Genomic DNA, 144,179 nt, shown 5'->3' on the forward strand with positions numbered 1-144,179 from the left:
AGCAGTGCAGTTGGAAAGAAGACAGGAGACAGCTCACGGTGAGAGAGTACACACCTTGAATTCTGAGTCGGAGCGTGTGACCACTCGGAAGTTAGCAGGGCTTCCCTGCAGCACCGATGTGGAAGTCGTAAGGATAAGGCAATTCTTTGTGAGATTCTAAAGATAGCAGAACCTTGTCTTCTCTCACAGAGAAAGCACCAGTGTGGCAGTTAAGTACCAGTGTTTCCATTTCTACCAGTGGCGTCTTGTCCAGTGTGACAGTGAACAGATCTAATGCAGAGAGACAAGCCTCACCTGACTTCCATTTACAAAAATAAACCCTCCCTAATCCCAGCCACTGTGTATACAGTGTGTGCCTGCGTGTGTATATGCTTTAGTCTGCCTCTCCATAGTGGGCTTCTTTAAACAGTTGTCAAAACTACTAGGCTGATTTTGCCAAATAAAACAGGCATAGCTGAATGCAAAAAATGGCACCCCAGTTCACCTCTGATCTGATTCAGTTCCCAAAAAGCACAGTCCTTGCCAGCAGCCTTGCCCCACCTCCTCATGGTCTGATAAACTCCATTCTTTTCCCTCTCTCCAACCCTGCCTGCTCAGAAAGCCTCTGAACAGAGGAAAGGCACCAGAAGACCAGCTCTGCATTCCTGAGAGCTGCTGCAAACCCCTCCCCTGAAGTCAACAGCCATCCAGCATGTGATAGACACAGCAGTTTCCTTTACCTGCAATGCATAAATATCTTCCCCACCACAGCCAGCCTGTGACTTTTTCCTCTCTCAATGCCAGGTAGCTCACTGGAAAATATGCCTATCTTTTTAACTTGTAATTTGACTTGAATTGGCTTATTTCCATTGTGGAAAAAACCCTATTATTTTGGTGCCAAAACCTGGGAGTGGTTGATCCTCCATCATGGCAGGCCAGGCCAACCTGGCCATGGGAGTCACTCCTTTACCCATATCTTTCTCTCTGCCTGATGAGATTGATTTTTGAATCAATAAGCACCCCTCTTTCTCACCCATTACCCAGAAGTACCAGGTACTTCTTCTGGGTTTAAGACCCACATGATCCTCTGCCAAGAGTGCTGGATTCATCAGGGCAAGCCCATTATACAACAAAGACAGTCTTCGCTCCAGGTAGCCTTTTGATCCAGAGCTATTTGACCCAGGCTTACCCCATTCCCCTACTGTATGCCTCCAGGCTTCGTGCATGACTCTGCACACTAAGTCCTTTGGTTTCTGACTGTGGTGGTTTGAATATGCTTTGCCCATGAAAGAGGCACTATTAGGAGGTGTGTCCTTGTTGGAGGAAGTGTGTCACTCTGTAAACAGCTTTGAGGTCTCCTTATGCTCAAGCTGCACCTTTCAGTGTAGAAGACATTCTCTTTTCCTGGCTTCCTTAAGATCAAGATGTAGAATTCTCATCTCCTCTAGCATGATATCTGCCTGTATGCTGCCTTGCTTCCTGCCATGATGATAATGGACTGAACCTCTGAACCAGGAAGTCAACCACAATTAAATGTTGTCCTTTATAAGACTTGCCTTGGTCATGGTGTCTCTTCACAGCAATGAAACCCTAAGACACCAACTCAGGCTGGGGAAATGGGCATTGCCAAGTATAAAATCAACTCCCAGACACCCCTGAGGTGCCAGTTGCAAAGTTTATTCAAACTTGGGTTGTCTCCCACCTCTTCTTTCTCTGTGGCTTGTCCTAAGTACACTCTAATTTGAACCAATCTGAATGGCCACCAGAGGGCAATCTAGGCCTTAGCATGCTCAGAAACCTTGACCATTTCTGCCTGCTCACAGACCAGTGGCCTGAACTCCTCCCCTGCATCCAGGTATTATGGGAACTGCACTCCTGCCCCAATGACCTCCCTTCAGCCTCTGGCCAGAGCACCTGTGCTCCAGGCCTGAGGACTTTGGTCTCAGCTGAAATGCATTAGGATTCCATGTGTGCACCTTTCTGAGCCCTTGGTATGTGGGAGAACAAGAGTCCCATCAGGATGAGTGACTCCCCACTCGTGTCCCAAGCCCTTGTAACACATGCCGGAGCTGCGGCGTGAACCACAGACCTGGCTTTGGTCTGGTGTGAGAACTGGGGCTTCAACCAATGTAGAACAAGGACTCTGTACCGAGCAGGGTTGGACACAGGAAACATCATTAGGGTTAACACTTCAAAGTTAGTCTTAAGGACAAGTAGACAAGAGAGAGTGGGAAAAAGACATTGAACAGGGTTCTTGGCCTAGTGGATGAGGAGCCTGGCAGGGAACAGCGATGCTTAGCCCTCTGGTTGCCTACTGACTAGGTATGACTGCCATGGGCATACACTCAGTGCTCTGAGGCTCAGGCTCCATCTCTGCCCACGATGCAGCTCAATGACAGACGAAGAGTGATATTCTACTCCACAGCTCACAGAAGCCTTTCCTGTGGTCTTAGTGAATTCTCACTATCATGCTGGACAGCAGAAATAATGGGAGGATCCTGTGTCTGTGATCACAGCACTCAGGAAGCTGGAGCAGGGGGATTTCCACAAGCTCAGGGTTAGCCTAGACTACATAGTGAGTTCCAGGCTTTCCTAGGCTACATAAAGGTATCTTGTCTCAAACACACACACACACACACAAACACACACTCACTCTCACACACACACTCAGAAACACACTCACACAAACACATACATACACAGTCACACACACTCAGATACACACTCACACACACACATACACACACTCAGATACACACTCACACAAACACACACATACACACACTCACACACATTCACACACACTCAGATACACACTCACACAAACACACACAAACACACACTCACTCACACTCACATACACATGCACGCACTCACACACACTCATACACACACTCACATTCACACACAGTGCTAGGAGGAGCCCTGGATACACAGGAACCACAGCTGGGGAGGTGTGTGAGATGGGCCAGGCAAGGAGGGCAGTGGCTCACCAGCCTGTAGCTCCTCTGTGGAATGCAGCTGCTGCCCTTACATAAAGAGTACAGGCTTTACCAGTGTCGGGGAGCAGAATGGACGGATGAGCTCAGCCACCACAGGAAACAGTAGGGTCCATCTGTAGATGTGCTGTCCCTCGGCCACCCTGCCCGAGGGGCACATTCCCTGGCTGTGCTTCTCCGAGCTCTTACTGAATCAGCTTGATGGGAAGTCGGTCTGGACGTGACAGTAAGAAGATGCTGGGAAGCCAGACACATAGCTATACAGTAAAATGGGAAATTAAAAGGGTTACTGCACCAAGAAGGAGCCAGCGGCTTTTTTCTCTTTTTCCTCCAATTATACAGATGCCTATCTATACATAGATGGGTTGTCAGATGAAAACTAAAGTGTATTTCAAAATATTTTTTTGGAAGCCATTGCTCCTTCTCTTCTCCCATCAGAAGCATAGCGTAGAGAAGAACAAGAAACATCACAATTTCCTCTGCCATTATATAGATATAGAGTATATACATGCATGCCCACTCACAGTGTGAAACACATTTCTTACTGTGGGTTACAGAGAGTTTGGTAAACACCAGCTTGCTTTCTACCTGGTGCCTGGGATATTATAGATACAACAGGCATGTATGAACTGTGGATGGAGGAGAAACAGGGCCCCAAGAACTTATCATGGGGTCACACAGGCAAGCAGGAAGTCTATATTACCCCTGGATGTCTGGCTGAGGCACATGTCAGACCAGCCAGACGGCCTTCCTCAAGGCACTAGACACTATGCAGACACTGAGACAGAGCTTGGGGGGGAATGCTTGCTACCTTTAGCTTTGGCCTGAAGGAATTCTGAGCAGTGCTCCGCAGAGAACCTGAACTTAGAAATGCAAGGCACAGAAGGAACCTTCTAGAAGTCATGGCATCCTGAGAATAATAGTAGCAGAAGCCAGGTGACTCCGAGAAGCAGATGACTCCCTAGAACGATGCTTGCACTTGCCTTGTTTTGTGTCTTGAGTTTGCTTTGTTCCATAATGTTCAGCACTCAGAGAGTGTTAGACTCCTAGTGTTTGCATTTGAATTCTCCCTTCACACTCTCCCAGCTACCTGGTTTTGTCTTTCCACTCTGTTTTCCCTCTATTGTTTTCACCTTAAAAGCTTTTGTTTCTTCTCCATTTTGGCTCTTTGCACAAGTACATCACCCCTTAGGTTCAGGTGCTAACCACTACAGTTTCAATGCCTGTCACTTTCCCTAGTTAGGCTCTTTCATTTCTGAGGTTTGTTTTTGCTCTCAACCTGTTGAAATTGCTATTTTGATTCCTTTCGATTTCTTCTGATTTGATCTTCGCTCCTCTCTGCAGCCTTCACCTTTATTAGGTTTATTGGGTTACTTCTTCGGCTGTGATTTAATTACTCTGCTCCTATATAGAGTGCATTCATCATCTGACAAACAACACAGGCAGAAGTCAGGCTCTCGCCCTCTGCCCTTCTCAAATACCCTCCCCAGTAAACACCGCAGTTAACTGACCTGACCGAGAGGACGGCCTGTCAGAGTTAACTGACTGACTGAGAGGCCGGCCTGTACTCCTGCTTTGTTGCCTTCCCTCTGATCCTTAGGACTCTTGGCAGGGATGGGGGAGGGGGTCTATGGGTGAGGCAGATCTGTCAGCTTCCTTCTGCTCACAGAGAGGAAAGTGTGCAGAGCAAGGGGAGATGCAGGGCTCTGAAAGCCCCAGGAACCCTGATGGTTGCCTGCCTGCCTGCCTGCCTGCTTCCTTCCTTGCTTGCTTCCTTCCTTGCTTGCTTCCTTCCTTCCAAATTCAAAGGAGATGGTGAGGAATGATCTTTAAAGGAGCAGATTTTTTTCCTTGAACCCCAAGACTGATGGTTCAATGACCATGGTCAGGAATCCTACCATTTCATGACCTGAGTATCTGAGAGGATGTGTGCTTAGTGAGGTCCAGCATAGAGACAAGACTCATACTGCCATCTGAACAAAACGCTCAGTAAGGAGGTATCCTGGTGAGAGATTAAAAGTCAGGGCTCAGAGGAAAGGCAGGCATCAGAAGCAGCCCTGAACCCCAAGGACCGAGACAGGGCGCCCAAGGAGACTGTCACAAAGATGGAGAGGACATGGCATGGCCAGATGGATGGCAGCAAAGGTCACTGCCACTTCCAGTCAGGGGCTTTCCAGCAAGCCCCAGAGTATTAGGGAAAGCCATTACCCAGAGGGGACCATGCCTCAGGTTGTCCTGAAAAGTGCCTCACGGGATGGGATGTTCTCAGGAATGTGGTCACCAGATACACTTCACTGAGGAACTGTGCAGGTCAGCTTACCTGGTGAAGCATTTACAGAGATGTGCTTTGCAGCATAGCTGTTCACTGGAAGGTGCTCTGGGATGCCTGCCACTGGTTACTGCAGAACACACACTCATTTGCATACACACATGCACATACATGCACACAGTGCAGTGAAACATTGGAAACAACACAAGCAGTGTTTCTGCAGCAGCATGTTCCTGCAGCATGCTATCCTGACACAGCTTACCAAGTACTTGCTGGGATGAGGAAGGAGCCTTGTGAACAATGGCTGAGTGAAAAGACAATATGCTGATGGTGGTTCTGTGGCCATTCAACTCCATTGTCACCCTTCTGCACACCTAAGCTCAGTACAAGGACACTGTTCTGTTGCCATTTAACAAGATATCACCTGTTAAATGTTAACAAGAAGTTATAACCCAATGCCAAAATAAAGAGGTGTGCAATGCAACATTGCTTTTACAGCCAACAATGCAAATCACCCTCGTGTTCCATCACAGCTCCACTGGGTATCTCCTGCCTAAGGGTGATATTGTAGGGGTAGTGTCACCAACGAAGTAACTATAAAGAATATATGTATATATGTGTGTGTGTGTGTAGCATATGTTCTTTAAATACATATGCAATACATGTCTATATGTCTATACACAAAGCCTCATTACCAAAAAGCTGACTTGAAATTTTGTCACAGTTGGAAGGTGGGTTTATGTCTCCCTCAGCCCCCACACAGAAGCACAGTGACCATTTTTTTTTTTTTTTAGCTGAAGAAAAGAACCAAATCTTCACTCAGAAGGGAGATTCCTCACCTGGCCTGATGCTCTTTGCTTCATTGGTTTTGGTTATAGCCTTCCACCAGCCATTACTGTTCATCATGGGACTACCAAGCGGTTTCCTGGGAGAAGCCCTTCTTCATGCCCAGTGTGCAGGAGCAACTGAATTTCTGTTTGGTGGTTTCTAATCACTTCATCCAGTAGAATAAATCTTTATTTGGAGCTTGTAGATTCAGCTATAAAAACACACTCATGTGACCAGCTGGCAGGCTCTTAAGACTCAGGGACTCATGCCCGTGATCTCCAGAGAGCAAGCTTCTTTGGCCAAGTCCACTCAGATTCTCTTCCTTGCCACGATAACTGTTTTCCTGAGCTCATGGACAGGCACTGGGATGGCTGGGATCTAAACTAAACTCACGAAGTATGCCATGGTCATCCAGCAATGTGCTAACACAGGACACATATCCTCACAACCCTTGGTCATCCAAGAGGATTGGAGAGAGAGAGAAAAGAAGAGCTGGATCATGAGAGAAACGATGATAGGCTGAGTTAGGTACTTTCAAGTAGAAAGGGACAGTTCACCTAGCACTTAAGAAAGATACCAAGCCGGGCGTGGTGGCGCACGCCTTTAATCCCAGCACTCGGGAGGCAGAGGCAGGCGGATTTCTGAGTTCGAGGCCAGCCTGGTCTACAAAGTGAGTGCCAGGACAGCCAGGGCTACACAGAGAAACCCTGTCTCGAAAAAAACCAAAAAAAAAAAACCAAAAAAAAAAAACCAAAAAAAAAAAAAAAAAGAAAAGAAAGATACCTAAGGTCATGTGCATTGAGTCCTGGGAACGTCCCTCATCCTGGCTTTCTGGGATGTGGGGGAGTATTGTGGGTATTCTGAACTTACTGGCTAATATCCACTTATGAGTGAGTACATGCATATCCTTTAGGGACTGGGTTACCTCACTCAGGATATTTTCTAGTTCCTACCATTTGCCTGCAAAATTCATGATGCCCTTGTTCTTAATAGCTGAATAGCATTTCACTGTGTACATAAACCACATTTTCTGTGTCTATTCTTTGATTGAGGGATATCTGGGTTGTTTCCAGTTTCTGCCTATTACAAATAAAGCTGATATGAACATAGTGGAGCATGTGTTCTTGGGGTATCTTTTGAGTATATATGAAGGAGTGGTATTGCTGGGTCTTCTGGTAGAAGTAGTACCAATTTTCTGAAAAACTGCCAGAAAATTTCCCAGAGTAATTATACCAGTTTGCAACCCCAGCAGCAATGGAGGAATGTTCTTCTTTCTCCGTATCCTCACCAGCATGTGCTGTTACTTGCCTTTGTGATCTCGGCCATTCTGATTGGTGTAAGGTGGAACCTCAGGGTCATTTTGATTTACATTTCCCTAATGACTAAGGATGTTGAACGTTTCTTTAGGTGCTTCTCAGCCACTCAAGATTTGTAGAGAATTCTCTTGTTTAGTTCTTATCTTAGTTAGGGTTTTACTGCTGTGAACAGATACCATGACCAATGCATCTCTTATAAGGACAACATTTAATCAGGGCTGGCTTACAGGATCAGAGGTTCAATCCAGTATCATCAAGGTGGGAGCAAGGCAGTATCCAGGCAGGCATGGTGCAGGAGGAGCTGAGAGTTCTACATCTTCCTCTGAAGGCTGCTGGCAGAATACTGGCTTCCAGGCAGCTAGGATGAGGGTCTTAAAGCCCATGCCCACAGTGACACACCTACTCCAACAAGACCACACCCACTTCAACAAGGCCTCACCACTCCCTGGGCTGAGCATATACAAAACATCACAGTTCTGTATCCCACTTCTTGATTGGGTTATTTGGATTTTTTAGTCTAAATTCTTGAGTTCTTTATATATTTTGGGGTATTAGTCCTCTGTTGGATGAAGAATTGGTGAAGATCTTTTCCCAATCTGTAGACTGCCATTTTGTCCTTTGCCTTAAAGAAGATTTTCAGCTTCATGAGGTCTCATTTACTAATTCTTGACCTTAGTTCCTAAGCCATTGGTGTTCTGTTCAGGAAATAATTTTCTCTTGGGCCAATGTGTTCAAGGCTGTTTCCCACTTTCTCTTCTATTGGATTCAGTGTATCTGGTTTTACGTGAGGCCTTTGATCCATTTGGACTAGAGTTTTGTGTGGGGTGAGTTGGGATATGGAACCTGAAGAGACCACCTCCAGTAGCCAGACAGGACCACCAGAGGAGGAATGGGTACACCAAACCACCTACAAAATTTCTGACCTAAAATTGGTTCTAACAGAAATGCAGGGACAAAGATGGAGCAGAGACTGAAGGAATGGCTGATCAGTGACTGGCCCATTTTGAGACCATTCTATGGGCAGAGTCTAATCCCTCACACTATTATGCTATGTTGTGTTTGCAGACAGGAGCCTAGCATAGCAGCCCTCTGTGAGGCTCTACTCAGCAACTAAGACAGATATAGATAATGACAAACATTGGATGGAGGTCAGGGATCACTGTGAAAAGTAAAAGCAAGGACTGAAGGCCCTTAAGGAGATGGCAATCCCACAGGAAGACCAACAGTGTCACCCAACCTGGACCCCTGGGAGCACCCAGAGACTAAGCCACCAAACAAAGATCATATATGGGCAGTTCTGAGTCTCCCTACACTCTGGCCTCAGAGGGAGTGGATGCGGCTAGTCCTGCAGAGATGGGATGAACAAGGATGGAGAGATACTGGGGGAGGGCTGCCCTCTCAGGGGCAAAGGGGAGGGAGGAGAGAAGGGGACTGGGATGGGGGGCAACATTTGGGATATAATTAACCCATTCTCAGAACTGGATCTTTTATTCACTAGTCTCTGATGTCTAATGAGGTATCAATTCTCTGTTATTACTCCATCTTACTTACACAGATACCCCCCCCCACACACACACATTTAAATTTTTTTTTAAAAAAGAAAGATACCTAGACATAGGCATTTGACTGGCAATGATGTAGAGGCAAGTGGAAAATACAGATGGGAATGTACATACAAGGGACTGTAAGCAGCTTTTGATTTGGGAAAAATGTGCAGAACATCTGGAGCATGCTGCTGTGCAAAAGCACTCAGACAAGACTTAAAGGAAGCCAAGCAGCTAAGCAGGAGTGCCTGGAACTGACAGCAGCGTGACGGGAGAGGAGACACTGTGAAAAGGTGTGGTTAATAAGAGGAGGTGGTAAGGAGACTGCACGCGTGCGTGCGTACACACACACACACACACCCCACACAAACGGGGAGAGGAGGAAAAAAGCCAGATGAACTAGCACGATGAAGCATTTAGCAGAGAGCATATTGCTCTGAGAACTTTAGTAGTGAAGGTCTGAACACACTGAGGGAAAGGAGCTCCCAGATGGGCTGCGTGTGACCAGCTCTCAAGGTACAGGCCTCAGGCTCTGAGTCTAGGTGGGTGGAAGGGTGGCAGGGGGTAGATGTCAGAGGGAATTGGTCCAGAGCCTGGTTCATTCCCAGATCACTAAGCTTCCGTTGACACAGTAACTAAAAAGCAAAGCGCCTATGTGGAGTCCGAATCGTGTGGCTCTTAAATGGGACTTGTTCTTGTTTCTTCCCTGGTAGCGGTTCTCTCAGGAATCACTCTAGAACCATGTTACTCTTTAGGAAAGAATCCTACCTTCGCACCCCCCGGGAGCACCTCCAGGCGCAGCACATGATGATGGTCTCAGTTACCATTGCTTAGCAACTGCTCCAACTCGACACTGTTTCTCTAACTGCAATATGCTCATGGTTCTGGGCAATCAGGAGATGGTGCCATGGGTTGGCTGGGGCCTAAACTGGAGCACAGCTTCTCCACAGGGCTCAGTTCCTCAGGGATGATGGCTGGGCCTAGAGGCCTGAGAGACAGCAGGGCATATGTATGGGTCACCTTCAATGGCCTCACTCCAGAATGGGCAGTACTGTTCTATTGAGTAGAAGAAGTGTCTATCCATCCCAGATCCGAGGAGTGAGAGACTGTATTACAGACTCTACCTCCTGATGTGAGAAGCATCATTGAATTTGCAGTATTGCCCATAGTAAACACTACATAGATGTATGTTTCCAGTAATTACAACATTTTGGAAAAGCAAAGGAAGTCAGAGTGGTGTGCAGTCCTGGAAGGCCTACACAGAACTCAGGAATAGTGCTGCAAACTTGATCAACCTTAAAGCATGCTGCTCACAGCTGTGCTACAGCAAAAACTGCAGTCTTGTTCAATCTCTCCATAGGAGATAAAACAGCATTCATGTTTACTGCATTCATGTCACTACCCATAACAGCCAAGATAAGGAGTCAGTGAGAAGTCTATCAGCCAGTGAGTGGACAAAGGCAATGCACGGTATGATCTGAGCCAAACTGCACCATCTGCAGGGAAATGAATGGAACTGGAGATCTCAGTGTTAAGTGAAATGAGCCACTCAGAAAGTCAAATGCTACACACTCTCTCCTGGGCAGACTATATACTTAGATACATCTAAACAGAAATATAGGAGTGATGTAAAGGCAGGTGTGTGGGGAGGAGAAGAGGCCGGGGGCAGGCAAAGACCAAGAGTGGCATGTTCTCTCACCTGCAGGAGTGAGCCAAGGTCACACCACTTTTCGTACAGCTCCTCCATTTTGGTTGAACTGTGACGATTCCAGAATCCAAGGTGATCTGGCCAAGGTATTTAGGTCTCTAGGCCAGAGACCTATTTCTCTCGACGTCTTCTCTGCTCACTAGCTCCAGTAATGGCCAACCCGGAGAGACCGTGACCTAATGTTCTGTGACTACGTGAGTACTCACTGCTTACCCTGCCTAAGGCCACCTAGGGCCAAACCAGCAAACCTTTCCATACAGTTCCCCTCCCTCTTCCTCTCAAGTATTTAAGAGGAGACTTTTACTCTGTCATGCTGGTCTGAGCTCTCCTTGGAGCCTCTGTATGCTGTTGCCTGTCTATCTGTGACATTAATCTCTTTTCTAATACATAAATGCATATAACATAAAATTATAATTATAAATAGATACATATATACATACATACATACATAACATAACATATGCCATGTCTGTCTCAGTGTCACCCTTGAATCTAAAACCTGAAACCTTCTCATGTGCATATGTGTGACACCGAAGTGAGATTATTTGGGGTGAGGCAGTGAGGGCTGAGGGAGCAAAACACAATGATAGGTGCACACACACAGTTAAATAAAGCCAAGTGTTTCACAGCACATGTCCAAGACAGTAAAGATTTTTGCACATAAGGAAGGGGTACGGGAGCCCAGCAACCCCTGAGGTGAAGACCAGCAGCTGTGCAGAGGCATGCAGGCCCGGGCTCCCTCGAGGTGTGCTGACCAGCAGTCATGCAGGCTGCAGACAGCAGTTAAGGCCCTGAGGTTCCGAGGGAAACTGTGAAGCAGTGAAGCTGGTGCCACAGAGCAGAGCTGGATTCTGGTCACAGCTCCAAGGCTATATCTTGCACTGTGTTTACAAAATATCTTTCACAAGTTAGAACAGCATCTACCACAGATGGGCTTAATTTTGGTACAAAGAAATAGGAAAGGATAAGATGTTAATTCATATTTGTTGTAAAGATTCCCGAAACGCAAGCATCAGAACTTTGAATGATGATTCCCACAGTAACTGTAACTGCTACACAACATGCATAATGGAAGCAACGTTAGCAGCACGGACCTTGACAGAAAGCACTGGCTAAGCAGGAGGGGGTGAGTTATGCCTGCTGTGGGACGCCTCACTTTCAAGCAGCAGAGAATATATAAAAATCGAAACCATAAATGCATACATTATTTTGAGGTTTACTTCTAATTTTTGATTCAATTTTATCACCTTTGCATCCAAACTACATTTTCCTTTTATAAGCTGCAAATAAATGTCTCGTGAGGGTGAGGCTGGAATCTGCAACATTCGGCCTGGGTATCTTTTCCTCACACGCGCTGCCTGCCAGGTATAGCCCTGCCGTGCCTTGCACTCTCTGAAATGCCAGGACATGTCTGTAGGGGTCCATTGGTCCTCTTCCCTGTTCTCAAACCTCAACAACACCATGGGGCAGAAGAGAAAAAAATGCCAGTAGAACCAGGAATATCACAGAGCAGCTTAAGAAGGCACCCAAGTCCAGTAGAGGAAGAAACCTGTTACCATGGCTGTCCCCCGGTGTGTGCCTCAGCAGCAGTGAGAGCAAGCGCACAGCATATTTACAACTTCCGAAATGTTCAGTGACAGCATTATCTCATCCGTCCTGCCCCACTGAGAGGCAAGCACTTCCCTTCGGCTCTTTGGGACTCTCAGAATATATTTAGGATATGTGTTCTTTGCTGTATATCCTCGCGATTTACTTACAGAGCAGCTTTGTGGAAGAAGATTACAGCTATAAGCAGACTTTTTAAGTTTTTTTCTTCAACTGTATTCTGAAAAGTCAAAAAAGTGAAAGAGAAGCAGACAAGAACAAAAACCACCACAACAAACACCCTTGCCCTCTGAAAGTGTGCTGGGGTGAATCGACGCTGCGTGCTACTCTCAGCCTCTGAGGGCGAGCTCTGCTTCCCAGAAGCCTTCACGGCAGGACATGCTCACTACATTCAGAGAATTGACTTTGGCTCAAGGGCAGTCCTCACTCTTACGCCCCTCCTGCCCCACCCAACCACGGCTCCAGTGCGTTGCTGCATCACAGTCTGAAGGCACGCGGTCAGACTGTCTCTTACTACAAGAGCTAGTCACTCAAACTTCTGCTTGATCTCCTTCTGTGCTCACAGGGACACTTCTCTATGTAGCCAGGTGAGAGTTTCCTTTTTCTCTTATAAAACACGCCGACAAAACTGTCCCGCTAAAAACTCAGAGCTGGAGAAACTTTGCTATAAGCTGCACCAGACTGTCAATGAAGAGATGATGGTCACTCTGTTGCCTGCGGGAGAATGCTTTGCTTACAACCATGGTACAATGTTTTCAGCGCTAACTGGTAACGAGGTCAGTGGATTAGTAAAGGAAGGAGTGGTTCTCATGTTGCGGTGACCCCAGCCACAAAGTTATTTTGTTGCTACTTTGTAACTGTAACTTTGCTACTGTTATGAGTTGTAATCTAACTATCTGATATGCAGGCTATCTGACATGAGACCACTGGGAAGCGACCACTCCACACCCTAAAGGAATTGCAACCCACCATTTGAGACCACTGCTCTAAAGGCTTACTGCACAAGAAAGGTTTTCTTTTCCTTTTAAAATGTTTATTGATTCTCTGTGAATTCCCATCATGCAGCCCAGTCCCACTCATCTCCCTGCTCCCTCATATCCGCCCTCTGCCCTTGTAATCTCCCCCCAAATAAAAAACAAACAAACAATAAAAAGCAAAGCATAGAAAACATCTCATCGAGGAAGCTGTGGTGTCACAGCAAGTCTCACAGTAAACGCTCTATCCACACATCTTTACTTGTAAATGTCCACTGCAATGAGTCATCGGTCTGGCTTGAGGTCTTTGGTTTCTGTGACATCATCACTATAGGATCCTCACCGGGACTCCTACAGCTTTGGAACAGCAGGACTGGCTCGTTCATGCATCCCAATGATTTGCAGATAGTATGGATTTTGGGGATGGATGAATTCAGAGCCCTGGACCTGGGCCTGGGGGCTGTTGAGCTGCTCAGCGTGCCAGCTCTCCCTTAGCTGCCCACCAGGGCAAGCTCTCCAGCACTGCTCTGGCTAGGCCACCCAGTGCTGCTACTGACAGGAGGCAGGGTCAGCTGATAGCACCCATGTCTCTAGAGTTAAGTGCTCTGTTCTGCCCAGTCAAGGGCATGGGCCCACTCTCCCCAGTGCTGCAGGATGTGAGGGGCCAGGCTAGTTTTCCCTGTACTTATTACCCTGTAGGCAGCTTTCCTGACTGGTGGAGGCTGCAAGGGAGACATCTCTGTGCCCCAGCCACCACAACAGCCAAGTGAAGGGTCAGCTCTCCCACACTCACACATCCTCTGCCCAGGCCACCTCATGGCAGCGAAGTAGCAGGATCAGCTCTCCCTCACATAGGGGCCCAACTCACCTACTCCCAGGACCAGCTCCGCAATGCTGCCTTCATGAAGCTGGTGGGACCCTGGATGATATCCTGTCTGTGCACAGCGGGTGGGTATATACAGCCCACCTGTGTTATACATCAGAGGGCAGGTCTGTGGGTGGCATGTGGTCCATGGTCCACAGGCCTCTGTCTACTGTCTTCCTCCCAAGGTGCGCTGCCTCAATTTGATTTGATGATTTGATTTTTATGTGTCCTAGGCATGACACAACTTTGGCTACCAGGGCAGGCAACAAGCTAGGATGAACAAGGACTGCCATGTGCTCTGCCCCTGATTGACAGAAGAGCAATATCACCAACAAGGTGTCTCTGCCTATTGCCAGGGGATTAGAAGACTTCTTAATTGTAACCTAAAATTAGAAAACAGTATTTGTAAAGAAAACAGATGAACATATAGATTCTTGGATGAAACACCTAAGATTCTCCTCAGACATGAATAGTAAATCTATAGGCACAGCCCACCCCAGCACGGCTCTCTGATGCCAAAGTTTGAAAGAGAAAAGAGTGTCTGAGAATGGTCACAAAACACAAGCTTGGCCATCTTTTCACCGCAGGAAGGTGTGGAACTGACTGACATCCTAGAAGAGTCAGTGTTGGATGTGTCTTACTGATCCATCAGACATGAAGGCAGAGCCTTCAGTGTGTGTGCTCCATGTATGTCATCCAGTTTATGGGGCTGTCCTCAGGGACAACATAGATCTAGCTGTCAGCAATCTGTCTCTTTCAGGACAAAAACTGAAGAGATACAATCAATCCTAGAAGTTCACAGGATACTTAAAAATAAAAAATAATAGGGCATGTTTCTCTGAGGGGTTACCACTAAAAATTCTCAGAGGCATGACTTCCCTAGATAAACAGCTACCAAAGCTGTGTTTCCATCTTCCTGTGCAATTAAAGCTGCAGAATTCCAGAGTCATTAGTATTCCAGAGTGAGCCCAAGGGAACTCTGGGAACAGGAAAGGGTCCATCAGGAGCTGTCACGTGACCACCATAGAGTGGGCGGTGCATTCCGTGGTGTTTCTCTTTTCTGTTGTTGATGTTTGTTGCCCAGGCTGACCTTCGACCCCCCAGGGCTCAAAAATCGACTCAGCCTCCTGAACAGCCTGGACTGCAGACAAGTGCATCCAAGTCAGGCTCACAGTATATCCTTGAAGGATGTCCGAGGGCAGAGAAGGGATAATAATGCATTGTACACACCAAAGCGCAGAGATGACATGTTCTGTATGGTTGGGAACATATGTCCATAGATAAAAAGACCAAGACAACACACACAAACCTATGAACGGAAGTGACTTCCTTTAGTGGGAACTAACACCTTCACAACTCTCACTTTTACAATGAGAGGAGGGTAAAAAGAATTAAGCAATAAGTTCCAATGTCATTGCTCTCTGCTTTCTATAACTCAAACACACAAACAGTGTTTCAATGAAAGATATATTCTGTGGCCAGTAAACAAGTGCATTAACAATATTATGTTTTAAAGTCAAAAGTTCATTAATATTCAATTTTCCTAATTTTCTTCCCAAATTTACACAAAAGCAACATATTTAAAAACATGTGAAAACCTAAGTTTTGCTCCAAGGCTGCAGTCTTCCATTCATTCTTCCTCATACATCCTTGAGTCTTAGAAAATGAACTTCATATGCTTGATCCCATAGGTCTTGAAGAAGACCATGATGATGAGCGCCCACAGCCCCAGGATGAAGCCTCCGGGAGGGTGCCAGTCTCTCGGCTTCGGCTTCTGCAAGACAAGGACAACATGGTCACCTGAGAGCTGAGAACACAGCAATAGATAATGTACATGCGGATGGGAGAGTGTTTAGTGGACGAGTTATAAGAGGGTGTGGCCCAGTGAACACCACAATGGGACAGCTACAGGGGCAGACTTCAAATGGGATAACTGTCCTGTAAAGGAAGCTTGTGCCACAGAGGGGCCTGTCCTGGCACAGCACAACCAACCACCTCCTTCCTCCAACTCACTCGGCAGGAAAGAGCCCTGCCGAGGTTTATCTCTCCATTAATTTTCGTTTTATATGTCTCATCTTCCCTAGTAAACTCTGGCCCGATGAGGGCCCTGCTGCTGCTGACAGGAAGCACTCACACACCACACTCATTAGAGGGTGAGGACACAGTACAAAACTACAGCCGCTTACCCCACAGCAGCAACCTTGGTTGTACTTTCCCTTCACAGAGGTGGCCCTTACCATGGTCTACTTCTTTAAAACTCACTGACTAGGGTGATGCCGGCCCCAGACTGTTTCTGGCAGAAACAGTCCTTTTCTCTGAATTCTCAAAAGGCTGGCTCCTCCTTCCACGCTCCTGTCTACCACATCAGTCACCTTTACCACTCATCTCACACCAGCCTGCTGAGCTCCAATCCTGTCAGAGTCCAGCTGAGTGTCCTGTGCGCCTTCGTCTAGAGTCCGCGTACACCTCTTCTCCCACACACCCACAGTCCACAGCTGAGTGTCCATTCTCCCACCTCGCTGTGTCCTCAATAGTTGCATTACGGTTCTGTAACTGAGCTGTGTGCCTACTATGTCTTTATGTGTCAACTTACTGTAATGTTAACCAGGATGGTAACAGTTACAAGCTGAAAACTACCCACTCAACAAATGACCAACAAACAAAGGTTTTAAGTCACTAATTTGTGGAATGATTTATTACACATCAGAGCCATGAAATATAAATACTGAGCTGAAAGAAAAGTATTGACTCTTAAAGCCATAATAAAGACTCACACAGACAGACCCACTTGTGGCTCCAATTTCAACAGTGGTGTGTACAAACGAAGGCCTGAGGGACTGACTGGCTGCCCTACCAGGGGCTCTGCTGGGATGGGCGAGGCCTCAGGGCCACCTCACAGTGTTTACTCCCACTCTCAGGTCTCAGCATGAAGTACCCGTTCTGCCTCTCTACTCGCCAGCAGTAGGTAAGGGAACCCATTAGCGACAGTCAGATGCTGCCCCCTGCTGGACAAGGAAACACCACCCACTTCTGCTTTTGACCCTAGCTAAACTGACAGTGTGGTTAATCTAATTAGATAATTATGGATGACTGTCCTCCACTGGCACTTCCATTTTGATAGAACACTAATTATAGTTTTTCCTTACCATGCATTTCACTTTTATGAGATGAGAATACCTACTGTTAAAGTTTTTATTAATACCACTCTGTTCTCACTGGCCAATCTACAACTCCTGGGGAGTTGGGGGGGGGGAGTAAACTTTCATTTGAAACTATTATACATATAACAAAGTATATAAATGTATCTGTAATAACTACTGAGAAGAGCTCATGCTTGAAAGAAATATTCTTATTCACAATCAGCACTCCTCAATCATGTCAGTAAAAGAACAGATTTTTTTTCTTTTACTTACAATAGCAATTTAAAAACATAAGACAGGTAGGGATGCCTATAACATGAGATGTCAGGTAAACAATTATGATAGTTTACAGAGAGGGATAAGGCCTTAAGGTAAAAAACAAGGATAATGCTAGCCAATATTGTGGTACTGGCGCAAAGCCAGAAAGATGGACATAGAGAACAGAAAAGGCAACAACCACCAATGTGTGGTTAGAAAGGAGTCAGGAGGATGGGGAGCAGGTGGCTGTAACTTAGATACACTGTATTCATGCATGAAATTACCATTACTAAAGTTCACAAATGTCAATGGGTTACAACAATAAAAGTTTATTATACTCCCCTCACCGTTATCTGTGAGAGACGGGCTCCAAGCCCCCAGCAAACATCTGCGAGCACGGGTAGTACAGAGCTCAGTTTTCAATACAAACATTCTTAACACACACTGTAATGTTTAAATGGTGCAGTAAAAGGTTACTAATATTAATAAAATATAATTATTATAGCAACCTCCTATAGTAGATGTTATATGAATGTAAAAGAAAGAATTTACAGATGCTAGAACTTTCTGAAATCAATGGCAAGGAAGTAGTGTTTCTACATTCTTAACACTGGATTAGTGTCAAAGTCAGATTTGTTTTAACTCAGCTCTGGAAACACCAAAATACACCCTATAGTTAAAACTTTAAATAAGTTAGATACAAACACAAAGGACAAAGGGGATAAATGTAGGGAATGTACACAGTAAAGATTTATAAGCCCAAATGCAATGAGTGAGAACAAGAGAACAAAGGTGGAGTACGGAAATAAATTCCTGAAATACCTGCACTTTACAAAGTATATAAATAAACTTAAAAGGGAAATCAATAGGGAAACGTAACAGAAGAAGGGATTAGACTCGGGAGGCTTTCCCCCCAAAGTCACAAGGCACAGGGCTAATCAATAAAGGAGATGGGGATCAAAGCTCTCACAAATCTATAAAGGGCTAATTCACTTTCTCTGTCATAAAAACAGTATGCAAATGTTTTGCTCTTTAACATTAAATTAGCAGATGTTAATTAACAAGGTCAGCTTCAGTTTTAGGTCTCTTTAAAATGTCTCTTCTTCCTCTGGTAAAGGAGCCTAGAGTGCTGACAAAGGTTCACAGGGCTTCCAGTTTCACCTCCTCAGGAGACCTCAGCAAACAAAAAGAGCTGATGGTGCCATGCAGAACAGTGACCAACACGCTTACAAACAATTTTAGTGATTTAAGAGATTCCTATCCCATGATAAGGAAGTTAAAACAATATGCAAATTGAATATGAAATACTGCTTAGTATTCTATAGCGAAGTATTTAAAGGAGAGAAATATACTAATTTCTTAGTTCTGCTTCTCTGGAGGAAGTAGGATTGCAGGTGGACACTGCTCAACTCGGATTTATCTGTACTTATCTGGGAGGCCTGGGGTTTGGAGCTGCAGAAACCCACGTGATGCTGGCTGTGCCACCCATGACTGGACTCCAGTCTCAGACAGCACACACAGGCATCCTCGCAGCAAGCCAACGTTAGCCAGAGCTCTGGATCTCACGAAGATACTGCCTTAATAGACAAGGTAGAAAAGCAATGGAGGAGGCTTCCTGGCACCAGCCTTGAATCTCCTGTGCATATGCACCCACACACAAACACAACACGGGAAAAGTAGAAACCGAAACCGAATGGAGCTGCCTAGGCAGGGCTTCATGCTCTTCTCCCATTGAAGGAGCAGAGAGAGATACTACTTAACACGGGTACCGCGGTGGGCGGAGTTATCTGAGCACGTTCTCCGTGTGTGTCCACTGCTGCTGCTACCATCTCAGGATTGCTATTTTAATACAACTCCATGGAACATTCTGGACATTCTCCACTGATTTTTTCCTTCAGCCATGTGACAGATCAGTACCTCAGAGCATTTTGTAGTATAGCTGTATTTGAAGCAAGCTCCTATTAAAGTATGCTTTATAATTTCATTCATGTGCATTAGAGCATTTCCTAAAATGACTAATTTTATACAGTTAAGGCCCTCTCCAGACTGCTGTTAAATACACTCTTCTTTTATTTTACCTACAGAAACATCTCCAACACAAAGGTGAACAGCTTACATAAAACACAGTGTCAGGGACCAGCACTCAGAAGCTCAAGGGCTCCCAATTATCACCATGTCTAATATTTCACATGAAAGGGCTGGGTAGCTAAGCAACGCTACACTCAGAGTTGTGAGCGGTTCACTCCCCATTTCATATTGCGAGAAAATTACCATATAACTTCAAAACACTTAGAGTACAGAACTAAGTATTAAATTTATGTAAAGACTAAACAGGATTTTTGAAATTATACATATTTATTGCTAAGCAAAGAGAAAATTACCAAAATTTCACCAAGATTCTTTTCTAAGAATAATGAGAGTTAATTATGAGTTAATTATACTATACTCTAGAGAAACAAAATTATAAAACAATCTACCAAGGTTACAGTCACAATACTTGAGAAAATAATTGGTTTCCACTATCTATTTACTATAGTTTACTTGTATTTTCAATGTATCGATTCCCTTTACATAAAACCTGACTTATATTTTTTATATGTATGACGGTTTTGCCTGCCTGTATCTCTGCAGACCATGTACACGCAGTGCCCACAGGGCCAGCAGAGGTGGTTGAATTCCCTTGGGACTGACCTTGAAGACTTCTGTGAGTTACCACGTAGGTCCTAGGAATCCAACAGGGGTCCTCTGGAAAAACAGCCTGCGATTTTAATTTCTCCAGCCCCCATGACTTAAAGGCTTCAAATCACATTAAGGGACACAACATAAGGGAAACCATGGTAGGCAGCCTTGTAAGACAACCACACGGTTCCCACTCCAAGAAAAACAACGGCTTCTAGGGCAGGGATGGGGCCTGTGACACGGAGGAGGAGGAGGATGATTCTGAGATGATACACTAAAGGTCTCTAACAAAAGGAAGGTTACTGTAATAGAGTAAAGCCAGTAAGAAGGTCTAGATATCAGAGAGAGAGACATCAAGGATAGATATGTTAGAAGCACCCCAACTACATCCTGGGTATTAGAGAATCAAAGCCACATATCGGAACGGACAGAGAACAGGGAGCCGCAGAAAGAGCAGAAAACCTTTAGACTCCAGGCAAGGAGTGAACTTCACACCATGGAGAATTATGCTGTGAGCAAAGGAAGATGGCCCAGGGTCTCGGGAACATCACTGGTTGCTATTCTGACTGAAGCTTCTGAGACCTGAGCAGAAGACTCAGTTGAGCCAGGGCCAGACTCCAGGAAAATGTGAAATAATGATGATTTTAAATTACTGTTTGTTACAAAGCAATACAAAGCTAATGAACACATTTGGAGAAAAATGTATTGATAGGAAATAAAATTTGATATTTGTTTTCTGAGGCAATAATTCATAGTGATTACCATTTGTTTTAAAAAAATCCATAAAAACAAAATAAAATACTCCACTGTGACTCACTGCATTTTCCATACCTATGTTTTCTACAAGGCCTTGCTCAAACACCGTATCCAAGTATCTAAGTCAGGGTTCTATGTGAAGAGACACCATTTCCTCTTATAAAGGAACACATTTAATTGGGGCTGGCTTACAGGGTCAGAGGGTCAGCCCATCATCCTCATGGTGGGAAGCATGGTGGCACACAGACAGACATGGCAGCTGAGAGTTCTCCATCCAGAGTCCCAAAGACTCACTTCCCTCAGCAAGCTCATACCTACTCCAAGGCCACACCTCCCAGATCCTCCCAAATAGTGCCGATTCCTGAGGACCAAGCATTCAAGTATGTGAGTCTGTGGGGGCCACTCTTTTTCCAACCAGCTCAGGGGTAACACAAAGCTGCCCAGGAGGAGAGAAGGGACTGAGCCACTGGGAAATGTGAAACCCGCACTTGAAGCTGAGTCTGAAGAAAAGCACCTGAGGAGAGAAGCAGAACACACCCATGCAAGACTTCCTAAGGCTAAAAATAAGACCTGTGGGGTTGCAGCCAGGGAGGCCGCGCAGAGTTCCAGGCAGCGCTCCGTGGGAACCCACAGGCCACTCCAGACAGGGACCCAGATCCGTGCCTTGCTCAGCCATCATCAGAGAGGCTTCCTCCTGCAGCAGATGGGAACAGATACAGAGACCCCCAGCCTGCAACACGCAGACAGTGAGAGCCCCTGCAACACGCAGACCTAAACGGATGTCTCCATCAGAGCCCTCCCCTCAGGGGTGAGGGAACCCACAGCAGAGGAGGTGGAAAGAGTGCAAGAGCAAGAGGAAGCGTAGGACACCCCAAAGCACGACTCCTGAGGTCCACATGCCTACATGTGAACATACAGACTGAGGTGGCATGCACAGGCCTGCATGGGTCCGCACCAGGCGGGACCCCCATCCCCACCCCAGGAACTATCTCCAGGTGACAACCACCTGCAAATGAAAATTTCGTTTTCTCCAAGGGTGTCTCCCTGGGGAAACAAACCCCTCTTAAGGGTGTGCTGCGTGCCAGCAGTAGCTGGCCAACAGAAAATGAACTCATCTTTCCTGGTTCCTTGTCTCAATGTCAGCCAGGGCTCTCCCTGCTTGTTGTTGTTTTTAATTCTACTTTTTTATTCTTTTATTTATGTATCTTTTCTTCCCTCCTTTTAGCTTACAAGCCCTTTGTATGTATGCCATGACTACAGTAGTGTTTATGGCATCCATGAGTGTGCAAACGACTGGATCTTTGTGTCTTATGCCTTCTCTTAGGCTCTTTTCCTTCTCTTTTTTGTTTGTTGGTTGGTTTTGTCCAGTTCAGATGTGTTAGTTTTTATTTATCTTGTTATATTTTATTTCATATTATTATTATTATTATTATTTTCCCACAGAAACCTGTGTGTTTGCTAATAACAGGGAGAAAGAGGTGGACTGGGAGTGGGAGGGGAGGGGAAACAGGAAGAATGAAGGGACTATAGTCAGGATATGCTGTGTGAGAAAAAAAAAATCTGTGTTCAGTAAAGAAAAATAGCCTGCTACTCAAGATGCTAAAGCTAGTCTTTTGTCTATGGAAAAGTACCTGATAAGCTTTAATTTTTGAGAAAAGGAAAAAAGACCTTACTCTCCTCACTGAGTGGATGGAGCTCATACGCCGCATCTGCATTTTGGTTGTCGCCTGTCGCTTACATTCACAAGAATGTATACTTTCTCGATGAAAAGACTACATAGAGATCACATGCACAAAGTGCATGTGCTTCAAAGCATGTTGTACATAATAAATACATTCAATTTTGCTGTTTAAAAAAGACTTATGAAAGACAGTGGGCATAATTAGCAAACTGCACACGGGAGGGTGACCTCAGAGTAAGAGAGAACACACAGCATTCCCAAAGCAGCACGGTCCAAAGGGCGAGGAGGGACGGAGCCTGCGGGCTGACCCAGGCCAGGGAGAGACGGGGCACACCTCACTCCCAAGTACAGAGAAAAATGTCTAAAATAATGGCTGACGTTCTTCCAAGTCTCAAACCTGTGCACACAACACCAAGCAAACAGAAAGCCACTCAAAGGGACATCAGAATGAAAATGATGAAAACCAGGAACAGACGTCAAGAAGAAGCAGGGTGGGCAAACTCCAGCCATGAAGAACCCCAGTGTGTGAACAAAGTCCCATTGAATCCCAGCCAAGAAAGACAGCGTGAGAATGCAGAAAATAAAGTAAAGCTATTACCTTGGAACTCTAGGGAGATGGGCCACACGAAAGAGCCTTTCTAGCAGGAACGGTAGAGGAGAGCGCCGGGGCCAAGCCGTGGGGGCTCAGCATCACCAGACCCACATTGCAGGGACGGTGGTAATGGAGGGAGCTCTTCAGGCGAGGAAGGGACATCTGGGTAAGTGAGCTCACACAGCATAAGGGGGGGGGGGATCGAAATAGGTGAACAAAGAAAAATATTTCCCTGTTTTAAATACTTAAATATATGGCTGACTATTTAAAATCAAAAGTAGTCAAATGGAGCTCAGAACGCACAACGAATGAGGAGCTGGGAACAGTCTTTCCATGGCATACATGAACAGAGTAGCATTTAAAGCAGACTGTGAGGCTGAGAGACATAGAAAGCTGGTGAGATGCTTCCCTCGCCAGTACACAGACCTGAGTCCAAGTTCCAGAACCCAATCACAAAGCCTGTACTAACAACCTCAGCACTGAGGACACAGAGACAGGAGGAGCCACAGGGACAGTGGACGGCCAGCCTAGCCAGAGGTTTAGGCAAATGTGACAGCCTGTCTCAGAAGGGGCAGACAGCTTACCTGAAGATGGCATTTGAGGTTGTCATCCCCTCCCCCATACACATACACACAGGAAAATAAATAAGTAGATTGTGATGAAGTCCCAAGGCAATGAGGTGATTCACTGACAAAGTGCTAGTGGAGCCTCTGTGGAATTCTGCAGATTACACAATCTAAAATAATGCACAGAAGCAAAAGGTGAGAATCAAGAGCGAAAGAGCAAATGGAGGCCACACAACAGTTAAGGCAGGACGTCCAGACAGTGACTGACTGAAAGGCTCTAAACACTTGGGCCAAAAGGCAGAGAATAAAACCATGGTGAATAAAAGCAGGAAACACAATAGTGTTTGTGTGACTCAGGCTCCGAGGCACTGAGGAGCTGACCAGGGAGTGCACAAGACAGCATGTTCTCTTCAAGCATTCTGGTAGACGAACGAACGTGGTCACACCCAGTTTAGCAATCAGATACATAGCTCTGATCTGATCCATGAGGTCTGCACACCTACCCCACACCAGGCACTGCTCAGGTGCCAAGTACAATCCCAAAAGGACAGACAGGAGCCTTGAAGCTGGCAATGCAGTGGGACGGACCAACAGTGAACAGTGATGTGCAAACACACTTACATTCCCTAAGAACTCTGCACCCTCTTCAACTTCACTCTGATCTATAGCGGGCATAATAATTTCTGCCAGTCAAAATGAGCAAGGGGGTAAGGGCTAGCACAGTCTCTCCAGTAACTAACCTGCTCCTTGGCTCCTCGCTGTGTGTGATTCACCCTATAGCCTAACAGTAGAATTCTCTGTTAAAAGAGGTAAAAAGAGTCAGCGCTAATCCACACCAGTATTGGTGAGCGTCAAGAATGTGCTAGGTGCTCTCTCTATGTTGTCTTGTAACAATTCTCAATTCATATTAATGTCATTTTACAGATAAAAAAGACTAGAGACATAGAAACTGATCATGACAAATGATCAATTAGCACACTTTCACTTGCACCTTGTCCTGGCTCATCCCAAGGCCATGCTCTCTGACCACAACAGTAATGCTTCCCTCTAGAAGAGCCTGTCCAGGAGCTGAGGGCAGGGAACCCTCCAAATAGCTGCATACGGGACAGAGCCAGGTTTGGACTCAGGTGCTACAGCTAACGTGAAGGACAGAAAGTGCAGTTTCTGATGAAGTAGAAGAAGGATTCTCCAACAAAGCCAGGAGAGAAGGGGAATGAGGAGCGGGCTGTTTGAGGGAAGGAGAGCCTTTGCTAGATAGGGACATCTTACTCCAGCAAGAGCAAACGAGTGTGGGAGGCAGCCTCAGGGCCAAGGAGAGAAGGGTGGGAACAGACCAGGGCAGCTCCCGGGGAAGAGGTGAAAATCAGCAGGGCTGTGAGATCACCTTAGGATTCCAGAGCGAAGCAATGTTCTCACATTGGGAAAAACAAAATCAGTGACCTAAAATACCACAACTCATTCCCTAGAAATTACAACAAAAACAAAACAAAAACCAACCTTATGTACATCACAAGGAACCCCAGCACACATCACCAGTAGGTAAAGCTTGCTGCCGGCTAGAAAGCTCTTCTGAAGCAGTAACTGGTTCAGGAGTTCTTCCAGATGCAAGTTGTGTGCCAGCTCCTAGTACTCTCTTGTTCAAACACAGTTACATTCCAACTTCTTATTTTTTAAGTTCTTCACTGTGGGTTTCCCAGGAGAAGCCTTACAATCCTTTCAAGTTTTAATGTCTGAATCCTAGCGTACTCTCCTTTGAGATATACCAACCGAAGAACAAGTCACAAAACCCCCCTCTGTGCTTAAAGGAAGCCATTCATGGGAGAAACAATTTAATTTCAGTCAAATTAATTTTTTGGAACTCTATTTGCTTGCATCAAAAACCAACCACAGACTGAATGACTTTCAAATAAAGTTCAACAAAGCATTTTTAATAAAAGTAGTAACTGTTAGTCACAGCAGTCATTATGAAAGTGCCTAGCGTATCTTTACAATAAAAACAAATATTGTAATTATTTTACCCATATTCATAATGATTCTCCCATGGACCAAGATCTTCTCTGTGGGTAATAATCTGTGACTAGGCTCTTGCACAGCCCTTCCTACCTGCAACTGCTACTGTAAGATGTCAACATCAAACTCTGCCTGTTCTAGGATCTCAACTGCTGACACCTCCTGCTCCACCACAAGCTTTGCAAGCCTTCATTACAATACATGGTGCTAATTACAGAGAGGGAAAAGAGTAATCTGTACCTAACCTATTCATCTGTAATCACCACACATCTCTAGCAATAGTGTAGATTGGATAACTACCTAGCCGTAGATGTGTATATTCCATACAATTTAGACATTTTAAACCACATACCCGCCAGGGACATGCAGTTAAACAACAACAACATGGGCTTCACTTTATGTTAGTGAACTTAGAGCACTGGAACATTTAGAAAGGCACATACACAAAATGAGAAAATTGAAAACTGATCAGATTAAGCATCTTGAAGGTAAAGCAAAATGACCATCAAATATGTAAATAAATAGAGAGATAGGCAGACAGACCAGAAATTATAATCAGAGGTAACTGAAAAGATGGTGACACAGTAACCCAAACTGTGGCTGGCATGATGAAACGCAAGTAGCCTTGACTGTCTCAGATCTGTAACTGGAGACACCGACCCTTCTCATGTAAGACAGGACGCTGGCACGCACATGCCAGTGTTACCATAAATGAGAACTTCAGTTCGTATTAAGAAGCATGCTCATTCCAGCTCAGGCCAGTTAGGTGACAGAGAAATGGCCCAGCTACACTACTTCGGTGTGTGGCAAGCCTGTAGCGCTGCTCAGCATGAAGCTAAAGGGACCTGTGCTTTCCTGTATCTGGGGACTCAGGCACTGCACACACGGGGGAGTCCTGTGACTTGGTGCTTTCTTTCCCAAAACTGCAGGGACAGATTTTGGTGAATTTGGCGACTGTCAAGTTTCTTGAGATGGGCAAGTAACAATGAAGGCAGCTGCTCAGATCATCAATGCTCTGCTCTATGTTGCTTTAGGTAACTATGGTAACCTGCCATATTAGAATGTAGATTAAAACCTTTCTCCTGGAAGCACAGGATGGAAGCCTGGTTTGGGTCCATTTCCTTCACTGGTCTTTTCTTTCAGACATTCTTCATCTAGAGAAGTCCCCAGAGAGCAATACCTCTGTATTTGCTGGAGGTACAAAACTGGCCTCTCTTCGCTTCAATGCTGTCCACTTTAACACAGAAAGCAAGCATCACTCACAAGCTGAACCCTCCACCACAGCACACAAGTGCCTCAGATACTAGCAGCACTGGAATTCTCTGCTAAGTGATACACTTTTGTAAAATAAAATACAGAAAAAGAAAATATTTCTTCTATTTGCCATACTTATAAGATTATAATGACTGTTAAAAAATCAAAAGTCAATTTACAACCACCATCATGATTGCACCATGGTTTGTTAGTAAATGAAAATGTATTGTGGGGCATTTTAATGAGCTCTACCGTGTCTACAGGCATTTAAAATCATATTCTCTGAAAAGAAGTGGCAAAAAGCTGCTTCGAAAGCCTTCTGTCTTGTGACTAAAGTGACGGAAGGGTGAAGTAATTACCCGGTAGCTGATATGCAAAGCACTACACAGGGTCAAATGCACAGGGCTGATGCTCATCAGGGGTGTTTGCTTTCTCAGTTTGACAAACTCTATAGGACTTGTGGAAGAAATGTGCATTGCTGTTTTTTGTTAATGTTTTAGCTGCACATTGCTAATTTTCAAATATCCAAGGTCTACTCAGGCAAGTTAAAGATCCAACATCTTTGCCGTTCATTTTTCTGACAACCTGGATATCCACTTACCCTGAGAATGCACAGAGCAATGGGGACAGGCACTCTGCAATGGGTCATAGAGTCACACCTTAGACACTCTCTTTATGGTTTTATGGAAAGAGCCTTGGTGTTCTCAGAAAACATGATATAAACAGCTCACAAATGTCCATGAAACTATCATAACTGGACAATGGATCCTGGACCAGGGGAGCCAGGTAGTGCATTCTAAATAAGCAAGGCTCTTCTCAGTGCATCCCTGCTGACATCACCTTCCCCATGACTGTTTCCACTCACAACCCTTCAGAGTCTGTCTGTCTCCGACTCACTGGAGAGAACAGAGCAGTTCAGGTAGAGAAGGGGTCAGACACAGGTCTTCTACATGAGTCTGCTTAGCCCTGACTTCCAATGAATGGATCCTCATCTGCTGTAGGAATACCAAGGGAACTCTGCTGAGAGTTAGTCCTTCCAAAATAAGCTTTCAGTTAACCAGCTCAGGAGTTATACCTGCTTATAATTTACAATTACCACATTTTCTGAGGGAAAAAGTTCTGTGAAAACAATTTTAAGTGTTGATAAGGAGAGATCATTGATTAGTAGTCAAGAATACTGACTCTGGAGCCACTTGACCCAGACCCAAATTCTCAATTTGACATTTATAAGACTTCAAGCAGATTACTAAAGTGACTGAGACCCAGTTCATTTGTATGTAAATGAAACTCCTTCAGTACTACTGTTTATTTTAAGATGGTGAGGAAGAGGAAGAGGAGAAGGGGCAGCAGGAGTGGGAGGAGAAGTAGGAAGACAAGGAGGAACAGGGGACAAGGAACAGAAAAAAAGAGCAGGAGGATAAACAGGAGGAGAAAGAGCAGGAGGAAGAGAATCAGGAGGAGGAACAGGAGGAGGAGCAGGAGGAGGAACAGAAGGAGGAGCAGGAGGAGGAGCAGGAGGAGGAGGAGGAGCAGGAGCAGGAGGAGGAACAGGAGGAGGAGCAGGAGGAGGATCAGGAGGAGGAGCAGGAGGAGGAACAGGAGGAGGAGCAGGAGGAGGAGGAGGAGGAGCAGGAGGAGGAGCAGGAGGAGGAGCAGGAGGAGGAACAGGAGGAGGAGCAGGAGGAGAAGAAGGAGGAGGAGCTGGAGGAGGAAAAGAAGGAAGAACAGGAGGAGCAGGAGGAGGAGCAGGAGGAGAAGCAGGAGGAGGAGCAGGAGGAGGAGCAGGAGGAGGAACAGGAGGAGGAGGAACAGGAGGAGGAGCAGGAGGAGGAACAGAAGGAGGAGGAGGAGGAGCAGGAGGAGGAGCAGGAGGAGGAGCAGGAGGAGGAACAGGAGGAGGAGCAGGAGGAGGAGTAGGAGGAGGAGCAGGAGGAGGAACAGGAGGAGGAACAGGAGGAGGAGGAGCAGGAGGAGGATCAGGAGGAGGAGCAGGAGGAGGAACAGGAGGAGGAGCAGGAGGAGGAGGAGGAGCAGGAGGAGGATCAGGAGGAGGAGCAGGAGGAGGAACAGGAGGAGGAGCAGGAGGAGAAGAAGGAGGAGGAGCTGGAGGAGGAAAAGAAGGAAGAACAGGAGGAGCAGGAGGAGGAGCAGGAGGAGGAGCAGGAGGAGGAACAGGAGGAGAAGCAGGAGGAGGAACAGGAGGAGAAGCAGGAGGAGGAACAGGAGGAGGATCAGGAGGAGGAGCAGGAGGAGGATCAGGAGGAGAAGCAGGAGGAGGAGCAGGAGGAGGAGCAGGAGGAGGAACAGGAGGAGGAGCAGGAGGAGGAGCAGGAGGAGGAACAGGAGGAGGAGCAGGAGGAGAAGAAGGAGGAGGAGCTGGAGGAGGAAAAGAAGGAAGAACAGGAGGAGCAGGAGGAGGAGCAGGAGGAGGAGCAGGAGGAGGAGCAGGAGGAGGAACAGGAGGAGAAGCAGGAGGAGGAACAGGAGGAGAAGCAGGAGGAGGAACAGGAGGAGGATCAGGAGGAGGAGCAGGAGGAGGATCAGGAGGAGAAGCAGGAGGAGGAGCAGGAGGAGGAGCAGGAGGAGGAACAGGAGGAGGAGCAGGAGGAGGAGCAGGAGGAGGAACAGGAGGAGGAGGAGGAGCAGGAGGAGGAGCAGGAGGAGGAACAGGAGGAGGAGCAGGAGGAGGAACAGGAGGAGGAGCAGGAGGAGGAGCAGGAGGAGGAGCAGGAGGAGGAACAGGAGGAGAAGCAGGAGGAGGAACAGGAGGAGAAGCAGGAGGAGGAACAGGAGGAGGATCAGGAGGAGGAGCAGGAGGAGGATCAGGAGGAGAAGCAGGAGGAGGAGCAGGAGGAGGAGCAGGAGGAGGAACAGGAGGAGGAACAGGAGGAGGAGGAGCAGGAGGAGGATCAGGAGGAGAAGCAGGAGGAGGAACAGGAGGAGGAGCAGGAGGAGGAGGAGGAGCAGGAGGAGGAGCAGGAGGAGGAACAGGAGGAGGAGCAGGAGGAGAAGAAGGAGGAGGAGCTGGAGGAGGAAAAGAAGGAAGAACAGGAGGAGCAGGAGGAGGAGCAGGAGGAGGAGTAGGAGGAGGAGCAGGAGGAGGAACAGGAGGAGGAACAGGAGGAGAAGAAGGAGGAGAAGCAGGAGGAGGATCAGGAGGAGGATCAGGAGGAGGATCAGGAGGAGGAGCAGGAGGAGGAGCAGGAGGAGGAACAGGAGGAGGAGCAGGAGGAGGAACAGGAGGAGGAACAGGAGGAGAAGCAGGAGGAGGAGCAGGAGAAGGAGCAGGAGGAGGAGGAGGAGGAGCAGGAGGAGGAGCAGGAGGAGGAGGAGGAGGAGCAGGAGGAAGAACAGGAGGAGGAGCAGGAGGAGGAACAGGAGGAGGAGCAGGAGGAGGAACAGGAGGAGGAGCAGGAGGAGGAACAGGAGGAGGTGGTGGTGTTGATGGTGGTAGCCATATTTATCTACTGCACAGAAGGCAGAGGATGTAGAGGAGGCATTTATTTCCAGGTAGAGTTGGGAGGAATTAAAAGCCACTGTAGATAAATGATGTAAAAGGAAGACAGGAAGGAAGCTAGGAAAAGGAAAGAAAAGAATTCTACTTTCTTCATTAACATCAACTATTCTTACTTTTTAAATCTTTAAAAATGTAGTGAAAACAGGAATATCTTTGTTCTACAAAATTCATGGGTAGGTGAGGCTCCAAATTTTAATTTTTAATAAAAACAACACATCAAATAGATATGATAACAAATTTATGGATGAACTAAAAAAATTCAAAACTACACTAGGTTGATGAGACACCATTATTGAAATTTTAATTACTGTTTCTAAAAACAGTTTGTGGTCTATTTCTTCCTTGGGAAGCAACATTGCTGCAAATGGTCGTCAAGCTCTGACATGAAAGCTGGGCCAGTCACCTGAAAACTCCTGCATGACATCAAGCTGTGACAACACTACTCTCCCTATAATGTCTACGGAAAGAACCGGCCAGTGTCCTACTTCTCATGCCACTTCAGTTTCCAGGCTGAAGCTATGGTCTCCCAAGCTATGGTTCGGAAGAGGCTGGGAGATTCCAAGCCCGTCCCAGCCGGTGCCAGCGATGTGGCTTCAGTTCCCTTTTGACAAGCTTCCAGATGTCAATAATTCAATAGACACACTTTAAAAAGAAGGTATGAGAGGTTTGTGACTGGAGGCATTTCATTTCAGTCAACCTTTAGCAGAGTTTAGCTACAGTGTGGGAGGCTTCGCTGGAACAGAAGAAAACAGTAAAATGTCAAAAGTAGCTGTAGCAGGATAAAATAAAAAGCAAACATGAGCAGAAGGTCTGAACATTTGCCATTATCCATGGCATACTGCAGGAGCTAGAACTGCAGAGTTCACTGTGCTGTGTGACGAAGACAAAGGAGAGATTTTAAATATGCATTAAAATTTTTAATTTTATTATTTGTGTGTGTGTGCATGTGTGTATATGCAGGTACATGTGCATGCCTACCAGGCACACACAGCGCCATACACACACACACACACACACACACACACACGCACACACACACAGTCAGAGTAACTTTTGGAAGCCAGTTCTCTCTTTCCTCCGTGGGTCTGGGAGTCACGCACATCAGCAGGCTTTGGTGGCAAGTGCTTTTGTCTGCTGAGCCGCCTGCCTGGCCCATATCTTAGCATTATAAGATTGAGAAGCTAGATTATGCAAATGAAAGATTCCATGGTCAGATACTGCAAAGATCTGCAGTGTTCTGCCCTCTGTGCATGGGAGCAATTAGGAGAAAATGGGGTTCGGGGGGCGGGAGGAGGCGCATTTTTGGTGTCCAGACTAAGCAGTACTAGCAGCCAGCACTAAACACCCTGTGGTGTCAGGAGCAGCTCTGTTCAGTAAAAGAGTAAAGTGTTCCCCAAAGACTGACAGTGGATGGCACCAGGACCCTCTCTGAGCTGGCATTTTGGGAAGACCCTAATCTGAGATGCACACATGCACTAACCTTACCAAAGTATAACATTTGTAAGAGGCTCTGTAATAAAACAGTGAACCTAGAAAAGCCGGGAATGTGGATAACAGCACAGGTGGGAGTGGCAGGCAGAGTTTTCCACAATCGGAGAGGATTCCCTGACATACACCATTGGATCTGCTGACATTTTTAAACTACTGCACAGTCTCTGGCTTGATACACCAGCACGGAGACTACCACCTTAGCAGAAGGACCCAGAGCTAAGGGGAAAAGGCATCTCAGCACACCCGAGACTTAACGTCAGCCCTTGCACATCCCAACTGTGCCAGGGAAGCATGGAGCTTTTAATCAAATTGTTTCATCCATGCGGGCACAGACTTGGTTAACACGGGGTAGAGAAGGGGAGCTACAGTTCTCAGGTGGAATGAATAATCATCATGACCCGTTTCAATTCAGTACTCAGTAGTTACTATGACTTTTCCCATATTCAGCACAATGTACCAAGTCACTGCTTCGGACTTGCATCACAGACATTTATTAAACAAGCAGTTGAAACATTGTTACAGCAATGTAACTACTACATGAGCTAAACTGCAACATCTGCCTGCATGCAGCTTTTACTCCTGAAATCATCACTTCACTACACTATTAGCTTACCCTCTATGCAGATGGAAGACAATTTACTGTGACGTTCAAAAGGTGCCTTAGTATTGTCAAGGTCCTTGGATAATTTATCAACATTCCACAAATCTCAGACACTTACTGGGGACAGTTTATTTGGAGTCAAATATAAAAATGATCACATCCTGAGTCACCCCAGACTCCATGTTCTACTGTGATAGCCATTCCACAAGAGTTTCTCAGTAACAGAACAGAAACTCATCAAGTAAAGCCTTCAATCCATTAGTGCAAGCATCAGGCAGGTGGGTTACAGCGAGGTGGGCAGGCTCTGCTGTAGGCTTCTGGTAACTGTCTGAAAATATTCCTCTCTTCAGGGTTGCTAGACATTAGGGTTCTGTCAGGCTGTTACAACCCAAGAAGTTTCCGGATGGATGGCTGGGAAGGAAGCAAAGAGCCGGAGATAATCTGGCTCTAGACCTGCAACATTCCAACCCACCCCCCAGTGACTGCCCATCCAGTCAGTCTAGCAGCCTTTGCAGAACATTCTGTGGGTTCTCCAGGGCACATGACCTCTGGTTCATAAGGTCATGCAGGTCACCAGGTAACTGACCCACTCCAGCCACACGCGTTGTGCTCATTAGGGCAATCATCATTCTTGGTTTTGTGTTACCTTTTATATATAGAAAACATGGGGCCAAATACCTTAGTATGTGTGAGGAGTAACTAACATGGGCCCTTAAAAGAAAGTTAAAGGGCATCCCTCACTGGATGAAACCAAAGAACAATTCTCGTAATAGGTGGCTACACACCCACTCAGCGTGGACTTGTCATTAATGGAATATTTTACTCCAAATGAAGCTTAAGAAAAAGTTGCATTTGAGATACATAGAAATTCCTAATTGCAAAGATAGTTTAAAAGACTTTTGTGTCTGATTTTCAAATCACTAATTATCATTATCTTATAATTAATAAGCTCTACATGGTGCTAATCAACTTTTTATGCTCCCAAATTAAAGTGAAACGAACCTATTAATTGCCCAAAATGTTATCTAACTCATTTATAAGTGATTGCATTTATAAAGAAAACTGCATTAACTTTCAATAAAAATATCATATTATAAATTTTACATCTCAAAATCCACACTGCCTTATAAAAAGTGGTTTGATTTTTCAAACCAGCATCTGTGAGGTAACTATGAAGTTTACTTATATATGAAAACCACCCATTTCTCTCCCTCCAATGTCCCAACAATACCGTACTTCTAAATAGAACAAGCTACAATCTGTGAACGGAGATTATGGACACAGTGACACAGGGTCATGGACCACTTTGTATGCACTTTCCTGCTCTTTCTCCATAAGGTCCGAGTACTATGAGCTAACAAATTCCTAAAGGACTTGTGCTTCACAGAGCAGTGCCCCTCACCAGCAACTCCAATAATCTAGTTCCCAAATTGCTGCTAAACTGTGAGCATATGAACACTACAGTTTGCTAGCCCTCTTACAAATGTTGGTAAATACCGCCACTGTTGGCTAGGAAAGAAACCTGAGTACCACAGGCAAGTCTCGCAGTCAGCCTCAGTGTAAGGCCTTGAGAGACCCCTGTACTCCCCAGTCAGTGGGAAAGAAGTCTGAATCCAATTAGCAGTGGACATCAAATGCACTCAGTGTTATTATGCATTAGATACAATGTAACGGATTCTTCAACAGAAGTACTTATAACACTGGCCAACATTTAGGAAGAAGGGGTAGGATGTTTAACGGCCCAAACTGAGGGCAATGGGAGAAGAGGAAAGAAAGAAAAGAGAGAAAACAGAGGGCAGAGGGAGGCGACAGCGCCAGCAGCAGCAAGGCTCTTCTCTCCCTGGCTGTTGCTTTTCCTGAAGCTGTGACAAAATCCTCTCAAGCAACTGCAGGGAGGAAGGGTTTGTGGATTCTCCCTCAGAGCTCTGGGTAGAAATCACAGCAGGGCAGCATGTGGTATCTACATGGTATCCACGGTCAGGCTACTGGTCACTTCCATTTCTCAACTACAGAGCCTGGGATGCCCCTAGAGAATGCCAGTCAAGATGACCCACAGGCATGCCTATCTCCCACATGATTCTTGATTCCACCGTGACACTCCAGTTACGCGCTCTGCTCACTAATTTCACCAGCCAGGCAACCACAGACAGAGAAAAGAAGTGTTTCCAGATGTGCCGTGGCGGCTGCCTCAGGGCAGATCAGGGCAAAGCCCTACGGACTACCAGTCAGCAAGAATGACACTGAATCTCATGTGCTATGAGGCCATGCCAGCCACACCTTATCACCTGCACTGCGACCTGTCTGTCATCCTAGAGAGACTGGAAAAGGGATGGAGAAGATCCTGGGTTTGAATGAATGCATCTACAAGTATCTGGATTAAATTTTCTGCCATTAAGCAGAAACTGGGGGAAAAAAAAGAACATTTAGTTGATAAGAAAATAAAATTCAATTATTTTTTTAAATATATATATATTTTAAGAAAGGAAAGAAAAAAATCACATACATATTTGTTCTCCTGAGTTCTAGATCTGAAAGTCCTGCTTCCCACGTCTGCTATGTGTGTTGTACTGAGTATTCTCAGTGTGTTGTGGACACTGAGCCTGATGCACGTCACTGCACTGGGTCACAGGCCAGTACTTTCATTCTTTAGCTAGACTCTTATGAGCAGAAGTACTGTCAGGCTGCCTGTGGCATTCACGAGGAGCAGCAGAGGGCCATAAGCCTTGTTTCCTGGCTCTCCACTGGAAACAGGCGATTTCATGTTCCAAATATCTTTATTATATATACAGGCATACCACAGCATTCACCTACTTTAATTCAGTGATTATAGAACTGAGCAATAATCACCATTATAGTTATACTATTTCTATGACTGTGTCCTCGGCAGGGAGGACCAGGTCCTGCCTCCTCCCACCTACAGATGCAGCAGTGATGAGCACTGTGTCTGACCTCGTGCACGGGGTTGTGTTTACACCTGGCAGGCCGGCACCTCAGTCCTTCCCACTGCTCAGTGCCATTCTGCCGTCTGGGTGCGCTTTACTCTGTTCACCTGATCAGCAGCTCTTCGGTGTCTGGGCTGCTTCCACTGAACACTTACGAACAGACTGCTGCAGTGAACGACCTGCCCATATGCGTCCCTGTCTTTAAAGCTCTTGGGCATCCGCCTATGTTGAAATCACTGGGTCATGGGATAACCCTGTTTAACCTTCTCAGAAACGGTAGTTTGATGTGATTTTATGTGTGTGTGTGTGTGTGTGTGTGTGTGTGTGTGTGTGTGTGTGCGCGCGCGCGCGCTTATGGGTACACTCACGGAGGACACTGGGTGTCCTGCTCTATCACTCTCTGCCTGCCTCCCTGGTCCTGCCGCCATGCTGGTGCCCAGCAAACCGCTGTGGTCTCTGCTCCTCTCTCACCCACAGGGCTGGGTGGAATTTGATCTCTGATCCTCATACTTGTACAACAAGCATTCTTATGCCTTGCACCAACTTCCCAGCCCTCCCCAAATAGGACTTCAGTTTGCCAGCTTGAGAGGCACTAACTAAAGTCACTGAGTGTACAACTTGATCGTGACAGTTGCAGACAGTGGCTGCCAGGTCGCTGAATACAAGGGTTTGTTACACCCCAAAGAGTTTCCTGATAGTCACAGAGTGCTAGATCAGACGAACAATGGATGGCTGGGAAGGGAACAAAGAGCAGGAGATAATCTGGCTCTAGACCTGCAACATTCCAACCCACCCACAGTGACTTCAGGTCTAGTCAGTCTAGCAGCCTTTGCAGAACATTCCATGGAGTGTGGGTTTTTCAGGGCACGTGACCTCTAGTTCATAAGGTCATGCAAGTCACTGACTCACTCCAGGCACACATGTTCTGCACATAAGGGTCATCGTCGTCATTGTCATCCTTGCATTTCTGCCACTTCTGTATCTAGAAGAGCTCCAAGGGACCCGACACCCTCTTCTGGTCTCTGGGGACCTGTACTCAAGTGCACATACTCACACACAGACAAACGGGGATATAGATACAGATATAGATACAGATATAGATACAGATATAGGTATGGATAGTCAGATTTTAAAAACTGTAAGACAAACAGTGCCTTCCTAAATGACCCTGCCTAGAGAGTGCAGTGGCAGTGCTCTGTCTGTTACAGAGCTGCCACAAAGAAGAATGACAGGACCACGTGTGCTGTCTACACCTTAATTTTGATTAATAAAAAGAGATTTCTATCATGTAGAATTTCTTAAGGAGTGAGATTTTATGATAGATCATTCAGATTTTTAATTATGCGGCTTATACTTTAGTGTTAAATCACTACCATCTCTTATACTAGAAAAAAACATACAATATAAAAATTTTCACCAGGGTAAAGTGCCTTTACTTTGAATTCAAACAGTGTTTAACTACAAAACAGTGGTTATAGAAAATGGGCAGCTTACTGGTTCCTGTCATTATAAAAACATTTCTGACATTTCCTGTGGTCAGCTGTCATAAAGGTTAATTCCTGCTGCGTGTTCAGCTCCATTCTGGGTGACCAGCAATGGCTTCCCTGCTTCCCGGTTCTGAGCAAAGCACTCTGCTGCAGGTGCGGGCGCGCTCTCACTGCTGAGAGCATCCAGCTTGCTGCCTGCTCTGCACTGCTGCAGGTGCGGGCGCGCTCTCACTGCTGAGAGCATCCAGCTTGCTGCCTGCTCTGCACTGCTGCAGGTGCAGGCGCGCTCTCACTGCTGAGAACATCCAGCTTGCTGCCTGCTCTGCTGTTTAACTCATTTATGCTGAGAGTCAGGCATGAAGACAGAATTTTAAATGTGACATTTGCAGTCTGTTAGGTCATTTAAGCTCCGACAATCTAGGAATTCCTGACATATAAACTGGACTTGATTACACAGATGAGTGCCCCAGAGGGGCAAGACTTAACCATTTTTAAGATTCATGCAGTATTTTAAAACTGAGTTTTATTTATATAATGAATTTATATTTTATATTTAATTTTCAAATTAAAATCCTCTTTCTTTAATAAACTCAAACTGGCACTATTAACAACCCACAGCCACTAAGATTCTTCCGATTGGAAACAATGTAAGAAAACCTCCTAGCATTGACGTCCACACCAACCCTGAAGCTCTGACCTGTGAGGACACCTAACAATTCCAATGAGCTCTGAGGAGCTAAAAAAACGTTGCAGGCCCACAGGCTGCTCAACAAGCTATTTGAGGTGACTTGCTTGTGGCCTGGCAGGGCAGAATGTGTCTGGCCTGTCACAGTCATAGCACAGAATCCAAGCTTGGTGCTTACAACGCTGCCTGTTCTCAGCTGAGCCCCACACGCAAGGATGACAGAGTCGTCATGGCTGGAAATGAGCAAACTACACACATGACAGTTCCAATTACGCTTCACAACAGTTGCTGGGGAAGGTGGACAAGAGCAGGCATGATGGCTTCCCCTCCTTAGCTCCTCCAAACCACAGCGGTGGTCATGATTAATTTTCAGCTTTCTCATCATAAACCCAATACAGTGGTTCAAAATTAAGTTTTCTGGCATTTTCTAATTTGTAAGAGGTAATTTAGATTACCCCACGTTGTATGTAAGAGTTCAGGCATTACACTGCATGGCCTTTTCAATACTGAGTGTTCGCATAAGGGTAGAGCGCAGTAGGAAGAGTGTACCCACAACATCTACAGACAGAACACAAGGACTCTGAAAAGCCTAACAAAAGCATTCCCTTCTGAGATTAAAAGTGTGTTTCTTTCAAAAGAATCAAACAGAAACCAACCTGGTGTATTATCTGAGCCACCGGGAGCTGTTCAGCATACTTGAGAGGTTCCATGTGCTCCTTGGCCATGCCATCTTCTTTAGAACTAGAAAGCAATCAGAATACACACTCAGGCCAGTGCCACAGGTAAGCATTATTAGCCTAAGAGCGCAACTCTGAGATGTGCTTATCACATACCTAAAGGAACTTTTGGAAATAATATTTATTGACAATTTTGGAAAAACCACCCAACGCAATGGCCAGGACCTAAATGACTGCCAGGAAAGTATTCAGACTACGGGCAATGGTGTGATGAGGTCAGCCGACATCACCTACTGTCCTGGTTCCCACGTTCACTCGGGACTTCACATTTAGGAACACGTCCTGGAGGAGCAGGCCTTCTGGGGAAGCAGGACCTGGGCGCTCCCAGAAGTGGTGGTGCACAGAGAAGGTTGAGAAGTCAGCCCTCATAGACAGAGGGCTCCTAAGTGTAAGTCATTCAGATCCCGGCCATTGCAATGTAAAATGATATGCAGAGCTCGCACAACGACTACTACTACAATATGAAACACGGGTGCAGAAAGGTAGATTTCTTTCCCCTTTCAGCTTGTTCCTCTTTTTTTTCAGTTTTTATTAGAATTTTTAGTGAGCATATAAAGTATGTGGCTTCACTGTGACAACTTCCCACCTACATCACCATTTTTGCTGCCCCCTTACTACCCTCACGCACACCCACTCCTTGTTGGCCCCTTTCTCCTTTGCAGTCCTTGACTTCACTTTCAGTTTAGATATTCCATCACTCTCTCTTGTCATTCTCTGATCCCTGGAAATCAGAAATTAAAAAAGACCAAACCAACAAGTAGTCTGATAAAATGTATTTTTTAAAGTACTGAGCATCTCAAAAATAAACACTAGATATTAGTAAGATCTGACTGCATGCAGTAAAATGTTTTTACCCTTTTTCTGTGAATTCCACAATGTGTCAACATTAGATTTCAAAACTTCAACTTCAACTTTTCCTGAAAATCATATGGAATAAGCTTGACTAAGACTCAAAACCTGCAATGTGAGAATTTATGAGGCCTTTCCCAAAAGGAGGCTGATATGCAAATCAGCGCCATTCTCTGCCCCAGATTAAAGAACACCCAGAGCTCTTGGTGGTGTGGGCATCCCTCTCACAGGAGCAACATAAAAGATAGTTAATTCAGTCTAGAAGAATGCCACAGATTCTGGCCACAATAGGTGGAGAGTGGGTGGGTCACTGCTATGAGTGGGGTTGGGAGGAGATAATAGGGGAGGGGTGGGAGGGGCCTACTGGCTCCTGGGTAAAGTTTGCCGAAACTCTAAAACTGCCAGAGGGAAAAAGCAGGCAAACACTCCAGATACAGACAGGCAAGGACTTCCTGAATGGATTCCCGCTGCAGAATAAATAGGCCGGTGGGAGAGAAATGAAACCTCATGAAATTCAAAAACAAAAACAAAAACAACAAAACCCTCCGTTCAGCAAAAGAAAGAGTTGGGTGAAGAGAGAGCCTAGGAGACAGGAGATAATCTAACAGAGGATTAATATCCATGATATACAAAAGCTCAAGAAGACAGATGTCAGGAAGGACGCAGAAGACAACTCAATCAAAACTCAGCTACAGCACTGAACAGAGAGAAGCCCAAGTGGCCAGTAACTATCGTGAAGCACTCAGTGCCCTTAGTCATAAGAGAGGCACCAGTTAAAACCACAATGAGATTCCATCTACACCAGGAAGAATGGCTAACATCAAGACACGGATATTGGAATGGTGTTGGTGGGCATATAACCTTCTGCAGCTACCAGGAAAATCAACGTGGCGATTTCTAAGAAAGCAAACACTAGAGTTACCATATGACCCACCCATCCCACTCCTGGGCACCCACCCGAAGAACTCTGCATCCTACCAAAGAGACCTGCACATCTGTGGTCACTGCCACTCTAGTCACAGTAGCTAGGAAATAGTCAGCCTAGACACTATTAATTCAAGTAACAACGAAAATGAGGTACACACACAATGGAATTCAAATCATCCAATAACTTGAAATTATGAGATTTTCCAAGAAATGGAAGAAACTGAAAATATTCTATTACCTTACCTCCCTCATGTGTGTTCAGCTCTTTTATATATATACATCTGTATCACAGGGAAAATATAATCTTTAAGTTGGCAGGGTGGGAGGGGAGACAGCAGAACCCGTGTGACGTAGAAGGGGCACTGATGGTCTCACTCAGTGAGAGCAGATGGCAGACGGAAGGTACAGACTAGGATGTCAACCGAAAGTAATGATACATGGAAAGCTGACATTTTGGTAAGCTAATAAAAAAACAATTTTTAAAAATATTTTGAATGGGATATTCACCCTGTGGGGGTGAATAAAGGTGTTTCCAGAGGTTACAGCCTATTAAACAAGAATCCCAGGACCAGGGCAGGGCACTTCTCAGGAGGTGACCATGGGTGCTCCCGAGAACCCCAAAACAACACAGGTCACTGCCCTTAGTTTCCTACCATAACTAGTTGGTCAGACTGTGCTGCTGAAGGTCACAGAAAGCAAGCTGCAGCTGGGCTGGAACCTCCTCCCTGCTGGCTAGCCTGACGCTGCCAGGGGCAGAGGGCGCCACGCAGCTTGCCCTCCCGGCCAGGCAGCGTGAGAGCACTGGACAACTGTGGGAAGCCTGCCCGCCTCAGGGCTGGACTTGCCACAGGAAAGACCTCACTTCTGACGCTACCTGCTGGTCAAAAGCCTGTAGCTGGGAAGGCCGCAGGCCCCGGATCAGAATCTCCAGGTGCTGCTGGATACAAGTCGCGGGCCTATCAAATGGCCTTCTCCAGAGCTCACATGCCCGCAGAGCTGCTCAGACAAGCTTCTTCCTCCAGTGGGCAGCAGTGACTGCAGACTCATAACTACTCAAAGAGACTAAACGACAGTTTGAATACCTCGCGCTATACCTGGGACATATAGAACAGCCCCTCAAAGCTCGGGAGCACTGTGGAAGATGGAGCAGAGAGAACGGAAGAGTCAGCGGAAATGAGATAGCTGTGGAAAGCTGACTTCCAGATACGACAGGACTTCGGCAATCGCAGACCCACAGCAGCCGTGACACCTGCACTGGACTGCAAGGCTGGGTCTGTCAGGACCCTTCCAGGGAAGATCAAGGGATCCGTGGAGCCCCACCCTCTCCAGGACTCACAGGCATTTAAAAGTTGATGGGGGAGGAGACAGAATTTCCACAGCCCTGTAGAAAGGTGTACATGCTCTGTAAATAGGCTTCCGCCCACGCTCCTGCAGACAGCCATGAGGAGACTCACAGGGTCACCACAATTGACAGACAAAGACAAGACAAGAAAGCAGAGGGGAGCCAGCTGGGAAGAGGATTAGCAGAACTGGGGTGAATATGACCGACATACACCATGCACATGCATAAACCGACATAATGAAATCCATTGCTGTGAACAACTAATATACTAATAATTAATAATGCTAATTAAAACACTTAGTCCCAATACTTGGGAGGTATATCAGGTGGACCAAGGTTCAAGACCAATCTCAGGGACACAAGAGTTTATGGGAGCCTCTAATACATGAGAGCCAGTTCAACAGAAAACGTTGAGACAACATGACAGTTCACATTGGAATATTCCAGCAGTTACTATGTATTTCAGCATGCCTTCACAATGTCAACAATGTTTCAAAGACAGTGTGTAATTCACACTGAGTCTCATGTAGCACACAGTGGGAACTTTCCACTAGCTCACCAGTCTCACAGTGGTTAAATCAACCGCTCATAACTTTCCTGGAAATACTGGTTCTCTTCCACAGATTACACACTGTTTCAGGAACCTGGCTCGATGTCTTTCCAGTTAGATGACTTCCGTCCTAACGCACTGTTACCCTTGTACTTGTGCATCTTCGTTTCTCACTCGGAGGATCGGGAGGCCTCTTCCTCCCTGCTTCTGCTGAGGTGATGCCCTGGCGTACTTTGAGGATTGGCAGGGTAGACAGTCCCTCTCAGGGGCCCACGACATAGGACCTTTCACACATTCTGCTTGAGCGCTGAAAAGGTTTCCATTACAGTTTTTAAACACTATTTCTATTCCATTTGATTTTCTAGTTTAAGCATTAAGTAAATATCATGGACGCCCCCCAGACTCTCTCTCTCTCTCTGATCTTTTTCTTCCTCACATTTCAGTGTTATTTTCCTGGCTCTTATTTCTACTCTTTATTCCTTTCACTATACTTGTGGTAACACACACCTCCCCTGGGTGCCTTGTAATTTAGTTTTCACTTCCAAGGTGATTTTCTCAATTTTGCCTTTGTCTTTCCAGAGTCCAGTTGGGTTCTTCCAGACATTGTTGTTGTTTGTCTCTTTCCGTCATGACTCTCCCAGTGAGTTCATTCTAACACAGACACTTGTGTAACACCTTGTTCACACTCCAGGGCTCCCGCTGGCCCTCCTCTGTTTTTTCTTTTATATCCCACCCCTCTGTATGTGTTTATGCATGTGCAGGTGCTTGTATATGATATGAATGCACATGTCTGAAAACTTCATTCCTCAGCCCTGTCAACTTGGATTTAGAGACAGCCTGTCTGTCACTGGCGTGGGTCTTGCTGATGACCATGCTGACTGTCCAGTGAACCCCAGAGGGCCACCTGTGTCTGCCTCCCCAATACTGGGACTGCAATCACATGCCCCCACCCCAGCCTCCTTATGAGGGCCCTGGGGTTGAACTCAGGTCCTTAAACTTGCATTACAAGTGACTAAGCCATCTCCTCAACCCTTCTTTCTGTTTTTGCTTTTCTCCACTGAAAGTGTCTACACATAACAAAATGTATATAAATTATATATAATTTAATAAGGTTTTATCTGAATTTTCTATGTTATTCTTGTATTAACTTTGTACATTTGCTGAATTCTTTCTCTCTTGAGGATTATTTATATTGGCTTTCCTGGGATTAGTAATCGCCATCAATCTGGAGTTGGATCAAGGAGATGAGCTAATTTACAAGGGAGAGTTTTCAGTTCAAGAGCGCCCTCTTCTGTAACCGAAACGAACTGCAGCTTATTTAATAAAGTATCCGATGTACCGGGGTGGGATTTTTAAATACTCCCTTGCTTTCATAAAGCCCTTCCTTACTCTTTTTGTCCACATCTAACACTTCTGGGCACTGTGTCCCCACCCTCCTCTTCACAACGTCCTCTGTTCTCACAGAATTGTCGCTTTCCTAATCATGGTGCATAAGGTCACCAAACTCTCTACTCAGCATTTGTAATTCTGAGAAAACTACAAGTGCTCATTCCAACTTATGCATGGCTGGAACCCCAAACACCTCTTTTTTCCTCTTACGAATAATGTGTGTTCTCCTTCTTAAGGTCGTTCTTTTATTTAAGATTTTGAGAGCTCTAAGACACTCACTGGCTCCAGAGGTTATCTCTTCATTTTCTCTTCCCAAGACCTGGGCTAAGGAGCTCTACTGACAGCATTTCATGAAGGAACAATTTCTGCACAGGAGGCTGTGCCGTTTTTCCTTATGTCACTGTGTCTCAGACAATAGCATTTCACAGATACAAGCTGAGTCTCTTCACTGTGAAAGGGTTCTGAATCCAACACAGCAATGCTACAATCTGTGCTGAAAGTGATTAAAATACTGCCCAGACCCTCAGTGAAGTTGAAAAGGACAGAGCAGGCTCATGAGAAGCTCACACAATCAGTTTACAATCCTCCTCTTGTGTCCTTGTTTCTCTACCTTAGATGCCCAGTGGCCTCAGAAACTCTTTACTCTGCTACTGAAGCACTCTTAGAACAAGTCTCTAAAATTATTTACAGTGCCCATACATAAAGCCATCTCTGACTCAAGAGTGTTTCCTCCCACAATGCCATGCTGAAATCAGATTATTCATGTATAAATTGACAGAGCTTATTGGGGCCTAAAGGCCAAAGCATTCTTCTAAGAATTGAAAACAACTGTAAGAACAGAGGTTGTGCTATGGTCGATACAACAATAAAATCAATAAATAATTCAAAACACATTATCTAAAGTAATCCAAGGACATTAGGAAGAAATTCCAGAAACAGGTCCAAACGCACAATTTGATATAACCCCTTGAACGAGACAGCTTGAAACAATTACTTGAAACTAAAATATATACCAAAGAAGGCAAATTAGCTTATTTATATATAGTAAATTAAATTACATATATTTTGAAGGCACAGAAAAGCTCCCATCCCTTAGCTGTATTTTTAACATGTTCAAGTAGTTACAAGTGGTTAGGAAACGCCTTTAACAGTGTTCAACATCCTCAGCCATGAGGGAAATGCAGATTAAGGCCACCTTCAGAATCCACCTCACAACTCTCAGAATGACCGTAGTCATCAGGGGATCAACTAACCAAATGCTGGCACAGATGTGGGGACAAGGAGCAAGCTGGTGGGAGTGGGAGCTACAGGAACAGACATGTGGCATGACCAGGTGCTGGCACACCTGAAGGTCTCCATGTCCTGCTATAAGACACTTGCCATCTCCCTCTACTGCCCACAGGAAAAGGTGGCAACGGGCTGAGGTGAGCAGGCAATGGGTGAGAGCATTTAGTGCTCTTGCAGAGGGACAGAGTTCAGTCCCAGCATCCAGCCAAGCTCCTGGAAACCTGATACTCTTTTCTGGACTCTGTGGACACATACATGATCACAAGCAAAACACACACACACACACATTAAACCTTAGAAAGAGGGAATGGGTTATTACTCCTGTAAGGAAGAAGGAAACCATGAACTTGGTCCCAGCAATGGAGTGAGCTCACTCAGGTCTAGAAAGACCAAGTCTGCATGATCCCTCTCGCATGGTGACTGTAGCTTCAAGTCTTCCTTTGTGAGCTAACCGTGAGCACAGTGGAAACCAGGAAACCAAGAAGGAGCTTTCAGGATGGGGACTGAACCTAAGACTGAACCAGACTGTACCTAAGACCATAAGGGAGAGGATGTGGTAGTTCTGTGCCATTGATTCCGCACCACCTCACCTCCGACCCCCAAGGGCAAGTGGGGTCGGGCAGTGGGCGGTCCACGGCACAGGTGGCAGGTTCCTGCAAATGTTTTCTGCTCACAAGCATGCCAGCAGCAGGATGAGGGATCAGAACCCCGTGGAAGCACACTTGGATAAAGTGCATTTGGGCACTGCATGAGTTGGACCAACAAGGCAATGACGGTCCTTGAGCTCAGCGTCTGCCGTCGAAGCCTTCACTGATCCTCTCTCTCAGAGACAGAGGCTGACACTTAATAACACCAGCTGCTACCATGACAAAGTCCTGGAGGGAGCCAAGCTCCTTCCATCGAATGGGGGCGGGGCAGAAAAGCCTGTCGTGTTTCCATGGAAACCCACTTTCTTGGCAGTTCAACTATGTAAAACACACATTTTTACCAGGTGTCAACCTGCGACAGGCCAGTGTCAGGTCAGCCGACCCCTCCCTTCCGCACTGAGTCACGCTGCTGTTCCACCTCACCACAGGAACGCCATGCTCTGGGGACAGGGAGGTACTGAGCTCCTTCACAGTACCACAGAGTCCTCTCACTGGGTTTCCTTCTGAGGAAACTGGAAGCGTGATGGCAAAGCCAGGAGAGCCGGCTGTGTTTTCACGCCTGAGGTAACTCGCTGGTGGCTTTCATGTAGTCATTATGACCAAAAGTTACCTAGTCTCTGGAGTGTCAAGGTTTGACTATGGCTAATTTTCAAAGAAATATGAAGAAAAAAGCTTTCATAGCAAAGCTATTCAAGATGAATTTCAGTCATTTTCTGTAATATAGAAAATATGAATTATAGTGTGCACACTAAACAGAAAATCATAATCAACTTCCCTTATTTTTAGAGTAAGTTAGAGCTTTCCCTTCAGTTAGGTGTGATTTAAATCTATACATCATGTTTATGCAGCATAGCTACAGCAGTTACAACTCCAGGCCTCACACACTCCTCACAGACTTGAAGTACACACAGGAAACTGCTGAGAGACGGGCGGTATGTGGTATACCCAACACATGCTCCGGTTCCATGCACTCTAAATGTTCACACTCTGAATGCACACATATTTGGTACGAAGAAAGAAAAAACTTTAAACTTTAAAAGATTTCCGGGCAAGACGGCAGATTAAAAACTGCCTGTCTGTGATATGGCTAAGGAGAGTCCATGTGAGGACAGATGATACTCCAGGAGACAGACAGCTTAGGAACCTGAGGTAGGTGGAGAGAGAACAGCTAACAGATGTGAAGAAAGCAGGCAACAAACACTGCAGCCATGCTGGGCTGATCTCAGGACGGGGGGAGGGGGGGCTAGAGGCTCTAGGCCCAGTGGTCCTTGTGATAAGAGGGTGGGAGAGCCTCCGTCAGCAGGACAATCGCAGTCTGTGAGCCTGAAACCCAGCTGCTTATCTGGTGAGCTACCAATCCCTAGGGCAGATAGCAGTAGACAGGATCCCGTTTTGTTACTCTGTGTGAGAGTAGTCCACACACAGCTGTCACTATGTGAGGGCAGTGTCCACAACCACCACTGTCCTTCTGTATGAGGACGGTGTCAGCAGCTACCCTGGGACGACTGTGCTGCGTGCAGAAACCATGTCGTGGGAACCAAAAGCCCCTGGGTAGCTTAAGCAGCCCTGATGAGCATAAGTAATGCTAGAGGTCACAATTCCTGACCTCAGATCTCACCCCACAACCACAGGGACAGGGCCTGGCACTGGTGCAAAAACTCACAGAGCGTTCAGGAATAAATGCACACCAGCACAGCCATAAGTGTCAAAAACACTGGAAACAGGGCAGTGCCAACCAGCAGTCCTGGGGGAACAGACATCCAAATGTGGGAAACAAAAGGGAGCCATTCCCGTTCTCCTCAACCTCGCATAAGTCTTCACTCAAAGTGGACCAAAGACCTAATGTACGATCTGAGACTCTGAAACCAACAGAAAAGAGATGCAAAGAACAGAGCTGGCACTGTGACAACACTTCCAGCTAGCACACGAAATGGTGCCAGAGCCAAACCCATTACTTTGCAGGCTTTAAAATAAAAGCCCCCACCCCCAAAAGCTTGATATACTAATTTAATAAAACCCAGTCTAAATGGCTCACCAACTCACTTCTAGTCTCTGGTTTGCATCCCTGTTTAATCAAGTGAACGAGGGCCATCCCTGCCACGGTGGGGAAGCATAATCAGCCACATCCCTAGTCCTTTCCCAGGAGACACATTAGCTAGCTCTGGATCACAGCCTATGAACTCCTAGAATCTATTAGTTTGGTTTGTTTTTTAATTCTTGGGAAACTTAGTAGAATATATAAAACATCAGAAGCTGAGGCCATTAGATTTAATGAGTTAGAAGCTAGCCAACTAGTCCCATTTTAAAGCATTCCAAAACAATGCTGACCAAGATGAAGAGTCGGTAGATCAGTTCTCATTTGGTCAAGCTGAACAAAGTACAATGTAGTAGTGGCTATGCTAGAGCACCATGACCAAGGCACCTTACACAAGGGAGGGCTTAACAGGGCGTAGGGTTCCACAGGGACAAGAGTCTGCCAAGGCCAGGAAACATGGCAGAAAGATGTGGAGGTGCTGCTACAGACGTGAAGAATACGGCCAAAATGCAGCTTATATTAAAATCCTTACGCTAGGATACGATAATCCTAGCATAAATAAAACCTTATGATAGGTACAATATGGAGCTAAAAGCTCTAACCTGTGACTTGGATAAAAGTAAGGTAAGATAGATATAAGCATAAAGTCCTGACGAGGTGTTCTACTCTGTTTCTTGTATGCTGTGGATAGAACTCAGGCACTGTTTACACTGGACAAGTTCAGCCAGTGAGCTACAATCCCTAGACCAATGTAGTTTTATTTTGTGTGTGTTATGTATATATATATATATATATATATATATATATATATATATACATATATATATATATACACATACATGTATATATGTGTGTGCATGCATAAGGATGTGTGTGTGTGTACATGTGTGTGTTGTATATATGTGTGCATCCCTTTGCACTCAGGCAGAGGACAGAAGAGAGCCTGGGTCTCCTGCTGGATCCTCTGTAGATCCTCTTGAGACAGTCTCTCACTGAACCTGGAGCATATGCTTTTTTGTTTTGTTTTGTTTGCTTTTGTTTTTGCTTTTTTGTTTGTTTTTTCTGTTAGGGTGGCTGACCAACAACAGCCACCAATCCTCCTATCTCCATATTCCACACTCACCTAGGGCTGGGGTACAGCTATACTGAGCTATGAGTGGCTTTGGCTTGAATGCTGGGGATGTAAACTCAGGTCCTCTTGCTTGCACAGTGAGCACTTGCCCACTAAGCCATCTCTCCAGCTCCTAAAATAGTTTGACATCATCATCTACAGAGGCAAGTATAAGACCACATTAACAATGACTCCTGTCAGCTCGGGCAGCATGTGGCATGGATGATAAAGATGCACATAAAGCTACAGAGATAAAGAGGCTGGCACACACTGCCTCTCACACGGAAGGAAGAGAGGGCGGGACACAGGAGAGGCTGACACACACTGCCCCTCACACTGAAGGAAGAGGGCGGGACACAGGAGAGGCTGGCACACACTGCCCCTCACACTGAAGGAAGAGAGGGCGGGACACAGGAGAGGCTGACACACACTGCCTCTCACACTGAAGGAAGAGGGCAGGACACAGGAGAGGCTGGCACACACTGCCCCTCACACTGAAGGAAGAGGGCAGGACACAGGAGAGGCTGACACACACTGCCCCTCACACTGAAGGAAGAAGGCGGGACACAGGAGAGGCTGACACACACTGCCCCTCACACTGAAGGAAGAGGGCGGGACACAGGAGAGGCTGACATACACTGCCTCTCACACTGAAGGAAGAGGGCAGGACACAGGAGAGGCTGACACACACTGCCCCTCACACTGAAGGAAGAGGGCGGGACACAGGAGAGGCTGACACACACTGCCCCTCACACTGAAGGAAGAGGGCGGGACACAGGAGAGGCTGACACACACTGCCCCTCACACTGAAGGAAGAGGGCGGGACACAGGAGAGGCTGGCACACACTGCCCCTCACACTGAAGGAAGAGAGGGCGGGACACAGGAGAGGCTGACACACACTGCCCCTCACACTGAAGGAAGAGAGTGGGACACAGGAGAGGCTGGCACACACTGCCTCTCACACTGAAGGAAGAGGGCAGGACACAGGAGAGGCTGGCACACACTGCCCCTCACACTGAAGGAAGAGAGTGGGACACAGGAGAGGCTGGCACACACTGCCTCTCACACTGAAGGAAGAGGGCAGGACACAGGAGAGGCTGGCACACACTGCCCCTCACACTGAAGGAAGAGGGCGGGACACAGGAGAGGCTGACACACACTGCCCCTCACACTGAAGGAAGAAGGCGGGACACAGGAGAGGCTGACACACACTGCCCCTCACACTGAAGGAAGAGGGCGGGACACAGGAGAGGCTGGCACACACTGCCCCTCACACTGAAGGAAGAGAGGGCGGGACACAGGAGAGGCTGACACACACTGCCTCTCACACTGAAGGAAGAGGGCAGGACACAGGAGAGGCTGACACACACTGCCTCTCACACTGAAGGAAGAAGGCGGGACACAGGAGAGGCTGGCACACACTGCCCCTCACACTGAAGGAAGAGAGTGGGACACAGGAGAGGCTGACACACACTGCCTCTCACACTGAAGGAAGAGGGCGGGACACAGGAGAGGCTGGCACACACTGCCTCTCACACTGAAGGAAGAGAGGGCGGGACACAGGAGTATTAGACTGTAAGTATGTCGCTGTATGAGAGGGCAGGACACAGGAGTGTAGACTGTAAGTTGTTGTATGAGAGAGCAAATCAGAGGCATGTCAGACTGTAAGAATGTCACTGTATGAGAGGGCAGGACACAGGCATGTCAGACTGTAAGTATGTCACTGTATGAGAGGGCAGGACACAGGAGTGTCAGACTGTAAGTATGTCACTGTATGAGAGGGCAGGACACAGGAGTGTCAGACTGTAAGTATGTCACTGTATGAGAGGGCAGGACACAGGAGTGTCAGACTGTAAGTATGTCACTGTATGAGAGGGCAGGACACAGGAGTGTTAGACTGTAAGTATGTCACTGTATGAGAGGGCAGGACACAGGAGTGTCAGACTGTAAGTATGTTGCTGTATGCATTCTCTTCAACTCTACTGCTACTTTAGAGGGGCAAGGGAAAGCAGCATTTCATAGATAAAATACCTAAGTTTAAGGAAGACTAAAGAACGTGTCTGAAGATGGAATGCAAATGACTAGACTGAAATGTGTCAAGTCCGTTTCCACCACGGCCAGGGGTGGCTTGTAGCACCAGGGCAGGAGGTCTGGCAGTCACCAAGCAGCCTGCAGAACACCTGAGTGCCGGGTGAAAGGCTCTCTGTGATCTCAATGTCTACACGGGGCTTACTGACTATTATTGGTATTAATTATATCTTCTTCTTGCATCACCTAATGAGTGCATTCCTAGTGTTTATTTTATAAAGTGAATCCTTTAAAAGTCCAATCTACTTTCCCCCCATTAAGTTAAAGATAGTTCATTCTTAAGTAATAAGTCTTCAAACAAACGTCTTATGATTTTTGAACTATAATTTCTTATTTAAGTAACTAACAAACTAATGTATTAAAAGATGCTAAAGTATGGTGATTCTGAGGTATCCTATAGATTTAGCTTTCTTACACGTAAAATTATATATTATTAGGTTTCTTACGTCAAAAAACTCCACAGAGAGAAATTCCTCCCATTCTTTTCTGAACTGACAACTCAGTATCAAAAGTCTTTCTGTCTTCTGCCAGGTGGAGACAGCGACATCACAGTTTCTTCAAAGCTACAGCCTACCTGGACCTCTGGAATCTCGGAAAGGTCTGTTACACATGCACAAACATGAGATAATGCTGCCATCTCCTGGTGCAAAGAGCCCAGCTCCACCTAAAGGAGCCCTCCAGCCCCAAGGATTAGCTGGCACTGACAACAGCAGGACGGACTGATGAGTGAGAGGAGCACCTGACAAGGCTGTGACCTGCTTTCTCCAGGCAACATGGCCAAGCACCAGCGGCTGGGAAGCAGACTCTTGCTTTTTCTTTATAAGCACAGGCAAGTTTAATTCCTCCGAGGCCTGTGAGACAGGCAGAGAGCGGGCCAAGCTCAGGCTCCGCCCAACCCCACTCCAGGTTCTGCAGCTCAGCTCGTGAAGGCATGGGATTTGAATCCAGGAACCGACTCCGGGCAGCCGTTACACTGTAATGTTCCCCACATCATGCAGCCCAACTTTAACCCAGGCTTAACTGACTAGAAGGAAGCAGTGCCATAATTAACAGACACTCGGTGTGTGAGGGAACAGAGCTAAGGTCCGAGAGGAACCTCAGCCATCTGTGATGAAATCAGACATTCACCCTCTGAGCAGCCACAACAGACGGCCAGTCATATGTAAGCAGTCACACCGTCTTTTGATTGAACATGATTTCAAATTCTAAATTCTGACATTTATTGTTTTAAGAAAAACAAGTTTGCTGTGATATATTTTGCAATGTTAACAAACATTAAGTGGAGTCTGTCTCTCTGCGTGAGTGGTACTGGCCACTTCACTTGAGCATGCTGAGTAAGTCAGTCATGGGCTGCACTGCTCACACATCGCTGTCTCGGAGCCCAAATCCCTCATGTGTTTGGGCTCTCTGAAGGTGGCAAAAGAAACTACTAAAGCGCTTACAAGATGATCAGTGCATTTTGAAACTATAGTAAGAATTTTATGTTGACAAATTATAAGATGGATAACTTCCTTATTAGTTGTGCGCCTTTATAAATTGCTAATTTCTCAAGTTCTATTTTAACAGAATCTGAGATGAATAGCATGGCAAACTGTGGCAAACTGTCATAAGATAATAACCAGATGGCCAAGTAAGATGCCGAAGGTAACAGGACTATGGTTGTCACACCCACTCCAATAGAGTCTGCATGACAAGTCCAAAAGCTTAGCCACAGTCTTGAGGCAAAAAGTTTCATGGAAACTGATCTCTTGGAGGTCCTTGACATCTAGGAACACAGATGTGGCCCAGATTTGTCTTTGTGATAGTTGGTGGAGAGTTTTGTGTGGGTTTTTTGGGTTTTTTTTTGGGGGGGGGATGGTATTGCTTTATTATATAAGTGTGCCCAAGAAATAATGTAACAAATAGCCATGTTAGATTGAACATTGTTTTTTTGTTTGTTTGTTTGTTTTGTTTTGTTTTTTGTTTTTTGGGGGGGGGTTTGCCTCCACTGGTGTCCCAACATCTTAGTTAATCATTGAGCTGACTCTGGGCTTGGAATTTAGTAAGAATGTTGCTTATTTAGACGAAATGCCTCTAGTGTTGAAAGAGAGATAGTGAAAGAAATCAGGCATTGCAGTTTACTGGATAAGAGTTAGAAATCTCAGGGCAAGTAAACTTGGAATTCTCATTACAGTCATGTATGGCAGACTACATTACATAATAGAAGAAAGTTGGTGGGCTCCTCTGATAAATGGAGGTTCCCTATAGATACTTAGAATTATAGCTAAGTCACTCCCATATGCAGGAATTTACAATGGTCTAGGAAGAAGGTGGGCTGTGGTTTAAGGAGGAATTTGAGTATTGTATTATTTATAAAAAGGGTAGTAAAGACAGAACCCCCCTGGTACATGCTTTTACTAGGCCCAGAGGAATAACATAATTAAGTGCTTACTAAGGGACCCCTGGTGGTGAGTTATACAATAGCCTAGAACTGGCTAGGGTGTGAAGCCCTCACACTACTCTAAAAGTAGCTGACTTTAGATAGGGCTGGTTATCTCAGTTATAAACACTGCCTGGTTCCTGCCAGTTTTTATGTATGTATTTCCTCTGTTTTGTGTAAAGAGTCACTATACATCAGAGGACCTCAATGTATCTTGTCTGATGTATTGCCTAACTTCTATGTTTTCTTCTATAATAACTATATAAGTCTGATGCTCACTTTGAGAAATTACACTCAGATTCAGCACTCTCTTATGTTCGTGCCTGTTTGTCACTCGCTGACTCCTTGCCCACCTGAGTACCAGAACCCTGATTCTCCCCCAAGTTGAGGGACCCTAACTGGGTCTGCCCGCGGCATATGGTGATGCAAATATATTAACCACTCTGAAATACAACAGTATGCAGAAGTTGGGGACTGCAACACATCACTCACCCTGTGCCTCTGGCTTCCCAGGCTTCCCCACTTACGACAAGCAGTACTCAGGGGAATAGTGGAACCATAGACTTCACAATATTCAGGATGAATTTTAGCCAGTGCTCAGATGTCTCCATGAAATACATGCCCTAGCTCCTGATTTAATTCCTAGTAAACACACATTCTCTGGAATGCTTGTGGTGACTTACGTGCACTGCCGTCCTTCCATAAGCAGTGAAATCAAGCAGTCAGTACCCAGTCAAAGAGACACCTGCTGGAGTTTCTGATGGGGCTCTGTTCAGCACTACATTGGCAAAGACAATATGATCCCCCAAAAAGGGATTAGAAAAATAAACTGTAAACTAACACGCCGAAGGTAACTAATCAAATAACTGCTGGGTTATGTGCACAGATTATACAAATCAATGTCACTAGCCATCGTCCCCAAACTAATAGAGTCAAGCCAATCTCAATCAAAATCCCAGTGGGCTTTCTTTAGAAAACTAACAAGCTGACTTGGGCAAAATGAACTCCAACCTCACACCATACTCAACCATGGCCCGGCAGCATACTCAAAAATTAACTGAAAGTAGAGCAGCGGTTCAATCATAAAACCTGAAACCATAAACGTCTAGAAGCCTCTGAGACTTCAGGTTAAGCAAAGAATGACTTCCAGAGGACACTAAACATGGAGCAAGCCGACCAACCAGCAGTGAGCCTCTAAGATGGAAGGGAAACCAAAGGCTGAAGAAAACAATTTGGGATTCACGTATCTGAAGAAGAACTTGTATCCAGAACATATAATGACCTGCCTCATTTAATGAGAAAACAAATCAATGTTTTGAAAATGAGCAAAAGCCTTCAAAAGCTCCTTTACGAGTATGAATGGCCAGTGAGTAAGACTACAGGCAGCATCTTTAGTTACTGAACTGCACCTGAAAGCTGCCACGAGCTCTTACTCCCCAGAATGCCTAGGGACACTATGAGTGAGCGAGTGGGGATGAGGAGCAAGCATCTGGTACTCCAAAGGGACGGCCACTCGGGGAAACAGCTCACAAGGCTCTGAGCCTGCACTTCCACACTCAGATATTTACTCACATAAAAGAAATGTTAACGTTTGTGTGCAAATACTCATGGCATTTTATTTTAAATGATTCCCAAAATCTGCGATGGGGGGAAATGGCCTCCGTTAGTGAAGAGACAATTTGTAGGCTAAGCAGCCAAAGTCTACTTCTGAGGCATAAGGTGCTGCTGAGACATCAACACCAATGCACACGCACTACACGAGGGACAGAGGTCACACTCACAGAGCGCTCCAGCCCACGCTCCACGTACATGTTGGTCTACAGAAGGCAAACCCTGGACCCAGGAAACAGTCAGGGCATCAGAGCACACAGAGTCCTTAGCATGACAGACTGAAATGGTTGCTCAGTTGTATATATTTGTCAGAGTACTGAAATGCACATGAAAAGGCATTCTATTAAAGAAATTATCCTTTATTTAAAGATATTTTTATTCTTTGAAGGTTTCATACAATGTATCTTTTGTTGTTTTGTTTTGTTTGTTTTTGTTTTTTCAAGACAGGGTTTCTCTGTAGAGCTCTGGCTGTCCTGGAACCCACTCTGTAGACCAATGTGGCCTTAAACTCAGAAATCCGCCTGCCTCTGCCTCCTGAATGTTGGGACTGATGGAACGTGCCACCACTGCTCAACTTTAATGTATCTTTTTAACGAAAAACTATAGCTAGGGTCAACGTACATGAATTTCACTAATAAAATAATAGCACTAGAGGCAAAACACAATTAATTGTCGGGAGGAATTAACCGAGTCAAGGAGCCGTCTGTCCTCTTCTGTTCCCTGTGGCTCCATGAGGTCACCTCAGCATGCCCAAGTCCCAGGACACACATGAGAACTCTGCTTCCTAGAGCTGCTTCAGTTAGAGTTACATACAAACAATTTCACTCTATGTGACTAAGATACTAAGTGCTAAGTCACTGCACAAAAATATAAAACAGCCAATCCAAACCAATATACTGCATTGTGTCCATTGTGTGAGAATGTTTTTTAAAAAAATGTAACTAGTATTTTTAGTAACACTGTATTAATACTGCTGGTCTAAGATCTGAAACTATAACACTGAATCCACAACTACCTTCACAAAATGTGTTTTTGGGATATCTGCTTCTTGGTGGATAAACTGTGATTCATATCTGCATGTGAACAGCAACTGCACACATGAGATAATGCCTGTAAAAGTGCCTAGAGCAAGACAGAAATGAAATTCTCATGATAACTGAATGAAGGAGACAGCAATGCTTCTGAGAGCGATCTCACCATATTGCACAGAATATCTAACTCTTGGGTGCAGTCTTCCTAGATGAACCTTTAAACAGTTAGTGGAACACCAGTGCACAAAATTATAATAATATCACCAGGTAAATGACAAGATCCTAAATAAAATTTATTTGCAAGCACCAGAGGGCGCTCTAAGACAACAGACCTTGGTATGCAGCTGTAAAACTTAATTTTATTCTCAAATATAAACTGAGACAACTGTCAGCACTAAGAATTTTGCTTTCAAACAAATACATAAAGAAAACTGAAGCGTCAAAGTCGCATTCTTCCAGAGTGTATAGCAGCACTTACTCCAAGGTCACTACAGCCTCCTCATGATCCAGTTCAGTCTCGTCTGAGATAAGAGCTAAAATCTAACAACGCCCTTGTCTCTAAGAAACAGTAAATCCGTGTTCAGGTGGCTAAAGGGGAGCAAACGGCCTTTAAGGCTTGAAGTCAAGGGAACTTATAAAGCGAGTCTGATAGGAGATTAAGGCTAAACGTCCTGAATCCTAGTCCAGGTTACTGACGTCCTACAGCACAGGCTGGCAACTTTACAAACGTAATGTTAGAGCTGCTGGGTCGTCCCCTTTTCCTCTTCTATTTTTTAACTGTTTTTTTTTTTATTAGATATTTTCTTTATTTACCTTTCAAATGCTATCCCGGAAGTTCCATGTCACCCTTCCCCTGCCCTGCTCCCCTACCCACCCACTCCCACTTCTTGTCCCTGGCATTCCCCCTTACTGAGGCATATAAAGTTTGCACGACCAATGGGCCTCTCTTCCCAGTGATGGCCGACTAGGCCATCTTCTGCTTCATATGCAGCTAGAGACACGAGCTCCGGGGGTACTGGTTAGTTCATATTGTTGTTCCACCTATAGGGTTGCAGACTCCTTCAGCTCCTTGGGTGCTTTCTCTAGCTCCCCCATTGGGGGCCCTGTGATCCATCCAATAGCTGACTGTGAGCATCCACTTCTGTGTTTGCCAGGCACTGGCATAGCCTCACACGAGACAGCTATATCAGGGTCCTTTCAGCGAAATCTTACTGGCATATGCAATAGTGTCTGGGTTTGGTGGCTCATTATGGGATGGATCCCCAGGTGGGGTAGACTCTAGATGGTGTTTTACTGTTTTATATATTCACTTTACATCCTGCTCATTAAACCCCTCTTAGTCACCCCCTCCCACAATCCTCCCCAGCTCCTTCCCTTCTCCTCTGAGTGGGTGGGGGCCTCCCTGGGTCACATCAAGTCTCTGTGAGGCTAGGCACATCATCTCCCACTGAGGCCAGACAAGGCAGCCCAGCTAGAGAACATATCCCACACACGGGCAACAGCTTGAGACATAAAGCTATTGTTTTAAAAATGAAATGAAATTCTTATTTCTATTGCTCTTATCTGCTGCCTTCATAGTTTTATAGGCCGACAGCCATAGGAAATTGGAAAAGAAGAGAAAAGAAAGGAAAGGAAAAGAAAAGAAAAGAACAAATAAAATAAGGCTTTGAATTGTAAAACAGGAAATGAGATCCTGCCGCCGAAGCCTTCACAGGGAAATTCTTCCTGGCATTTTAATTTACTTCTCTTAATTCAGTACTGCAACTATATATCCATCCCATCATGCATGCTGTCTGGAGTTTGAGCTGCCCAGGTTTCAGGCAGTGCTAGAGGCACATGCTAGAAATGCACTGCTATAGCTCCCACAGACGTACCTGGTAACTGAACCACTATTTAATCTCAATGAGGCTTGTTTTTTTTTCCCTTTCAAAAGTAATTACTAAAACAAACAAACAAACAAACAAACCCTGAGCATCATAAATATTTCAAACCCCCAACTTCCGTCAATTTCCCTCAGTCTCTCTCACAAATGCACATGCATACCACAGCCCTACACAGTGACCTCGCCTCTCCTGCCAGCTCTAACCAATTACCAAGTCCCAACAGCAAAACAGGGTTGAATGGCAGACTGTTGTGGAGAGCTCAAGACTCCTTAGTACATCAAAATCCAATCGTGACCGCAGTCCCAGCCACATTTACAGCTTCTGTCCATGAACTGAAAAGCGTGTGGCGTGTGAAGACGGTGAAGAAGCACAACTACTTACAAACACCATCCTCAGCCCTTAGAACCTGCTCTAAAAACTCTATCCAAATTGTAACTACGGTGATACCTGCTGTCCACGACTTGTGAATCCCACTGCAAACTGATCTTCTCTGTTGTGATTTCCACCTTGCGCACACTTCCGAAGAAGTCGGTGATCAGGACACTTTTCGGATCTCGCTGGAAAAGGTCAGTGCGGTGTCCAGGGGTCGACACACAGAGACTTTTGGGACACACTTGAAACTGAAAATAGCAACAACAACAGTATAATAGTGACAAGCACACATACACGCAGCTCTTAAACCCAGTAAAACAATGCATTAGACTAGAGCGAATTTTAAAGTCTGCTAACCTAAAGTTAAGGTCCTGGTGCTAGAGACTAGCATTTCGGTCCTACTGCAGTACCTGACATTCTAAGGAAGCCGCAGACGTGAGAAGTGTAAGGAACCTGGCCAGACTCATCTAAGGTTTGACTCTAACTTGACAGTCAAGTAAACTGCGCCACAGTAGTCCAATATGTAAAAAAGCCCAGTGGGACTCCAGGAAGGTCAATGTGACCCACAGCACACCTCTTGCGGACTCTGTGAAACTATGTGCCTCACTATATGCCAACTGACTTAGTTTAACCACTTTAACCACAGTGAAAATGAACCAAAGTCACAGATGTCACAGTAAAGTCTGTGTTACTTTTCCTGTGACATTGGACACTAGTGAATTCCAAGGACAGAATATTCTCACTCACTGTGAAAAGCAGGAGTGTTTACTTAAAGTTCACATGGTCCCTGCCTAAAGAGGACCTGAGGTGCAGACTCTGTAAAACAGGGAACAACTGTCACCAATGGCACAGTGCACCTGTGGTGACCAGCTCTTCTTACTTTGCTCCTATAGAGCCCAACACAGTCCTGTGACTACAATCCCTTGGGCAAACTTTACTCTGCTTCTCTAGCCAATAGAAGGCAAGTATGATTACAACTTAGAAGCATATCAAATCGCTTTACCTATAAATAATTATTGATCAGTCTTTTTGTTTCTTTTCGGAGGGAAGGGTTGTACTTTAAACAGGATCTCTCTACATAGCCCTCCGTAGACCAAGGTGATCTCAAATTCACAGAGATTCACCTGCCTCCGTCTCATTAGTCTTGGGATTAAGGGTGTATGCCACCATGCCTGGCACTTATAGATTATTCTTATTGAAAGATATTAAAATAATCATCACTGAATTTTCAAATGTAAGCAAGAAACCAAGATATTAACTAGGTATGTGGGTGGATGGCTGGATAAATAGATTAGATGATAGATACATGGTAGATGATTGATAGATTATATGTATATAATATATACTGTAATCAATTACTTCTCATGGAATTTCAATGGGAAAAGTATTTTTAAATTCATTAGACATCAAGGAGCAATACATATTTTATACTTTTGAGGTGGCATGCCATGCATTCCAAACACTGAGAATCAACTTGTAAAATAAAGCTCTGTAACCCCAGTGATGCATTTTATTTAGGCTCAGGGTAAATGTGTGTCACATTCCTATGTGAGATAAATGGCCACAGGGCTGCTGTGCTTAGGAGAGCACTCTTAGCATCCCTCTCCAGTTCTGTGACAGCAGAAGGTCTGGGGGGAAAGCATGGTTTCAAAAGGGAGAAAAATAAGATAGTGCCTTTTTCTATTTAAAAAATGAAATTAGCATTATAAAAGTTTAATATTAAGTCCCTATCAGGAGTTAACAGGCAGCACAGTACATAGTCTTCACATTGGTGTTAGCGAGTGATCCTACCACACTTGGCAGCCAACAGCAGTAGCTCTCAGAATTTGGCAGGACTCCTTCAATACTGAAAAGCCACTCAAAACTGTTCTGCTCAAGTAGATCCCAGTGCAGAGCTGCTGAGGTGAAGGGTGAGGACAGAGCCATCTGCCTGGTCACTCGGTTTCTAACATCCAGGAAAGCACACACAGTGTCTGCCCCATGTGTCAGGCACAGCCAGTGACTGCACAGACCCAACACGGAAAGGCCACGCTGTGCAAGCAATACACTGGCACTGGGAGGGTAGAGCAGGACCACTGCACCAATGTGTGCGGGTGAATAACCCAGGTAAGCAGACGCAAGGAGTCCTGTGACCACATAACCACCGGCTGTGGCTTCTCGCTGTGCCAACTTAACAGCAACCTCAAGCTGCTGGGACTGGAATGGTACAATCAACACGGGAAAGACCCGAAATTTCAATTAAATTCAAGTTATACCAAGAAATTATAGGCCACAGAAACTATGTAAGGTTAAGATTCTCTCTTCCAAGAGCTTCACCTTAGATGGCAAAGACTTCACTCAATGCCTGTGATCAACAAAAGACAGACTGTGTGAAATGATACAAAGGAGAAATTATGTTCTATGGAAGCTCTGAAAAGATAAAATACATCCCAAGAAAAATCTCGGGTAGCTTTCCTAGAAGAGTATCGCCTGATTTAACCCACTCAGAATGGGCAGAACTTCAAAACATGGAGCGATCACTTTAAAAATATACCTAGTAGACAAGAGAATAAGCATATGAGATGACAGCCAAGTACCTCAGAACAGAAGGTGACTGGGCTGAAGCTGTGGCCATGTGTGGTAAAGGACGCACTGGAAGACAAGATGGCCCAGCGGGTACAGGCACATGCCACCAACCCAACAAGCTGAGTTGAGTTCTAGCCCCCAAATTCACACGGCAGAAGTACATAACCTGCTAACTTCTGTGGGTTGTCCTCTGGCCTCTGCACACACACACATACACACACACACACACACACACATACACACACACACACAGATAAGCACGATTTTGAAGTTTTTTTTCAAAGAAGATATTAATAAAAAGGTGAATTCAAAACAATTTAAAAGCCACACCATGATGCTAAGACAGCACCCATGGGATCCTGGAAAGAGCAGACCTCACACAGCCCATTACAGCCAGCACCCACGTGCTGTAATCAAACCAACAGATACTTACAAGGTCGTTCATGTTAGTTTGGCTAGCTGGATTAATTTCTTCCAAAAATTCCAAGACATAAAACGTGTACCTATCCATAAGATGAACTCCAATCGCAGGGTCAGGCTGGTGCTGGGAACATGGGAGAGTCAGTGTCAATCGGATCACCTTAAGATACAGTGTAATACACAAGTGTCCTGCTTTCAATGTCTAAGATCAGCACACATGTTCATAAAACATGTCATATCAGGGGGTTGAGAATCAAGGGAGAACACACGTACCGACAACGAATCCTCTCCCACCTGGCTACTAGCCAAGGCCATGATGTTAGGAGAGTAGAACCGCTCGTACATGGATGCGCCCTGGCAAGTGTCAATAATGAACAGCAGCTCATTGTAGCTGAAAGAGAAAGGACAGAGGCTCGGAGGTGGATCGTGCTGGCAGTGTACTTTAACATTTCTCCAATAATTCAAAATCTAACTCTTAGCTACCTCATTAGCTAAAAGTTGAAAGAAAAATCCTACACATGACAACATTCAAAAAGGGAGCAGTGGACACATCCCGAGGCAGCGGCCACCTCCCGAGGGGGCTGTCGCCATTTGTTTCCTTCCACTCTCTGTCACCTGATTCAGAACTCAAACAGACAGCCAGGAAGCACCTGGCACACAGGTTTTCTTGGAAATTTCACACATACATGCAGAGCTGTAACTGGTGAGCATGAATGTTTGTACATATCCTGTTAATGTGCATATTACACACATAAGCATGTACCATACTCAAGCAATGTAGGGAAGCAAGAAGCTGGCTACACTTTGCCTATGCTCTGAAACTCTGCGTGACTCTGAATTCAAACATAATGAACTAATTTAGTGTCACACAGTTATAACTTCAGCTACTCAGGAAGCTGAAGCAGGGATATCCTGAGTTTAAGGTCAGCCTGCATTACACTGTGACTCTCTCTTTCAAACACACTGGGAAGTGAGGGTTACAGCTACGTGAAACTAGACATGATCGTGACATAACATTAGATCTTAAAAGTCAATCCAAAGCCAATGGGAGGGCTCTTGAGTGCCCATAACCACCTGGCTATGGATGGGATGGAACCAACTCCACAAGCTCTTCTCTGACGTCCACATGCACAATATGCTGTGTGTGCGTGCACGAGCACACACACAAGTGTGCACACACATATGCATGCAAGTACACACATGCACTAAATACATGGAAAAGCTCCAAGTAATCACTCATGCTACACAGTAACTGAGTTTTTCTTTCACAAATCTCTATTCAGTGAAATAACAAATATAAAATTCAGATGGCAGGAGAAATGATTAGGACAAGTTAAAAATCATATAAAATAACTAAACATCTCCCACAAGAAATTTTGATATTAGTTTATCTTGGAAAAAGAGGTCATTTGTTTAGGGCTGGGTGTGTTGCTCAGGGTAGAGCAACTGCCCAGTGTGCATCAACCCTGGTTCAGCCCTGACACTGCAGGAGAAAAAAAGGGTGAAGTTAGAAAATAAAGTGAAGAGTTACTTGGTAATTACCGTCTCTTCTGCCACATCTGTTCAAACGCATCTGCAAGTTCTATGTTGGTGATTTCTTCAGAATCTTGGAATTTCAAGAAACCATTTCCTCCATGACCTTACAGAAAGCCAAAAAGACAACACAGACACATTCCATAATATATATATAAACACACACAGTACAAACACTTACATATTCCTTAATGCACACAGAACCTCATACATTATAAAAACTTACATATTCCCTAAAGGACACAGAACCATACACAGTAAAAACACTGACATATTCCCTAATGTGCACAGAACCATATATAGTATAAACGCTGACATATTCCCTAATGCACACAGAACCATACACAATACACTGATAAATTCCCTAATGCAACAGAACCAAATAAAGTACAAACCCTAACATATTCCCGAATGCACACAGAACCATATACAGTACACTGACATATTCTCTAATGCACACAGAACCATATACAGTACAAACACTGACACATTCCCTAATGCACACAGAACCATATACAGAAAAAACGCTGACATATTCCCTAATGCACACAGAACCATGTACAATACACTGACATATTCCCTAAAGCACACAGAACCATATACAGTACAAACACTGACATATTCCCTAATGCACACAGAACAATATACAGTACAAATACTGACATATTCCCTAATGCACACAGAACCATATAAAGAAAAAACGCTGACACATTCCCGAATGCACACAGAACGATATACAGTACACTGACATATTCCCTAATACACACAGAACCATATACAGTACAAACGCTGACATATTCCATAATGCACACAGAACATATACAGTACAAACACTGACATATTTCCTAATGCACGCAGAACCATATACAGTACATACACTGACATATTCCCTAATGCACGCAGAACCATAAACAGTACAAACACTGACATATTCCCGAATGTGCTCATAACCATATATAGTATAAAGGCTGACATATTCCCTTATGCGCACAGAACCATATACAGTACAAACACTGACAGGATGCCTAATGCACACAGAACCATAGAGAGTACAAACAATGAGATATTCCCTAATGCAGACAGAACCATATAGAGTACAAACACTGACATATTCCCTAATTCCCACCGAATCATATACAGTACAAACACTGACATATTCAATAATGTGCTCAGAACCATATACAGTACAAACACTGACATATTCCCTAAGCGCACAGAACCATATACAGTACCAACACTGAAATATTCCCTAATGCACACAAAACCATATACAGTACAAACACTGACATATTCCCTAATTCGCACAGAATCATATACAGTACAAACACTGACATATTCAGTAATGCACACAGAACCATATACAGTACAAACACTGACATATTCCCTAATGGGCACAGAACCATATACAGTAAAAACACTGAAATATTCCCTAATTCGCACAGAACCATATACAGTACAAGTACTGACATTTTCCCTAATGCACACAGAACCATATACATTACAAACACTGACAAATTCCGTAATTCACATAGAACCATATACAGAACAAACACTGACATATTCCCTAATGCACACAGAACCATATACAGTAAAAACGCTGACATATTCCTTAATGCGCACAGAACCATATACAGTACAAAAGCTGACATATTCCCTAATGCGCACAGAACCATATACAGTACAAACACTGACATATTCCCTTATGCACGCAGAACCATATACAGTACAAACACTGACATATTCCCTAATGTGCACAGAACCATATACAGTACAAACACTGACAAGACCCCTAATGCACACAGAACCATATAGAGTACAAACACTGACATATTCCCTAATGCACACAGAACCATACAGAGTACAAACACTGATATACTCCCTAATGCACGCAGAACCATATACAGTACAAACACTGACATATTCCCTAATGCGCACAGAACCATACACAGTACAAACACTGACAAGACCCCTAATGCACACAGAACCATATTCAGTACAAACACTGACATATTCCCTAATGCGCACAGAACCATATACAGTAAAAACGCTGACATATTCCTTAATGCGCACAGAACCATATACAGTACAAAAGCTGACATATTCCCTAATGCGCACAGAACCATATACAGTACAAACACTGACATATTCCCTTATGCACGCAGAACCATATACAGTACAAACACTGACATATTCCCTAATGTGCACAGAACCATATACAGTACAAACACTGACAAGACCCCTAATGCACACAGAACCATATAGAGTACAAACACTGACATATTCCCTAATGCACACAGAACCATACAGAGTACAAACACTGATATATTCCCTAATGCACGCAGAACCATATACAGTACAAACACTGACATATTCCCTAATGCGCACAGAACCATATACAGTACAAACACTGACAAGACCCCTAATGCACACAGAACCATATACTGTACAAACACTGACATATTCCCTAATGCATATATAAACACACACAGTACAAACACTGACATATTCCCTAATGCACACAGAACCATATACAGTACAAACGCTGACATATTCCCTAATGTGCACAGAACCATATAAAGTACAAACACTGACATATTCCCTAATGCACACAGAACCATATACAGGACAAACTGACATATTCCCTAATGCATATATAAACACACACAGTACAAACGCTGACATATTCCCTAATGCACACAGAACCATATACATTACAAACGCTGACATATTCCCTAATGCATATATAAACACACACATTACAAACACTGACATATTCCCTAATGCATATATAAACACACACAGCACAACCACTGACATATTCCCTAATGCGCACAGAACCATATACAGTACAAACGCTGACATATTCCCTAATGCACACAGAACCATATACAGTACAAACGCTGACATATTCCCTAATGCATATATAAATACACACAGTACAAACACTGACATATTCCCTAATGCACACAGAACACTATAGAGTATAAACACTGACTAATTCCCTAATGCACACAGAACCAAATACAGTACAAACGCTGACATATTCCCTAATGCACACAGAACCATATACAGTACAAACACTGACATATTCCCTAATGCACACAGAACCATATATAGTACAAACATTGACATATTCCCTAATGTACACAGAATCATATACAGTACAAACATTGATATATTCCCTAATGCATATATAAACACACACAGCACAACCACTGGCATATTCCCTAATGCACACAGAACCATATACAGTACAAACGCTGACATATTCCCTAATGTGCACAGAACCATATAAAGTACAAACACTGACATATTCCCTAATACGCACAGAACCATACACAGTACAGACACTGATATATTTTCTAATGCATATATAAACACACACAGTACAAACACTGACATATTCCCTAATGCACACAGAACCATATACAGTACAAACGCTGACATATTCCCTAATGCATGTATAAACACACACAGTACAAACACTGACATATTCCCTAATGCACACAGAACCATATACAGTACAAAGACTGACATATTCCTAAAGCACACAGAACCAAATACAGTACAAATGCTGACCTATTCCCTAATGCACACAGAACTATATACAGTACCAACACTGACATATTCCCTAATGCACACTGAACCATAAACAGTACAAAAGCTGACATATTCCCTAATGCACACAGAACCGTATACAGTACAAATGCTGATATATTCCCTAATGCATATATAAACACACACAGTACAAACGCTGACATATTCCCTAATGCACACTGAACCATAAACAGTACAAACACATCCAGATATATACACTTAGATTATTTCCTGTGATGCTTTAATAATACATCCTTACCTTAAATATGGGCTTGAAAGCAAATTTAATTTTCCATACCAACTTAAAACAGAATGCACAAGAACAGTATACTTGATTTTTTTTAAGAGTTTTTCTATCACTTGGTGAGAAAGCAGCTAAAGCACTGAGTAGTCCCTGGTGTGCGCTCACTCCATGTGTACTCTGCTAGTATAAATATTATGAAGTGTGGCTCTCACTAACAACTGGTGGTTTATCCCTGACTATTGAATACAGTCCATTAGCTGGCCAGGGGTTGGTGATATGAACCAGCCAGTGTGTGTGGATGGGAACCCTTGCTGTGCCACGTGCAGGCTCTGTTACTTTAGTAAATAACTTAATCTCTGCCCCATTCTGCTCAGCCACACAGTGAGGGCACTGGTGGCTCCCACAGCCCACGTGCAAACTTGAAAAGCAGCTGCCTCTGAACAGTGAAGGAGGGAAGCTGATTATAGTGGCACGAGTGGCTAGTGATTAAGCCTTTGTGGGGAAAAGGGTATTTCTCCTTCCCATGAGACACCCTGCAGCCAGGCACACAAGTCAGTCAAAACACTCTAGATGCCAGCCAGCTCCCACTTAACACCAGGCCAAGTGCTGTGCATATGGTAAGACTTGCATGACCATACATGGCAGCTCTGGATATCAGCACTAAATTCACCAGGCTGCCTAAGGATGAAACTCATTGGCAGAGGCAATAATTTAAGACAGCTCACAGTATACAGAAAGCCTCAAAAGTATTGGCGCTTATTTTTACTATCATGATTATCATCTATTCCACTGTGTTGCAGGCTCTCTAACACAGACTCTATATTAGAACTGCTGGAATTTCCTTCATGTCTGGAGTTATTTTCAAAGAATGGCAACAAACCAAGAAAAAAATGTAAAATATGTAAATCCTATATTTTAGTACATTAACTGAAACTAACCTAGAAATTATGACATCCAGAAAATATGTTCACCATACAGCTTCACAGACCCCACCCCAGACCAAAACAAAGAAATGTAGGCTAAGTCTCAGCATTTACTCAAGGACTTACTGAGTAAAGCCTTCAAAAGTAGAATTTGGGAGTGTGGGGCAGAGAAGGGCAGATCTGCAGTTCTATTATGTGCTGAGTAGGACGACCCAAGGGGAACAACGGCTTGTTTTCCCTAGACCATGAGTGGAAGATGTGCATGAACACATGTGTACAGGCTGTTTACATGTATGAACACATGTGCATAAGCTGTCACTCAGGAAAGGTGACAAAAGATCGTGAAGACAAGTAAACACAGATGACACACACACACTGCCCTCATCCAAATCGGGGCCAGGAGGGCTGCAGACGGAGGCACAGCTGTTCCAGTCGATATCTTACGGCTAGGACCAGTCTAAACGTGAAATTAATTTGTGTTTCTTATGCACAGTCTGAAGGAACCTTTGCCCCTTTTCAGTGCCTGCATTTGGACCACCACCTGTCGCATGAAGTCAGACATTTGTACAGGTTGGCAACAATTGTAGATTCTGGAATAAGGATCCTCAACCTATGTCCCTTTTACATGTCATTTCAGGTATACACACACACACACACGCGAGTGTACACACACGCACACTCACACACACATGACTTTAACCAAAGGTCACTCTGTTACTTTAGCATCTGTTTACTGGGTTCCATTTGATCATGTTTCAATATAATCTACTAGAACTCTTTGAACTCTGAAATACCTGTCATATAAATGAGGATATTGCTTCTGTCGTCGGAAAGAAGACGCTTTGAGCGAGGGGTACTGGGTGGAACCCTCCCGGTCAATACCCTTAAAAAGTTCTCCACGGTTACCTAGAAGAATTAATTTTTTTTTTAAAAAAGAGTAATCAGATGAAATCAAACCTTAAGATATTCAAAAGTCTTCCTATCTATATATTACTCAGCATAATTTGAAAATAAAACAGAAAGCAAATTATAGTGCAAGTAAAAACTAGATTACTAAAGCTAAGCATACACTCCCGAATGCCTCAGCCTGCAGCAGGGTGTGTGCCTGTGACCCAGCATGGGGTGGGGATGGGGGGAGACTGAGGCAAGAGAAGGGAACCCCAAGGCCAGACTGGGCTATACAGCAAGACATAATGGGAAGAAACGCCTTAGGACTAAACACTAACAAGGAAAAGCTATGTTGGAGCAAAATAATTTAATTCTCAATTTAGAATTTTAAATACTATGTATTAAAAACTGATCTCAAAGTTTCCTAACTTATTTATACAAGTAATTCTTTGGGAGGACACAAAATACAAACACTTATAAATAACTAGTTACATCATACAGCTGATTTGTGCCACTACTCAGTCAATGACAGGTTAGTCACACAAGAGGACATGGCATGCCACTACCAACACCAACACCACCTGCCAAATATGTATCTTTAAATTTGGATGAATTATGTCACTTAGACTTCTATCATATTATCTTCAACTTATAAAACACATTTTACACAGATCGTCCCAATTTGAAATTTCTAGGCATCTGGGATTCTTCAAAGGCATGTTTAACATTGTAGGGAAAAAATACTAATTTAAAGTTAATAGTTGAGTCATATATCATCCATAATTTAAAATTTAATTAAAAAGCAGAAAATCCATTCAGCTTTTCCAATGGCTTGTTTTCCCTAGACCATGAGTGGAAGATGTGCATGTACACATGTGTACAGGCTGTTTACATGTATGAACACATGTGCATAAGCTGTTTACATGTATGAACACATGTGCATAAGCTGTTTACATGTATGAACACATGTGCATAAGCTGTTCAGAACACAGCAAAATACTGAAGGAAATAACAGGATCTCTTATTGGCTAACAAGGTAGGGAATGTTTTTACTCTTTCAAATGACCAAATGAGAAGTCGAACATTCATTCCCATCAATCTGCAGAACTTTTCTGGGCAGCTGTAACTTGAGTACCCTCTAGCTGTAAGACACACAGAAACAGGACAAAGAACCTTTACTAAGTCTCCCATTATAGTAGATATTAGTAGTATAAGTCTCTAGCTGTAAGACACACAGAAACAGGGTAAGTCCTTAAAGGGGCTGGCAGCCCGGCTCAGGCTGCTCTGACAACTGATGTGGGAGCTCTGCAGACATGAGATGGCCTCCCACCCTCAGGGGGCTTGGTGAGAAGGAAGCAGGATCTAAGACAGCTTCGAATCCCACACAGGCTTGAACTTAAAAACTAAGTTTCTAAGGAAGAAGATATGGCATAATGCACTCTTGGCAAGCATGTTACTTCTAACTGGGTGACTAGAACACGGTGGGAGCTTACTTAAGGTGGACTCATGTCAAACAGGTGGGCCTAACCTTAACCCTGCGGCACAACCTGTCATCTACACAGTCACTCCTGAGAACCATGCAATTGAGTTTTCAAAACAAAACAAAAACATGGCAGCACGAAAGTGTCTGGTTCATAATGCTTCCGTCAGTTTACAGGCCTGTTGTCGGTTACGTTCATAACTCTCCTGGGCACACAAGGCCCACAGGGCCCAGACTAGACAAGGTCTATGAGAAGAGGGGTCCTTGTTAGTCAGGGGGTTTATCCACAACTAATATGCCAAATAGAAACACTGAAGCCAAGACTGCAGACCAAGCATGAAAAGCCAACCTTTCCTGTTGAAACAGGCAGCACAACTGTCAACCTGGTCAACTTCCTGCATTTAGTTGTGAACTCCAAACACTGACTGAATCCCGCCAGAGCTCAACAATAACTAACTGGAGTTTAAAGATGGCTGTCATGCTTCTGATGGAGGACGCACCTCATAGCTTCTGTAGTCCACTTCCACATCGTCTCCATACACATTGAGCTCCATGTTCTTGTGGCTGAACACTGTGGCTGGCTTGGGGTTCCGAGCATTGCACGCCATGTCATCAGCAAGCATCAGGACAATGTGACTAGCAAAAGAATTTCAGAAAAGTGATCTTTACATATAGCCCAAAGTCCAACAGATGTGGTTAATGTATTAGAAGCAGAATCCTAGTCAACCTTCTCCTCATTAGAAAAAGCTGAATTTTCATTGAGGCACTCAAAGAGCCTTAACTAACTCTCCTGTTATAGTAGATATTAGTAGTATGACTCAAAGCAGAGAACAGGCATTCTAGCATGGAATGTTACAACTTTTGGTGTAAGTTAACATTTCCCATGTAACAAAGGGAAGCTAAAGGAGCTATACCAGACAAACATTTTAATATCTAACATCCTCGAGTAGAAAACTCCACACTAAACTATGATCTTCTTTTCTTTTTTGGGTTTGTTTGTTTGTTTGTTTTTCGAGACAGGGTTTCTCTGTATAGCCCTGGCTGTCCTGGAACTCAATTTGTGGACTAGGCTGGCCTCGAACTCAGAAATCTGCCGAGTGCTGGGATTAAAGGTGTGCACCACCACACCTGGCTAACTATGATCTTCTAAAGAATTTAACTTTCAGACATGTAAGCATGAAATTTGCAGTCTGTGAGCCTGCACAAGCGGTGGAACCAGGCAAGGAGCCACAAACTGTACCACACCAGGCCACACCCTTCAGGAAGGCTAGCCACCACGTTTCTCCATCAGTTAGTCAAAACTGTGCCACTTACAAATGTCAGGCTGTGATCACAGTGGGAGCCATTTATAATGTCTGCTGGCTCCACCCTACCACTCCTATTCAGAATGCTAGTCTTCACCAGCCTTTCTGTGTCTTCTGCTCTTCCCAAGCCACTGACCAGTCAGACTTCAAAGGATTCCGGTCCCTGATAGGCACTGCATCTCATGGTCTGCTTTACTGCCTCCAGGACAAGAATGCATGAGAACCCTGCATCACACCCTGTCACCATTCCATGAGGATACAGGCCAAAGGAGGACTCAAATGCACCTGTCCTGGTTACCACCACTTTCAGGCCTAGAATATAGTGGACACTTAATAACTTAAGTGACTCAAGTATCTTCATTTTTGAAAACCTGAAGAGGAAATTGGTCCTACCACTGAAACTTGGTACCATGAGTCAGAAGAATTTTCTTTTCTACATACACTTGAGCTCCCCAGCACAGGGGAGACCAACATGGTGGTAATGTAATTAATTTAGCAGAGATGGCAAGAAGAAAATGTTCTGCTGCATATGTTCCAAATACACTAAAGTTCAAGCCTGAACCACTGTGACTTTCTGGGAAGCTTTCTCCTCTGGAAGCAGTCCAATCCTGAACGCTCCAGTATCAGCCCTGCAGCTGCTACATCTCTAAAATGGAAACATGGTTACATTTTATAACTTAGGAAGATCGTTAGTTTACATTAAGTTATTAATAAATCATGTATGTTTCATTAAACAAGAATAACTGATTCAGCATGTATAAAAGTGAGTCTTTCTTCAGGCCATGCTTTGTTTAGAGCTAATGAAATGAACTGATTACCATATCAATCACAGTATATGTAATCCATGTGTTTCTCAGAGATAATTTTGAGCCTCAGTGTAAGTACTATTACCCTTGATTAAATATCATCAGTATATTATAAAAATAATTTTACTAGTAATAATGTAAATGAGAAGGTGTTGAAAAGAATAGATTACAAAGATTTCATTATAATGGCACATTCTAACTCACTGTTTAGAGCTATCTGACTTTCTGATGAAATACAAATTTCTCTTTGGTTCAGATATTTAAACTTTTGTATAGCAACACTTAAATACACAAACACAAATACACTACTTGGGCTTACAATTCTAATGACAGACTAAAGATAGAAACTGTATATTAAATTCCAACAAATTAGCAAGCTCACACTGCTATGAAAACCTTACTCGTGTTTGGAGGATGAGGGAGACATGACTTTGCTAACGCAAAATGATTACTGGCCTGGGCCACAGAGGGGTTTCCAGTCTGGGCCCATGTGCCACAGAGGGTTGTCAGTCTGGGTTCACCTTTAGTGTTCTCTTTACTTTGACAACTACACTACAATCATAACTTGATGATAGAGACAGTGTCTCTCCACTGTACAATAAATACATAGCCGATAGTCCTCAGTGCCTGCTGTTCCAGACAATCAAGTTGTGTATTTAGGTAACTTCTGCCCATCACAATCCCGAGGGACAGCAGTAGCAGTCGCAGTTCACCTGCTGACTCCTTTCAGTGTCTTCTCTTAGGGCCAGTTTAGCATCACAGCAGGGATTTAAACTGCACTCAGCAGATCAGTAAGATCAACCACTGTGGGTCCAAGACACAGAGATACCAAGACTGAAGGCCAGCTTCTGTGAAGAGCAAGGCCCTCTGTCTTACTAAATGAAGACAGAACTCATCACACAGACACAAGCTGCAGGAGGATGCATCTCGCCACCGTCTGGGAGCCTCGGCTGCCTCATGTGATGATGCAGCTCTCACACCCGACTCTGCTTGAGCCACAGCGAACACTTCTTCACAAAACAAAGCACATAGAATGTGGCACGAGGTAAAGAAACGGCCAGCACTCACTGCAGGTCAAGTCAGCTATCTAGACGCTCTCTATAGAGGCGGTTGTGTTTCTCCAGCCACGTTCTCTAGTCAGTAACACCAGAATTAGGAGGGCCCATCACAGCACCTGCTGACCTGGCTGCTTTATGTGGCTACTGCTCCACAGCAGGACTTTCGTTTGCTCAGACGGAAGTGAAAACGCAGCACACTGCTGAGACTTGTACCTCCCTGCACTCATCACTGGACACCCTGATTGAAGCTGCGCAGACTTCTTAATGGCCGTGATCACCATACGAACTTTAAAACGTCTATTTTAAAAAAGAAGAGGTCCAACTTTATACAAATGTGTGTGGTGTGATGATGACCTAAATAAATGTTTTCCCAACTCTGTCCTGGCCAAACACTGGGGCCCAGGGCGTCCTGCGGGGTAAGGGTCTGTTCCTTACTGAACGTGCCCCCCCCCCAGCCCCAAATGCAACCAGCAACCAAGGGCTATAAATGCCATTTTATATAGATGGAGCTTCAAATCTGGAATATGAATTTGAAATTTCAAAAGACATAAAATTTTACTTACAATAAACTGGCATTGCCTTATTAAAATGGTTTTGTTGAATAAAACAAATAATTGATATTGTTCAAAATATTTTTAATTTTTTTCCTTAAAATTGCTATAGTCTATATATAGGCATGCTACAATCAAAGAATACTTCCTTGAAGACAATCTGTAACTACTGGGCTGCAGCTCTGTCCAACACCACCACACAGAGCTGGAAAGGAAGGCAGCTGAAGTGAGCTCATGGGTCCCTAGCGCCCTCTTTTCTGCCTCTGCGGTGCTGCCTTTTCCCTGCAGGCATCACTCAGGCACTCAGCTGCTCAGGCACTCGGCTGTGGCTCTGTAATGACTGGGGGACCAACAAAGGTCAGGCGCAGAACGCCTGAATTCAACGTATCTATTTCTATGCTATCTCTTCCTCCTCTATCTTATCTCTGAACTCTGAACTCTTACCACCAATACAGCACAGCACTAACCCTAGCAAACCCCCAACAACAGGGCACTCTGAATCACTTGCCTTCCTAGACTGTTAAATGCCAGTCACTTTGTACTTACAGTGTCAGAGGAAACACGCAGCCAGGCATCCGGCACATGGGAGGATGAGGAGACCAGCGGTACCCTCAGTTTCATCTCAAGTTAGTGGACAGCCTGAGCTACAAGAGACCCGGGAAAGAGAAAGTTCCAGTGCAGGGAGAGAAACACAGAATGAGGAGAGGACGGAGGTGGGGGGGGGGGGGAATCTCACAACACACTGTGGACAGGAAGTCATTGGTAGCACAAGGACTGCAAACATGTCATGAGGGTAGAGCGGCCTTGATACAGGCTCACACTCAACCAAGTCACAACCACAAGCACATATGAAGTGTTGGGTGTGGCTCTGGCTCGGCACTGACAGGGTGAGCTAGCTTATCACCCGAATCGCTGTCTTCACTGCTCCTCTGAAATCTGTACTGTCCTCTCCAGTAAAGAATGAAGCTATGGCACTGAGTGTCGCGCCCTGGGCCACGTGGAATGAAAGCAGTGGAGCTTGACTGCTTTCACCTATCCTATTACGGTGAACAACTCTGTGAGATCCTGAAGCTCTATTAACTTAATTTAGAAAGATTTAATACATGTTTCATCTTATACTGATAACCTAATTGACCGAGATGATTAAGTTAGAAGCAGGAACGCACTGTGACTGCTAATATTCATGACACATAATGAAAATAAAGTAGGCCCTTGAAAGTCTAAATGGGTCTTTAAAAAAGATTCTCAAATCTAAGACTTAAAGCCAGGCACTACAGCACACACCTGCAATTCTAGCACTTGGGAGATGGCAGCCGGAGGATCAGGAGTACAGGGGGTCAGGGGGTCAGGAGGTCAGGGGGGCCAGGAGTTCAGGGGGTCAGGAGGTCAGGGGGCCAGGAGGTCAGGGGGGGTCAAGGTCAGGGGGGTCAGGAGGTCAGGGGGTTCAGGAGATCAGGAGGGCCAGGAGTATAAGGGGTCAGGAGGTCAGGGGGCCAAGAGTACAGGGGGTCAGGAGGTCAGGGGGCCAGGAGTACAGGGGGTCAGGAGGTCAGGGGGCCAGGAGTACAGGGGGTCAGGAGATCAGGGGGCCAGGAGTTCAGGGGGGTCAGGAGGTCAAGGGGTTCAGGAGTACAGGGGGGCCAGGAGTACAGGGGGTCAGGAGCTCAGGGGGGCCAGAAGTACAGGGGGTCAGGAGGTCAGAGGGCCAAGAGTACAGGGGGTCAGGAGGTCAGGGGGCCAGGAGTTCAGGGGGGTCAGGAGGTCAAGGGGTTCAGGAGTACAGGAGGGCCAGGAGTACAGGGGGTCAGGAGGTCAGGGAGCCAAGAGTTCAGAAAGGTCAGGAGTTCAGGGGGTCAGGAGGTCAGGGAGCCAAGAGTTCAGAAAGGTCAGGAGTTCAGGAGTTCAGGGGGTCAGGAGGTCAGGAAAGTCAGGAGTTAAGGAGGGTAAGGTATGTCAGAAGTTCAGGAGGGTCACCGGCGTCAAAAGTTCAGAGTCACTGTTTGGATTCTCACAGCAAAAAAATCCAAAGTTCCTCCAAGCTTTTTCTAGGGATAATGATGGCTAAGAATCTGAACAGGTGCATCTCATACGGTATTTTTTTTTCTTTTTTCTCCTTTTTGTGTGTGATGTGTGTATATGCACGTACCCATGTTAAGATGTACAGGACTATCTGTGTGTACTACATAAGCATGTATGTGTGTGTAAACAGGTGGAATTATAGGTGGGCTACCATGCCCACCCCTCATTTATGTGAGCTCTGGGGATTCTGAATGCAGGCCCATGGGAAGTGCTTTAAGCACTGAACTATCCTCCCGGGCTTCCCTTACTAATTTTTAAATAACACTGAATACATCAAACACTAGGGATAAAGCGCACTGAGCCACTGACCTGCTCTTGAATGCAACAATCTGTCAAGTAGGGAAAATTAAGCAAGAACAAGACAAAATAGGAGTAATCACAGACCAATCCCAATTAAATGAAATTCAACAAAGCGTTTTTAAATGGCATGGCTGTCTTCACAGACCTGAATTTGACATAACCATTCTATAGTATTTGTTCCAGAACTGATACAAAATTTTACCTTAATCATGAATTTCTGGTTTCCCTGTTTTAAAAAGATCACAGAAAGATTGGATTGCTTGTGGCATAAAATAAGATTATACAAATAACTATACTTTATAAAAAGAGAAAATTGACTTGGGTTAAGGAATGAATAGTTCCTTGGCTCCTCTAATAAGATCCTGATGAATATAATAACCAAACTGAACGTAAAAGAGAAAGGAGTTGTGGGTGAGGAACTGGACAAGCCCCTGACTGCACTGCTTAGGACACATGATCTATGTCACACACTGAGACCCACTTACAGAGTGGCCACAGGAAAGCAGAGGCACTGGCAGAGGATGCTGGAAGCAAAGAGCTAAGTTTACCCAGTGACAGTCACCACAGCGGTCCCTTCATACACTGGGGTTTAAAGGGCTTTCCTATACATGCACCATATGCTACACATAATCAGCAGATCAAAGCAACATCTGAATATCTTCACTGAGCATAATAAGAGAGTAGAGGGACAGAGACAAAATTAGCTGAGGGTGTGTGTGTATGTGTGTGTGTGTGTGTGTATAATGAGGTTAGACCATTTCCTCCTTAAAAGAAACTTCAGAAACACATTAGTGAACAATCCCTTACAGACTGTATTATCTTCTGCTCCTACCTGTCAGAAGCTCACTCTGCTTATCTGGCTACGCAGAGCGCACCAGTAAAGCCCAGACCTAGGAATGCAGGGGCAGGAGAATCTCAAATTTGCATAGTGAGATCCTATCTTAAAAAAAAAAAAAAAAAGGAAGGAAGGAAGGAAGGAAGGAAGGAAGGAAGGAAGGAAGGAAGAACAGTTCAAGTGAATTAGGTTTAATTAATATAGAGTTTTCCAAAATAACATATCTGAATTCCCTGACCATGCCTTAGTCATGAAGATAATTTTAGATGTGAGTTAAGGAACGAGTGTAACAACTGAACATCAAGGCATCTAAATGATTTGATAACCTCTCATTTATACTTAGACAAATTCTCAGAAACATAAACTTTTGTGAAATATCTTTGCTCTGAGTTCAAATTATATTCACACATGTCAGTTCCACTGACCTGTCGACGATCCAAAGGGTCAGACATAACATTCTAGAGAAAGAACATTCCATCAGTCCTCCAGGAAAAACAAAATCTCAGAAACTCCTTAGAAATAATCAGTGGCGCTTTCTATGGAGGCGTGTCTGTCAGGGTTGTCTGACTTACTGAGGCTCGCTCTCGGGCCTCCCATCCAAGGCTCACACCCTCTGAAAGCACCATAACGTACTTCCGTCTCCTCCTGTGCCCACCTCTGCTGAAATCACACAGATTAGTAAATGTACTGTAAATAGCAAAGGCTCTGAACACGTGAGTCATGTTGTTGTAGCTGACAGCATGGCACGTGTGCGCCTGTGCAAGTGAGCAGGGAGAGAGTACTTGTGAGTGTGACTGAGTGTGTGTGTGTGTGTGTGTGAGTGTGTCAGTGTGTATGTGTGTCTGTGAAAAAGAGAGACACCAGGTATGGGGAGGAGGAAGAGAAGGAAGAAGGGAAGGAGTGGGAGAAGCAGGAACAGGAGGAGAGATGAAAGAGTCTTCCAGAACTATTCTGTTTGGTCCTGCAGGAGATAGTCAGGCATGAGGGAGTAAGACTCATGCTGGATGGGCAGAATATTCACTCTTACTAACAACTGGAGCTGACTCTAAGCTTTCAGGGTTCTCAAAAAGAAAGAAACAAACTTATAGAAAATATGACTCTGAGAAGCCCAAAAACACCCTTTCTTCCCAATAGTTATCCTTTCTACAGCCCAGTCTAATCAGTTACATAATTAGGTAAAAATCTTTACCATAAAGAACGTTCACTGCCTTTAACAGAGTTACAGAGCAGTAACAGAAAGTAGGCACAAGTCAAGCTCTCCTGGTACTTCCTCACACAGCACTCTAGACATCTCGCTTAACCAGAGAATCAGGAAAGCTGTGCACGGGAGCGCGGCTGGGGTGACTGCCGCTGCAGATGCTGACGGTGCATGTGAGAGGCCATGAGTTTGATCCCTGGCACCAAAGAGGTAAACCACACAGAAAAGGTCTTGCAGAGACTTGAACTCCAAGTAGTTTTTTTAATCAATACAGATTTGGGGAACACTGTTTTATCCACTGCCTACACAGACATGCTCCTGTCAGATCTGGAAGCAGGCAACAGGCAGCACTGAAAACAGCTCAGTGTAAAACTTCCACCTTCCCATCTCAGCCACTCTGACAGGTGTGAGGTGGAATCGCAACATCATTTTGGTTTGCATTTCCCTGGTGACTAAGGATGCTGAACATTTTTTAACTGCTTTTTGGCCATGAGAGATTCCTTGTTGAGAATTCTCAGTTTAGCTCTGTACCACATTTTTTTAACTGGGTTATTTGGGTTGTTGAAGTCTAACTTCTTGAGTCATTTATATATTTTGGATATTAGCCCTCTGTCAGATGTAGGGTTGGTGGAGATATTTCCCATTCTGTAGGCTGTCATTTTGTTCTATTGATGGTGCCCTTTGCCTTACAGAAGCTTTTTAGTTTCACAAGGTCCCATATATTAATGTTGGTCTTAGTGCCTGAGCTGTTGGCGTTCTGCTCAGGAAGTTGTCTCCTGTTTGACTGTGTTCAAGGCTATTCCACACTTCCTCTTCTATCGGGTTTAGTGTATGTGGTTTTATGTTGAGATCCTTGATCCACTTGGACTTGACTTTTGTGCAAGGTGTTAGATATAGATGTATTTGCAATTGTCTGCGTGCAGACAGCCAGTTAGACTTGCACCATTTGTTGAAAATGCTTTCTTTTTTCCACTGGATGGTTTTGGCTTCTTTGTCAAAAATTAAAAGAGTTTGTAGGTGTGGGTTTATTTCTGGGTCTTTGAATCTATTCCATTAATCAACCCATCTGTTTTTATGCCAATACCATACAGTTTTTACTACTATTACTCTACAGTACAGCTTGAAATCAGGGCTGGTGATACCTCCACAAGTTCTTTTATTGTTCAGGATTGTTTTTACTATTCTGGGTTACCTTTCCAAGTCAATGTCAAGGTCTGTAAAAAATTGTGTTGGGCTTTTGATGGGAACTGCATTGAATCTGTAGATTGCTTTTGGTAAGATGGCCACTTTTACTATGTTAATCCTACCGATCTATGAGCATGCAAGATCTTTCCATCTTTTGATATCTTCTTCAATTTCTTTGTTTAGATACTTGAAGTTCTTGCCATACAGATCTTTCACTTTCTTGGTTAGAGTTACACCAAGGTATTTTTATACTATTTATGGCTATTGTGAAGGGTGTTGTTTCCCTAATTTCTTTCTTGTCCTGTTTATCGTTTGTATAAAGGAAGGCTACTGGTATTTTTGTTTTGTTTTGTTTTGTTTTTTCCTTTTTTCTTTTTTAATTTTGTATCCAGCCACTTTGCTGAAGGTGTTTATCAGCTGTAGGAGCTCTCTGGTAGAATTTTGGGGGTCGCTTATGTATAGTATCATATCATCTGTGAACAGTGCCAGCACATGCTGGCGAGAATGTGAAGCAAGAGGAACACTCCTCCATTGCTGGTGGGAATGGAAACTTGTACAACTTGCTCAGGAAATCAATTTGGTATTTTCCCAGAAAGTTAGGAATAGCTCTACCGTAAGACCCAGCTAATACTTCTCCTGGACATATACCCCCCAAAAAAATGTTCTACCATACCACAAGGACACTTGTTCAACTATATTCACAGCAGCTTCATTCATAATAGCCAGAAACTGGAAACAACCTAGATGCCCCTCAACTGAAGGACGGATACAGAAAATGTGCGCCATTTACACAATGGCATACTAAAGTATTCAGAGCCAAGTCAGTTAATACTAGAGTAACATGATCAGATTTTAAAAGATGACAGGCTGATTCAAGACACTATGAAGAAAGAGAAGAGAACTGGGTTTTAGGCACCCACAAGCATGTGGCCCATCTCTCTCCATGACCTTGCGCCAGGCTATCTCGGAGGTCACTGAAGCCTGAGGATGCTGTGTGAAGGATGGAGCACATGAAGCACATGGTTACTGCAGGCACAGCAAGGAATCGGCTTGAGTGACAGGTGCATCCTACCCTGCTGACTGCTCAGGACTCCTCTGGCCAATCCAATTTCTCCATGTGCTAACTGCCACATCTGAGTGCACAGCAGTGAGGAACACGGGGCGAGGCGCTATGAGCCAGCCACTCACACCCTTGGCTCACAGACTCTGCACTGTCTTTTGTTGGTTTGGTACCAAACTAAACTAAAAGCCACCAAGTCATCACTGCTGCCATCACTTTGCAGTCTGGCCTAACGCACTAACAAGCAACAACGGAAACAAGTCAGCTGACGCCAGGTCTACACCCGAAGCACAGCTAACACTGAAACAAGTCACCTGACACCAGGGTCTACACCCCAAGCACAGCTAACACTGAAACAAGTCACCTGACGCCAGGGTCTATACCCCAAGCACAGCTAACTGTCTTTCTGCTGAGCCACATCACTCTTAGCTTTACATAGCTGGAAACACTGGACTTACATTTATAGCTAAAACAATCATTAAATAAGCATTATATTAATAGGACTGTTACAATGCTCAGAAAAACCAAGCTAGAACACTAAAACACCAATAGGTTACTATAAGAGAGTACCAGACTGAAAATAAAAACAAGGTGTTATTGAGAATTCTGAAGACTGGCTGCCATAGTTTTTGTGGTTATTAAGTCATTGCTTATGACAGTAAATCAAGCCTGTGAGGCTCTGCACACAAGAACTTCACAAGCACTGTGTTGACCTGAAAAGTCACTTTCCTCTAGAACACATTCTCTCAGAATAAAAGTGTTCCGTTGGACTATGAATTCTGAGGGCTCCAGAAACAATTTCTACTTTAAAGCTTCCATTTTGGAGACTGTTAACATTTTCCTAGGTACAAAGCTTTTTAAGAGAGAAGCTGTGCATAGTTCTGAGAAAATAAGTTTATCATCAAATCATTAGAGCTCAACAAGTTACACCACTGCACATGTGGTGAGCAAAGCTAGAAAAAGCCTGTGTGGAGGAAGGTTTTATTTATAATATGAATAAAAAGGAAGATAACTAAAGCATTCTACTAAAGATGTTTAAGAGAAAAAAGCATTCTACCAACAATGTTTAAGAGAGAAATAATTGAAAATAACTGAAAATTGTAAGACTGAATTCAATGGATGCTATACATTATTAGTTGGAGAGAAGCCTGCTAATACACAGAAAAGTCCGACACTCAGAAAGCCCTGCCTGGGTTAGTCTCCCAGTTCACTACAAGGCCAAGCACAGTGCTAGGGAGCAAAGCGCTGTCAGGGACAGACATCAGACAGAGGTGACAGAACAAGGTCAGACTTGCTCTTGGTTTAAATTACTTCAAGGGGAAGTTTCCATCTTTAATGTGGCACCACACTCTGAGACTCCTAACTGGTGAGTGTGCAGACTCTAGTCAGTGAGCATGGGGTGCTCACCCTAGCAGGACATCTTTATCACCTCCTTTGTCCTAATTTCCTTCTGTGATACAACACCAATCAAAACCAAGCAGGGGAGCTTTCATTTGGCTGACAACCCACAGCCCTCAGGGAGCCGAGGCAGGGGCTCCAGGGTGCAGACTGGAGGCAGAACTGGCTACGGAAAGTGCTTACTGGCTTGCTCTCTCTCACAGCTCTGGCTTGTTCAGCCTGCTTTTCTATACAACCTAGAACTCCGATGGAGGAGAGTGGACACCCACAGTGAGCTGGGCCCTCCCACATCAATTATTAATAAAGAAAATAGCCTTCACACATGCCTACAGGCAATCTGATTAAGACATTTTCTCAACTGAAGTTCTCTAGATAGTGTCAAACTGACAAGAGAAAACTATCCAGACGCCCTTCCAAGACTCGGGGAAGAACATCGCAGAAAGGGAACAAAAAGCACATAGGAGGGGAACAGGAGGAGCACCGTGGAACTCTGTGTTCTGTGGGAGAAGCACTGAGTTTGAGCACTGCATTCTGTGGGAGGAGCACCAAGGAGCACTGTGTTCTGTGGGAAGAGCACCGTTTTCTGAACATGGCATGACCACAGCAGTCATGGAGATACAGAGCTGTGCTTATATGCACAAGATAGAGTGTGTCAGCATTCTGCCAAGGCTGCTGGAAGGACTCCATGGAGCCCACTTCTCCCTGAGTAACTACAGGCTATTAATGTCTGTTGAAGGAGGAAGAGGCATTTTATAAATGGTATAGACACAAGCCATCCTCGGGTAAAGAACTTATTTCTGCTCATGCAACTAACTCTGACCAAACTCAATGTGTCACACGAAAAGAAAGGAACAGGGCTACTTAGGAAGAAAGCGTGCAGTGGGAGGAGAAGAGAAATAAAAGATGACACAGACACAGGGTTGAACAGGATTGAAATACATTGTGTATGTGTGTGCATGTGCGTGTGTACAGACGGAGAACAGGAGAGGGAGGGAGAGAGAAAGCTGTCCTCTATTCAGGCCAACATCCAAAAAAAAAAAAATCCAAATAATTATGCTTCCCTTAGAAAATAAGTAAATGTAGAAGGGCTGGGAATGTACCTCAGAGATGAAGCACCTGCCTAGGAGGCATGGCTACCATCCCCACTACCACACACAGAGAGGCCATGTGACTAGGAGGCGTGGGTACCATCCCCACTACCACACACAGAGAGGCCATGTGAAAGTAAAGATCCATGAGTAGATGATTCTAAAGATCAGGAGCAAGAAAACCCTCTTACCAGACAGGACAGTGACAGTGGGGAACACACTGGTACTGGGGAAGAAACAGCATCCAAAGACCTCTCAATCCAGCCACACATGGAGACAAAATGTTCCTTCACGCCTGGCAAATGCCCTTCAAGGTCTTCTGAGGCTTGCAAACTCATCTTTTTTGTTTTCTAAACACCACAGCACAAAGGTAGTGGCTAAAATATCCCTGCTACCTGGATCACTATTCTTTTTAAAGCATATTTAACTTCCTAACCACACTAAATGCCCACCTCACTCACACACACACATACACACACACACACACACACACAAGATCTTACACACTGTTCCGCTAGGAATATCACATAAAGTGTGAGACACATCAGCTGCCAAAGTAAAAAGGACAGATTGTTCAGAACGTGTGAGGATCTATATTCAAATATCATTATTTACATGTTTAAGGGCTACATGAGAAGCAACTGTTAGAAAGTGACAGGAGACAAGAGAAAGAACATTCAAAGACATGAACTTATCTTGATTGTTACTATGGCAGCATATCAGAAACTGTTTACAAAAGATATTTATATAGTTCCACTACTTCTGTCCATTACAAATTATAAAGATGATTTTCTGCACAATAAAACAAAAGTATAAACTAGTCATGGAACAAAAATTTAATGCTATTAACATATTGACTTTAATTTTTTACAAACTAATTAGAATGGCTTTAATATATCAATCAATTAACAGAAATCAGGGTGACCTTCCTACACAGAGTGTTCTACACAATGAAAACAGCAAGACATATGAGTCTGAAATGAACCCGATGTACTCCAATGTCTAGGCAAGATAAATGGTCAAAATTAGACATGACTGACCAAATGTTAGGCCAGAGAAACCAAAACAAGCTAACGAATTGAACAGTGAGTCCAAATTAACAAAACACCAGTTATAGCTAGAAATGCTCAGGTCTGTTAGACAGACAGATTCACCACAGAGCTCGTGGGCGTGAGAGGACACCCACAGTATCAGAGGAAGCTCGGTCTAACAGCTGCGTGTAGGATGATCCGGCAAGGAGGAGATGCTTCAGACTGCAGAACGCACACTCAGGTACCCTGCAGATGGGACCCAGCTCTGCTCAGGAAACCTGCTGATGCCTCAGACACTCATGCTAGCACACCTGTGTCTCGCCTCCGTCTATCACTCCAGGTTAAGTACAGATGTCTCTTCTGGAATTATGTGAATGTGTCAGATTTTGGGAGACCTGGGGCTTGAGGGGTTAGAGAGCGACAGGTGCTGCGTGCATAGAGCCTGCTGAGACGCTGCAGCAGGAAGGCTAAGACAGGAAGGAGAAACAAAATGGACAGCAGCCACCCACGTACTTAGGAAAAGAAAGTGAGAAAGCCAAGGGTGGATCCGCAGGGTTACTTCATACTGTTTCCATGACCACCTAGTTACTGCCTTCAATATGGAAATATACCTTTTAGGACTTAATTAGATATTTAAATCATATGCATAATTATACCAATCTCTAAAGAGTATTGTAAAATAAAGTAAGATAATGTATATTAAGAGAAGCCTGTAACTGTAAATGCTGTGATAGTAAAGGAACATTTCCCATACTAAACTAACAGCAAAACCATCTCTTTTGTTGTTGTTGTTAATTTCTCTTTGTTAAAAAAAAATAAGCAGTATGAGATTCTCATTGTCTGAATCCCCCGATTCACGTCTAGAACAAAGGCTGTATAATCAAAGCCACAAGCAAGCATCTGAAATAGAGATCACCTCAGAAGAGACCCTTCAGAACCTCAGGGGCAAACTTAATAACTCGGCATGCAGACTAGCACATGCTGTCACTGCCTTCTGCTTCTCAGCGCCCCTCCCAATCTCCTCAGGCCAGAGCAGGCTGTCCTAACGACTCACAACAGCACCATTCCATTCGCTTCCAAATAAAACTACTGTCAAGTCTCTGGATGGACAGAGGGCAAAGCTATAAACCAAAGTGTACCTGCAAAGGGCCCACTGACAGACAGCAAGAGAGAAGTCCACCTGCATACCTGACAGGTCCCCTCCTTCTCAGACTTAGACGACACTACTAAAGCAGTAATTAATAGCAGCATGTGCTTGCTTTGATTCCGAGGTGTTCCGAGGTGAGATGGAGTACGGACAGAGCTATGTGTTTGTGCTTTTCTAAGACTGAAACCATCTGCTAATTAGAACACAGCGCCTCTGACCCCCAAGCCGTGCACTGTGTCCTCTGCCTCGAAACACCTTATTTACCTCTGCTTCCTGGCTTGAATCCTACAATGGTCCCATTACATTAGCACTATGTCACAGGTGCTGAGCCTCTGAAGTCACAACCAAAATCAGCGCAAAAGCCAGGTTTCAAACTCTTGTCTCACTAGCAAGCTCATCGAACAATCCCCTCCCATGAGGGCAATGAGTGAATCAATCAACCGTCAACTGAGACAACTGTGCCTTCTGTGGTTGCAGCAGAACCACACTCCTGTAATAATCCCAATTCCACGGTCTGGGTGAAGGTCCCTGACTCCCTACAATATGAAACGTCCCACCTGAGGGACGTTCTCCAGAGGCAGAGCCCATCTTCCTACTCAGAAAACACAATGCCATTCACTCGTCCTCCAGGCACTCTGCAGCATCGACTCAGACTGCAAACCTATGTTCTCCTACCAGCATGGCATTCCAACAGGTACTAGAAGAAACAGTAAGAAGCTGAGGGTTGCCAGGGTTGGCTCTGGGCAGCAGGAGGCAGTAGCAACACGAAGTAGCTTTGGACATCCCGGCCACTGTGCAGCACAGAGCCCAGCTTCAGCAGCCTGCAGCATGGCACCTGTCACCAGGCTGGGTTCATGCCATATTTTTAGTTTCCCATTCTACTATCTGCTTTCCTGTTCCCGCTTAGCTAAGGCTACAGCACTCCCCAGAATCTGATGAATAAATCAACATGTTTGGAATCAGTCCTTTTTCGGCTTAAAATAGTAACCTATTAAAAAACTCCAAGGAAAGCGCCTAATAAAAAACACGAAATACCCAGCGCTTACCAAATCCTCTTACCTTAGTGCTCATTGCTCTCATGTGCACTGTGGCCCTGAGTTAATATCTACATCATACGTGATGGTATGTCCCACAACAAAACCTGAGAATCAGGGCTCTTTACCTCTTTCAAAATCAACTCAGCTAAGAACTGTCTTCACAGGGTTTTAAATTAAACTTAGCTGAGGTGACTTACCTGTCCGGGATACCTAGCCTCTTGACGCTTCTGTAAACAGAAAGAGTATTTGCAACATGTCGGTAGTTAAACCAGAATCGGGATGTGCACACCTAGAGGTGAAACAAAAACATGGATTTATGAGTCAAAGCACGGATGTCAGAATTACCGCACTTCAAGTCTACTTGGAAATGCCTGAAGAAAGCATTTCAGACTTAGAAACATCAAAGAACATAAAAAACTTTCAATAAAACGAATCTCCCTAAAGAAAGGCTCTTACAACTGATATTAAATAAGATTACCCAGCTGAGGAGAAAGCAGTCCAAACAGAATTTAAACAAATGCCGACCCAACACAGCTCAACTCCATTTCTGCACATCTGTAGTGTCCTTCTTTCTAAAAGATTCGATTCTTTAGATCAGAGAAAACATTTGTAATCTCAGACTAGCTACCCTGTGGTATGTAATATGTTTCTTTGTTATTGTTGTTGTTTTGTTTTGTTTTTTTGAGACAGGGTTTCTCTGTGTAACCCTGGCTGTCCTGGAACTCACTCTGTAACCAGGATGGTCTCGAACTCAGAAATCCACCTGCCTCTGCCTCCCAAGTGCTAGGATTAAAGGCGTGTGCCACCACTGCCTGACTGTAATATCTGTTTCTTAATTTAATTGCTTAATTCAATGTGGAAAGTGAGACAGACACCAAAATATAACTTACAAAATAGGTTCGTGCACACACAGGATGAGCTATGTTATAAAGTCACAGAACTGCCAGGCAGTGGTGGCACACGCCTTTAATCCCAGCACTTGGGAGGCAGAGGCAGGTGGATTTCTGAGTTTGAGGCCAGCCTGGTCTACAAAGTGAGTTCCAGGACAGCCAGGGCTATACAGAGAAACCCTGTCTCGAAAAAAACAAAAACAAAAAATAAAAATAAAAATAAAAATAAAAAATAAAGTTACAGAACTAAAGACTACAAGAAGTCAACCAAATTTTTCACTTAAAATAAAAATCACTAAAAATATCAAGAGGACCCAAGTTCAGTTCCCGGGACCCAGGAAAGGTAAATTCACAATCATCTGTAACTTTCAGACTCTGGAGCCCCATCGCCCTCTTCTGGCCTCTGTGGGCACTGTACTCACCCACAAACCCACACTCACATACACACATATATAAAAATAGAAAAGAAAAATCTCCTTTAAGTTACTAGGCAAATTTAAGTTTAACACAAAGAAAACTATTTTTTTTAATCTACCCCCAATGAGACATGCAGAGAGACTGGCTGTCGGACACTCCTGCCTCCTGCCATAGGCCTGTGACCACAACACAAGTGACAAATCTGAGGAGGGGTATAACTCTTGTCATATCTTTAATACTTAAAGGGAATTATCATCCAAGAATGCAATGGGACACACTGAAATGTCTAACCATATTAAAACAAGTAAGCCAGTATGTGTGGGAATGGATATATTTACAGACATTTAATACAAGAACAAGAACTCCTGTCTCTTCCGACTGAGCACTGGAGAAAAGAAAAAAATACATATATATAAAGAAAGAAAGAAAAAATGAAAACAAAGTAAGATGGATACAAGTCACTGCCAAAGCCTGCAGTTCCTCTGAGAGTCTGAAGACGTATAAAACAATTTATAAGAATTAACCACAACGAAGGCCAGGATTTCCATTGCACTTTATGTGAAGTAAAAGCCTTGTGTCAGCTTGTTATTTAGTAATCATAAGAAACTACCCTCGGGGCTGGAGAGATGGCTCAGTGGCTAAGAGTGCTGACTGCTCTTCTGAAGGTCCTGAGTTCAAATCCCAGCAACCACATGGTGGCTCACAACCATCAGTAATGAGATCTGATGCCCTCTTCTGGTGTGTCTGAAGACAGCTACAGTGTACTTGGATATAATAATAAATAAATTTAAAAAAAAAAAAAAAAAGAAACTACCCTCACTTTCAACTGCAAATTATTAGCCAGAAAACTAACAAGGAATAGAAAGAGTACTGATAGAAGACAAGTAGAGATGCCAGGAAATATCAACTTAATATAAATTTGCAAATACCCAGCAAATACACTCATGTGGGGCATTAAACCAGCCATTTTTTCGCAAGAGAAAGTGGGGTACAGCCATGCCCCCCCCCAGGAGCTTCTAAAATGACACGAGGAAGCCGACAGTGACACTATGGGAGGGACAGCAGTGATAAGGATGAGGCACAGCCTCCTTCATCCTCCAGCACTGTCTCCTCCGCTGAGGGGAAGACTGGCTTCATGGTTTCCTTGCTTGCTCTATTAGGGCACAAAAATGCTTATACCAAATGGGTAAGAGCCCAGTCAGAATCCTGCTTCCCTTCCGCCTCGCTCTGGTGGCAGGATTCACACTCATCTCTCGTCCTCTACTCAAAACTAAAAGCAGATTAGCTCAAACTGGGAAACAAACTTGGAATTCTGAAAGCCTAGCTAACGGTAGGTGTGCCGCAGGCGGATATGGCTGGTGTGTAGATGTCACATGTCAATTTTGGCTGTCACATTCAATCATTACCTTACATTTGAGGCAGGGCCTCTCACTGACTCTGGACTCAGCTAAACTGGCTTCAAAGATCTCCTTGCCTCCACCCAGCCTCAGTGCAGGCACAGAGTTTCCCGCCCTGCTCAGCTTTTCTGTGCCTCTGGGGATCTGACCACTTGACTAACTGAGCAATCTCCCTGTGCCACTTCTGGTACTTTCCATTGAGCCTGGACAAACTTCCTGATTTTCCATTTAAGAAAGCACAATTGATTGAGGTCCCATGCAGCAGTAGAATCTGTTTCTCACCCTTACTGTCATCCAGAACACAAGCCACACAGACTTTGACATATGTGTAGCCTAAGCTAACAGTTCTACTGTGTAGCAGTCGGGGTGTGCACACCAGCAGCTATCCCGTCCTCACCTAAGTTAGTCACGGAGGAGCCTCCCTTTCCTCCTAGCAGGTGTCACAGCCTGGCCTCTGGCTGTCACTGTTGGAGTCACTGAAAACTCTCCTGTCCTTCAATCCCTCCATAAAGTCTCCTGTGGTGGGAAGCGTACCCAGGGTTATCCCATGCTATCCTACTCTACTTGATCACACTCAGCTATAATTGCAGTTAACAATCTTCCCTGCAGCTGCACTTTGTTCCTATGACCTGTAGATAACCCCATCCTTTCAGGGAACAGCCCTGAGCGAGCCCCTTGTAAGCCCTGAGAAGGTCATCCGTCTCGTGTTTACGTTGGACTTTGGATATGTTTCTCCTATTCTTCTATGGTCCCACTGTATTCTTACAAGTCCTGGTCCCAAACGTCCTTCCTTTTCCAGTGTGTGAGTTGACAATGCTGACACAGTCTCTGTTCCCTTCTTGGCCTTCCTGCACTCCCCCTCACTCCCCTTTCTCCTAGTTGTCCCTTGCTATCATTTAAAAACGATCCCCAAATTTCATACATCCAAAATTTAACTCCCACTTCTCGTGTTGATGAGATTTAGAGGCGGGGCCTCTGGGCAGTAATGACAGCTGGCTGAGGTCATCAGGCTGGCCCACAACAGCATTAATGGTCTCATAAGAACGCGTTCTGACCTGGCAAGCTCTCTGTCTCTCCATGTGATGCCCTTGGTGAGATGGTGGTTCACTGAAGATGCCCCACTCCATCCCTGAAACACAGAGAGGCTGATGCCAGGTTAGTGGACTTTCCAGCCTCCAGAGATGGGAGTGAAACAGAACTGTGTTCCTCATATGCATCCAATCACGGATTTTTTTCAGAACCGTCTACAACCTTTGTCTTTTCCTGAAGCAGACTCAGCCTCTCTCCTAACCAGAGGCCATTACATGGAACGCTGGTGGTAAAAATGATCCACATACAGGAAAAGTGAACTTACGTGCATTCTATTTGGGGAATGACAAACACAAACTCATGATCCAGATTATATTAAAAGCATAAATTCACACCATGCAGGGAGATGGAAAGTAGAGAAAACACTAGGCCAGTAAGCAAACCGTGCTTAGGAATGAAATTGTGGGAAGTCACACACTGATTTCTTATGCAGCAGTCACACAGGAAAAGCTAATGAAGTAAGAGCTGGGCTCAGAACAAGAAGCGCAGCCTCCCGGGACAACATGTACCGCAGCTCCAACTCCACGAATTACCATCCTGAGGGGAAAAGTCAGGTTCACAAACTCGCACACTTAAGAACAGCCAGGTAGGGGAGGTGCTGCTGCTTGCATTCCCAGCTTTAAGGAAGCTGGAACCGGACTGCTATGCATCGGGGGTCAGCCTGGGCTACAGAGTGAGAGCCTCAATGTCAAACAGAATGTCCAACATAACTCTGAACAAAATAATACCAACTTAGGATCTCAGCTTCCAGGAACTGAATGATACAATGAGTCCCAACACAGAGAACCTTACAGCATTTGGAAAACACCAGAAACCTACATATCCGCCAATGAGGAAAGAGCCTCGGCACGGGAAGGCAATGCAGCAGAATAGAGCACGGACAGTCCCAGTGTGAGAAACACATAACGCACAAATACACAGAACAGCTCTAGGCTCTATGGCGAGAGAGGGGCTTCCCCAGATACTGACTCTGGAAAGTGGAGCGTGAAAGCATCCCCTCCCTTGTAGCTGAGGTCAAAGTCACACAGGCAATTTGTCTTTTCTTCTCTTACACCTTTCTGCATGATTTGAATTTTCTACAACTATCACTTCTTGCAAACATAAAACTCAAGAAGACAGCAGAAGTATAGTTATCTATAAACTAGTGCTTCAGAGAAACGTAATTACTCACTTCAAGCATAAAATAATTCTGTATTTGTAAGTGTTTCTTGTAATGACAGCACCTCAAATATATTCTTGAATTTATTTGCAAATCACCACTTGGCAGAAAATTTTAAAGTAAGAAATATTAGTAGCTGTTGTCAATTTAAAATTGACTGGGCTGTTTTGGTAAGTATGCTCTTCAAACATATATTTTATAAAAGTTAAAAAACAACAAAAAAAAGAATTGCTGCTTTTTCTATAGTGGCCACACCTGTAAACCCAGCACACCAGGGGTAGAGGCAAGGGAGCCAGCAGTTCAAGGCCAGCCTCAGCAGCACAGTGAGTCTGAACCAGCCTGGGCTACACAAGACCCCTCTTCACAGAGAGACAAAGTGGGGTGGGAGAGGAAGAGGGAGGGGGAAAGGGAGAAGAGACAGAGGGAGGGGGAGGGAGGGGGAAAGGGAGAAGAGATAGAGGGAGGGGGAGGGCTTTCTTTTTCTATCAAAATGTTTATTTTAAGGGATAAATTTTATTTTTAAAAATGTAATTCACAATTCACACAACTGTTTAGATACATATCTAATGTGAGCACCAAGATATATGTTTGAAGAGCATACTTACCAAAACAGCCCAGTTATTTGTGTGTCCACTTCTAAAGAACTGTTCGGCTTGATCCTGTGGGTCAGATAAAGACAAAATCATTCACACATACACACATTTTATGAAAACATACGATTTTTCCAGAATTAAAGAGGGGTAAACAACATTTAGGACTCTTGGACCTTTTTATTTGAATTTTTAGATTTACTTATGTGTATACATGCTTTGCCTGTATGTACGTATGTATGTATGTGCACCAAGGGCACACCTGGTGTCCACACAGGTCAGAAGAAGGCACTGGACCCTCTGGGACTGGTGTACTAGACAGCTGGGAACCATAAAGTAGGTGCTGGGAACCAAACCTGGGTCCTCTGGAAAAGCTTCCTGATCTTAACCACTGCGCCACCCCTATCCCCTGGGGGCTTCTCTATACTAGCAATCAAGTTCGTTTATGAAGATTCTGTACTTGGCCTTATGAACAGGATAATCAAACATAAACTAGGAAGTACTTTAGGCTCAACAGGTAAAGGTGCTTGCTGCCAAGTCTGGGGACCTGGGTTCAATCCCACAGTAGAGAAAACGGACTCCCTTATGCTGTCCTCTGACACCCACAGCATCCCATGCTACATACAAGGAATTCATGTTAATTAACTAAATGCCAATTAATGTAACCTCTAAAAGATCCTATGTCAGTGCAAAAAGCCCTACCTAATTTAAGGCACTACCTGAGGAAGAAGCCCTAACCTAGACAGCTGCACATTAAGCTGCAGCCTTGCTTGACACACCGACTAAACAAAGTAACCTTAACTAGGATGCTTGGCTCCTGGGCTGAAGGTGTAAGCTAATGGCAGAGCATTTGCCTACCAACCATCAGCCCGGGATTTCATCTCTATCACAGAGAAGTAAGTACGTAACTAAGTAAATCCTCTTGTCCCCTTCCACACACTCTGAGCAAAAAAAGCACTGCCAACCCCACCCCAGTGCCATTTACAGAACTACAGAAGTATGCTGCATGTATGTCCTTGCTTTAAAACTAGGAAGCATTAAACAAATGCAAGTGAATTACTGAAGTCACATTTTAGTCTTCCTGTATGGAATTTATCTGTTTTTAAAACTAGGTTATCATTTAAAACTGCCGCGCGCACACGCGCGCGCGCACACACACACACACATACACACGCCATCTTCCCTACCATGACTCATGCTCTCACTGTGCTCCTCCTCTTCTTGGGCACTAGTAGTTTATTGTGAACATTACAATCCCCTCTTCCCACAGGAGCTAAGCTCTAACTGGGGCACATTACTAGAGCAGTTGGCACATCTGAATTCAAACCTGGATCTACCTACCACTCGCTGATTTGAGCATACCTTAGAGCTTACCTCCACTCACCCACCCCCACTCCCCCACCCCCCAGCCTTCATCATCTACAAAGCTGGTAGCAGACTCACAATGTAGGAGCAGAGAATGCAACAAAGTGATTGTCTAACAAATGGCGATTTCGGCTGTGTGGCTAGCAGGAAACTTTCAGAGACAAAAAGTTCCAAACAAGTGTGGGAATAGACCCACCGCTACAACCACCCTCAACCCCCAAAACCGTTCCTAATAGCTGCCCAGACACTGAAGAAAGCAGCAAGCAGGGTGCTACTGTGGATAACCCCTGGTTTAGGCATGGGAAGGCCTGAGCTAAAATTGAGCTGTACATGACACCGGGGCAAGTCAGTTTGCACTTTAGGCTTGAATTTCTCCAAAAGAAAATGAGATTTGATCTAAATAATCTCTAGCGTCCTTTCCAGGCTCAAACTTGTCATTCCAGGCTCAAACTTGTCGCTCCATTGGCTCCATTGAAATTTTACTGAGAACTCTGTGGCAGGCAATGTAACAGTTACTCAGTCAACATTTAGTTAACAGAGCACCTTCTACGTGCCAAGCACCACGGAATACGGTGATAGGAAAATCACCAAAAGGCATGCAATCTTCTCTCAAGCACATCAGAGTTTAATGCAGGTGGACATGTAAATGCACTGCACTACTATGTATAATTACTGATTCACTGTGTGCTTAGACATCTATCCTGTCGGGGGACAGCGGATCGCAGTGCGTGCCTTCATCAGAGATTACTGTCCAGTTACATAGATACACATTAGCAAAGAACTCACCACACAATATATAAAGACACCAAATGTGGTCTGGAATTGTAACAGGGGAACATGACTTTGTCAGGGAAAGTTTCCCTACAGAAGTGACATTTTGGGCGAATATCCAAAAGATGAAAAGACAATTCCAGACCCCCCCCCCAAAAAAAAATTGGGCCAATGGCAGAAGGGTCCCAGTGGTTTGAGAAACTGAAAGCTTAACAAACCTAGACATTTAAAGAGGGAGCAAGAGATTTCAAGAAGGGGGCCTGGGTGACACGATCAGGTCAGCATTTGAAAAGTTACTCCGACCTCAGCTTAGAGAACAGACTAAACCAGAACTGCCCCGGCTGAGTTAGGAGACTAGGGCAGCCTCGGTGAGATAAACTTGGACGAGGTGTTTTTACAATGTGTGCGGACGCCGGGGCTCCTGAGCAGGCAAACAGGTCTAAAAAATAATGCTAGAAACGCAAGTCGCGTCGCCGGGGAAATCGCTGGTTACAGCATCGGAAAGAAAAACCAGACGTCCTGCAGCCTCAGGGAGGAGGTCGGGGCTGAAGAGCAAAACACCAAAGCCATGACAGTCCCCACGCGTGCCCTGCCTGTCACAGGAGCACAGGACCGGGTCCTCCTCCCTCGTCACCGGCGGCTTCGCGCTCTTAACAGGGCAATCTAAAAGGCTGTGCCGGGTACCTGTCCTCAGGACGGACGGTCCTGTGTCCCACAACACAGCCCGGGGAAGGAAGACGCTGCAGGCGGCTGCCCTCAGGGGCCGTGCGTCCCGCACCTGAGGCGCTCACAGCCACACGGTCCTCCCTGGGGTCGGTCCTCAACAGACACCGATGCCTACCTCGATGTGACCAGCGGCGGAGCTGCCGAGAGACAAGAGCGCCAAGGCGGCCAGGGTAGCCGCCGGCAGAGTGAGGAAGCAGGGGGCCGCCATGTTTGCCGGCTTCTCACGCCCCGAAGAGCAAAGGGGCGGGGCGAGTGCCGTAAAGCAGCGCTGCCGCTGCCGTGCACGGGGGGGTGTGGTTTGGTTTGTTCTTCCACGGTGGTGGTCTTGAGTTGTTTTTGTTTTGTTTTGTTGCTTCATTTTGTTGTTTTGTTTGCCACCGCATACACCTTCCTCCATTCAGGTTCCGGAGTGGCCGGGGCAACCTAATTGGAGAATTATTTACTCAGCTGTGTAAATAGACACAATATTTAAGGAGGAAATTTTGAAAAGATAATTTGGGGATCCACAATATTTAATGTTTCCCTTTGGTGTGGTGCTGTCAGTTAGTTGACTGTGTGGTCCAAGATTTCTAAATCTTAAAGGACGACAAAAATGGAAATATGATCACTGGGGTTTAATGACTGCCAACCTACAGGAAAAAAAAAATGGGTTCAGTGAAGGATGTTGCTTCAAGAGATCAAGTCAGAAAGAGGTGGTACCCAACACCTGCCTCTGGCTTCCATAAGTGGGCCTGTAAACACACACACAAGTACACACAGACACCATACAGAAAGGAAAAAATATACAGTATTTCTGGTCATTCTGTTTTCTAATTAAAAAAAAATGTTTGTTGTAACACTATTACTCATCCATTTTAATTATTCTTTGAATATTTCTTTTAATTTTTTTTGAAACAAGGTCTCATTATGAAGCCCTGCCTGACCTAAAGCTACCTTGAACTCACAGAGAGACCTGCCTACCTCTGTCTCCCACGTGCTGACATTAAAAACACATGCTACCATGGCCAGTTTTGCTTGAAAGTGTTTTGTGTCCTTTTTGTTTAAAAAAAAAAAAAACTTTAGTTTTTGGATTTTATGTAACGTGTATGGATATTTTTCCTACATATATGCCTAAGCACAATGTGTGTGCATTGCCTGCAGAGGTCAGAAGTAGACATCAGATGCTCTAGAACCAGAGATGGTTGTTAAATCACCACGTGGGTTCTGGAAACTAAACCCAGGACCTTTGCAAGAGCAGCCAGTACTCTTAACCACTGAGCTCTCTCTTCACTCCCCACAAAAGCCCTTTTTTTTTTCTTTTATTGGATATTTTATTTACATTTTGAATGTTATCCTCTTTCCATGTTTCTGCTCTGGAAACCCTCTATCCCATCACCCCTCCCACTGCTTCTCCCAGTATTTCCCTACACTGAGTCATCTAGCCTTCACAGGACCAAGGGCCTCGTCTCCCACTGATGCCCAACAAAATCATCCTCTGCTGCATATGCAGCTGGAGCCATGGGTCACTCCATGTGCACCCTTTGATTGGTGGTTTAGTCCCTGGGAGCTTTGGGGGCAGGGGGGTCTGGTTGGTTGATATTGTTGTTCTTCCTGTAGGTTGCAAACCCCTTCAGCTCCTTCAGTCCTTTCTCTAACTCCTCCATTGGGGTCCCCATGATGAGTCCAATGGTTGGCTGCAAGCATCCACCTCTGTATTTGTCAGGCTCTGGCAGTGCCTCTCAGGAGACAGCTATATCGGGCTCCTGTCAACAAGCACTTCTTGGCATCCACACTAGTGTCTGGGTTTGGTGACTGTATATGAGATGGATCCACAGGTGGGGCAGTCTCAGGGTGGATGGCCTTTCCTTTGTCTCTGCTCCACACTTTGTCTCTTTATTGGCTCCCATTAATATTTTGTTCCCCTTTCTACAAAGGACTGAAGCATTCACACTTTGTTCTTCCTTCCTCTTGAACTTCATGTAGTCTGTGAATTGTATCTTGGGTTATTAGGGTAATATGTATTTATCAGTGACTGCATACCATGTGTGTTCTTTTGTGATTGAGTTACCTCACTCAGGATGATATTTTCTAGTTCCATCCATTTGCCTAAGAACTTCATGAAGTCGTTGTTTTTAATAGCTGAGTAGTACTCCATTGTGTAAATGTACCACATTTTCTGTATCCATTCTTCTGTTGAGGGACATCTGGGTACTTTCCAGCTTCTGGCTATTCTAAATAAGGCTGCTATGATCATAGTAGAGCATGTGTCCTTGCTATATGTTGAAGCATCTTTTGGGTATATGCCCAGGAGTGGTTTTGCCTTTTGCATTTTCTTTGACTATTGTGTCAAGTTTTTCTATGGTATCTTCTGCACCTGATATTCTCTCTTCTATCTCTTATATTCTATTGGTGATGCCTGCATCTATGACTCCTGATCTCTTTCCTAGGTTTTCTATCTCCAGGGTTGTCTCCCTTTGTGATTTCTTTATTGTTTCTATTTCCATTTTTAGATCCTGGATGGTTTTGTTCATTTCCTTCACCTGTTTGATTGTGTATTCCTGTAATTCTTTAAAGGATTTTTGTGTTTCCTCCTTAAGGGCTTCTTTTTGTTTACCTGTGTTCTCCTGTATTTCTTTAAGGATGTCATTTATGTCCTTATTACAGTCTTCTATCATCATCATGAGATATGATTTTAAATTTGAATCTTGCTTTTCAGGTGTTATGAGGTATCCAGGACTTGCTGTAGTGAGAGAACTGGGTTTTGGTGATGCCAAGTAACCTTGGTTTCTGTTGCTTATGTTCTTGTGTTTGCCTCTCACCACCCGGTTATCTGTAGTCCTTCCTGCCCTTGCTGTCTCTGACTAGAGCCTGCCCCTCTTGTGATCCTGGTTGTGTCAGAACTCCTCAGAACCCAGCTGTCTCTGTGATCCTGTGATTCTGGGATCCTGGGATCCTTTGGTCCTGGGTGTGTCAGAGCTCCTGGTAATCAAGCTGCCTCTGGGATCCTGAAATCCTGGTGTGACCAAGCTCCTGAGATCCTGTTGTGTCAGAGCTCCTGGGATTCAAGCTTTCTCTGGGTGTTGCAAGGGGTGGGTGGGGAGCCAGAGCCCTGGGTTTGCTCTGGGCATAGGTGCAAGCTGGAAGTAACCCATGTCTCTGGATGGGCTGGGGTTTGCGTTTCCCTGGTTCCTGTATGGGTCCCAGTCATACTGGGTGTTGGGAAAGATGTTGTGGCCTGAGCTGTGATCTTGAGTGTGTCAGAGATCCAGTACTCCTGGAGTGTCTGATCTCCTGGGAGTCCAGCCTGTTCTGTGGTCCTATGATCCTGGGCATTTCAGAGCACCTGGGAGTCAGGCTCCCTCTGGATGTTGTAGAGCCAGCACCCAAGATCTGCTCAGGGCACTGGCACAGACTGGAAGGTCAAAGGCCTTTTAATTAATGCTTTTACTATTAAATCTCATAACTTTTTTCAGGCTATCAGAAAAGAAATGCTAAATGGAATTCTACTGGTGTTATTAAAAATCAATTAATTTAATAAAAATTGACATCTTTTAAAATATAGTCTTCCACGTGTAACTTATTATTTGTGTTTTCTGATCAGTTACTACTTTTTAAATAAAATTTTCAAAACTATCAGAAAAATTTAGATAATTATCAAAAGGTATTTTCAATATCTGTTAAAATCCTTGTTAGATATTAGTTTTCATTATGTAAAAAATACATATGTACATCATCTAGAATATTCATTTTGCATTTAGATGCAAAAATGCATATTATTTTTGTCCAGTATTATTTCATTATTTTAATAGTAAAGATTTCCTCATCTTGACATAAAAGTTATTAAAACTTTCACTTTTTGTTTTGTTATACAGTTTCTCTGTGTAACCCTGGCTGTCCTGGAACTCACTATGTAGCCCAGATATCTGCTTCCTGAGTGCTAGAAGTAGAGGCATGAACCACCACTGCCTGGCCTGTTTCTACTTTTTTGTTGTTTGTTTGTTTCCTAATAAAAATCGGTGAATTGATCCGGCCGGATCAGCGCCGGGGTAGCGGAAGCGCAGGGTTGCCTGACACCCGCCAGCTACCCACGACCCCCGCCGCAGGATTTTGGGACTGCTGGTGAGTGGAACACAGCTTCTGCTCCAATCCAATTGCGCGGGACCTGAGACTGCATTAGTTAGGGAAGCAGAAACCGGCCTGAGTAGGGCCACAGGCCTCATCCGGCCGGATCAGCGCCGGGGTAGCGGAAGCGCAGGGTTGCCTGACACCCGCCAGCTACCCACGACCCCCGCCGCAGGATTTTGGGACTGCTGGTGAGTGGAACACAGGTTCTGCTCCAATCCAATTGCGCGGGACCTGAGACTGCATTAGTTAGGGAAGCAGAAACCGGCCTGAGTAGGGCCACAGGCCTCATCCGGCCGGATCAGTGCCAGGGTAGCGGGAGCACAGGGTTGCCTGACACCCGCCAGCTACCCACGACCCCCGCCGCAGGATTTTGGGACTTTTGGTGAGTGGAACACAGCTTCTGTTCCAGTCCAATCACGCGGGACCTGAGACTGCTCTGGTTGGGGAGAGAGAAATCCGGCCTACATAGGGCCACAACCCTCTTCCGGTCAGAAAAGCACCGGGGCAGCTGAGGCGCAGGGTCGGCTGACACTCACCAGCTACCCACAACACCCACCACAGGATCTTAAGACTTCTGGAGAGTGGAACACAGCTTCTGCTCCAATCCAATTGCACGCGGGACCAGAGACTGCATTAGTTAGGGAAGCAGAAAAACGGCCTGTGTACAACCACAGGCCTCTTCCGGCTGGACCAGCACCAGGGTAACGTCAGCTACCCACGACACCCGCCGCAGGATTTAGAGACTGCTGGTGAGTGGAACACAGCTTCTGCTCCAATCTTTAAACAGTGACAACGATAACAACTAACCCCAGAGATTACCAGATGGCGAAAGGTAAACGTAATAATCTTACTAACAGAAAACAAGACCACTCACCATCATCAGAACCCAGCACCCCCATTTCGCCCAGTCCAGGGCACCCCAACACACCGGAAAAGCTAGACACGGATTTAAAAGCATATCTCCTGATGATGATAGAGAACTTCAAGAAGGACTTTAATAACACACTTAAAGAAATGCAGGAGAACACTGCTAAACAGGCAGAAGACAATGAAGAGAAAGCACAAAAATCCCTTAAAGAATTGCAGGAGAACACTGCTAAAGAGTTACAAATCCTTAAAGAAAAACACGATAAAATAATCAAACAGATAGAAGTCCTTACAGAAAAACAGGAAAACACATCCAAACAGATGATGGAAATGAACAAAACCATACTAGACCTAAAAAGGGAAGTAGACACAATAAAGAAAACCCAAAATGAGGCAACACTGGAGATAGAAACCCTAGGAAAGAAATCTGGAACCATAGATACGAGCATCAGCAACAGAATACAAGAGATGGAAGAGAGAATCTCAGGTGCAGAAGATTCCATAGAGAACATCGGCACAACAATCAAGGAAAATGTAAAATGCAAAAAGATCCTAACTCAAAACATCCAAGAAGTACAGGACGCAATGAGAAGACCAAACCTACGGATAATAGGAGTGGATGAGAATGAAGATTTTCAACTCAAAGGACCAGCAAACATCTTCAACAAAATTATAGAAGAAAACTTCCCAAATCTAAAGAAAGAGATGCCCATGAACATACAAGAAGCCTACAGAACTCCAAATAGACTGGACCAGAAAAGAAACACCTCCCGACACATAATAATCAGAGCAACAAATGCTCTAAATAAAGATAGAATACTAAAAGCAGTAAGAGAAAAAGGCCAAGTAACATATAAAGGCAAGCCTATCAGAATTACACCAGATTTTTCACCAGAGACTATGAAAGCCAGAAGATCCTGGACGGATGTTATACAGACACTAAAAGAACACAAATTCCAGCCCAGGCTACTATACCCAGCCAAACTCTCAATTAACATAGATGGAGAAACCAAAGTATTCCACGACAAAACCAAATTCACACATTATCTCTCCATGAATCCAGCCCTTCAAAGGATAATAACAGAAAAAAACCAATACAAGGACAGGAACCACGCCCTAGAAACAACAAGAAGGTAATCCCTCAACAAACCTAAAAGAAGACAGCCACAAGAACAAAATGCCAACTTTAACAACAAAAATAACAGGAAACAACAATTACTTTTCCTTAATATCTCTTAATATCAATGGACTCAACTCCCCGATAAAAAGACATAGACTAACAAACTGGCTACACAAACAAGACCCAACATTTTGCTGCTTACAGGAAACTCATCTCAGAGAAAAGGATAGACACTACCTCAGAATGAAAGGCTGGAAAACAATTTTCCAAGCAAATGGCATGAAGAAACAAGCTGGAGTAGCCATTCTAATATCTGATAAGATTGACTTCCAACCCAAAGTCATCAAAAAAGACAGGGAGGGACACTTCATACTCATCAAAGGTAAAATCCTCCAAGAGGAACTATCAATCCTGAATATCTATGCTCCAAATACAAAGGCAGCCACATTCATTAAAGAAACTTTAGTAAAGCTCAAAGCACACATTGCACCTCATACAATAATAGTGGGAGACTTCAACACACCACTTTCACCAATGGACAGATCATGGAAACAGAAACTAAACAGGGACACAGTGAAACTAACAGAAATTATGAATCAAATGGATCTGGCAGATATCTACAGAACATTCTATCCTAAAACAAAAGGATATACCTTTTTCTCAGCACCTCATGGTACCTTCTCCAAAATTGACCACATAATTGGTCACAAAGCAGGCCTCAGCAGATATAAAAATATTGAAATTGTCCCATGCATCCTATCAGATCACCATGGACTAAGGCTGATCTTCAATAACAAAATAAATAATAGAAAGCCAACCTTCACGTGGAAACTGAACAACACTCTTCTCAATGATACCTTGGTCAAGGAAGGAATAAAGAAAGAAATTAAGGACTTTTTAGAGTTCAATGAAAATGAAGCCACAACATACCCAAACTTATGGGACGCAATGAAAGCATTTCTAAGAGGAAAACTCATAGCTCTGAGTGCCTCCAAAAGGAAACTAGAGAGAGCACACATTAGCAGCTTGACAACACACCTAAAAGCACTAGAACAAAAGGAAGCAAATTCACCCAAGAGGAGTAGATGGCAGGAAATAATCAAACTCAGGGGTGAAATCAACCAAGTGGAAACAAGAAAAACTATTCAAAGAATCAACCAATCAAGGAGCTGGTTCTTTGAGAAAATCAACAAGATAGATAAACCCTTAGCCAGACTCACTAGAGGGCACAGGGAAAGCATCCTAATTAACAAAATCAGAAATGAAAAAGGAGACATAACAACAGATCCTGAAGACATCCAAAACACCATCAGATCCTTCTACCAAAGGCTATATTCAACAAAACTGGAGAACCTGGATGAAATGGAGAAGTTCCTAGACAGATACCAGGTACCAAAGTTGAATCAAGATCAGGTTAATGATCTAAACAGCCCTATATCCCCCAAAGAAATAGAAGTAGTCATTAATAGTCTCCCAACTAAAAAAAGCCCAGGACCAGATGGGTTTAGTGCAGAGTTCTATCAGACCTTCAAAGAAGATCTAATCCCAGTTCTTCACAAACTATTCCACAAAATAGAAACAGAAGGTACTCTACCCAACTCATTCTACGAAGCCACAATTACTCTGATACCTAAACCACAAAAAGACCCAACAAAGATAGAAAACTTCAGACCAATATCCCTTATGAATATTGATGCAAAAATCCTCAATAAAGTTCTTGCTAACCGAATCCAAGAACACATCAAAACAATCATCCATCCTGACCAAGTAGGTTTCATCCCTGGGATGCAGGGATGGTTCAATATACGGAAATCCATCAACGTAATCCAGTATATAAACAAACTCAAAGACAAAAACCACATGGTCATCTCCTTAGATGCGGAAAAAGCATTTGACAAGATCCAACACCCATTCATGATAAAAGTCTTGGAAAGATCAGGAATTCAAGGCCCATACCTAAACATGATAAAAGCAATCTACAGCAAACCAGTAGCCAACATCAAAGTAAATGGTGAGAAGCTTGAAGCAATCCCTCTAAAATCAGGGACTAGACAAGGCTGTCCACTTTCTCCATACCTATTCAACATTGTACTTGAAGTCCTAGCCAGAGCAATTCGACAACAAAAGGAGATCAAAGGGATACAAATTGGAAAAGATGAAGTCAAAATATCACTTTTTGCAGATGATATGATAGTATATATAAGTGACCCTAAAAATTCCACCAGAGAACTCCTAAGCCTGATAAACAGCTTCGGTGAAGTAGCTGGATATAAAATTAACTCAAACAAATCAATGGCCTTTCTCTACACAAAGAATAAACAGGCTGAGAAAGAAATTAGGGAAACAACACCCTTCTCAATAGTCACAAATAATATAAAATATCTTGGCGTGACTCTAACTAAGGAAGTGAAAGATCTGTATAATAAAAACTTCAAGTCTCTGAAGAAAGAAATTATAGAAGATCTCAGAAGATGGAAAGATCTCCCATGCTCATGGATTGGCAGGATCAACATTGTAAAAATGGCTATCTTGCCAAAAGCAATCTACAGATTCAATGCAATCCCCATCAAAATTCCAAATCAATTCTTCAACGAATTAGAAAGTGCAATCTGCAAATTCATCTGGAATAACAAAAAACCTAGGATAGCAAAAACTCTTCTCAAGGATAAAAGAACCTCTGGTGGAATCACCATGCCGGACCTAAAGCTCTACTACAGAGCAATTGTGATAAAAACTGCATGGTACTGGTATAGTGACAGACAAATAGACCAATGGAATAGAATTGAAGACCCAGAAATGAACCCACACACCTACGGTCACTTGATCTTCGACAAGGGAGCTAAAAACATCCAGTGGAAGAAAGACAGCATTTTCAACAAATGGTGCTGGCACAACTGGTTGTTAACATGTAGAAGAATGCGAATCGATCCATTCCTATCTCCTTGTACTAAGGTCAAGTCTAAGTGGATCAAGGAACTTCACATAAAACCAGAGACACTGAAACTTATAGAGGAGAAAGTGGGGAAAAGCCTTGAAGATATGGGCACAGGGGAAAAATTCCTGAATAGAACAGTAATGGCTTGTGCTGTAAGATCGAGAATTGACAAGTGGGACCTCATGAAACTACAAAGCTTCTGCAAGGCTAAAGACACCATCAATAAGACAAAAAAACCACCAACAGATTGGGAAAGGATCTTCACCTATCCTAAATCAGATAAGGGACTAATATCCAATATATATAAAGAACTCAAGAAGGTGGACTCCAGAAAGTCAAATAACCCCATTAAAAAATGGGGCTCAGAACTGAACAAAGAATTCTCACCTGAGGAATACCGAATGGCAGAGAAGCACCTGAAAAAATGTTCAACATCCTTAATCATCAGGGAAATGCAAATCAAAACAACCCTGAGATTCCACCTCACACCAGTCAGAATGGCTAAGATCAAAAATTCAGGTGACAGCAGATGCTGGCGAGGATGTGGAGAAAGAGGAACACTCCTCCATTGTTGGTGGGATTGCAAGCTTGTACAACCACTCTGGAAATCAGTTTGGCGGTTCCTCAGAAAACTGGACATAGTACTACCGGAGGATCCAGCAATACCTCTCCTGGGCATATATCCAGAAGATGTCCCAACCGGTAAAAAGGACACATGCTCCACTATGTTCATAGCAGCCCTATTTATAATAGCCAGAAGCTGGAAAGAACCCAGATGTCCCTCAACAGAGGAATGGATACAGAAATTATGGTACATTTACACAATGGAGTACTACTCAGCTATTAAAAAGAATGAATTTATGAAATTCCTAGCCAAATGGATGGACCTGGAGGGCATCATCTTGAGTGAAGTAACACAATCACAAAAGAACTCACACAATATGTATTCATTGATAAGTGGATATTAGCCCAAAACTTAGGATACCCAAGATATAAGATACAATTTGATAAACGCATGAAACTCAAGAAGAATGAAGACCAAAGTGTGGACACTGTGCACCTTCTTAGAATTGGGAACAAAACACCCAGGGAAGGAGTTACAGAGACAAAGTTCGTAGCTGGGATGAAAGGATGGACCATTTAGAGACTGCTGTATCCAGGGATCCATCCCATAATCAGCTTCTAAACGCTGACACCATTGCATATACTAGCAAGATTTTGCTGAAAGGACCCAAATATAGCTGTCTCTTGTGAGACGATGCCGGGGCCTAGCAAACACAGGAGTGGATGTTCACAGTCAGCTATTGGATGTATCACAGGGCTCCCAATGGACAAGCTAGAGAAAGTACCTAAGGAGCTAAAGGGATCTGCAACCCTATTGTTGGAACAACATGATGTACTAACCAGAACCCTGGAGCTCTTGTCTCTAGCTGCATATGTATCAAAAGATGGCCTAGTCGGCCATCAATGGAAAGAGAGGCCCATTGGACTTGCAAACTTTATATGCCCCAATATAGGGGAATGCCAGGGCCAAAAGAATGGGAATGGGTGGGTAGGGAAGTGGGGGGCGCTATGGGGGACTTTTGGGATAGTATTGGAAATGTAATTGAGGAAAATATGTAATAAAAATATAAAATAAAATAAAAAAAAAATCGGTGAATTGCCCTTTTGATTCTACGGTATATTTTTTCCATTTCTCTTTCATGCTTTATGTTATGACTCAATATTAATTACTAATATTGGTAGGAACTAGCAGTTCCTATTTTGTTTTTGTTTCACAATTAATGGTTTTCTTGCTTTCCACTATATCCATCAGTAGTTCTTAGATTATAATATCAATTATCAAAGAAGTAAGTCTCCATATTTTTCTTTTTTAGTTTTCATCAAAAACCTCTACTTTCCAAGTACAGGCTATTATACCAGTTTCACATCCAAAGGGACATTGGGGCAGTTTTAAACACCATGCAGTATTGAAAATAATTCCATTTTATTTATGAACATATGAGAGAGCATGGTTTATAATTTATCATTCATTTCACTAACTTGTTTGGTTATTCAGTAAATCAATTCATGGAGGCTTAAACTAGCAATAGAAAGAGAAACAAGCATTTGACTGATCAACACACACACACACACACACACACACACAGTCTTTCTATGCTGTTTTGCCATCCTTCAATACAATGACAATAGAGACTGACCTCACAGACTCAGAAGTGCCTTGACTGGATCAGTGCATCCTGCCTCCCTTCTCACCGATCCTCATTCCATATCCTGTGTTCTTCTCTGGTTCTCTCCTCTTTAGGCAGTAAGACCATGACTATGGGGTTGGGAAGAAGGCTCAGTGGGTAAAAGCACTTACTGTGTAAGCACAGGACCTGAGTTGAGGGGACCCCAGCACCCAGGTAGGAAGCTGGGCACAGCCCTATGTGCCTGTCACCCCAGCACTGGGGAGGAGGTGGGAAAGAGGATCTCAGAGCTTCAATGGCCTAACCCAAAATTGCAAGTTTCAAATTGTGAAAGACCCTGTCTCAAGGGAATAACAGGAGAGTGGTAGAAGGCTTGTAACGTCCTCCTCTGGCCTCCCCAGTGTGCACACATATGCACATGCATGTACAAATACACATAGATACACATACATACATACATACATACATACACCAGATAGGTAGGTAGGTAGGTAGGTGGGTAGGCAGGCTGGCGGGCAGATGGATGGAGAGAGAGAGAGAGAGAGAGAGAGAGAGAGAGAGAGAGAGAGAGAGAGAGAGATGGATATATATATATGCATATATATACATATATATAATGAACATGGCTAAAATATTCTTTCCATCAACAGATATTTAGTTGACATCAGCTATTTACTACATTGTGCCAGACATGGGAAACACACACACACACAAAAACATAAGTAGAGCAAGTTTCTTACCTTACAGCTTAGAGGAACTAGACACTGATAACAGAGGCTGTTAACCACATACCAAAGGCTAACAGGAGAGTTTCTAAAGGAAGGTCTAATCACTTAAGAAAAGCCAAAGTAGGTTTCCCAGGGGGAAATGATTAAGCTAAAATTAATATGTTAACTAAGTGCTGGAAGTTCCTGCTATTCAGATCACATGTCCAGACAGCTCTCCAAGATGGGCACAAAATGGAGGGTGCCCTTTCTCAGTGGGGTTTCTCCTTCTCCACTGATCTCTGGAGAATGTCTCCAACCACAGGCACCTGACCTTATCTGGAGGATGACCCTGCTCTAGAGCTTCCTGCAAGAGAGGCATGATTCAGCTCATAAGTCCCTCTCATCCCCTCACAGCATATGATAATTAGGTACTGTGTTATGACCAATCATCCCTTCCCACCAGTAACCCTCCAAAATCTCTGGGGAGAGTCACATAAAAACCTGCTCAGCAGGTTCTTCTTGAAAGTCATGTAAATGAAGCATTCCCAAGGCCTACCCCCCACCAATAACATTCACCCACCTTGTAAATCCCCACACACTCCCCAAGATCTATACAGCTCCGAATTAAGTTGAACTGTCTCACTGAAGTTGATCCCAGAAGTCAATCCATTGATATTCTTAGCTTTCTGAACCCTGGTCCCCCACTTCTGCTCCCTTTTTCTACGAGGGCCAGTGGCCAACAGACTCCAAGGAGAAGAGAAAGTCACAGTGAAGCAGAGGACAAACAGAAAAGCTGTCAGGACAAACACAGCAACCTGTGTGCACACTCCAGAGCAGAAAGAAGTTTAAATTAACAGAGGAATGGTGAGGGTTACATTGGACTTGCAGTTCAGAGAACACAATACAGGCTGTTACGAAGGAGGCTGTCTTGGTAAGTAGATGTCCCCTGTCCTTCGGGCTTTGAGGGTTCAGGGATGAGTGGGGGTGATCATACCAGGCCCAATCAGGAGAATGTGCTGAATAGAGCATTTGGAAAACTGCTACTACAGCCAACCATAGCTTGGAGCAGTGTTAAGAGTTTAGGAAAAACATGTGGATACTTCATTCCTCAGAATAGGGAACAAAACACCCATGGAAGGACTTAGAGACAAAGTTTGGAGCTAAGACAAAAGGATAGACCATCCAGGGACTACCCCACCCGGGGATCCATCCCATAATCAGCCACCAAAACCAGACACTATTGCATCTGCCAGTAAGATTTTGCTGAAGGGACCCTGATATAGCTGTCTTATATGAGGCTATGCCAGTGCCTGGCAAATACAGAAGTGGATGCTCACAGTCAGCTATTGGATGGAACACAGGGCCCCCAATGGAGGAGCTAGAGAAAGCACCCAAGGAGCTGAAGGGGTCTGTGACCCTATAGGTGGAACAACAATATGAACTAACCAGTACCCGCCCCCTCCCAGAGCTGTGTCTCTAGCTGCATATGTAGCAGAAGATGACCTAGTCGGCCATCATTGGGAAGAGAGGCCCCTTGGTATTACAAACTTTATATGCCCCAGTACAGGGGAATGCCAGGGCCAAGAAGTGGGAGTGGGTGGGTAGGGGAGCAGGGCGGGGGAGGATATAGGGAATTTTCGGGATAGCATTTGAAATGTAAATAAAGAAAATATCTAATAAAAAAAAAGGAAAAAAAGAGTTTAGGAAAAATGACAAAAAGCAAGAGGGGCTTTGAAGTAAGTAGCAACCAAAAGAACATAGTGATGACTTATAACTCGGAACAAGAGACAGATCACTTCTAGAAAGGCACACCTGAGTATATCCATTTGTATGTATGCAATTGTATGTATGTGTGTGCAAGAAGTACATGTGCACATGTATGCATTTGTGTATGGAGACCAGAGGACAACCTCGGTGTCATTCCTCAGGAGCCTCCTTGTTTTGTGAGACAGGGTCTCTCATTGGCTTGAAGCTCAATGATTTAGGGAGGCTGACTGGTGAGCCCAAGCAGCCTGTAACCCACACATTGAGACTGCAAGCATGCCACCACACTTGGCTTTTTTATGTAGGTTCTGGGGGTTAAACTTGGATCAAGAGAAGACCAGCTATCCAAAAGACCTTTTGGATATCTAGTCTATCCCAATGAATACATCATACTACCATTCTTTCAAGCACGGAGACCACATGAAGTAGAGTGGGTAAAGTCTGGGGTAAATATTTACCTGAAGCAATTTGAAAGACAAATGTACATACATCTATTAAAAATACTTTTGTGACTACCACATAAGTGTTACAAAATAATGTGTGTGGAAAAGATGAATTTCATCAGGGCCAATCACAATCTCTGAGATTCCCCCAATGTGATTTGCACCCTATAGTTTAATTGCCACAGGAAAATTTATTTGCTATGACAATCAAAATCCAAAGCATTTGGCTAAATCATGTCATATCTAACAGCCAACATATTTTTTTTGAGCAGGGTTAAATTTACTAAAGGGAAATTGTAGGAATAGAGTAAGATGCGAACAGGAAAGGATAATTAAAGCAGACCTGGGTTCCAGTGCATCTGCACCAGTTTCAGTCTAATTTTGATACTGCGTCACCTTCAGCTGCATTTGGCTTGACTTGAAATGCCTTTCTTCCATCCGTTCAGTGAACTGATAACAACAGTGTTTGTTATTGCGCCACAGTCCACTTCCACCTATGACCTGCTAATTCGCTGCAGACTGACCTCTAGTGCCAAAGGAGAGCAACTGCCCTTCCGTGTCTCCTGTTTAAAACCTTGTGCTGCTATTAAAATGCCATCATGACCTGGACATAAAGTCATGTCAAACTCTTTAGCAATCGGAAGGTTGTTAAAATCCTCTCATGTCAACCCAGAAGCCTCTAGTTATCTTCACACAAAGCTGACTGACGGGAGATTCAGTTCTTCTTGAACTGAGAGGTCCCTACAAATGCAATGTATTTTTCTTAATTGTTTTTTATTTAATTGTACATTTTTTTAAATTTATTAAACGTCCTTTGCAAGTCTCAGAAATCTTGGGAATATTTAATAGTTACTTTGATTACAGCATGTCCTGTAAACTGTAAGGCATCCTGAATGACTCTTCTGGGGAGGGGGTTTCAAATGAGAAATGTCCCCCCAAAGCTCAGATATTTTGACACTTGATCTCCAGTTGGTGGTGGTGTCTGAGGAGGTTCAGCCTTGCTGGAGGAAGCACGTCCTTAGTGGGGAGAGCTTTGACAGCTTATTATCTTGCCCGACATGTAGTTTCTCTCTGAGTTTGTGTGTGGTTCTAGCTGACTACAGCCATGCCTTTCTGATGTTACAGACTCTCCTCGGGAAACTTAAGCCATCTTCTTTCTATAAGTCGCCTTGGTAATAGTGTTTTTATAACAGCAGTGAAAAGTGACAATCCAGCCATAGGAGGATCCTGGGGGGAAGAGACAGAGGAATGAGCATTCTTTGTAGAAATTTACCGTAAGGACGTCATCGCAAGCAGGACAATGGCTCCAGACAGATATGGACGAACCCTGTAAACCCGAGAACATGTTACTTCACATGAAAGATTTTAAGATGTGATTAAACTTGGCATTTTGAGAAAGGGGAATTCTACTGAGTTATTGAGAGAATTCAGATCATAGGGGTCCTTAAAGATGAGGCAATGGGCTACGGAAGAGATGCAAAGACAGAAGCAGTGGCCAGAGTGAAGGCCAAGAGCCAAGGGTTGGGAGAGAGTCCTGGAAGAAGGACGTGGATTCTCCCAAAGCCTCCAGAAGTAGGGCAGCCACCCCATCGAATTCGGACTTTTAACCGCAGAGCTGTAAACCAGGACACTTGCTTTGGACCACCAGGCCATCGCACCCTGGCTACTTGGTGATTTTTTTTCATGGCATGGTTAATGGGTGTTAATAGGCCTAGCTATGTTTTGTTTTTGTTTTTGTTTTCCTAGAGATGATAGTAACTGTAATGTGGCCTCCCTTCCCCCAGCCTGGAACCTGCTTGCTCAAGGGTGGAGCTACGTGCTCATTCGTCCTGCCACGCCTACCTACTGCTGGAACCTGCCTTTGCTGCCTGGAGGCACACACGTGTTCGTCCTGCTACTGGACCCTGAGTTACTTGGCGGGAAGTTGGGTTCCCTCCCCCTTCCTTTATAACTGAGTGTCTCAAAATAGTAAAATTGAGCCTTGATCAGAACTTGTTGTCTTGGCTCCATTGTTTCTTCCGCTCCGTCTAGATTCCTCTCTTTTCAGCCTGAACTGCCATTCTCAGTTGAACCGTTCGTGTTGTGGACTGCGGGCAGGCCGCAACACTGTAAGAATCATAAATGTGACTGAAGAGGTGACTGGGTGGGTAAAAGTGTTTGTCAAGCAAACCTGATGATGCCACTCCATAGAACTCACAGTGAAAGGAGATAACTGAGTCATGAAAGCTGTCATCAAACTTCTGCGTGCACATCATGTCAGGTGTGCACCAGAACACACATGCACACATACACACTCTGGAATGTGTGTGTGCGTGTGTGCGCACACACGCACACGCACACACACACACACACACACACACTCATGCCAGTCCTATCACCACCACCACCATCATCATCAACAGTAATAATATTAACAAATGTAATTTTTAAAAAACAAACCATTGCTGCACATTTAATACGGAGGTGGTTTCTCTTCTATCCTCGCCGAAGGTGCAGTCCCAGTGAGGTTGCACACTCTCACACCTGTCACATCCTACAGGTATTTCTGTTATAACGCCTATGATAGTAAGACTGAAGGCCTCAAGGCCAAGGGCATCAAGCGTCTTCTTCACCTTGAATTCTCAATGCCTACAGAAATGCCGAATGCAAGCATGTGTTGGATAACTCAGTGATGAATGTGTTTCAAAGAGATCAAAGACTAATCTCTTGAGAATGATACCAGGGGAGTGTAAGGGAAGGCACTTAGAGCCCTTACTCTGTAGCATCCTTCCAGCAACAGCGGCTTTGTACATGAAACTTGAGGAAAATTCCATTACTGATCCATTTGTGCAGATTTCAAAACAGTTCTTGTCCTTTGTTCTTCCTGTGGTCCTTAATTTTGAACCTATAAAAACAGAACCTCGGCCTGCATAGATGCCGGCTCTTATTCTCCTGAAGGTCACTGGCAAGACTATTTTTGGTGGATGGATTTTCAAAGGTCACAAATCTGTTCCCTAATGTACGCCCCAGGCAAGGAGGCTATTTAACCATCATTTTACTTTACAGCTTTTCTGTCTGAATTTATTATCTGAACTATCTCCATCTCCTTCAGTCGCTGTACTACAATTCGAGAGAAAACGTCTCATCATCAAACTGGATCTTGCTCCCCAATCGAGGGAGCGGCGAGTAGAAACGTCTGGCGTTGTGCAGCTGTGGGTTTCAGGAACAAAGGGAGAGAGAGAGAGAGAGAGAGAGATGGCAGCTATTTCTCTTTTAAAAGTTCAAAATGCCATTTTCTGATGAAAATGACATATGCGCTCTGTAGAGGTTCTACTTCCTGCCCTTGCTCTGCAGTTCCGTCCATCCTCCAGCTCTGAGCTGGGTTAGCCTGCCCTCGCTCGTGGCCATGTCACCTCGTTCCATCCTTTACTCATTCTGCCATTGCATAATTAACTAATAACTTGTGCAATCGTCTGAGTAACAGCTGCCTTCTCTGCTAAACACAGAAGTTCCGGGAGGGCAGCGAGTCTATCTATCTCTCCCTGTGTCCCTGGTTCTCAAACATTCTTTGCTCAGAGGGGAGGACTAATGAATAACCTGTGTGAATGAGCAGAGAAGGCCTACGTTCCCTGTGTGCAAACAGAAAAGAACACACTAACAAAGTTCACTTCTAATGTTAGAGACATTACTCTATGCACAATTTTCTGGTTTTCTCTCTTATTAGTGTCTACAGTGTTTCAATGTTTTTATTTTTAAACATCTTTTATTACTTATTGCATTTATTTATGTGGATGGGTGCCATGGCCTACAAGTGGAGGTCAGAGGACAACGCGTGGGAGTTGACTCCCTCTTCCCACTGTGTACATTCAGGGGACTGAACACAGGCTGCCAAGCAATTCAACCACAGGAACAACTCACCAGCCCTTCCTTTTAGTTAAGGTCACTGGTTGTCTCAGTCATTGTCCTATTTCTATGAAAAGACACCATGATCAGTGTAACTCTTAGGAAAGAAAGCACCTAACTGGGGCTGGCTTATGCTTTCAGAGATTTAGTTCATTATCATAATGACAGGGAGCATGGCAGCACATGGTGCTGGAGCAGTAGCTAAGAGCTCTGATCTTCAGAGAGAGAGAGAGAGAGAGAGAGAGAGAGAGAGAGAGAGAGAGAGAGAGAGAGAGAGGGAGAGAGAGAGGTAGAGAGGCCATGGGCTTTTGAAGCCTCAAAGCCCTCCGCAGTGACATACTTTCTCCAACAAAGTATTTCCTACTCCATGTAATCCTTTCAAGTTTTCAAATAACGCCACGTCCTGGTAACTAACTAAGCATTCCAATACTATGAGCCTATGGGGGTCATTTGTAATCAAACTACCACACTATTTGGACACAATACTAGGAGGCACAAAAATGGGTTTCAATCCCAACACTGACAAAACTAAATAAATAAATAATCATGACTCGGTTATCAAGAGCACTGTCTGGTCTTTTAGAGAACCCAGGTTCGATTCCCAGCACCCACAAAGTGGCTCAAAACCATCTGCAATTTCTGTCCCGGGGAATTAATCCACTTCCCTCTTCTGGTCCTTATATTCATTGCATGCATGCGGGACACAGAAATTCATGCAGACAAAACACTCATAAATGCAAACTAAAATACATTTTAATAAACAAATATGCCAAGAGAGGTAAGCAGGAAAATCCACTAATGGAGACATAAGCACAGTGTATTCGTCATCTTTGCATCTTTGTGACTAAAATACCCGACAGAAACAGCTAAAGGCAGGAAGGGTTGGTTGGTTGGTTGGTCAGTCGGCCGGCCGGTTTGTTTGTTTGTCCCTATTCATCTTAAAGGGACAAACATGGCAGAGCAGCTCAATCTTGCTGAGGCCTGAAGCCTCAACTCCTGCACAGCAGAGATAGGAGACAGAAACAACAGTGGGTACAGCCTTCTAAGACCTGCCCCTTACTGACCTACACCAGTTGGGCTCCACCTCCTGTGGGTTCCACAGGGTCCCCAGCTGTGGCCACCTGCCAGGAAAACAGCTTCAGGATGCTGGCCTACCTACAGGGGGACTGAGAAGTCAGCGATGACTGACAGCAAGCGGGCATATAGAAAGACTGTCTGTGGTTCCTTGTTGTCACCTGCCGTTGCAGAAGCTGAGAAAATCCTTTTCATGCCTATTAGAACGTCCTTAGTCTTAACATAGATTGCTACCTGAAGGGAGTCAAACCAAAAGGCTACATACTGTGTGACTCCAACTGTGTGAAATTCTGGAAAAAGCAAAACTCTATCAACATTTAACAAGTTAGTAGGGAGCAGGAATGAGGGGGCGAAGAGGGAAAACTTGGACAGGGAGGATTTAGGTAGCAAGACGATTTGGGATTAGACTACAGTGGTGACGATGGTTCAGAACACACTGTCAAAGCCCACACAACGCAAACAACCCCAAGAACAGCCCTGTTACAGGTAGCTAAGCTGGAGGGGTAGAGCCATCCAGGCCTTCAAGACTGAAACACCAGGAAGGCTGCACAGGGCTCCACGGGTCCTGACGTTTGGCCTTGCTTTGGTCCTGGGTTTTATCACTACACCTGCATTGCTCCTTTTTGGATTGGTAATGTATATTTGCACGTTGAAAATACCTAATTTGTTTTTTGGGTTTTTTTGTTTTGTTTTGTTTTGTTTTGTTTTAATTTCACAGGGAGTCACAGTTAAGAGATTGCCAAAGAGACTTTGGATTTAGAAACAGTGTCGAGTTATTAAAGACTGTGGGGACTTTTGAGGTTGAACTAAATGCATTTTGCATCAGGATGTGGCCAAGAGATTATTATTTAGAACAAGGGGAAGAACTTGGTGGTTTAAATGACTGTAGCCCTCTAGAACTGTAAGCCAGAATAGACTCTCTTCCCTTAAATTGATTTTGCCCGGGGTATTTTATTTTCATCACAGGAACAGGAAAGTAATGAATGCAGAGCCCTGACACAAAGGATGGGGTTTTGTATGTTTGTCAATCAGAACAACTATAGCACTATGTTACAGCATGGTTGACACAACCAAAATTTCTGCTTTAATGCCTAACTAATATTTGTGATCTCATTTACTAACAAATAGTTGCAAAGAAGCAAAGCAGTTGCATGGAGGAGAGAGTTAAACGGCATAGAAAATCCCAAATGCAAAATCCAGGCCATGCCTTTGGGGTTGGCTTTTTCCTTAACACTTGAACGATTCATGAACTGTGATAGCCTATAGAATTAGCCACTAATTACTCTAATTAATCAATTACCAAAATGTCACCATTTCCCTGCAGTGTTACACTGGACATCATCTTGAACCCATACAAATCATTTATAATTAGGGAGATTGGATAGGTTTAGGTTAAACATTGGAAACTTTCATGACTATGATGTTGTCATGGAAACTGGAAACTACCCTTTCTGAAGATCGTGACACAATTGCAAAGAGTCTACCTTCTCTGCAATCTTAGCAGGACAGCTTCCTCCATTGGACCAAATACTTTATGGCTTTTCATTTACATCTTGACCCTGGTACGTCTGTGCTCTTACCTTTATTTGTCTAAAAGCATAGCTAAGACGTACAGCCCCTCAAAGTCCAACAGTGATCAACCGTGACCGGAAATATTTTCCTTGATTTCCACTTTGTTGAATGTGCTAAGTTAAACCTAACATCTGTATGCTGCTATCATAGTAAGTTTCTATCTGTGGACCACCATAAGTCTCTCATTATTTGTAGTTCATGTTAAATATAGATCTATCTATATAGAGCTTTATGGGTCTTCTGTCTTTTATGGCATGATGCTGAGATCTGCCAGCCTGCGGGCAAGCCAGCATGGGTTTTGCTGTCAGCATGAGTATTCCTACCTAGAAGCCATGGGCAAATCCTTTCAAGCTCTGGTTTTCTTAACAGGAAATAGAGATAACAGAAGTGCTGACTCCTTGGAGCTGTTGTGGGTTCAGAGGAAATCATGTAAATACGCACGCTAACGCAGAACAAGTGCTCAGTTGGTGTTGATGGTAGACGGGGTCTTTGTGTTACCCTCACTCAGTCTTCCTTCCTCTCACCCAGATTCACTTGCTCACTGCCATGTAGAGACCACGCTGGAAGCCAACAGGCACTAAAATCATCACAGTGATCTAGAAATAACTACTGTACCATCAAATCCACTTTCCCTGCTCTTCTGGATTTTAGTTAACTCACAAAGAATCTATTTTCATTGTTCTTATTTCCCCAATAACTTCAAGAAAATCTAAAATTCAAATTAATGTTGTAATAATTCTATCCATGGAAATAGTAAAATAGAGTTGTTATAATTTCCACTGCCTGACATCTTTCTCTTTAGAGGCATATTCTGGCAAGAAAACAAACTAAATTTTTTCACAGTGTTACATTTTTTAATAGAATTTCTAAATTTATCTGTCAGTGTTGATAATTTTTTTAAAAGGGCTATTTTTTTTCATGTGTTTTAGCCAATGGGGGTGGGAGGCAGGCTGCTTTGAATAAAGAAGGATCTATCCGTGGAAGATACGTAGGGTCATTATGTTCTCTTTCTGCTATGTTCGGAAAAAGAACTCTTGGCTCCTCCATCACATGTCTGCCTGGATGCTGCCATGCTTCCCACCATGATGATAATGGACTGAACCTCTGAACCTGTAAGCCAGCCAGGAAAATTAAATGGCTTCCTTTATAAGAGCTGCCTTGGCTGTGGTGTGTCCTCACAGCAATGAAACCCTAACTAAGACACACAGCCTCACTTCTCAGAACAAATCCTGGGGTAATCACTCAACTGCTTGCCACAGGCATTCATGACACAAGCTACTTAAGCAAGCGGGAGTTTGTTCTGTCTACAGAGTGTGAGAGAAATGCTCTGTCACAGAGCGTGAGACGGCGTCATTGGTACCCACAGTTAGCAAACACAGAGAGATAGCTGCTGCTCATTTCATCTTTCCTTTGTTGTAGTGGTAAGATTAGTTAAACTGCTTTCGCTCCCAATGGGTTGCACACCTGCACCCCCTCAGGAGCTATCCAGATTCTCGAATGAAAGACAGTGAGACAGACAGACAGACCGACAGACACACACACACACACACACACACACACACACACACACACACACACACACACAGAGAGAGAGAGAGAGAGAGAGAGAGAGAGAGAGAGAGAGACACGCACAGAGTTAATTTTTGACATGCCATGACTAGCTCAAATGTTGGGCACTCCTAAACCTGCCCCACCCCTGTACTCCTGAGATTCCTAAACCTTCCCCTACTACCCTAGGCTCGGTGGGGAAGTAACCACTCACCCAAATTCTTACATGGCTGATCAGCTTTCCCTCCGGCAGCTCTTATGTCCCATCCTTCTCCCCTGAGTCACGGTGACTCTCTGTCTTCCTTTCTTTCACTTCCTAACACATGCAAATCTAAAGGTCCCGCCTCAGTCTAGCTTCCCAGCCATTGACTGTTGGCTCTTTATTGATTATTCAAAAACAAATTGGAGACAAGGACCTTCAGCGGTTTGATGCGCCGATTCCGGATTTTGGGGGCCTAAAAATTCAATTTAAAGCATTGGAACCAATCCCCAACACTTTCTGTTCCATCTGATCCAGGCACATTCAGGGTGGGTCTTCCCACTTCAGTTAAACTGCTCTGGCAACAGCCTCACAGGCCTCATGTCACCCGGGAAATTCTAAACTCCATCAGCTGAAGGTCAAATTTAACTACCAAACCTCCCATCCTTGATTCCAAAAATGTTATTTTCCAGATTGGAGATAGCTCAGCAGTAAGGATGCTTTCTGCAGAGTCTGACCACCTAAGTTTGCTTCCTAGTCCCCATGTGTAGAAAGAGAAAACTGACTCCTCCGAGTTCTTCTCTGACCTCCACACATGTGCTGGACAGAACACATGCCCAAACACATACACACCAAACTAATTAATTTTTAAAAGTTAAGATTGTTACTTCCCTTCCGGTATAGGGAATATCCTCCACAGGGGAGATTATCGCTGGCCTTCCAGAAGAGACGAGGATGAGTCAGAGAATCCTTGTACATACACTTTCCAAGTGCTGTTGGTTCAGAGTCACACTCCTTCCAAAATGGCACATTCTACCACTCTGCAATAGAGCGAAGCAAGAAAGAATAAGTCTGTGGCAAACAATAGAAAATAACCCAGGGCTGGGCGTGGTGGCACATGCCTTTAATCCCAGCACTCCGGAGGCAGAGGCAGGCAGATGTCTGAGTCAAGGCCAGCCTGGTCTACAAAGTGAGTTTCAGGACAGCCAGGGCTACAGAGAAACCATGTCTCGAAAAACCAAAAAAAAAAGAACCCAGGGGAAGCTAACATAATTAGGTAAATTGTGACTTTGATGGGTCATCTTTAAGCTCTTCTGTGAATAATCCCAATAAACCTAACAATTTATGGTCTGAAAGATGAGTTATGAGAGTTGAGATTGAGGTCATTAACAAGGCTGGAGATCAAGTAGAGGTAGGTTCGCAGGACTTTCAACAGCATGGGATCATTTTTTGAGATCTCTCTGAGTGTAGTGAGACGTGCAAGTGTACGGGGTGGGGTGGGGGGAGAGAATGGGTGTTGTGAGGATGGAGGAGCCAATGCGCAGCTGATGATAATCTCGGAATGGATGCCTCCAAAGATGAGGCGCCCGTTGCAACTGCTGAACATGGGAGGGGAAAAGATTAATAGTGAATTCACTTTGGGACGTTTGAAGTCTAAATTACCTACAGAGTCTCCAAGCTACAAACGCTTGTTGATCAGGTGTGATCAACCATTGAGCATTACAAAAAACAGCGTCGTCATCTATAAATGGGGCTAAAGAACCGCAAGATCGAGTTACAATGGTTAAGGCAATCGTAATGCTTTAAGTTGCTGCTGAGTTGCACTCATAACTATCCTTGATTGCATGAAGCCCTTAGGCCTTGAGTTGGACATGCTTGAAAAAGTGAGTTAGCTAGTGGGAGAATTATAAGTAGGAAGCAATGCTGTGAATCAAAAGCAGACCATTGGAGTCACTTAAAATCCCTTGGGGAGCTACTGTACTCCAGGTTAGGATGAGAAAACTAGAAAGCCAGACTTAGGGGAGCATGCAGTGAGGGAAGACCCAAGGAATGGCTGCTGAAGACACTAAGCAAAAAGTTACAAGGTTCCTAGGGGAAAATCAGACTAGCAATAGACCTGAGAAAAGGGAAACCCGGGAGAAGAGAACAGATCCAGGGATGCAGAGGTCATTAGCATCTTTGTCATACAATTTTAAAACATCTTTTATTTCTCCATGGGAACCTCTCAGAACCTTGGCAAACTGATTGCTGTGCCATATCATAAAATTACTTATGTGCAACCAGGATATATGGATGTCATAATGCTTCATGCTCCTGTTTATACGATTATAGTAAGACATTACTTTACTTCTGATTATTGCTTTTGGTTTCCAGTGAAAGAGAATTGATCTGCCCAGGAGAAATCTTCGGAAAATAATTTAAGCTCAAATTGGAACAAGGGATGTGCAAGCAGGTGGAGGTTATTTCAGATGTCTCAGCAGATCTATCCAAAAGCGAGAGATGCTGACGAGACAAGAATCAGAATATTTTAGTGGAGTGACTGAGTGTTCCTCAGTGTGTGTGTGTGTGTGTGTGTGTGTGTGTGTGTATGTATTTTTGTATATGTATGTGTGTATTGTGTGTTCACATGTGTTCCTGGGGCAGGCCAGAGGTAGACATCAGATGTCTTCCTCTATCTCTGTCTACCTTCTTTTTGAATACAAGGTCTCTCACTAAATCTGGAGTTCACTGATGTGGCTAGACTAAGTGGACAGGAAGCCCTAGTGCCCCCTCCTCCTGCTTCCCCAGCACTGAGATTACAGATGCATGTTACAACATACAATCCCAGAGCAAGCATGTTCCCAACCAAGCCACTTACTTACTCCATAATTCTTTTAGGGCTGTCATGAGCCATACAGCCAGACTGCTGAGATCACAGAATGCAGTTAGGTTTAAATAAGACCAATGTATTTAAATCTTCTCTTGTAGACACTGAGAAATCCCTGCAGACCAGAAAGCGAGGAATAAGCACAATAAAATTATCATTAACATCAAGATAGTGTGCACAAACTTACAAGCAGCAAAGCAAGTTGGTCGGGGTCCTTCCTCCCCTTCCACAAAGTTAGATGGGAACATGGGCAAGCAGAATGTTCATCACCAGATCACAGGATGGACAACAGAATTTCAAAGGATGCTCAGAGTCAGAGGGACACCATAACGGCCAAAATCTATTCACCCAAGAAACAGGATGGAACCGAAGAGCGAGAGCACGAAGCTAAATCAGGATAAATGCAGGCTAGAGATCAAAGGAGATGAACAGAACAGGGAGAGGAAGCTAAGGAATGCTCACATCAAAGGGAGCACACTCAGAAAACAGGCTACCACTGTTCAAGGCAGGCATTCAGCATGGGATTGAACATGAGCCATTTTCAAGGTGATTAAGCTCAGGGCGCAGACAGAGCAAGAAGTCAAAACAGTGAAGGTCACTGAGCACAGGAACAAGGAAATGGAGGGCTACCTTCCACAGAGAGGAAGAGAAAAGTGGGGCGAGTTTTACAGTGTGGATAAAATATGGAGTCTTAGTGGGTGTCTTACACTGAAGCGACACTCAGTCCAAGCAGAAATGTCTCCAGCATTGATGTATGATGGCAAAAGGGAGAATTAGAGCTGTCATAGTCTACAGATAGGGCAAAAGGGAGAATTAGAGCTGTCATAGTCTACAGATACGGCAAAAGGGAGAATTAGGGCGGTCATAGTCTACAGATACAGCAGACGAAGGTAGGATGACTTGGAATTTTAGAGGAGCAGAGGCCATCAAGGAAAGTGGGGTGGAAGGAGAGGAAAGAGAAGAGTTGAGCCAGCGGTGGAAGAAGTCAGAAGACAACCACAGCAGGCTTTATCACAGGACTCCCAGAGGAATAAAGAGAGTTCGGAGCAGAGGCTGTGGAGAAAGGCTCGAGGTTCCTTCCAGTCCTCTCTTCTGACTCCTCCTTGGTCCATTCCTTCACACTTCCTCTGCTTGGTCAAGGCATCTCTTGACTCCAGGGGTAGCAGACTCAGACTATGAAAAGAAATAGTTAAACAGAGCCTGACAGATGGCTCATTGGTTAAGAGCACTTGCAGAAGACCCAACTTCCCAGTACTGAACTGGGAGGGCCACATCTACCTGTAACTCCAACTCTAAGAGACTTGGTGCATTCTTCTAGTGTCTTTGAGCATCACACCTAAGGCACACACACAGACAAGGAGGTACACATATGCACACACAAATAAAAATTAAAAAGAGGAGTAGCCAGTGCTCATATCTTAGATTTGCAGTAGACTTTTGAAATCAGTAGGTTTTGGAGTTTTAAAAGTTTAAGCTTTAAATGAGTCAAGACCTGGGTTTCCTTCCAAAAACTACCAGAGTAGCACCCACTTGCTGCCTTCTGAGACTTCTAAGAGCTGGTCTCTCAGCGGAGGGCAGACGACTGTCATGCAAACCTTGGTGGACCCAGTAGAGGAGAATTCTGTGGATTCCACTCTGGAGATCTGAAAATGAGGCATGTGTGGCCTCAGGGAAGTTCCTTGTGCCTCTCTGCCAGGAAGATGAGGCACAAGGTCCTGTAGAAACTTTGAGTTACTTAGAGACAACGAAGATAAGGGACAAAGGCCAGCCTCCTCCCCACACTTGCTTTAGTGATTAACTTACACGAAGGAAGCACCTGGAGTCCAAGGTCTTCAGGCTCCTCAGAGACTGTCTCTGGGAAAAAGGAGGATTGTCATTGTTTGCGTGCTTGTATTTTTAGATATTCTTGATAGGAAGTTTGTGTTTTCAGTCAGAGTATCATGTAGCCCATGTAGCCCAGGTTAACCTCAAATTCCTTATGCATTTGAAGATGACCTTGAATTTCTCACCTTCCTGTTTCCACCGCCTAAGTGCTGACTGCAGGTGTGTGCCACCTCCGCAGGTTCTGGGTTCTGGGGATGGAATCCAGGGCTGTGCAAACTGTGCTCAGCCCTAGTCTGCTGCAGTGCCCGCCCCTCCCCCTCCCTCTGACCTGACCCTGCCCACAAGAGTTTTGATTCTCGAACGATCACTATGTTTTTCTTTTGATACAGGCCAGTAAAAGCACCCAAAGCTCTTTACAAACTGAAGATAAAATTGTGCCTAAGTAACATGCAATGGCCTCCCAGGTTATAGACGCCAGAAGAAAAGGACAGAAGCATAGAATTGATTTTCATTATTGCTTTCCTGGTAATGGCTACGAAAGAAACTAAATATAATGTATACTGCTTAAGTGAGTCTGATACCATTTATTTCTACTTTAAGAACATAAAAATGAAATCTTCCTGAAACAAGTCAATAAAAGGCTTTTGAAATTGCTTGGACAGGAGATCAGTTTTACCCCCAAAATATGACATGAAGGAAGAAAATGATTTTAAAAGTCCATTACATTATTCCAGCTGAGGAAGGCTAAGTGAAGCACAGTGATGACTTAGTCTAATATTTTAAAAATCACTATAAGGAAGTCTAGCTCTATTTGTCACTCTGAATTAGTGCCATAGAGCAGCTACTCAGAGGGAGAGGAGAGAGACTGATGTGGTCCTTGTGTGCCAAGGACTGCAGGCTTAATTAATGGAGATGTATCTTAGCACCCTGGCCAGAAAACAGATACTTGGAGGTGAGAATAACAGAAACTAGGTGAAAAAAAATCTTTACCTTAGATTTTTTTCAAAACCTACTTTCTAATAAGGATTCTTAAATGCTTTAACCTCCCTTCCAGTCCACCACCCATCAGAGGTCGTGGAAAGGAAAGGTTAATAGGGCAAAGGAGGAGGTGGACCTGTTTAGAAATAGTTCTTTGGGGTGAATCCAGTCTGCATTGTCAAGCTATTAGCAGTTCACTTTTAGGAATCTGCAGCCGCAGCTTGACTCACTCGCACACACCGTTCCCGAATCAGCAAGAGCAGGTCAACCCAGAAGAAACCACGAGACTCCGCCAGTCAGCCCACATCTTCAGAACCCCGCCAGAAGGGTGTTGGTCTGTTTCTCTCTATGAAGTCACAACAAATGCTGACCAGCAAACATTGGCAAGGGGAACCAATACCATCCAGCACGGTCCACTCTCTGTTGGGATACAGTTACACCCTTTCCAAACATCACGTGTTCTCTCGAGCATCTGCACTAGCAAAGTGTCACATGCTCTTTTTCCAGGAAGCTTCCAGAACAACACCAACTGTTTGTTCGGGGAAAACATCCTCTCATAAGACAGTTTCCAGAAAAACATCACATGACACAACTGAGTTTCCAAGGAGACCAGAAATTTCCACCTAGCCCTTGATCTTTCACTCTGCAGAATGGATGAAACTCACATCGCATCACAGAATGTTCCAAGAACCTACACACCCACCCATCTACCTAGGTGTTAATTCCTTTTCAAACTGGGGCTGATGGAAAGAGGCTGGGGACACCGCTCTGTCTCCAACTCATTGCTAAATAGTGCTATCAAAGAGTGTCCTCACCCATTTCAATGGGCCTCTTCTCTGTTTTTTTTTTATCAGGCCCTCCCCTTCATTACAGAATGCCTATCACACTTATGGGAATTAGTAGGAATTTGTCTTCCTATAGTAGACAAAGCATGTTAGCCTTGACATGTAAAAGCATTTTAGAAAAATCTGCTAATCCCAGGTCCATGAAGCTTGGAACATGTAAGCTCCTTGAAAGAGTTTTTGAAATAAGATTGTCTCCCTTTCAGCCTCTGTGCTGGTTTGAATAGGAACGGCCCCCATAGACATTTGAATACTTATAATCAGGGAGTGGAGCTACGTGAAATGGATTAGGAGATGTGGCCTTGTAGATGGACAAATGTCCTTCGAGGAGGGCTTAGAGATTTCAAAAGCCTGTGCTAGCCCATCTCTCTCGGAGGTGCCTGCAGATCCAGATGTAAAACTCTCAGCTCCTTCTCCAGCACTGTATCTGCCTGCACATCACCATGCTCCCTGTCATGATGATAATGGACTAAACCTCTGAAAATTTAAGGCCATTCCAATTAAATTTTTGTTTGTCTGTTTTGTTTTTATTAGAGTTGCTATGGTCATGGCGTTTCATCAGAGTAATAGTAACCCTAACTAAGATGGCCTCTACTCAACCAAAGGCAAGGGTAAGGAAGGAGGTGCTGCCCCCTAAAGGTCGTGGTCGATCAGCAGTGAACTCTTATGTCCATAGTCCCCACCCCCAAGCCCCTCACACTTCTTGCTCTATTGTAAGCCTAGCCCTCCTTTATGGTCCTTTGTAGGGTGGCTGTTCTTCTACTCCCTGAACTTCTGGATCTGTAAGTGGAACAGAGCATGAGGGTTGTCCCCATCCTTCAGACCAGAGCATTTTCCTCTCCTTCTTCCTGAGACTATGACTTTGATATGATTTCTTCTGACCAATATAAGCCATTTCCTTTTCTTCTTGCAATTATCAACAGGCTTCAGTCTGATTCAGACCCATTCTCTTCAACAGTGCTGCTAACGTAACTCTTGGTGCCCTCCTATCGGTGTAGATGGCCTTTCTGTTCTCTAAGTCCTATGCCTGCTTTCCTCCGTGAATGTGGTCATTGCCTTATGCCAGCCACTCGTTTCTATGTAACATCTTAGGTCTTGTTATGACCAAACATTGCAAATCTTTTTTTGCAATCTAAATTTCTAGCATTCAAACTTCGCCATCGTCTATTTTTACTATAACACTGTCTCCCAACACAAGCTTTCCAACAAACATCCATCAGTCCATTTCCTCCACTGCCTTTTCTTTCCCTCACATCTTCTCAGATTCTTGTCTGCTGCTTTATAACCTTACGCTCTGAGATGTGGTGCACGTGATTAACTAAAAAACACTCCCAACTGAATGCAACTCTCTACCTGAACCTCCTGCATCTGACTCATCAGCAAACCTGTCTCAGAATATATCCCAGATAGAGCCGATTAATATTACCTCTCCATAATCAATGCTGTAGTCATTGTAAACTTTCAACAGTGAGACAGTATACAACACGTTTTTGCTCAAACACTGAAGTCACTTCTACTGTTCCTGGGTTAAAGGTCAAGTCCTCACAGTGACTAACCAGAGCCTAACAGCAATTATTTGGCCCAAATCATATTGTGGTTCATGGGTACGCATTGGGGGTTGGTGTCAAAATCCTTTGGGGAGACCAAAATCTGCAGATGTTCCAGAGTCTTATATAAAAAGCTGTGATGTTTGCATATATCCTACATTCATCCTCCCTTGGGATTCAAGTTACATATAGCCCTTGAAATGATGTAAGTGCTACCAGGAGAGTTGTTACAGTGCATAGCTTAAGGGAGCATTTGCAGGGGGAAAGACCACACATGTCAATAAAGACATTTTTACCAAATAATTTTCCATAGATGGTTGGTAGAATCAGCTGCTTGCTGCACAACTTATTCATAGGAAAGATGTGCATGTTTGTTAAGTGGATGGATGTCCAGGATGAATAAAGGGAAAATTAAATAATGGATCTGTAGCTACGAAAGCTGCTGTATTTTATGTTCTCCTTCCTGAAAAGTAAAGAACTTCAGGCTCAAAGTTGACATCTCGGAGCCTCGCAAGCCACTTAGGGAATTTGACTTGTCTTAGTTTGAATTGGCTTCTGTGGATTCAAGAACATGTGTCGTTTATTTGTATAAACGAATCACTTAGCACAGTGATTGGATGCGAGTAACCATTCACAGACTTTTGTAGAATGGAATGGGAGGAAGAATGCGGAATTACCAAACTTCCCGGCGTGGTTTGACGTTAACATATATTGCAAAAGCAAACCCCACCAATACTTATCTCAAAGGAAACTAAAAATGTCTCCCCATAAAAGACTTTCACCAGAAACCAGCTCCTGTGATGTAAAGTAACAAGTCCAGGGATGTCCAGGGGGAGCCATGTCTGAAATCCTGCAGGCCACTTCTTTTATTGAAGGCAGTGAAACACAAGCTTCTCACTCAGCCTGTGGCTGTAACCCTGCTAGGGGTCGCACAGCAGATATCCTGCATATCAGATATTACACTACAATTCACAAAAGCAGCAAAATTACAGTTATGAAGCAACGATAAGATAATTTTATGGGTGGGGGTCACCTCAACATGAAGAACTGGATTAAAGGGTCACAGCGTTAGGAAGTTTGAGAACCACTGCTTAGACAATAGCAACCGGATACTCTGTAATATTTACTGGGACTCTACAAAGTGAATTTTATCTCTACTGTGTAGCCCATACTTTGGCTCAAACCATCCTAAATAGACACTGTTCACCAAGGTGACCTTGTGTGATATAGGAACAAAGTCGACAAATACAACTTCATTTTTATTTGCACAAAATAAGACTTGTAGGTGTCTGGAGAGTTAGCTTCGCTATAGAATGTTTGCCTCACAAGCCTACAGTCCTGGGTTCTGTCCTCAGAACTGAAAACAAAAATGTCAGTAATAACAAAATAAGACTATGTGTGTATTATACAAATAACTACTGTATTTACAAATGGCTACTTCTGGGAAGGAAATGTCTGACACTTAATAAGTCATCTTGGGCAACTGGATAATGGAGGGATAAAAGGTTTAATTGTCCCTTTAACCTTGCACCTTTTGAGAGTTTTAACCTTTGAATTACTGTTCCTATTTGTCAGTATTTCTTTCAAAAACTTAACAGAACAGCTAATGTAGATAAATGATTGCTGGGCTCAATCAAAACACAACCAGCATCCAGTAGAAAGGCAGTTCTAAGCACACCAACAGCCAGGGTCTCGTGGGCAAGCCTATTGAAGTAGGTGAGAGAAAAGCTTGGGAGACGGTTCGGTCCCTGGAGAAAGCAGGAAACCCTCAGTGTTTAGCAGAGCTCCCGATGAACAATGGCGTTAAGTGATCCGTAATCCCATGCTACCGCATGTGGGACCCCGATCTGAATTTCATCATCATTCCTCATACTGACTGGGGGAGGGGAGTGGTCATTTCTAACCTATGCTGTATCACATGCTAGCATCTTCTTTGGACCAGAGCTAGAGTTAAAAGGTCATTTGCTGTTCCATGGAGGTGGTACACATCCCTCTTCAACCCGACAGGGAGTGTCCACACCCTGCAGATGTCCGGCACATGACTGGATTTCACTGGCAGGTGCCCAGAGAGTGGTGGACATGGGGTTGGAGGAGCCAGACTTGCTGACAGTGACTTGCTTCACCCATTAAGTGCACAAACAGACTCTGTGTTTCCTCTCTATCTGGAGCTCTGTAGGCTTCTTGTCTGTTCGTGGGCATCTCTTTCTTTAGGTTAGGGAAGTTCTCTTCTATAATTTTGTTGAAGATATTTACTGGACCTTTAAGTTGAAAATCTTCATTCTCATCTATACCTATTATCCTTAGGTTTGGTCTTCTCGTTGTGTCCTGGATTTCCTGGATGCTTTGAATTAGGATCTTTTTGCATTTTGCATTTTCTTTGATTGTCGTGCCGATGTTCTCTATGGAATCTTCTGCACCTGAGATTCTCTCTTCCATCTCTTGTATTCTGTGGGTGATGCTCATATCTATGGTTCCAGATTTCTTTCCTAGGGTTACTATCTCCAGAGTTGTCTCCCTTTGGGTTTTCTTCATTGTTTCTACTTCCATTTTTAGATCTTGGATGGTTTTGTCCAATTCCTTCACCTGTTTGGTTGTGTTTCCCTGTAATTCTTTTAAGGGATTTTTGTGTTTCCTCTTTAAGGACTTCTACCTGTTTAGCTGTGTTCTTCTGTATTTCTTTAAGGGAGTTATTATTGTCCATCTTAAAATCCTCTACCAGCATGAGATATGATTTTAAACCAGAATCTTGCTTTTCTGGTGTGTTGAGGTATCGAGGACTCTCTGTGGTGGGAGTACTGGGTTCTGATGATGGTGAGTGGTCTTAGTTTCTGTTAGTAAGATTCTTATGTTTGCCTTTTGCCATCTGGTATTCTCTGGAGTTAGATGTTCTAGCTGTCTCTGGCTGGAGCTTGTTCCTCCTGTGAGTCTGTTAGTCTCTGTCAGCACTCCTGGGAGACCAGCTCTCTCCTGAGTTCCAGGGATCACTGCAGGCAAGCTCTCCTCTGGCAGGGAAGGTGCACAGAGGACTGAAGATCAGCTCCTTCTCCTGGCTGAGGATGAAGGCCCAAAGGGACCCTGTCCAAGAAGCTCTGTTGCTTCTGCGGCCCATGGGCTCTCCTGCGTGGAGATAGAAAATGGCGGTCACACTTGAGTCCCAGGGGTCAGATCTGTGCCTTCTCTCAATGACACAGCAGTGTTTCTCTTCCCGGTATGCACATCCTTGCCTGAGCCTGTTGTTTTCTTTCATTCAGGAAATAAGCTTCTATTCATTCATAATTTTTTGAAAAAAGAAAGAAAGTTTCCATTTTGGAATAAATGCCTTTTCTTTGTTTCTGTCCCATGGCAGCCAATGTCTCCACTTAAGCCACTGTGCGCTGGCTTACATGGAGCCGTGGGAACTGCTTCACACGGGTTACCTCAGCACTCAGCCCTCTGAGGTGATACAATTTTACCCCTGTCGTTCAGATGAGGAAATTAAGGCACCAGGAGTTGCAGTGACTTTTTGCCCTCTTAGCTGCTAAGTTACGCTGTCTCTTTTCATCAAAACATGAAAAAAATTATATGAATAAAAAATGAAGTAAATTTTAGTCTAGTTCATTGTGAGTTCCTCAAAGTAAGATTTTAGCAGGGTAGTTCTTATTGCATGTTGGTTACAAGCAATATGTACAGCCATGCATGAATTGTCAGAGACTTTTTAACAGATCTCACCATGCCAATGGACATTATAAATATAGTGGTCACCTGAAGAACAATATCTGGCGGGGGGGCGGGGGGAGCTGGGAGCAAGCTGAGGGGCGGAGATGAAGGACAGGAAATTAGCCATGTCAGTATCTTTGCCATAAGTGATGGGCAAGCCCTGAAAGTCAACCGTGGAAGGCTTCCGTCTGTCTGTTGGACAAGAGCCCTGCTCGTAGAGGAGTTTTAGACATAAGATGTTAATTTTAACAAAAGATGTTAAGTTCTTGCTGTTGGCACGTGACCGACTTATATAACATGAGACAAGCAAACCCTCACGGTAGATAAAACAAACAAAAACATGGCCTGTGCTTAACACTGGGTTGTTGGGCCCAAAATTCCAGGGTTACAGCAAAGGCAAGAGCCGAGGAGCCATAGCGTGCTGTGAAGGACAAAGAGCGCCTTCCCAGGGCCCAGGGCCCAGGGCCCAGGGCCCAGGATCCAGCGTGCCGGTCCAGGTGCTTCTCCATCCCACAGGCCACAGAAGCCATCACGACGCACTTGCCATGCTGAGGTAGCATTAGCCTGGCTAAGTTCACCAAGAGAGGACAATCCGTTATTTCATCATTCCCTCTCCCCAGAGGAGTTTATCAGGAGTTTTAGCGTATGGAATTGCGCACTACTTTATTATGCTTTTTGAATGTTCAGCTTTTATTACTACGGGCTGTTTTTATTCTGGGAAGACCTGTACATTGGCTGTATCTAGTAAACATACTAATATTGGTGCTGTTGGGTTGAACAGGAATTCAAAAGACTCCTTTAACTTGTCTATGTTGTGTTTTGTAATGCGGTATAATTGTGGCAGGAACACGGGGAGTAACTCCTGTGCCCATGCTGTGGTACCCCCTGAATAATCACACCTTGCAACAGGCCAAGTATAAAGGAAGTTTATTGTGGGGAGGGAGGGAAGGGGACCTGGAAAAGGGGTAGAGGCAGAGCAAGGGGGACACAGAGGACAGAAGGGAGAAGGAAGAGGAGGGAGAGAAGGAGGGAGGGAGGGAGGGAGGGAGGGAGGGAGGGAGGGAGGGAGAGAGAGAGAGAGAGAGAGAGAGAGAGAGAGAGAGAGAGAGAGAGAGAGAGAACCAGCAGTCCCTCTTTTAGGCCTTGTACCCACCTGGTGATGATGTAAGCTGTTGCTAGGTAGCAGTTGGGCAGAGCCTAGCAGAACTGCCTGTAAACCAACAGTCCTGTAAGTAGATACAGTCTCTTTCAGAAGCTTACAGTTAGATGGTGGTGACCCAATGCCATTTGAAGCCTCTACAATGAGGCTTCAGAAACCTGTGAGAACTGAACTCAATATTCCAGCTTTAAGGCTCGTCTGCTTTGAGCTGCTCCCGGTTGATTTCCTTGCTTCGTATCCATTCCCGTGCTTGCCTTGAGTGCAGAGTTCGAACCTAGAATAATTTCTATGACAATAAAGCAAAGCAAACAAGCAGTACATTCACTGATCCTTTAGACGGACCTCAGGGGAGCAATCTCAAAACATGCTGTGCAATGCAGTGTCAGGGGCCCGAGCCAGGCAGAGGCGAGGGAGGCGAGGGTGCGAGACAAGGGGTGAGAAAATGTGAAGTTGACATCAGAAATTCTTGGTCTTTTTCCTAATGTGACATAAAAATATCTTCACTGAATAACAAGCATGATATATAGAGCTAATAATTTAATTGGCTCAAACGCTATTTTTTGGTTTTGGACAGAAAAACTAAAAAGCATTCCCTAAATGACACAGACTATGTCCTCATTAGTAACACTGACAAATTTGAGTTAGTGGCAAAATGAGGATAGATAAAATGTATTTTTTTAAGATGGCTGTTTGCATTCTAATGAGAGAGAGAGAAAAAACAAAAGGTGTGAATTTAGGTGGGCAGGGTAGTGTGGAGGATCTGAGAGGATCTGGGGCGGGGAAACTGTAATCAGAATATATTATATGAAAAAAAATCCATTTTCAAATCTATCTTAAGGAAATTCCTAAACTCGATTACAAATACCTTGACAGCATTTCAGAAAGCAAGCCTTGGAGAGGCTGGACAGGCTGCTCAGAGGTTAAGATCCCTTGCTGCTTTGGCAGAGGACTTGAGTTCAGTTCTCACAGCCGCCTGTATCTCCAGCCTGGGACTCCAATGTCCTCTTCTGGTCTCTGCAGGCTCCTGCATAAATGTGGCATACACTCATATATACATATAAAAATAAGACAAAATCTTTAAAAATGATCATTTCATTTCCTATCTTAAGCAAGAAATTCAAACAAGTTTTGTAATTGATTATCTTGCCAACAGTCTGAGTCAAGACTTGGAATATTTTCCAGGAATTAAGTCCTATCAAATTAAGCATTTATTGTTTTTCCTCCAGATGATAAATTACCCTTAAAAACTATCTTTCCAGACAAGTAGATTAAAACTTCTAATCCTTTATATATATAATAATAATCACAGAAGTGAAATAAGTATTAGAAGACACAAACTCCCTTGTGACAGAGGTTATAGCCTGGCTTTTGTCCCAAGTTGTTTCATTTCAAAATTTTCCAGCAGTTGAGGAGTTGGCTTATCATATGGATTGTGCATGGACAATATCCTTTTGTCAAGGTCAGGGAGATGTCAGGGAGCCATTTCTTTCTTGGTTTCCTATGTTAAACAAGAAATCCAAGATAGTACAAGAGACCACATATCAAAAGACAAGAAGTCCTGGGAGGGTGCACAAACACAGAGTGTATTCGTAGTCTTTAATCTCTATCTTTAATTCCACGAACCACCACTGGTCAATCATAGGTGTTCTATCCTCATCTCTGCCTCTAACCTTCATCACCTCCCTAAGGTCCCAAGTCTGAACACCACTGCTGAGTGAAGTTTCAGCACACACAGTGGGGATTAAACATTGCTGCGCTGTTTGGAGGGAAACCCATGTTCTAACCACAACAATAGAGAGGTCTTCACAAGGGTAGGGGCGCAGGGCATGATCAGAAACTTGGATTCAGAGTACTAAAATTAAAGTGTTAGTATACTTTAAAGTGGAATTATCAAGTAAATATTGTATACAAGAGTTTGTTAGAATCAACATGTAGGCCAAGAGAGTATACACATGGTATATAAAGCCAGGAGACTGGATAAGGTCGCAAATAAGTGCCTTGCCTAGTTATCATTATAATTACTACTAGAGAAACCAACAAAGGAACCAAAGCACGGCTAATAGACAAAATAGCTGAGAGGCGTGGCTTGTTGCCTCACAGTTGGTCCTTTGTAGCTAAATCAAATATTGGATTTTCCTCCCTAACTTGCTCTGTAGACCAGACTGGCCTCAAACACAGGGATCCCCCTGCCTCTGCCTCCTGAGTGCTAGGATTAGAGGCATGTGCCAATGCCATCTGGCCTATAGTAGTCTTCTTTATGGTTCATATATTGGGAATGTGAACCAGAAATTGATGTTGAGTTCCATTTGATTTTACTGCCTCATCAACTTTTAAGGATTCATAAATTCTTCATCCAAAGATAGTGTGAAACACAGCTTGCAAGTAAAATGCATTTGGTACTTATTAGTATATAGGGATGAAGCAATGGCAGAGTTTTTTAATTTAGAGGAGTCTCAGGACAGCCAGGAGTGTTACTAGTGCAATAGTAACAGGAAACTAAGGGTCACTGCAGCTACAAAGAACAGAAAAACTGGGGCAATACTGAAATCATAGTTATGAAGCATAATTAATGATGATGGTATGAACTACAATAAAGTAAAACCCCACAAACATTTGTTTCAAACAATAAGATAACAATAAGTTAATTATATTTTCCATTGAGATATAGTCAGGACCTCAGCAGGTACTTTCCTGTGAGAAAGCTCAGTTTATAAGTTACAAACACCAGGAGAGTGGGCACAAACTCTCACAGACAGTCAGTCCCACAACACTCAGAGGAAGATCCACTCTCAGGTGCTCGAATGCTCCCAGGATCATAGGATCAGAGGTGAGGAGGATACAACATCTGCCCCAACACTGGAAGTAACTGGGACCAGCAGGACTCAGGCACCCAGGAACTCCACCCAACCAGTGTTCCTTCTGGTCTGGGCCGGTGCCCTGAGCAACCTTGGGCTCAAACTCTGTAGCCAGTCACACAACACCCAGAGGAAGATCCACTCTCAGGCACTCTAACACTCCCAGGACCACAGGATCCCAGGATCTCAGGATCCCAGGACCTTGGTCACACCAGGATCTCAGGGTCTCAGATGCAGCTTGACTCTCAGGAGCTCTGAAACAACCAGGATCTCAGGAAGAACAGATTCCTGTCAGACATAGGGAGGGAAGGTAGCACTAGAGATAATCAGATGGCAGGAGGGAAGCATAAGAACATAAGCAACAGAAACCAAGGTTACTTGGCATCATCAGAACCCAATTTTCCCACCATAGCAAGTCCTGGATACACCATCACACTGAAAAAGCAAGATTCACATCTAAAATCACTTCTCATGATGATGATAGAGGACATTAAGAAGGATATAAATAACTCCCTTAAAGAAATACAGGAGGACACAGGTAAACAGGTAGAAGGCCTTAAAGAAGAAACACAAAAATCCCTTAAATAATTACAGGAAAACACAATCAAACAGATGAAGGAAATGAACAAAACCATCCAGGATCTAAAAATGGAAATAGAAACAATAAAGAAATCACAAAGGGAGACAACCTTGGCATTAGAAAACCTAGAAAAGGGACCAGGAGTCATGGATGTAAGCATCACCAACAGAATACAAGACATAGAAAAGAGAATCTCAGGTGCAGAAGATACCATAGAAAACATTGACACAACAGTCAAAGAAATGCAAAATGCAAAAAGCTACTAACCCCAAACATCCAGGAAACCCAGGACACAATGAGAAGATAAAACCTAAGGATAATAGGTATAAAAGAGAGAGAAGATTCCCCAATTAAAGGACCAGTAAATATCTTCAACAAAGTTATAGAAGAAAACTTCCCTAACCTAAAGAAAGAGATGCCCATGAACATACAAGAAGCCTACAGAACTCAAAATAGACTGGATCAGAAAAGAAATTCCTCCCATCACATAATAGTCAAAACACCAAATGCACAGAAGAAAGAAAGAATATTAAAAGCAATAAGGGAAAAGAGGTCAAGTAACATATAAAGGCAGACTTATTAGAATTACACCAGACTTCTCACTAGAGACTACGAAAGCTAGAAGTTCCTGGGTAGATATCATACAGACCCTAAGAGAGCACAAATGCCAGCCCAGGCTACTATACCCAGCAAAACTCTCAATTACCAAAGATGGAGAAACCAAGATATTCCATGACAAAACCAAATGTATATCTTTCCAAAAATCTAGCCCTTGAAAGGATAACTGATGGAAAACACCAACACAAGGAGGGAAACTACACCCTAGAAAAAGCAAGAAAGTAATCTTTCAACAAACCCAAAATAAGATAGCCACAAGAACAGAATCCCAACTCTAACAACAAAAATAACAGGAAGCAACAATCACTTTTCCTTAATATCTCCTAACATCAATAGACTCAGATCCCCCCAAAAAAGACATAGACTAACAGACTGGATATGTAAACAGGACCCATTTTGCTGCAAACAGGAAATGTACCTCAGTGACAAAGAAAGACACTACCTCAGAGAAAAAGGTTGGAAAACAATTCTCCAAGCAAATAGTCCCAAGAAACAAGCTGGAGTAGCCATTCTAATATTGAAAAAAATCAACTTTCAACCAAAAGCTATCAAAAAAGATAAGGAAGGACACTTCATACTGGTCAAAGAAAAAATCTACCAAGATGAACTTTCAATTCTGAATATCTAAGCTCCAAATTCAAGGACACCCACATTCATAAAAGAAACTTTACTAAAGCTCTAAGCACACATCATACCCCACACAATAATAGTGGGAGACCAAGGCTGGTCTTAAATACCAACAAAAACAACAGAAAGCACACATACATATGGAAACTGAACAATGCTGTACTCAATGATAACTTGGTCAAGGAAGAAACTAAGAAAAAATTAAAAGCTTTTTAGAATTTAATGAAAATGAAGACACATCATACAAAAACTTATGGGACACAATGAAAGGAGGAGGAGAAAGGAGGAGGAGGAGGAGGAGGAGGAGGAGAAGGAAGAAGAAGAAGAAGAAGAAGAAGAAGAAGAAGAAGAAGAAGAAGAAGAAGAAGAAGAAGAAGAAGAAGAAGAAGAAAGCTCTAGAACAAAAAAGACCCAAGAGGAGTAGGCTGCAGAGCTGAAATCAACAAAATAGAACAAAAAGAACTATACAAAGAATCAACAAAACCAGGAGCTGGTTCTTTGAGAAAACAAACAAGATAGATAAACCTCTGGTTAGTCAGACTAACTAGAGGGCACAGAGACAGTATCCACATTAATAAAATCAGAAATGAAAAGGGAGACATAACAATGAAATATATCTTAAAATAATTAGTCTGTTGAAGATTAGCAGTTGAGTATATTAAAATCATGTTTTACTAACCTAAAAAAAAATCACATGATAAACATGAGGAATATAGTGCAAGGAAAGAAAGAACCCTGTAATATATAAACACTTACAAACAACATAACAGAATCAAGAAGATAACAATAAATAAGGGAAATTTGGTTCAGAGGAGGAGGAGGAGAAAGGAGGAGGAGGAGGAGAAGGAGAAGGAAGGAGAAGGAAGAAGGAGGAGGAGGAAGAAGAAGAAGAAGAAGAGGAAGAAGAAGAAGAAGAAGAAGAAGAAGAAACACCAGGAGATTAAAATTGATAATCTACTCTCAATTTTAGTGATCCCAGCATGTAGGATCTTTCTTTCCTCATTAAGAAAATCCCATCATGGCTTCTCTTTGGCACATCCAAATGCCAGTGTCAATACGCTTGTCCTTCGGATACCATACTAAGTAAAATAACAGCCACTTGAAATAAGCCCAAGGCATGTAGTACTCATACTGATGGTGTCTGCCAGTGTTTAGCACTGTTTGCGTGCCAGGATTGCTGAGGAAGCCTGTGAGGTTGCCATGCAATAACTTGTTCATCCCCATAACGGTATATTTAGAAGTCAGAAATCCAGATCTGAAAACTTAGAAACACAAAGGAAATGAGCCTCTCATTCACAGGTGAGAAGGAACAGAAATAGTTCAGTCCATATGTCTTAAACTTCAGCATCACACAATCATTTAAATACCTATGTGAGGTCTCTATTCCCTTAGATCCTAGGTGTTTAAACCCTGGGTCATGACTCCATGCAGCTGCATATGGGGTCATGAAAATTTGAACAGTATTGAAAGGTTTCTGAACACACAATAACATCAACAAAATGGATGGAAATCAAATGCATAGCAAATCCAAGGTGTTACTGGCAGCGATTGTCTGGGTTGCATCCAATGCTTTTACCACTGTCTTGGTTCTGAATAAACTCTATGTGTGTGCATGTGTGCGTGTGTGTGTGTGTGTATGAAAGAGAGAGAGACAGAGACAGAGACAGAGAGACAGAGACAGAGAGGGAGAAAGGGAGGGAGGGAAGGGGGGAGGGAGGGAGGGAGGGAGGGAGGGAGGGAGGGAGGGAGGGAGGGAGGGAGGGAGAGACAGAGAGACAGAGAGAGTATCCCACAGATGCCAACACATGAACCTCAGGCCTTTTACTGTGGGTGCCAAGTTTTCTGCCCTTAGAGCAACATAATTAATTTATTGTGGAAAATGACAATATTGTCCCACAGTCAGTCCTCAGAGTCTAAGTGCCAAATTAAAGTGTTTTTTATATTATTGTCTTAAAATGTCTGATTTTAAATATTGGTATTTGTATTGCTGACTTGGGTGATATTAAAAAAGAAATCAATAAAATTTGGCTTGGGAATAGTACAGAGCTGTGAAGTTGCTGAGATGACTATCCACACACTTCTGCCATTTTGTATTATGTACTTGTGCGCAGCAGAATTCTCAGCACTGGTTATAAATCAAAATCATCAGTCAACTCAGAAAAGCATTATAGGTGATCTATGTCCTGTGGTGCCAAATATTCAGCCAAGATTAAATTATTTATGTAAAATAAATAAACGTGTCCATCTCATTAGTCTGTGGATTTGTTTTCAGTTTTATTGGTGAAAATGTATATTTAGCACAGAGCAGTTTTAAAATACATTTCCTTACATTATCAGTAAGTTATCAGTTTGATTTGTAAACCTATCTTATATACCTTATACCTAGGCTTGTGTAAAAAGTTCTTGGACAGATGGAAAGTATTTGACACGCTCTATCTTATATAAACCCCAGCATCTCAGAAAACCCTTCTTGCTCCTCTCTCCATAGATGGTCGTGATGTGTGCCTTGGGGAGGCAACAAGGAGAGCTGATGTTCCCAGCTGTCCCCTGCTTCCTCTGTCCCTTCCTTGGCTGCTTCCTGTGGAATTTGGGTTCTGCTGTGAGGGAAGCTCATGCGCTGGAGCTCTCTGTAACTGCCAAGGTCAGGCATTTCCGATAACTCGGCTCCATCTCGGGAGAGCGACAAAGGTTTCTTGCCCTGTGTGGCCCAAGTTGCCTAACAGGCTCCACCACTCTTGGGATTAACTGTTCTTCCCTTCACAAATACCATGGCAGAATATTTCTTTCTGTGGTTATTTCCATACCCTGGTTTCCAATCTACTGTCTCAGAATGGGGTGCGTCAGGGACCCCTGTGACGAAGCACCCCTGGTGGTCCCTGGTGGGACTGGGTGTGCCCAGGTCTAGACGCCTGCTCAAGGTGAATCCTTTCACCTCGGTGCTGCCTGGGCTCCCATGTCACTGACTCTGCAAAACAAATGAAGCAGCAGTCGTGAACTGGTCAGAAGGCAGGCGGCTGAGTGCAGGAACATTATATAAACACAAACAGAGAGTCTCCCCCCACCCTGACCCTCACTGAGGAACAAGAAAGCACAGTATGAGTCAAGTTCAATGGGTGAAGGACAAAGGGCAAAGGGCAGGCTTGTCAGATTACTGGGAGACATATGCTCGTTTTATTTCATCTCTTGTGCACATTAGTGAGGACTCAGAGGCAAAGGCCACTTCTGCAAAAGAAGTTAAACTGGTGGTGTGAGCAAAATGTAAGACTATAAATAGCTTTTGTCTCAGCACCTTCTAAGCCCTGCTTGACCGTGGAAGTGGGAAGGGTTTACCACCAAGTCACACTTGACACTCGGAGAACGTGGACATTTTCAGAGCTCTGAACACTGCACCAAATTTACACAACCAGAAGCATGAAGTTCTATTGTTTGCTAATGAATAATTTAATTCATTATGCACCAGACTCCCCAGAAGCAAACCTTACAGTGGGGCGGAGTTGCGGACTTGGAGAGTCTCCCGTATTTGAGTTTTTAACATGTCCATTGCTTTGGAGGTCTAATGGCATGGGAGGCAAATGACGTTACCATGAAGTCCATTCCTTCTTCAACAATTAAAACATATTGAAACTCTGCAGGTGTGCTTTGCAAGTGCTCAGCTCTTTTGAAAGCTGGTTTAAAGAGAAGTAAACAAAGCCGTGCTTACCAAGAAGCAGTCTAACAGCTACAGGTTTGAAATGGCCCCCTTCAAATTACCCACAAGGTCTCCGAGCATAAACTTTTCATGACTAGTAAATTGTTAATGTTTTAATTGGCTTTAAAACATACACACCGCTTCCTGAGAGAGAAGAAAATGCGAGCGCTAGAAATACTTACAGTGTGTCTTGGAGCTGGGACATGCCCTGGCCATTCCTACGTCTCCCCTCTCTGCTTCCACCTGTCAGGAAGTGGACAACCTCTTCCTTGGGTTGCCATGATGTTCTACCCAGGGCCAGACAACCCTCCTGAAACCTTTGAGACACGCGGCATCTTTTCTTCCAGAAGTTGTTCCTGTTGGGCTTTTTGTCACTGTGACACGAAAGCTAACGGTCCCTTCTTCATAAGCCACAGGTTTCTTTTCATCTTAGTGTTAAAACTGCCCACCACATTTCCCCCCCAAGTCTGAGTGTAAACTATCTCCACAGTTCAAGTTCTCAACGCACAGGTTTTAATTATTCTCATTCTGTACTCAGTCTATCATGTCTCACAGAAAAACCACAACGTTTTTACAACTTGGAATGAAATGCTGGGGACTTCACGGAAGACAGCTATTTCCTGGTGCAGAAAACAAGGAAATATTGGAGGGGAGACTAGGTTCATGGAGGTTGTTGATGGCGGAAGAATTTAGCTGTGCGCGGTGGAGAATGTGATCTGGGCAGGAAGGATCCACTCAGCAGAGACAAGGAAGCATCAGGTCCCGTGTCCATGGAAACAAATCTACCTAATTTGAGCTCATGTGTGGGGGAGGGAGCAGGGGCTGTTAGAATCCGGATCTTATCAATGCTTACAAGGAGGGATTTAGGAAGCAATGAACTATAATTTGGAGGTAAAAAGCTGTATTAAATGTTAACTCTACTGCTGGGCGTGGTGGCACATGCCTTTAACCCCAGCACTTGTAAGGCAGAAGCAGGTTATCCCTGTGAGTTTGAAGACAGCCTGGTCTATATAGTGAATTTCGGGACAGCCAGAACTACACTCTGAGACTCTGCCTTGATAAACCCCATCCCCCATTAAATGAAGTTAAATTAAAAAAAAAAAGTCAACTCTGCATGCATCAGCTCACTCCTGCACAAGAACTCAGTGAGACAGAGGTGACTATGTCCTTACCATCTTATTTTTTTCTTGGTTTGGTTTGAGCTTTTCAGGCAGGGTCTCCGGTAACCAGACTCACTGAGAAACCACGGATGACCTTGGACTTTTGTTCCTCTTTCCTCTGCAGCTCAAGGACTGTAATTGCAGGAGAAATGGGAAGGTCAGAGTGTAGTTAATAACATGTGCACACCAATATCTGAGTAAGAGAGGCAAGCGGGTTGGACAACTCCATATCTCTGCTCCTTCTGTTGCACTACATTGAGCTGTGGTGTATGGATGTCTTGGTCTGGGACTCTTTTTCCTCTGTGGAGACCATGAACATTTTTGCCACATGACTGTGACTTTATTTCCTCAAAGCACAGCACATCCTTGGCATACAACCAATGATCAGTAAGTGTGAGGTGAATGCAGGAAAGGACTGACCAGTCCACTGCCCCGGAGAACTGAGAACAGGGGACAGCCACGGATGAAGATGTCCAGTCAAATCATAAGCAGAAGCGTCAGAGGTGTGGTTACCGGATAGATGGGTGGGAAGGTATTCAGAATTCAGCCAGCCAACGAGAAACTTGCTCCTGTGTCAGGATGTAATTAGTTGACCCAACTGCCCCCAGCCAATGCTGATGAGATTTGGCAATTATAACACTAGAAGCAAGGCAGTGTGGCACACACCTCAGTCCCAGCACTCAGGGGGCAGAAACAGGTTGATCTCTGTGATTTCAAGACCAGCTTGATCCTCATAGCAAGGTCCAGGCTATCCAGGCCTACAGAGTGAGACCCTATTTCAAAACAACAATAATAATTCTAGAAATCAATGAATCAAGTAAATTTTAATACTCAGTGCACATCAAGCAATGGAACTATAGCTATTCATAAGATAGGCCTCATATTTGAAATTTCTAAAGTCTTCTTAGAGTATTTATTATACACACAGCACTATGGCAAGCTGCATAGGGATACACCCATGGAGACACATTTGAAGGCCCGATAGATGGTCAAAAGGTACAAGGCAGGAGACAGGCAGGAGACGGGGCTGAAGGAGAAAGTAATTAAGCCCATTAAGGCTCAATGGCTTTTACGGACACTTTCTCCAAATGGGGCCTCAAGTGGTTCAGGAATATTTGACTGAGTGGAAAAGAAAGAAGGGGATTGATTTTTTTTAAAGGGGGGTTGAATTTTAACTGAGAGAATCAACATGAAGCTCAGAAACACACAAAGAAATTCAGGGCACACAGCTCATGTGCGAGCAACAGTGGAAGATACATGTACAGAGTAAGCTGGGATGCAACCATGGAATGCCTGGAGCTCTATGCAATGATATTGGCAATTTGTTCTCTATACAGACCTACTAGGTCTTAGTACGGTAACGGCGTGCTCTATACCTGTGCAATGCGGCAGCCACTGGGCACATCTGGCAGCCACTGGGCACATCGGGCAGCCACTGGGCACATCTGGCAGCCACTGGGCACATCTGGCAGCCACTGGGCACACATGGCAGCCACTGGGCACACATGGCTATTGAGTATTTGCACTGTGGCTCATTCAGCAAAGAAATTAAAATTCTGACTGGATTTAAATTTAGCTGCATTTAACTATATTAAATTTAAATGCAGGTAGACAATGGGTACCACGTTGGACTTGCGTGTGATGACACTCAAACTTCTACACAAGGGACCTAAGAGATGACTCAGCACTTAAGAGCTCTTGCTTCTCTTCTGGAGACAAGAATTCAGATCCCACCATCCACACAAGTCAGCCGCAGATCAGTCGCCCATAGCTCCAACTCCAGAGGTCCTGACACTGCCTTCAGGCCTCCGTGGCAGAGCTGACTTAACCTGGGAAGAGCTCTCCTTAAGCACGCCCACTGCTTGCAGGTGTGGTCGATCCTTAATCTTGTAATTTCACCCAGTTAGAAGCAGCATGGAAATTAATTAATTATACTGCAGAATGACAATTAACAGAAGAAACGTGGCTGGAAAGATGAGATAAAAACAGGAGCAGATGGTAGATTTCTGGTAATTTTTAAAAAATTCTAGCACACCAACGTGACTGCCTTGCGACTGCTGAGAAACATCACATTCTATTCCTTGGATGCTAAGGGTCTGACTTACTCATCCCTGGAGATTAACATGTGCATTACTAATGCATTATTCATGAGCCACAAGGTAAAGACATAAAAATAAGGCAGGGTCAACCCTCGGAAGGGTCTGCTGCTTCTGATGCAGGTGTGTGGGATAGCACTTCAGACTTCTAGGCAATTAATGGATCATTTGGATTCTGTACTGTTTTTAGACTGCAGGTCAGACAGCACTTGGGTCACCCACTTGGATGAGCCACCTAGCTGGTCCAGGTGTGTGTCCTACTCACTTCGGCTCCTGCCATTGGTGTCTGGTATACAGTAGGTCCTTATGAAACAGCTGTTGACTGAAGGAATTATCCTGTGTTATTTTTACTGTGGTGTGTGTAGCTCTGTTGTGTACTTATAAACTATTGAATTTCTGGATATTATAAAGCCACTCTTAGAGCTAAATTCTCTTAGCACCTAAAGATAGTCCTGTGAGATAATTTAGAATTTATATAAGGGGTTAATTCAAGCTGTTATGCTGTGATTTAAAACAGTGTCAATGTTTCATTTAAAGGATAATAGAATATTTATAAATTATAAATTCCTTTGACTGACTCTTAAGCATCTTATTATAGTATAGCTACAGATATAATAGCTATAGATATAGGATTTTCATTCCTCCACCCATGTGTGCCTATTTGGGGATAGTCATTGTACAAAACACAGAAATATAAAGAATTCTAGGGCATGATCCCTGCTTGTGAGGAGCCCAGAACCAGGGAGAGAAGAAACTGGAAACCGGTTATGGCCCACAATATCATGTATGTACAGTACAATGTTGACTCCAGATGCAACAATGAAGACCAGTGCAGTTTTGAAGGCCAGGGTTTAGGAACAGTAGAGTCCTGGGTTTGAATCTCATGCTCCATCACCTTTGGCTTTTACTGACTAAGTCTCTGTAGAAGTGTGGCACGCATGCCGAGAAAGACTTGCAGCTGAATGGGCATCCACACAATGAGCATCCCTGTGCAAGCCTGCTCCCAATCTAGGAACAGAAGGTCCACAGTCATCTCCAAGACTCTGTTCAAGCTCGTGGCCACCTCAGTCTCCTGTGGGAAAACACTGTTGCAGTATCTACGTTTTCTCGTGATTAGTTTTGTACTTCGAATAAATAGAATTACAGAGTGAACATTTTTTGTCTGACGCTTGCTCAACGTGCTTGTGAGCTTCATCCATCGACAATTACTTGGAGAGCAGTGATCCTCAGTGCTTGGGGGACTGCCTTTTGTGAGTAACGTACGGTGTGTGCTATTGGGGACTGCTCCTGTAGTTTCCAGCTTCGGGCTGTTTCAGACAATGCTTCTATAAAGGACCTACTATATAATGAGTGGTTGCATGAATTTACCTTCTCCCCAAAGCACAGTAGACTCTCACAGCTCCACAGGCCCACTAGCTGATAATTGCCATCTTTTATTTTGTTCCAATGTAAGCGTTCCAGTGGGTATACACTGGCGTCATCTTGTGATATTAGTTTGCATTTTGTCCCACTTTTAGTGACTGTGATAAAACACCCTGACCAAAAAGTAACTCAGAGAAGAAAGCTGTTTATGTCAAGTCCCAATTTCAGCTTACAGTCGGTCAGTCTAGGGAAGTCAAGGCAGGAGCGTCACTGAGTAGTCGCCTCACAGCCGTAATTAAGAGCAGAAAGCAGCGAATGAAGACATATGTGCTTGCTCGCTCGCTTGTGCTTGTCTCAATTTCTCACCGTTAAACAGTGGCTCACGGAGCTCGACTTTGTACTTATAAACTACCGCATCTCTAGATATTATATCTACACAAACCTACCTTGGTAATAGTGCCACCCACAGCGAACTGGATCCCCCCACATTGATTACCTTAATTAATACAATCCTCTCACAGCCACGCTCAGTGGAGACCAATGAGGACAATCATTCCTTGAGACTTTTCGAGGTGTTTCTTGGTTATATCAGTTTAGCAATAAAAGCTAGCCATCATATTTTTTCTATATTAATAAAGTGATCTTTTGTGTCTTTGATCAGTTTTACAACGGCGTGTCTTTTTCTTTATTGATTTGTAGAAGTCATTTATGCATGACTCCTTTATTGGCTGTCTGTATTGACAGCACACCTCCCTCTCGGTCCGCTGTGACTTCAATTTCTTCAGTGTATCTTCTGATGAACAGAACTTCTTATCCACCCCTGTTACTCCTTGTTACTCTGGTTACCTCCCTCTGGGTCAGGAGGGTGTGTCTTCACTGTATCATTTGTCGACAGTACACCTCCCTCCCTGTCTGGTGTGTCTTTGCTTGTTGACAGCACACTTCCCTCTAGGTTGGGTGTGTCTTCACTTTCTTTATTGTATCTTTTGAAGAGCAGAAGTTCTTACCCCTGTTACTATCGTTATTTTATTTCTACTTCTAACAATGCCAACAACCCACTTAAAACCTTTAACCTACATCTCGGTAACAGACATTTTCTCCTCCACGTTCTAGAAGCTGTGTGCCTGTACTGTTTACAGTTAGATCGGAAGCACATTTGCTGTACTGTTTAATCTCTCTGTACTCGTGCGATCTGAGACTCAGATTCATTTTCTTCTTGTCCCAAAGGGAGAAACAGTGCCTGTTTAAGTTATGTGCTGACAAGGGAGGCAGTGTGCGCAGTGCTTCGCTTGCCAACATCTCCATGGATAAGTTGCTCCACTGTGTTGTGACCCACACAAAGATAACTTCCTTTCAAAAGATGTCGCCTATTAAAAACACAATTTAGGAAGCAATTTAATAAATACTCTAATCAAGTCATAAATGGGGGTGTCATCACAAGAAATCAGTGCAAAGCAGACAGTAAAAGGAAAGCGGAGCCGGGGCAGTGGTGGCACATGCCTTTAATCCCAGCACTTGGGAAGCAGAGACAGGCGGATTTCTGAGTTCGAGGCCAGTCTACAAAGTGAGTTCCAGGACATCCAGGACTATACAGAGAAACCCTGTCTCCGAAAAAAAAAAAAAAAAAAGGAAAGCGGAGATGAAAATGTTCTAACACCAGACAGAAGACCAGGCCCAACAAAGGAGATGGGAACAAAGGTGCACTTGCCCTAATGTGCAACCTTTATCCATTTTGGTTAAAATGAATGATGAAAATAGAATTCCTTATTAGAGAAAGCGCAATAAAACTAGATCTCTCATCTACTCCAAACATGACTTATGGTGCTATAAATAGAGCAGACCCTTCTGGAAACTTAAGTAAGAACCACAAAATGATTTTTCCATTTCATCTAGCAATCCTACTTTGGGAAGTTTATACTAAGGAATAATTTAAAATGTGA

At 44.1% G+C, this 144,179-nt stretch overlaps 1 protein-coding gene and 1 long non-coding RNA gene across 3 annotated transcripts; one reads left to right on the plus strand and one right to left on the minus strand.

The window, feature by feature from the left end:
• Window positions 1–13,452: 13,452 nt before the first annotated feature.
• On the minus strand, window positions 13,453–94,411 carry Pigk (phosphatidylinositol glycan anchor biosynthesis class K). 2 transcript variants are annotated; one of them, XM_021158609.3, is made up of 11 exons: window positions 94,272–94,411; window positions 91,310–91,363; window positions 85,950–86,041; window positions 70,176–70,311; window positions 68,102–68,213; window positions 62,553–62,649; window positions 61,284–61,401; window positions 61,024–61,134; window positions 58,101–58,273; window positions 38,403–38,487; window positions 13,453–15,861 (listed from the first exon to the last, which is right to left on the minus strand). In XM_021158609.3, exons 1-11 carry the CDS (start codon window positions 94,362–94,364, stop codon window positions 15,745–15,747), a joined length of 1,188 nt encoding a protein of 395 aa, XP_021014268.1. In that variant the 5' UTR covers window positions 94,365–94,411; the 3' UTR covers window positions 13,453–15,744. The 2 variants fall into 2 exon arrangements, with proteins under 2 accessions (XP_021014268.1, XP_029331149.1); XM_029475289.2 differs by lacking the exon at window positions 91,310–91,363 and having other exon boundaries at window positions 94,272–94,403.
• On the plus strand, window positions 23,181–27,111 carry LOC110291446 (uncharacterized). Its single transcript, XR_002377568.3, has 3 exons — window positions 23,181–23,359; window positions 26,699–26,803; window positions 26,913–27,111. It is a non-coding gene; the product is annotated as an uncharacterized LOC110291446 (long non-coding RNA).
• Window positions 94,412–144,179: the final 49,768 nt, after the last annotated feature.

This window comes from Mus caroli, unplaced genomic scaffold (genome assembly GCF_978045245.1).
Source record: "Mus caroli unplaced genomic scaffold, Mus_caroli_1 scaffold_3, whole genome shotgun sequence".
NCBI classification, from domain to species: domain Eukaryota; kingdom Metazoa; phylum Chordata; class Mammalia; order Rodentia; family Muridae; genus Mus; species Mus caroli.

Excerpts from the sequence above, each read along its gene's own strand:
- Pigk (XM_021158609.3), bottom strand. The coding sequence starts at position 94,364 with ATGGCGGCCCCCTGCTTCCTCACTCTGCCGGCGGCTACCCTGGCCGCC. Across the intron at positions 62,650-68,101 it reads TATCCTCATTTATATGACAG|GTCATGGAGGAAATGGTTTC; the intron begins GTATTTCAGAGT and ends GCTTTCTGTAAG. Across the intron at positions 58,274-61,023 it reads AAACTAACATGAACGACCTT|TTTCAAGTGTGTCCCAAAAG; the intron begins GTAAGTATCTGT and ends TGCTATTTTCAG.